This window comes from Scomber japonicus, chromosome 13, assembly GCF_027409825.1.
Source record: "Scomber japonicus isolate fScoJap1 chromosome 13, fScoJap1.pri, whole genome shotgun sequence".
In the NCBI taxonomy this organism is placed as follows: domain Eukaryota; kingdom Metazoa; phylum Chordata; class Actinopteri; order Scombriformes; family Scombridae; genus Scomber; species Scomber japonicus.
In genome coordinates, this window is record NC_070590.1 from 14,076,841 (window position 1) to 14,185,148 (window position 108,308).

The window sequence follows — 108,308 nt, forward strand, 5'->3', positions numbered from 1 at the left end:
ATCAGGTGGACACAATCATGATTCCAAATGAATGCTATCGCTGCTCCTTATCTACTGGATATGTAAATAGGCAGCTGGCTCGTCACATAAATGGAAATGTGATATTATGTCAGTGTTTTGGTTTATTCCGCCTACTCCAATAGAAAAAATGCAAAGAAAATCTTTTTTTGAGAGAATATTATCGTTGTTTATTTTATGCAGATCACTTGACTAGAGATCATCACCCACGGATTATATTACATATTAAAACTTAGCTTTGCAGGAATTCCCCTCCGACAGTAATATTATTATTTCATTATTGTAAAATCTACATTAATTAACTCTCAGTTATCTACAGTATGTGCAAGATAAATGTACCAAACTGACTGAGCAAGACTGTGCATACCAAATCTGAGTGATTCAGACTAATAACATTGATTTAATTAATTATGCTTGTCTTGTGTGTGTGTCTGTAGTGGCCATGTACAGGGAACCGTCCCTCCATGATTTGACAGAACTCTCACGGTCAGGCAGTGGCACGCCGACCAAGAGTCGCAGCGCTTCGGCCCTACTTAACGGCGGAGGCAAGTCGCCAAGCAACAATGACTTATCCTAGCCCCCGCACCCCTCACACCTACACACGCACACACACACACACACACACACACAAACACACACAAACACATAAACACACGCACACATGCACAGATCTCAGGCCGACATGCCCACACATTAGGCTGGTGAGGGGTTAGGAGGAGGTGAGGAGAAGAGGAAGGAGGACCGGAATGTTTTCTTCCACTTCACGGAGCCCACTGTGACTGACTGTGATGTAAATAAACCAAGGACAATCAATCCGTCTAACTCTGCTGCTCTGGTCTGCAGAGGGACAGGACCTGTGAATCTCTTCCCTTGACTACTCTTCCTGCTGTATTATATCCATAGTGAACAAGGGAGGGAGAGAGAGAAATGAGGGATAGTAAGAGTCAGTCAGTCACACAGTCAGATAAACAGACTGTTACAGAGAACCAAAGAGTCCAAGTATTAACTTAGTTATTGCTATGAAAAGACAAGGCAAGAAAGTTACAGAATGACAGAAAGGAATGAAGAAGGTCTTTATCTATTCTACTGTACGCTATGTTTACACAGAGCTCATGGGGTTAAGTCATATTTTTAAAAACGAACGTAATCCTTGTACACTTATAAGGATCGATCATTTGTTTGCATGCAGGTGCGCCTGTGTGTGTGTGTGTGCGTGAGTGGTCGAGTACATGCTGTGCTTGCAGTAGGTGAGTTGCGTGTGTGTGGGCAAGTGAGAGTGAGAGTGTGCGCACGCATGTGACTGGGGGGGGATTTTACCTTTTTAAGATCTGTTGTATATCAGGCTAACCTCCTGAGGGCTTTAGCAGGTTAAAATAAGGTTTACTGTATATGCTTCCATGCTTACTTCTTACGAGCAATGCTGTTCATCTTTCCGTTTGTCGTTGTTGTCCCTTGCTGTTTGTTTGTTTGTTTGTTGTTGCATGGAAGCTTGTGGACCTCTGCTCAGTAGCAGCATGCTGAAGGTCCTTTTTTTCTGGTCAAAAGTGTTCCTGACCAAAAGAGAACACTAGTGAGCCAATAGTGTCATACCATAACACTAGTGAACCAATGTGAGGGTGTTAGAACACTACTGGACCAATAGTATTGCACCAGATTATGAGTGGACCAATGGTGTTGGACCAGAACTTTGGTGAACCAATGGGAGCACAGTTTAACTTAATATTTTGGTTCCTGCTGTGGACAAACTAGAAATGCACTAAATAAACTCTTTCTAAACAAGTTAAGTGACTGTCTTGTCTTATTTGTTATTTTTATTAATGTGGACCTCCTGATGCTGTGCTGAAAAGCTTCAAGTCTAGTTAACAGTATTTGAATAGTAGATAACTGTTCCTGTCACTTCATTACAATCACAAAAAGATTTTCATACTTTTTTCATAGTATTTTCATCTTCTTCTTAAAATGCTGTGCACCACAAATTAAATTCCATTCACCTCCACTGTGTTGAAAAGAGATTGAAATCTCAAAACCAAGGAAGACAAATTCAAAAATGTTTTTTTTTTCTTTTTGTAATTTTGGTGAATTAAATTAAATTAACATTTCATTCCATGCAGATCAGTGCAGAAGAACTTCTATGCCTTGAGTTATTTCAAAGCAGGCTCTGAATATGTAACATGTTCATATTGGGGAGCGAACAAGTATACTGAAAAAAGTTAGTAAGCATACTAAATGTTCTTTCTTTTTGAGTGTGTCCTTGAAGAGCAATATTCTTCCACAATGCAATGCACACAAGAAATGCAGGATCTGCTGACAGCTGAATTTAAACTAATCGTTTTATCTCATGGAACCCTACAAACTCTTGATTTACTGTATATTTACTGCAAAAACAGTATTCTACAAACATTAATGTATGGTATTTTAAAATTGTCAATTGTAATAAAGTTTTAATTGGAAATTAATTAGGACATACTGTGTTAAGAATGATAAAATGGATGCTATAATTTAAGTAGCCACTAGATGGCAGAACTGTGACGCTTCTATTGGTTTCATACTGAAATAACTTATTCTGAGGAAGTACCAGGCATAGACAAAAATGATCCAGTGCAGTAAATTTCATTGAAACTATTCACCAAGACAAACAAAGTCCAGTAGATGAAGATAAAGTTATTCTTTACTTCAACATGTGTGTTTAAGGGAAGGCAGAAGGGTGTTTATCCTCCAATTATTCTGCTAAGAGGGGCACTGAAGCTCATGTACAAGAACATTGGTGTAGTCACAAAATACAAGATAAAGTGCAAAAGTCAAATATGAAAAAATACACATATAATGGTTAAAATCTAATAGTTTCACATTGCATTAATAAACATTACTCATTGGTTCCAGTAACAATGTCATACTCAATATGCTTTCCAAATGGTTTAAATACACATTTGAAGATGTATAATGCTTCTCTCGCTAATAAAGATAATTTAAGGTAATAATAATAATAATTTATTTACTTTCGTTTTTTGTTTTGTATTGACAAGTATCATTTAAAAAATCAGTGAGTTTTGGTAAAATACTCAGTTGACTCAGGAAGTCTTGCTTGTGACTGCGTTTCGGCAAACTGAACACACAGTGTTGATGACCTCTCTCTCCCTTTGCTTTTCTATGAAATGATCACATTTTTGCTTTCTGCAGGCTTCTGCAAAAGCAAACACACATGCAAACACACACAAACATATATATTTCACGTTCATAGAGATCCCCATTAATACTGTATTGGAACAACAGTCAAGTCTGTATTATTTACAGTGGTTGAGGCAGCACCATGCTGCCTAAACTTGCTAAAATTCTACTTTTTCTTTAGTTAAGGAGAGCAATGAATGCCTCAGTCTGCACTCCTTCTCCTCTCCTTCATCTTCTTCTTTTCAGTGCCAGTTTTTCTTTCTCCTTCCTTGTCTCTAACACATCCTTCTGTCACAGCTCATTTTTTTCCCTCCATGAGTCCATCTGTCGATCCGTTTATGTTCAGTCTAGGTCCCCTTCTTCGACTCCCACTCCTGAAAACGACGAGAGACAGCAAAAACTGAGAAAAGCACCTACATACAATTGTTTTTGTTACACAACCAGAAAGACACACACACAATCACACACACACACACACACACACACACACACACATACACACACACACTACCTTTGCCTTCTGCATGACGTTCCCCTTGGAGGAGGCGCAAAGAGATGGAGGGCGTTTACGAAGCTCGGATGCTGTGTTGACCGGTACAGTCTCACTGTAAACCTTTTCAGCTTTTTTGTTCTGTGCCTGAATACACAATGACACACACAAACCAAGACAACCACACAAACTCAAATGTCAGGTGACAATTCTTTTCAGCAAAATAGTGAAAATCTGAAATGATACAATATACAGAGAGATCTATACATACATACATGCATACATACATACATACATAAATATACAGTATCAGTCAAAAGTTTGGACACACCTTCCCATTTACATCAATGAGAAAGTGTGTCCAGACTTTTGACTGGTACTGTATATATACATATCTAGATATCTAGATAGATAGATAGATAGATAGATAGATTGATTAATAATTATACAGAAGAGTTTCTGTAGCTGCCTACCATGACACTGATCTTGGTGTCAGTATGAGGGGCCAATGCTCCTCTAGCCAGTGATTTCTTCAGATTTTCTTTGACCTCTGTCAGTCTGAGCTCCAGCTCTACCCTTTCCTCCTCCTTCTGTTTGCACAGTGTCTCCAGCTCGGCTAACCGCTGTTCCACACCATGACCTGCACGCACACGCACACACACGCACACACACACACACAGTTAGTACTGCTACGAAGCAAAGCTCTGAACAGCGCAGTGCGTGTGCTTTGTCCCTGACCTGTGCCACTCTTCATCTCTTCCTTCAGTTCCCTCTTCTCCTTACGAAGGGCAATCAGTGCATTTCTGAGCTCTTCTTTTTGCTTCTCCAGCTCCTCTTTCTGTGTCAGGTACTGCCTGGCGTCCTCCTCTGCACGTGTCTTCCCATACCGTCCATACTGGTTTACATCTAACAAAAAAAAAAAAAACATGGCAGAGTATGTATAGGACCACAGCAACACTGATGCTGCTTTGTAATGACAGACTGTCAAGTAGCTAATTATCCACATCATCATACTTTAGTTTTTCACCGCAATCCTCTGGAGAAGCCAAATGTGACATTTTATATCATATGATTTTCCTTGAGCCAGTGTAATGAATTATGAAATGAGAGGGGACTCACTGGACGCATGTCTCTTGACAGCAGCCTGTTCAGTTTTTTCAGAGTCCCTGCTGGAGAATGAGGCGTGACGTCTCACCTGGCTGGCTCTGTTGTCGATATCCTCATCCTGCAAGAGGGGGGAAAATAAAACACATTTTTAACATGTACCATTTACAGCATCCATTATGTTTTATGTATCTGTAAGGTTGTTTTTTTAACTGAACCCTGTGGCAAGAGTCATCAAATGAAATGTATATGCATAATGTAAGCATTTCGTTAATATTCCATACAAGACAACAATCCGCACTGCTGGACAGCAGGCTCAGCACTGTCATTCAGTCTCCATGTTTGACAGCTTGAATTTAATGATGAGGATGTTTTCTCACCGCAATACTTTCATAGACCTCATCGTATGTTCTCGAGTCTGTCGAGGCACTGCTGGATGACGCAGCAGTGGTAGTGGCCCACCTGAGAAGAAGTATTTCACTATGAAAGCTCTAATAAGGGACACATAACTTTTGATGCATACATGCACAAACAACGGTATGAAGTGACTCACAGGAAGGAGTGTCTGGCAGCGTGCCGTATGTCCGTGAGTGTGTCCACGTCAATATAGTCGTAGTGCAATTCTTCAGGGAGTGTTGAGCTGCCAGTCTCTGCAAACAACACACCCAGCCAGCGGCCCAGGTCCTCCGAACAGCTGGCCTGATGGACACACAGACGCACACACCCACATTTTAGCAAATTAATTTTCATAAAACAGTTGATGTGTCATTGCTGTTAACTTTCTATCTCATCTGCATCCATGCGATGATGAGAACGATGGAAAAAACATCTGTCTACATTGAATCTCCTACACCTGTTGAAATTGCTCAAGATCATTTGGTGCAATTATATTCTACCTCTAAGGCTGCCAGTTCGTTGCCTCCCTGAAGGATGTGGAATGAGAAGGGATGTTTGGGGCCAAGGCCTCCCGTCACCACCTCTGCCCCCTTGAGGGGAACTACAATGACTGGGGGACGCTGGTCCCCAGGGTCCCTCTGTAGGTACAGACTTCCACCTCGCACTGCACACCAACGCTCCTTCCAAGAACCACTCAGACACACACTAAGGTAGCCTGTGGCAACAAAAAAGCAGCAGACATGTTTAGTGTAGTAATATGGCTGAAATCTTTATCTTAACAAGTCTCTTGATCTAAGTTAACCTCCTCAGTCTTTACAGGATATTCACTTTAAATTTGCTTAGAAGTTATAGGTGGCTTAGAAGTTATAGCAGATTTTCTACATACTGTACTTGCGCTGAATCCCTCAAATAAGCACTTCACCAACTAAACAAACAGCCAGTCATTCAACCACAGCTTCATGTTCAATTTGTGTCCTCACCACAGCGTGGGTTGTCATGCTGACTAGAAGAAGAGGGAGGCTCCCCCGGTAAAGGAGGTTTCCGTTTGGAGAAGGTGATGATTCGATTGATTTTCTTCCCTGCTGCTCGGCTCATCGACCCCGTCAGCTCTGAGAACGCTCCGCGCTTTCCCCTGTCTGAAATCAAACATACCCTGTTCAGACTGCGCAGGGGCTGATAATGTGGTCATAGAGTCTAGGAGCACTTGATACATAGCACATAGTTTTGTGAATAACCTCCACCATATCATCACTTATTGCACTGCTAGAATTTAACAAAAATATATAATATTTAATTTCAGAGATAACTTTTATTCATTCAGCCAAACTCAACAGTATGTTTGGGTGTTCAAACTGAATGTACCAGGTGCTGCAGAGCTCTGCCCAGCCTACTTCCTATGATGTCAGAGGGACACAATTGCAGGAAGAGGACAGGAAGGATGTCATATCTGCTTGCGCCTCACTTCCTGTCTCTCCCTTTCTCTCATGTCTCTTTAGTTTCAGAGTCTGTCGGACAGTAAACAGGTTGTAACAACACTGAAACAACACGACTGTGTTTGACCTATATTCTGACCCTACATCATGGATGTGTGTGTGTGTGTGTGTGTGTGTGTGTGTGTAATCCATCTTACCAGTGATGGACCGAACCAATGTTTTGTAAATTTTTACCATCAACCTAAATATTCATATTCTGGTATCACAGCAGTAAGCATTGTCTATTTTTAAACGCAACTTATAATGTGCAAATTAAATTATTTTGCTAAAACCTCAAAGCCAACAAATGTTCATTGAATGTGTCAGTATTAAAAAACAACTTTGAAGAGGTCAAGTTTTAATTCATGCAACATCTCCCACATTGTTTGTTGGCAGCTCCAGAGACCACATGGACTCCTTCAAATAGCAAACAAAAAACGGTGACAATTATCTAACTTACAATTTTAATACACTCTTTAATCTGCCATACTTCATTTCAACTTATGTACTATGTCTTATTCTGAAATAGGAATTTTCCAATAAATAGATACTAAATCATGAAGGTAAACATACTCAGTGTGTCAGTGGTGTCCCGTCCTGGTCCCTGTGCAGTGGACTGAGTGTCTACTGTTAACACACTGTCTGAGTCGGATGCCTGTCTGTCAGACTGTAGCATCTGCCGAGGAAAAAGTAGAGGACTTTTTTAACTTTTGATAACTCTTGATAATGGAGAGGAGAGGAGAGGAGAGGAGAGGAGAGGAGAGGAGAGGAGAGGAAAGGAGAGGAGAGGAGAGGGTAGGGTAGGGGAGGGGAGGGGAGGAGAGGAGAGGAGAGACATAGACTGAAAACAAAGCATTCTCTTCTTTAACTGAGAAAAAAATAATGTCAACAAAAAGTACACAGATGTTTATTTACTTTAAGTATTTTTTTAAAGTATTCTGACAGTGTTGGGGTGTTACTCTCAAGTCACCATGCATTCAGCCTGTTGCCTCTGCCAAAACTTTGATGAGGGCAGGAGGCTATTTGAAAACCAGCCAACACAGCAACCACAATATAATGTCACCTTACTGACTGCTTGTAAACTAGAAGCAAAAGGAACAGTTGTGTCATGCGTGGGCTGAAAGAGGTGATGTCAGGCACAGACATGGAAATATAAAAAGTAGGGTATAGATTAGGATAAAGCAAGCCTCAGTAAACAAAGAAAGAGAGAAACCTAAGACTTAATGAGCTGCAACTGTTTCGGAAGTTGGTTGGAATGCTTTATGAGCAAATATTATGACATACACAAGCAAAAACATGCAGATTACATATAAACATGCAGACACGCACCTTGTCAAGCTCCAACTTCCTCTGTATAATGGGAGAAGCAGATCCATTAAGTCCTTCAGTGTTGCTACTTTGGCTGCCAACATCTTGCACCACCTGGATTTGAGAAAAAAGAAAATCTTCACTTCCGCACTCAGTAGTGTACTCTCTCTCTCTCTCTCTCTCTCTCTCTTCAGCCTCATTCTCTCGGCCTCTGTCATTCTTTTCTGTCTCAACCCTAGCCTTTTGATATAGTGAATAAAAGTTACCTTGAGCCATCGCTGTGCCTGCTCTTTACTCTGAACAGCCAGGACTAGAGCTTCACCTCCAGGCAGCGAGAAGCGCAACTCATGTCTCTTCTTCCGGCCTTCCTTCGGGACATAGATGACGTTGCACAGATTCAGCGGGAGTTCTGTGTGGGGAGTGCTTTCTTTGATGCTCTTATAACACTATAGAAAGACAGAGAAAGACAGCGAGGTTGAAAAAGAGACAGAGAGAGAAAGATCGTACATATAGCACCGCTCAAAAGTTTCAACACACTCTCGAATTCAAGTAAATGGGAAGGTGTCCAAACTTTTGACTGGCACTGCCTTCTCTGTTGTTGAGGTTTCATCTAATTTGTGACATTTGTGACTAAGTGTGTCTGCTTGTCATGTAGTGACATACTCACTCCCATTTACTAGTTTCTTCTGTAACACTGTATTAAAGGCCCCTGAAAACTTGGTTTCATATCCTAAGATTTTAGTTTTAACAGTAAATATTTAGGGCTAAACATGCAGCAACTTAGTTTATGGTTTATTTCTTAAGAGTTTAACACTTAAAAACTCAGCTGTGAGGTTGTGGTTTGATCAGATCAAATGGATAGCAATGGCAACAGAAATGCTTAACATCTCATTTAACCAGCTAGGCCCTACTAACTTCACACCAGTCAGAAGAGCACAGACACAAATCTAACTGTGGCAGAAAATATCATGATTATGTTGGAATGTCATGGCTACTATCAAGAAGCTATCTGAGAAAATTGATTTTCAGAGCTTGTAAATTTGAACCGTTGGTTTGAGCTTTAAAATGGCTCAGTTTACCTGAAGTTTATTATCTCGGACAACAACCAGCTGTTTAGCCCACTGGCCAAAGCGCTTCTTGCGCAGCAGGAAGGCACAGATGCGGCAGTCTCTGACAGGTCCATCTGGGCTTTCCTCAGCCGTCCATCTCTGACGTTGGTCCCGGCCCTTCGCCTCTTCTTCCTCTTCTTCATAAGACTCGTAGGAACTGCTCAAAGCATCGGAGTCATTGTCTGAGCACCAAAAATATCACAGATCATTCATTTATAAAACAACTACAGACAATTTCAGGTTCTGTTCATTCATGTATTCTACTTTATGATCAGAGTATGCCTCTGTTTATACTTGCACAATTGATAGCATGAATAACGGCAGACTCACAGGAGTTTTTGGGGGGTCCATTAATCCTGGTGATGGGGTAGTTGTTGTCGGCATCTTCATAGTAGGCATCCTCCACAGAGTTCCTGGAAGCTACACAAGAGGAAAAAGTAAATATGAGAAAGAGAAACGCAAACCTATAATTATTCATGAGAGTATAAATCTGGGTTATTGAGTGTAGGTGCAGAACTGACTGCTCATATTGGTGGTAAAGTACTGTGGGGTGGATCCAGGATCTAGAGGAACAGCCTCTTCATAGTAGTCATCAGGAAGCGGGGTGGTTGGCAGGGGAGGGGGCGTGTCAGTTGGTGTCTGAGGAACCAAAGTGAAGGTTAACCCAAAATCTGAGGCACAAGAAAGCAGGTGGAGTGACAGGTAGATTGTGAAGGTGACTTACAGATTTATTAGGTTGAGTCTTCTCCTCTTCCTCCTTATGCTCTTTCTGTTCAACTGGCGATGTACTGAGCATGTGCAAATCACAGTCTGGTCAAACAACAAAGTATGGACGTTATCAGTAGTGCAAACGTGCTTAGTTTATATTCATTTCTTTCCACCAGTATAGCTCATCTTGAGAGAACAACTAAACTCAGATCACGAGAATAATTACTCAGTTACCTTAGAAGGAAGCAGACATAATAATCTCTTTATTTTATTAGACAAAATAAAAAATGTTCATACTAAACTTATGATAGATACATTTTGGTGATTCCCCTATTTTGAAAAATTATCTGGAGGAAACTAGTGCAAAGCCTGTGTCATTGATCTAAATTGCCTGTTTAAGGTGCATTTTATTGCTTTCTACAATTGAATTTTAGTGTGATATATCTTATAATAGATATTAATTATCTAATTTTTATAGAAACATTTCTACATTTGACAGTGAACTGGTTTGAAGGAGCTTTGAGGGTCCACTCACCAAAATCCTCAAACAGTGACTCTACAAAGCTCGTGCCATTGCTGTAAAGACAGCTGTTCATGTAGATGTCTGATCCATTGACTGTGGAAAAGATAAATTAGAGGTTAGACATAGGATCAGAGTTCGGCTTAGGTCAGGGGAATTAACAGAGTGTACTTATATGCAGTAAACAGGAAAGTGAGCGAGTCCTCATTGAGTATCAACATTGAACTGTTTGCATTTAAGGCAAACACATTGTATGGAGATCTCTGGAGATCAGACAACAAGAAGGTGCAGATTGGAGTTTGCTAATCTTTGCATCAGAAGATCGAAGATAACTCAAGTCAGAAAATGTGTGTGAAAGGACGCCAAACCTTCCAGGCTTCCTGGAAGTATTTTAGAATCAGCGTTCATCTCTTAGGCTGTAAGATCTATGAAGTTTTTGGCTGTATCGAAAAACTGAATTTATGTGGATTAATCTACTGTGTAAAACTCTGGAGGAGTGAGTATGGGCAGCACAGTCTGGGGCCCACTCAAACATAAAACATGTTGTGAGGATGCACTAACAGTCTGAATCCTCAGGATGTTTTGCAATTATCCTCTCTTTAACCCCGTCTCATTGTCCTCTTTAAACTCTACATTTAGTTGCATCAAACCTTCTATCCCCTCTGACATCCTGTATTGTCCCAGATAAACAAGGGTTGACAGCAAAGACCTCAGGCTCACAGCTGCTGCTATCTGTTGCATTGACTACACTTTCTGTATCATATCTCAGTTGCGAAAAGTTACGAAAAGACATAGTCAAGTAAGAAAGAAATGGTCCTTTCCTGTCTAAATAAACACTGTTTAAGTGACCTTGAGCTAATTGCTCAACTCTGAGGTGCTTTGGCTGAACAGCTGCAAGTGTCAAACTGAACTAATGTGATGCAGGATGCAGCTGAAAACTGGTATGCATGCATCCAAATCCATGGATTAATAAATGTTTCTGGGTGACACCAATCTTATAGTTCTCCATAATTTAAAACTCTAATTTACATTTTTCCATATGTAAATAGATTTTAACATTAGTTTTGTTCTCGTGAAAAGACATACTGTGTGTGTTGTGTCTTACAGTGGCTTGAAATTAAGTTCTGCTTGTAACTTATGGATGGGAGAAAACCCCAATTAAGATAAAAAATCAATAAATATGTGGATGTTAATTTTGTGCTGCACAAGAATTAATGAAAGTTATGCTATGTCATCATTAAATTAACATCTGCAGGAGTGTAAATGAAACAGCAGTACAAAGATATTGCTATTAACTATCAAAAATACATATTCCTGCTGTTGTTGCAGTCAATATAGAGAGGTTTGTCACATCACTTCAATTTATGAGATATTAATAAGATATTAACCAAAAAATATAGTCCGTGTAGTACATGTACCTGACAGCTGCACTGTGTCCAGGATGTTGCGTATGGAGGCCATCTTTTCAGCAGTGGCAGGGCTGACCGTCTCGTTGTCCAGCATCTTCAGCAGAGAACCCAGCTCGCTCACAAGTCGCTCCATCACCACTAAAGACCACAAAAAACAAAAAGTAACACATTATTCGGGTTTGCAGGATGACCATAAAAATACTCTTTGGTGTTGAGAAATGAAATGCCTGTGCTTGTGCAAAATTAACCAACACACACTGAAATGAATTTAGTTAAAGTAACAACAAAGTCATTTCAGTCTGTGGTGGTTAATTTTGATCTGCATCAAATATTGATTTAACACACCCACCCACACACACACACACACACACACAATGTCACACAGGCAAGTGCCAACAAAACTGGCAGTTCACGAGGAGCATGAAGTCAGTTTGGAACTCAGCTTACCGCCTGTTGCAACAGCTGACAAGGAAGAGATGTTTAACATCCAAATATATGTCCCGATTCACTTTGTCAACCTCAGAGTGTATTTGTGTTTCTTTCTCTGAGTTTTCTGTCTGCTTCTTTTTTCCTGCACCACCGCAGATCAAATCGTTTAAGTTCAGACGTTTCTACCTTTCTTTGAAAAATTTGTTTTCATGTTAAATACTGACATCCTGTGTGTCCGTGTGTATATGTGTGCGTGTTTTGTTGACCTTGACACTGGTCCAAACGCTCTGACACACTCTCACACATCCTGCTTGCTCAGAGCTGACAAAGAGGGGTTGTGGGGGGGGGTTGTGGGTAGAAAGTCATAGAGAAAAGGAGGTGAGGAGGAGGGGTCACGACAATGCTTCCTTCCCACAAGGAAATGGAGCCAAAGTAAAGAAGAAAACCTTTAGTTCCACTAGAGATAGAAAAGGATATGGTTACCAAAGTGCCTTTAGCACAGGGTTCATTCAGCAGATCACTCATTCATAAGAGCAGCTTGAGAAGCTGACGTTTGACAGGCTATAAATCAAAGTAAATGATGACCTTTTTTGTGTGTATTTTTGTTTAATTGTTCAAAGGTGCTTTTTGATTTGAGGGCAATGTAACCAAGAATTGCCATTGACAAAATTGAGTGGATTATACTTTTTTGTTTAGAAGCTCTAATTGTAAATTCAGAGTTTAAGAGCTGCAAACCATAAAGGGGCAGTTTGTAAAATTGAATGGCATCTAGTGGAACAGACTTGGCAGAAATTGAATGAAATATTCCTAAGTATGTTTTAATTATTGTATAATCCCATGAAAATAAGAATCATGTTCTTGCTACCTTGGAATGATGTCTTTATATCTACAAGGGAGCAGGTCCCCTTCCATGGACGCCACCATGTGTCTACAGTATCCCAGAATGGACAAACCAAATAGAAAGGGTCTTTTGCTTTTATTGTGAGTTTTGTAGCTACTGTAGGTACTCCTACAAGCTTGGAAAGGGAGGATGAGGGTAGGAGTATTCAGTTGGCTGCAATTTGCAACCTCACCACTAGATGCTACTAAATCTGACACACTGGCCCTTCAAAATAATTTCATTTAATTTTCCTTTGGGTTTCAGTGATTGTCCCACTAGCTCATTAATTGGCTTTTCCCATCCTGCCCATAAAAATATTTTTTGGGAACAATTTAGCGTTTTTTGCATTAGAATGGTCAAATTCACAATGCAATTTCACCCAAAATATGCAGTCAAAAAAAAGTAATTCAAGTACACTTCAGCAAGGATGTTGGAACCTCAGCAAGGGTCATAAAGTTGAAGGTGGTTTCATGAAACTGCTGTGCTGTTCATGGTGGAAATGCTGAGATGACAATAAGAGTATTAGTTTACTAGCTCCTTATGAACTTTTTCTGGGAATAATTTGAAATATTAACTGGGGGACAAATATAAGGGACAATTATTTTTTTGTGCACACTGGGATATTTCTTTGTTGTGAGTGGTCAGATCATACCTTAAAATTTGATTTATAAATAATTTGAAAAAAGGTGACTACATAAAGTTGCCGATATATGAAATACAGTGCATCTAAAAAAAATCCTGGGAAAGAACTGGTTCAGTAGTTAAGATAAATAATACTGAAACTCTCCCCTTCACACACAGAGTGAGAGAATGACAGAAAAGCCCTTCAGCCCCCCCAACCTCACACTGACAATACTCTATTGTCTCCACGAAGGACAAAATTAGACGACGACCACAATGGTCCACAAGACCAGGGCAAACAGTACAATGTCAGAAACTCAAAGAAAAAACAAAACAGGAACTAACACGCTCACAAAAACACACACACACACACACACACAGCCGAAGAGGGGCGTGGTGCAACACAGCTGCATCGTCTCGATTCGTGGGCATTCAGGGTTAAAGGATATATATCCAGCAGCTGTGTGTGTGTGTGTGTGTGTGTGTGTGTGTGTGTGTGTGTGTGTGTGCATCATTTCTCGGCCAGCAGCTGTGGTTTCCTGTCTTAGCTGTTGACAGAAGCTTCACTCCACTCCTTCCTGATCTTGACTTTCCTCCATCCTACTGCAAGTCTCACCTCCTCCTGCTCTTCCTCCCACTTTCCCCTTTGTATTTCTCAATTTCTCTCCATCCTGCTGCTCCTCATCCTCTGTCATCCTGTACTATTGTTCCTTTTTTTGTTCACACTTTTGCCTCCTTTGTTCTTTGGTCGCTGTTCCCACCCTCCATCTATTAAATGAAAAGTTCAGAAGTTTTTCAGCTGGTCTTTACTCAAATTACAGATCTATTGTACCCCTCTGCAACCAGCTCAACTCAGTCAACAAGTTTCAGTGTCATGATTCACCATGTTAACAAAGTAGTGGGTTGATAGAGTTTCCGACTGGGGCCTTTGGTCTATTTTCTGTTTCTACAATTCAAACATTACACAGTCAAGGCCATCCATGCAGTTGCTGTCTCTCTCCTTCCACGTCTGTGTATATCTCTCTCTAACTATCTTGCTCTCATTCTCTGTGGGGACCGGAGGGTTCAGAGGCTGAGAATCAGCTGTTCTGGAGGCTTGTGGTCGGTCTCACCCACAGAGGGATCTTTGTAACCCCCCATTCCACACATACGCACGCTCACACACTCACACACATGGCGCAGATTTCCTCTTCAACTCCTTTTTTTCCCTCCTCACTGATGGACACACACGTTCACTTAACTCACAACGAGGACACAAACACTATTAATTTGTCTTGCAGAGACATTATCCTGTACAGAACAAACATGCCATCGCAAGAGGAAAATGTGTTTGTGTGTGTGTGTGAGATTGTGTGTGTGTGTGTGTGTGTGCGCTTTTACATACATTTTTGTGTGTTTCCACAGACTGCCTGAAGAAGGCCAGTCATGAGACCGGGGCCATGCGACTCTCATTTGAACTGATTTAGCGTGTTTGCTTGCAGCTCACAACAAAACAACTACCACTCGCTGCTGCTGCTGTTTATCTCACCGCATAATACCCACAGAGAAAAGATATTTTTCTCCTCCTGACCTGAGGCTTTCACTCCCTTCCATTACATGTCTAACCCATCAATCACACCAATCCCAGCCTTACCTCCTCGACTCACCTCTCCCATCCAAACTATCCCTCTTTCTTACTTTTTTTCCCTCCAAAGCTTCAGGACTAGGAAGAAGTATATGATTACCTTGTTGTTGCCTGTAACACATGATACTCTTCTGTAACACAAACATTAGCTTTTCATGCTTTTTTCAAGTAAAGAGAATTTCATGTCTGCAAACTGTATGAAGCTGCTATTTTGTTCTGCAGCAGGCGTCCTCTTCCTGCCTCCCCCACACTCCCAGAGACTGAGGTCCCTCCAGATCCCACATTCTCCCTTCCACTCCTTTCTCTCTCTCCCTCCCTCTCTGATCCTTTCCTTTTAACTCCTTTCCCTCATCGGCCTCCCTCTGTCCCTCTCCAGACACCCATCCTCTTCAGACAGGGGTCAGAGTTCAAGTCTTGGCGGCCCCAGCAGCCCCCTCTGAGACAAAAGTCTACTTCAGAAATTCTGCATCCTGTAATTAATATTTTCATGACAACAGTAGATGGTGTCAACGCTCACCCGGGGTTAGCATTAAGTCAGATGCTTTCCAAAAAAGTCCCCTCCGAACCAAGCTGGCAAGATCTTTAAAAAGAAACAGCTGGGGGAGAAGAAGTCATGGAATTGTCTCTTTTGCACATTCTTTCAGTATCTTATCACTTTCCTCAGATAGTAAACAGTGGAGACACATCCAGCTGAGCTTGTTATTGACTCTACCACTGTGGCACTGTGTGTGCTTTACTTCAGACTGTTGTGGTCCTGTGGTTTCAACATGTAAGGACCTACAGGTAAAGAGATACCTAGACACTGTAGGACAGCCACATGCCATGATTGTTTAGCTCAACAAAGAAAACTATAAGGTACCCCTCCACTCAAAAATCATTCTGCAAAGTGAACCTTATGTGCAGAGTTTGACACTTGACATCACAACTAGTTTGGTTCAATATTCAACTCACACAAGCTTGATGTGGGAACTTGAAGCCTCCACTGTACATGTAGGCTACAACTGAGAACAGACATTTCAGTGAAGTAGGAGCCATATTGTGTTCAACTTCTAAAATGAAATGACGAAAACCACCAAAAAAATAAACCAGACTAAAATCACTCAACTCTGCAGCTTCATGCAATGTTTGGACAGTGGAAAGGCTTACTTTGACATTTTAGGAAATACACATATTTGCAGTCTTGCCAAAAGTTATATGAGAAGATTGATACCACTCACATGTCTGCATTGTACACTCTGCCAGTAATGCTCAAGCCAGTAAAAAAGTTAGTTTAACTTAGCATAACGACGGAAAATAGGGGGAAACATTGAGCATGGCTTGAGATCCGTAATGAAGACACAACATCTTATTTGTTTAATCCACACACAAGCTAAAAATGTGTCAGACTATTTTTGTCTGGCTGTGGTATCAGTATCAAGTTTTAATTGCAAAGTTAAATGATCATTTCAAATTGAATCTCTCAGTTCTCTTTTGATTGACTAATATAATAAACCAATAACCACTTATTGAAATTACTACATCATCATCACTCTCTCTGACACACACACACACACACACACACACACACACACACCCACACACACACACAAACACGTGCCATTTATGCTAATAACATTATTCAGTGGTTGTTTTTAGCGATATGGTGGTGATGATGAGAATATAACGTTCAGCTGGACAAACACAATCCAGTGTTTTTCCTGCCAGGTAAATGAAGCTGGTGTGGTGATAATACTCCATACTCCATACTTCATATTATCACCACATCAGCTTAATTTCCTACCCACAGCAGATCAACATGGATGACATGTGCAGAAGTTCTGCTGTGGATATTTCTGTCACACACAGTTTAAAAAAGCAGATCTGTTACATTGTCTTAAAACTATGTCAGAAACCAAAAGAGTAGAAACATCTGAGATCATGGTGGTAAAGTTGTTTCACTGTTCTCTGAACTGAAGGTTTTGAACTTTCTGACTCAGAGAGAGAATGGAAAGAGGAGGTGGGGGTTGGGGGGAGGGGGGGTCACTGAGGGATGAGGACGAAAAGGGAAAAGGAAATGTAAGGGAACTATGTTTGATGTTCAAGGCTTGCTGGTATGCCTGTGTGTCAGTGTGGCTGTATAAATATATTTATCCTCCCACTTGTGGCATTTGTGTAGAGCTGCAATGATTAGTTGATTAATTGGTTAATCACCAACTATTTTGACAATCAATTCATTGTTTTGAGTAATTAAAGAAGAACATTTCCAAATTCCCTGCTTCCTGTTTCTTATACAGGAATATTTTCTGGTTTCTTTAGTCTTCTATGATGCTTAACTGATTCTTTTGGTTGTGGACAAAACATGACACTTGAGGACGTCACCTTGAGCTTTGGGATACAGGGGTCATTTTTCACCATTTTAAAGACCAAACAACTACTCTTTCAATCAAGAAAATGAGTCAATAATAACAATAATGGTTAGATCAAGCCCTACAAAATTCTTTTTTACTGCTTTTGTCCTCTCTAAGCAGCGTGTGTATTTTATGGGCTGTTTTCATTTAAGACATTTTGACACATGTTAAAATGGTGTAAAGTATACAATTAACAATGGCTGAATTCCATTTAGCTGCTTCAGTTTAGGGTCCTCGTGCCTGCTGGCTCACTGTCACACTCTCACAGTTTACTGGGACACTTGATTAAAACAGAGAACCATCGTTAATGTTATTAGCAAAATTTGAGCTTCTCCTACTGTGACTGCTCACAATGTCTGCCTTGATATTGAACACTGTTTGCTCTGATGTGACTAATGTCATATTGGACGTGAGCCGTTCTAAACCAGTTTTAATGGAGGGGCTAGGTTGGGGCCAGCTTTTTTGTTAGAGGGGCACATACAACCTCAGCAAAAAATCATCTATCATTTTATTATTAATGCAGACTCTTTGTTCGGGGGGACCACAGGGGGGTCCAGACTCAGAATTATGGGGGCACTGGCCCCTGTTGGCCCCTCCCTAGAACCGCCCCTGAGCATTGACTGCATACAAATATGGATGTCATGACATCTCCCCACAAGTGAAGCCCCCTGGTGGCAGGCTGCAGTATAAGTCATAAGTCCTGCCCCCTCCATGTTAGCGGATGGGACATGAGCCAAACTAAAAAATCAGTACACGTCAAATACATTTTTTCCCCAAAGATGGCATCTGTCACTTTAGGTAGTCCTTATCACGCTGTTCTTAGTCCAATTGTTTTTTCTGATAACTTTGTTTTTAATTTGTTATGTAATGATGTATAAAGGGGGTGTGATGTCATTATTGACAGCTGTCACAGTGGTACAGTCACTCTGTCAAATAGTGGGATGGTTGAGCAGGCGTGTCCCACAGGTTGTCATCACACCGCCCAAATCCACTGTGAGGACTTTGGGCCCAAATTATGCCACACAAGCAAAATGGCTGCTCCCAGAAACAAGATATTTTAGCATTATTTTTGAGTAGTGGCAGAAAGTGGAGACATGTTGTATATATTTAGACACAGTCAATGGTCAGAGCACAGTGCAGTCACTGAATACAACACACTTAAAAATGAAGATTATCAATCATGAATATTTCATATTATATTATATTTCATAATATTCTTATCTTCATCACTGTAATCATGAACACATTTTTATATAAACAATCATTATTATCATATATATGTATAAATCACCATTGCTCATTATTGTTAATTAAGTAGTTTAGTAGTTTAGTTAATTAAACAGTTTGGAGGCTGGGGATGCTGCATTATGTGCTCAAGCTCACTACATAGTTTTGACTGTAAAATTAGAATGAGTTGCTTCTTTTACCTCATTTTAAGCTTCTACTTAAAAGAACTAAAAATAGTTTTTGGTGTAAATGATACTTTGCAGATAGTATAGTCAATTACCTGCAAGCAACATGATAAGATAAGATAAGATAAGATAAGATAAGATAAGATAAGATAAGATGTATCTCTATTGATCCCCTTTGGGAGAAATTCAAATTGACACAGGAGTACAGTGAGAAAATAGCAGCAACTTAAGGGTGTAAGTGATAATAAATAAATAACATTAAATACAATAATATACATAGTAAACAATATCATTTTATCATATAACTGCAATATATAAATGTGCACATTCATGAGATACATGTGTGCAATGTTCCTGATAAACATAGTAAGGACAGCATCAGTTAGTGGGAGTAGGAGGTGCTGGGAGATGTGGTGACACACGAATGAATGCTTTTTCTCAATGTCTGATTTTTGTCAACAATGGTCATTGTTCCCCTTGTAATAATCACATCCTCGTTTGCCAGATTTTCAATTCAGGCCAATGCTTCATCACCTGCCTGGTCAAACATAATGCAGCTTCCTGTTTGCAGCACAGTACAGCCTGAAGGCGCAGAAACAGAAACAGAGCGTCCATTCAGCTGTTGCTGCAGCTTCCAGCAGCGCTGCTTCCAACGGGGCACTCTCTGTTGGTATCGGATTGCATCACTCTACCTGAGGATAGGATACCTCCTCCATCCTCACACACCAAGCACCAACCGGCTTGTAGGTGCGTGACGTCACTCTCCCGTTACTCCAACAATGTATCGGAGCAGCGCGAGGAGGCGCACCCGGTTTTCGAAATTTAGGTTCCCTCCACATTTGTTTTACGAGACAAAGTATAAAATAATTTGATAATGTTGTTTAAACCTCATTAAACCTCACCTGTTGTGGCGACTTTATCTTTAGTATAATGTCTTTTTTCATTTTTAGAGCGTTTTTGACCACATTTATCTCTTTAGACATGTCCTTAAAGTGAAATGTATGCTTTCCATACAGCATACATGTCAATGCATCCTGCAACTGAGGCTTTTTCCTTAAATGCTACAACGTTAACGTAAATAGCTTTTGTCGCGAATAAATAGCCTATGAAAGTGATAATTAGTGACTGTTACTCACCACTCTGGCGTTTGGAGTCCATGTCGTTTGATATCCTAAAGTCTAAGTTATTCTATTTCTTTCCAGTAATAATCCCTCGGTTGTTTCATTGAAAAGTTACAGTTGTTAACATGTGAGGCGTGTTCGCCACGGACACAGCGGAGCTCAGTCAGCCTCCGTGCGGCAGAGTGACTCAGAGTGGCCACTACCGTAGACATGTATAACTGTATGTCTATGGCCACTACAGTTTATACTTTGACTCCTCATCCAGGCCTCCCCGGGTCCTAGTGCTAGTCTTAGTAATTCCACTAAATCGTTGGTTTGTCTTCTATACGGTCTGTGGGTTTGACACATATTTATGCTGTGACTCCAGAAAAGTTACATACTACTTCCATTTGAGGAGTTACAATCCCCGGAAATCTCTTGTTTTTGTTCATTTTGTATTGACGTGAAACTGCCAGTGGTGGAATGTAGTCTACTGGTACATTTATTAGGCTACTTAAGTACAGATTTGAAGGACTAGTACTTATGTTATTTCATACTTTACTACTTTAAGTAACATTTTGAATTCAGGTATTTAAATATTTTTAAGTATTTTTATCTTGCAACTTTTCCCAAATCTATTATGGTTATATGTAGGGGAGACCAGGTACAGTTGTAACACGGGATGGTTGTAACACCTCAAATTGCTCAAATCAGAAACAAGCTAAAGTGATGACACTCACTGTGCACATGCTTGGTTAGATTGTCTTCTTGCCCTCAAAAAAAGAGAGCCACATCTGCAGCAATCAGGAGAATTTATCTACAAAAGTGTGTGTTTTTTTTACACTGTCCCTGTGTCATGCAGTGTTCTCACTTTTTGATGCACAAAAGCTAACCTTAGCTAGCATAACATCAGCTATCTAAATAACATCACCACAGCTAGCCAAACGGGAATGGTGAAATGTGACTGGTTGATGCTTCACTGTGTCTTATTACTTATTATTACTAGCTTATTACTAGTTTAGGCTGGCTTATTTGTACACACACAGCGACAAGTGTCAGACGTCAGAAGCATAGGTCCATGTTGCTGACTTCCATTCACAATGAATTGTAGCCTGTCACCTTGCAGAGATGATAATAAGTTGCATGATAATAGTCAGTGTAAACACCTGTTTGCTTACAGCATGCCAAATGTCAGAAAGAGGAAGACAGACAGGGGAGTCCCAATAATATAACTGCTAAGTAATATTTATCCTTTTGGATAATGTTGATTCATTATTTATTTCTTAATTATGTAGCCTTGTAGACGTACAACCATCCCTGGCATGTGTTATAACTGTCCCTGTACACTGGAACGGTTTTAACATTGGAGTCACTGTCTTTAGATGCATTTTGCAACCTGAATATATTTCTTAAAAGCACTTTCATACATTGTTTCTGTAGTTGACACATTAACGTTTTTAATATAGCAAATAGGCTGTTCCAGTGTAAATGGTTTCTGGTTTATTGGGAAAATAGCTAAATGTGTTACAACCGTACCTGGTCTCCCTATACCATATAACGTTTGCTACTGTTGCTTATTGTATTTCGAGTCAGTGTTGCTCAAACTTTTTTAAGTCAACGACTCCCATTTGACAAGATTTTTTCCAAGGGTCACCCATCTGATACGATTTTTGCTTTTAGATGTTTTATTACAGAAAGTGCATAAAAAATGCCCAATGTAGTTATACATTTTTTCATTGTTTTATTTACGGATGGAATAATAGTGGAAATTAAGAATTCCTCTCGTTCCTGTTACCCCCTCGAAGACCTAGGAGTCCCCAGACCCTACTTTGCTTTAAGTACCATAGTACTATATACTATATACTGTATCTTTTGTTAATATTGATTATTTTAAAGTGCTCAAAGTAACATTTTGAATACTGGACTTTTACTTGTAATGAAGTATTCTCACAATGTGGTATTCATACTTCTCCACATGTAGATCTTGACCCCCTACCTGTATCAGGACCCTCACATCAATCAACATGATTAACAAGAGAGGAGCACATCTGCCACACAAAATTATGTTGTTGGACTGACAACATAAAAGTTGTGAATCACTCTGTGAGCTATACATTCAAATGATTTTCACTAACCCAAAAAATACAAGCCTAACACAAACAAATCTGTTCACCATCCACAGTCATCATCCATCTGAGGAACATGGAGAATAGCAGTAATGGTAACAATATTAATAAAAAAAAGTGATGTTTTAATCATTTATTTAGCAGTTGTAGTGACATACATGGGGCTGCAAATTGTAAATGTTGTTCCAATAAATAAAAATCAGTTAGACTGTCAACAGACACAGACACCCACACACACCTGGTTTCAGTCCTGGCAGTACACAGCACAATGATCCCACCTCTTACATTTAATTACACAAACAGACTAATCTTGCTCTTTGCAACAAACTGTTAAATCTGTTCACTTTCCTTCTGTAACATAACACATCATGATTAAACTTTTCTTTGTGAGTGCTTTTTTTCTCCCATTTGCATCTTTCTTTGTTTATACCATACATTTCCTTCCCCTTGATTCTTCCTCCTCCCCCATCCTTACTTTCTTCCTTCCTTCTTTTCGGAGTACACAAACACACAAACAATCTGCTTTGAGCTGAGTCATATGTTCAACTGCAATTCAAATTGAATTAAAAATGTTTTCTTAAAATAAGTAAACACTTATTTTAGAGTGTGAAGTACTAAAGCCTCATCTTAACATCTCTGAGCTTAGATCTATGACACATTTTATTCAAATCTAACCTTCCAATAACATAATGTACAAAAGCAAACTCTTCAGTGAACTATTGTCTGCACGTCATAGGAAATAACTCCAGATACTTATATGGCTTCAGAAAATCCAACATCAAAATCAAGCATCTGCCAGTTTAAAAAAAAAAAGGCGAAGAAAACCTTTGGTTTTCAGTATTAGCGCTTTATAAAAACAGCATGTGTATTTTATGTAAAGTTACTCTAATGTCAAGAATCACACTTGTAGTTTGCCTATAATGTGAGCTTACGTGACAGGCGAACTCTGTGTCTGTGACTAATGGTGGATCTTCTCTACCAGTCTGTAAGCCAGTCTGTCTCATTCACTGTTGGCATGTAGGCAAGTTCAGGCAGAGAGTGGCAGACCCTCAGTATGGTACTCCAGCATACAGTCCACCTCCTCATATCAGACTGCCATTCTGACCTTCATGTTAACACACTGCCATCTGCTGGTAGCAGAGAGAGAAGCAGCACACTTCTCTCTCTATTAGTCAACTAATCTGGCCGTAGTGTGGTTCATCTTCTTTGTCTTGTGGACTTCATGCTCTCCAGTTCCAGTTATCCTTCCTCTCATAGCAGTTCTCCATTCCCACCAGGTTAATCTCTTGTGTGTTACTCAAGAAGTCCAAGCACACACCAGTTACAGAACAAGGAGAACAGGAGGCTGACAGTTGTTCTCTGCCACCTCAAAGGAAGACAGACTTTTGTATGTATACTTTTGCATTTGTATTCATCCTGTGGGCAGCGGGGTTACACTTGATATTCTCAAAAAAGTCGGACCTGTTTCTTAAGTTCATTCTTCTTCCACTGAGCGAGATGGTCAAAGGTACATATGGACATGCCAAAGACTCTGTGGAACTCCTCTGGTGAGAGATGACGCTATGAGAAGAGAAGAGACTTGTGTGTTTTTTATTATACTCCACTGTTGATGTGTTTAGTGAGAGCAGTAATGCAAGAACATTTTGAGAGTTTGTTACTGGAGCTGTTTACCTCCAGTCTGGCTCGGTCCACATCACTGGGAAGACGCTGATGCCCCCTGACTGACACCATTAGAGCTTGATATGGGTAGATCTAACAGAGAGACAAAGAATTACTAATAAATGTCTGTCTTCCCTGCAATGCACCATGGAGGCTTCAGCCACTATTTGAATCAAACTGTGTTCAGATGTTCCTTCAAAGGACTTTCATAAATTACATAATTTGATGTTGTTTAGTGAAGGTGATTGTTCAGGTAATGTTGTTTATAAGATGATTCAAAGGCCAACTTTCAAACCATCACAGTACATCAGCTTGAATTTAAAATTTTCAGCAGCATGGTGGACTGAATTGCTGACTTGGATGCACTCCATTGGCCAAAGTGTACAATGACAACAATGACAACTATTTTTTTTAATGAAATGATTAATAATGACACAATAAATTAAAATAGAAAAATTAAAAAAGAAAATAATCATATTAACTTATTAAGAACTGTTGACAATTGATTGACAAGGTCATGAAAAATTGGAATAATATAATAAAGTACCTGTGAGATATGATATTTTAGGGGGAAAAACAACTTTTTGTTTTTCTAGCTTAAAGAGTCATTTTCTTTAGAATTGCACAAATCTTTCCTATCATTCAGCGAGTGTGATAAAGCTTAAATCTATTTCTAGATTGTATATGAGTGGGAAAAATATTGCACATTTTCATGCATTTTATGACGATGTTTTGGTGTGCTACAAAAGAGAGATATTGTGTACTGTATCTGTAACTTTCTATTTTCATGTTTACTACAACATTTTTGTATAAACTTTTAGATTTTTCTTGCCATGAAGAGGCAATAGCTGACAGCTATAGTGACTACAGAGCTCTCACATCTCTGTATAATTTCTTTTTACTTTTGTGTTGATAAAATAAATCAGCTCATTCAGCCATTCATATGTTACTGAATGAGAAGGATTCACCATCCAGTATGACAGTTTATCATTCTTATATATTATTTACTGATCCAGGCCTTTCACTCGTGGCTCATTTAGAGTTTGCCAATGTTGTCACAGCGGCTTACCTTGTATTCTGAAAGAAAAAGAAAAAAAGTGATAAATTATGTAAACCACTACATTCATTGTCACCTCTGTTCCATTATTAAATACCCCCCGAATAACACTGAATAACATAATCAGGAGGTGAAGTGCATCAGGAGAAAACCAGAAGAACTGCAGATAAGCAGATTTACACTGCACAAAAGGCTTACCTCTGATCTGCCAATTAACTGCATTACTGCTGTCATACTGGTAATAATCTGCACCAGCACTCCCAGGCTGCCAGAAAACAACAAGAGCAGTTAAGAATACATGGACCAAGGGGTTGTATTTTATCATTATAACGGAAAGAAAACATCAAGAAAAATTGACAACAAGAATTGTTAAAATATTGCATCTTTAAAAAGTGACATCAGAGGTTAATTAAACTACATTAGTACTACTACTGTAGGAGGTACTGTTCAGTATTATTTCTACATATTCAGAAAAAACAAATAGACAGCACAAACACATTTCTCAGTGGGATAGTTACATGCCTAATGACAATATATTGATAGCTGTTAGTTACTGTCTCATTTGGCCTCAGGATGTAAACTGATACAAATGATTTTCAAAGGTTTAGTATAAAACAAAGGACTTTGCCATATGTTATGGTTTACTGAATGAGAAGGCCTGTCTTGTTCTCTCTTTCACACACCCCCTACCAGAAATCATGATTGCTTACCCTGTTCAGCCCATTTCTGCCGTAGCCTGGCAACGAGGCAGATTTGGCAATGTATGAATCTGGAAGAACAAACACAAACACATAACCATAAACAAACACAATACACAGAAACACATTTTGTGAACAGGAACACACAGAGTAGCCCTTTAGTTAACTTGTTTGGCACGTTGAGCAACATTTTGTCTTATAAAAGGCTGTGCTTCACAACCTCGTAAAAGATGATTGTTTTTAAAAAATATTATTACATATAATCACAAATGAAGTAACATCATTTCAACACAGTTTTTCACATAGAATCAAAATTTCATTCAGTCTTCATTCTTTCAGGGAACGCTGGCCCATTGACTTTTCAACCCAGCTGTGTTCCGAATGACTACAGTTACACACACCTGGAAGCATCTAGGCAGGAGCAACTACTGCATGTGAAGTGTCTTGTTCAACTGCATATTACTAACAGCTATTAAACAACTTGAAAAGAGAAAAAAGCATTTGGGAAGCAGTTTTTCCCATGTGGTACAAGAATTCAAAGCAGCAGCTCTTCAGTCACATACTATTACTGCTTTTTAAATCTCAAGGCTGTTTTCTGCTTCCCACGAACTTGCAGCACTGCAGCATGCTCCCTTAAAATGTAGTTTGATACCTCTGTGCCTGATGAAAAGCCAATTTGGGCTTGGAAATGTACCTTTTCTAAATGTAATAAAGGAAAAAAGCACATTCTATTGTGTTGTGAGTCCTTGGAAAGCAGAAATTACTATTGTTGTTTTGCACCTGCACATGCACCTGAATGTGCAGGTGCATGGGGGCCACAAACGTCAAGTCTAGCTCTAAAGCACAATTTTAACCGAACTGTGGCTCATATCATCAAATTTAGACTCACCTAGCATATAATTAATGTCTCAACAACCACCTCACCTGGGATGACTTTTAGCCTCATTTTGCTGCACTCAGATATTACATTTATATTCTTATCAATATAAGATTAAAGATAAGTATTATTGCTGCTTCTCCTCACCATTTTATATTCTAATGTGAACACCCTACTGTCACAATGATCATATACATTTTTAATATCTGTCTTTCCTTATTTTATCACTTCTCCAGCATTCTGGCTTTCTCTTGTTGCCATTGACAACCACCAACATACACTGCTGCAACTTAAGCAGCAGAGGGCAGTACAGGCTCACTGATCCTCTCATGTCATCCTTTTGCCTCTCCTGTCTCTCTTACTTCTCTCACTTCACACTTCACTGCTTTCACTTCTTGTTTCTTAGCTTCATCACTCATTTTTCCTCTTCCTCATTCCCTCTCTTACCTCTTCCCCCCAGCCATCTTCTCTTTCAGACTCTCTCGTTCACTCAGGTGTTGAAGTGAATTAAATTACACAGCGATGTCAAAGAGCCAGGATGAAACACCATGATGCAGCAGAATATGGGAGAGTGTGTGTAGAGCTACTGTACAGTCACTGAACTATAATGGGTTTGTCATCCACAACTCTCAACGTGAAATGAGATACAGTCCTATAGATTAGTGTGTCTCAGAAATATAGTTGTTTGTGTGCCAAATAATGTGAAAACAGCACTACAAGGGATTGTAACGAAAGGAGGACAGTGCATGAACTTTGAAAATGCAGCCACAGGAAATGATAACAAGTATTTTAAGGTCAAGTGTAGATAACACATGTACATTACTAACAAAAATACATCTGTCTTTACAATAAAAAAAAATCACATAGAGTGTAGTGTGTAACTAAAATGTGAAACAAATGGCTGAAAATGTCATGTCAGTGCTGCTGCCAAAGAAAAGCTGATAAATATGGGCCTAAACTACAGCTCCATTCATCTTCCCATCTGTAGTCCAAAGACAGAGGTGTGTGTGTGTGTGTGTGTGTGTGTGTGTGAGCATGTCTGTCAGTTGATAACAATCTCCCATTCAAAGCTGTGCCGCTGTCACAGCAGAACCAACGGGATAAAGGGGATCAGAGGGAAGACAGACCACTGTGTCGTCGCCCCCCCTTGAGATGACCTCAAACACACTGATGAACCACTCACCGCTGTCTGCACTGTAGATGGACCTGGGGGCTGATAGAGATGCACCAAGAGGGGGAGAGAGGTGTGTGTGTCAGAATGAAGGAAAAACACACAGGACAACAAGTTAACCAGCTACATAAATTGAAAACACAACATTTCTTAGCATGAAATGAATTCCAAAAACAGACTGTAAGTTAAGATGACAATAAAATTATGTTAGTTATATGAGCATTTAATATCACATAATAAATTAAAACATCTAAAGAAATCATAAAACTTCCTGTTGAATCTGATGTGACTTTTGATGCTTGTTTGTGTGTGTGTGCGATTGTGTAAACCTGCACATTGTGTGAGACTGTGTTAAGTGGGGTTAATAAGCCTGCCACATAACATAGTGTAGTAAAAGTACAGGAACAAGTAGTGAAATGAGAGAGGAGGGTTAGTTTTCAGTGGAAGGGAAATAAAGAAGGCCAGCTGTTGTGGGACATCTATAAAACATCAGCTGTGTGAGGATATGCCCCCCAACATGCAGATATAATCACTATCAAGACTTACATATCATATAAAATATGAAGCAGCATGGGTACAGCCATGCAGCATCAGGGTTTATATTTGGGCCACTCATGTTAAAAATGTATATGTTTATAGCACACACTGTATTTTTTTCTCTCGGTACAGTCAGTTTAATGGACTGGACTACAGCTTCAGGTTTATTTTTCTCAGCTTGTAATTTCAGGTGTAATGTGGTGGTAAAAAATGCAACATGCACAGAAAACAGAAACCTCATGTGTATATATATATATATGTTCTCCTCCTAATGACTGTTAGATTTGGTGGTTTTTTGGTTGTTAAGTGGCTGTGAGCAGACACATGGTATCGTCCTGTCCAGGTCAACCTGATCTGACTTGTGTTAAATGCTAACATCAGTTAAGTATTGTGAAGGTATAATATTTAACATGTTCAACATACAACATCATACTTACGTTAATAACATTTTCTAATCAGCACTAGTAAACACAAAATGAAGATAGGGCTGATGGGAATGTCATTAGTTTTAAATCAGGTAGTTTTAAAGTTATAAAGTTATAAATCGAGGTAGATGAAATCTGTACTAGGGCTGCAACTACTAATTTTATTTATTATTGATTATTATTTTCTCAAATACTCAATTAGTTACATAAAATGTCAGCAAATATTATAAAAATGTCTTCTTTTATGCTGACCAACAGTCCACAACTCAAAGATATTTAGTTAACTGTCATAAAAGACTAAAGAATCCAGAAAATAATTATGTTTGAGAAGCTGTAATCGAAAAAATCTGGCCTTTTTCTTTCTTTTTTTAATGACTCAAAACTATTTATCAATTATGAAAATAGTTAATAATTTAATAGTTGGCAACTGATCGCTTAATTGACAAATTATTGTAATTCTAGTCTGTACCAGATTTCATGGCAATCCATCCAATAGTCACTGAGACATTTCGGTCAAAACCACAAATATGAACCTCATGGTGGCGCTAGAGGAAAACCCAGAGGTGTCATTAATGCCTACAACAAATTTTGTGCAAATCCATCCAACTGATTTTGAAATATTTCACAGGATACTTAAAACCTTTGGAGGCACTACAGAAAAGGTTAGGGGATCACCAAAGCCATTACGATTCATCCTCTAGTGACCTTGAATGTTTCTACAAAATTTAAAGACAATCAATCAAGTAATTGCGAGTATATTTTAGTCTGGACCAAAGTGGTGGACCAAGTGAGACTGCCACCCCTAGAGCCACGCTGCTAGCATAAATGAACCGATAAATGAAGTCACCAAGTGTTAATTACTTTATAGGAGTACATGTCGCTTCCATTAAATGATGGACATCCCATTTTGTAGTTATCCCTTTTCTGAAGAATAAACAGGGGTGTTTCTAATCAGTATGATAACAGCAGACACTATATACCCACAGTGATTACAGAGCATTAAACACTAACATCATCTACACCTCTCTCAGTCTGACCTCCCTGTGCTCATTTCCCTCTTTTCTCTCCACTGCTCTCTGACCCTGATTTACCTCCGAGCTTTGTGTCATACATCTTCTCTGAACAGCTCCAAATTGCTTTAGCTTCTCACTCCCTCTCTCTGTCTCTCTCTTTTATATTTATTTCACACTTGTTCGCCCTCTCGCTCTCTATCTCTCCCGTTATAACACCCTCTCTTTTATTCCCATTTGACCTCCACCTAAACACACACACACACTCTCACTCTCTCTCTCTCTGAGTCTCTCCATCTTTGTCTTGCCCTTACACATGCTGAATGCAATGAGGAATGGGATCAATGGGAGAGTTAATACAGAAGTGGGTATCTACCACCTCTATGGCTTCCTCAGCATCACAACCAGACACATATTCTTCCTGCTATAAAGGTGACAATATTTATTTCCTAACCTCTAACATTCACCGCCACCATTACTCTAACCGAAATCTGATCCTCATTTCAGCCTTGAACCTTAACCACTGTATCAACTTTTACACAAGCTTATAGGACTACATCAGTGTTTACAAGTGGTATATATTTTACATTATTGCCAACCATTTGTAAATCAGAGGCTTAATCTGATTCCATGTTCCTTATCTGAATCAAAGGTTAAATGATAAATGTGTCATTTGTGCTAGTGGACTTTATAAATGAAAATGGACTGGACTTGACAAAAAAACAAACAAAAGTAATAAAGTAAACAAATACTGTATATAAAGTGGAATAAAATGTCACTGTAATGGATTACCTTCTCAGGAAAGCTTCATGTTTCTGTCTGGAATTTAAAGAAAACTGTAATCTCTGGCCTAAAGATAAGAAAGATATGATCTGCTTTGCCAAATTGATTCTTTCCTATCCTTTATTTAACCAGGAAAAGTCTAATTGAGATTAAATTCTGCTTTTGTAGAGAAAACTGACCAAGAAGGTTGCATTAAAAGCAACATTCTGACATTAAATAAAATAGAGGTGGTAAATCATATGAAGGTAAAACTAGCATCATAATAACATAATAATCTTAGAAAATATTATTTTCATCATTATTTTACACATGCATTGAAAAGGATTCTCTACATGAAGGGCTAGAAATTTGGATATTCTCTTATTTAGATGTTAAAAACTTTAACATCTCAGGAAATTTGAATCCAATGCATCTCAATAACTTAATATACTGTATACTGATTATTCAATTTCTGTATTATAATATTATTTTGGATTCTTAACAGCAATTGTTAATCAAAACTCTTACTATACAAGTTAACATCTGAACATTTTAGGGACATACTCTAAATGATGTAGTCTTTATGGTGTGTCTCTTGATGTTAAAAATGTATATACAGTATAAGGCTGCATCTGACACTTGTATTGAACTTAGCTTGAGATAGACCCGATGTGGTTAAAACTTCGGTCCTATAATAAGATTATTGGAGCTTAGTGTGCAGTTGTGTTCACTTTGATACATGCCGTTGTCATGACAAGCACCTAGATGTCAGTGTGTAATCACCACCAGTCAATTCTGCCTCATCAATAAGTACAATACACACAACATGAACAGGCCAAGAGACTGCCAAACACAGTAATGTAAAGCAGCCAATCAGCAAAAAACAAACCTTACTGACAGCTTCAATAAGAAAGAAAAATACTTCAACTTCACACTTACAGCCGTTCAGGGAGCTGTATCCTCCAAGGTTGTTAAGCGCCTCCTTGCTGCTACAGCGTGAACTGCGTCTGCTCCCCCATTGGTCATTGTCGTGAATGCCTGACCGCGCCTTCATTTCCTCCTTTAGGATCAACCTGCCGATCCCCTGCTGAGAGGCAAGAAGGGAGGAAGAAAGAAAAAATACAGGGGATGAACAGAAGCAAGGGACCCGAAAAGAAGACGGACAAATGGATGGAACAATGGAAAAATAAAAAGATGGTTGAGTGGGATGGATGCATATGTTGATAGATGGTGATGGAGTAATGCAGGAAGAGATGGGAAAAGGCGTTATTATTGTTTGGATATAGATAAAGGTATGAATGTGAAGTAACAGAAGCAGCAGGAGAGAGAAGAGCATCAATTTGTATCACGTCCAGCGACTGAGGTGGAAAAAAGCACTTAATTAGCTAGCTCATTAAATATTTACACGCATACTTAAACTATAAGAGGGAGAAGCAGGGGATTGTCTTCCTTTCTTACCCTGTTTATATTGTGATTCCATCCATCCTCCTCCCCTCCAGACGAAAACCTCCTTGTTCTGGAGACTAGAGAGAAAGAAAGAGATGAAATGAAAACCACCCAAGAAGAAAAAAAGCAACATCAAGGCCATTTTTGGTACTCAAAATTTCACTTTTAAAACTGCAACATGTAAAAACTGCTTATGTGCTCTTCAGGTAAATTATGCACAGCATCTGCCCAGAGGTGCATGAATGCTGCATTTTGAACTAAATGTACAGGTTGATAAGAACTTGTCAGAGCAGAGATGTGTGTTTGAGAAAGATGGAGAGCAGTACCTTTTGGAGAGCCAGTATAGGGGTAGTAATTGGAGTCAGGGTGATAAACACTGTTACAGTTTGAGGAAGAAAGACGACTGGCATTGACAAGGTTCTCATTGGTCTTTCTCTTACTGGCTATCGGAGACGCTGGGATGTCTGTCAGAAAGAGAGACAAATTGTAAAATGCATTGTTATCAAACACATTTTCAATACAAAACCATTTTTACAACCTTTTCTAGGTTGATTTTGAAATGACAACAAGACCCTGAGAAAGGAAAAGTCAACTATAGAGAAAACTTGTTCCACTTTAAAAGAAATGGCTCCGTTTGTTTTGTTGTTGGACGAAAGTGAGGGGGGAGGAAGGGAGGAGGAGAGGAAACAAGGGAACAGAGAACAGAAAGGAGGTCAAGGAGAAAATGTGATGGGATATGATGCATGACATCCAGTAAGCAAACAAGGGTGTATTGCAACAATGTTCACAACCACTAGGAAGGTTGTTAGTGTTGTGAAATATAAACAACTCATTTGAGATTACATTCAAGACATTTTGTAACCCAAATATTTAACATGTGACTTGTGAAGTGTTGTACAGTAGCAGCAGACGTAGCAATTTTCTTTATGTGGATGAGATAATTAAATATCTTGATGAGAATTGTCAAAGGTATTTGGGCTTTTATTAAACCACGTGAAAAGAGTGACATGAAAGATAAGATAAAGAGAGGTGGTGACATATAACAAAGGTAATTCTAATGCTGCTATCAAGGATTCATGATTGTCCAAACTTACACTCGACAAAAATCTGACTGAGTGATCTGTCCCCTTAATGTGACTTTTTTGGGGGGGGGCAGGAGGATTATGAGGACATTTTTAAAATGTATATTTAACAGGGACAAATAAATTCAGCACTGATTCATGTACAACATTCACAACACATGTCCTGCATACATGTTTCTGATCAATGCTACCTTCTACACCATGATCCTGGTAATATTTTTACATTTAAAACAAGTATTGCAGGGACATTATAATGTACCACAAAGAAAAACATCAAATAGGACCTTCTATAGGACTTGTATTTTTGCAACTGGGCCTATTAAAATGTGGCAATGGTTAATAATAAAAGTATATAATCATTTTAAGCTACATCTTCTATTCTCAAACTCTATCAAACTCTATCTTCTTCTCACCAGACATCTCCTATTAAAGAAGATCTAAAAAGCTTTTGTTTTTGAGGTATTGTCAGATTTTACTATAACATTATACACTATACATTATGGTACTAACTTCTCACTACATATACCTGATTATGGTACTTTGCCTGAATATGAAAACTTCTCTATAGATGAGTCATGCATTAAATTTAAATTCGTTCACACAGCCCAGGTCAGATCACAGATTGCCAGCTCAGACTGAAGAGCGAGAGAGAGGTTTGTCAGCACTTTGCAGCTCAGTGTAATTCATCCAGAGGTGTTTCTGAGGAACTGTAACTCTGTCGGACCTGCCACCTGAGCATTGATGGATCACCTACGCAATCTGAGTATTTGGCGCTGCTTCTCTGACTTTTACTTCACCTCTTGAATCGCCGACTAAATCTGTGGTCTCATCTCTGATGTGGTTACAACTGCTATACCTCACATCCATACTACTTTTCTTTAGTTAGTTTAATTTTAGCCAACTCAGGTCACAGTGACTCGATAAGTCCCAAGGTTGTTTACTCATTTATGACCTTACAGAAGGACCGATACAACTTTTTCTCTTCCATTTAATACCTCAACTCAAGGGATCTATCATCACTGATTTTTGGTCTGATACAGTGCTCTCTTTTCAACAAATTTAAAATCTCACTGTTTGGAACCGATTGAAATTATTTTTATGTGAGGCCGCAGATCTTGTGGTGCTAACAGCTGACTGAATGTAACTAATGCAGTAACATAAAGGAGTCTGGCTGTGTAGGGTTAGGGTTAATGTGGATCAGTTGGGTCATGGCTAATACCCGGGTCAGTTAAGATGTCAAGTTGATTGTACCGTACTGAGATTCAGGGCAGCAACAGCTACATTTCACCACCAGCAATTTTCATCAAAATTCAAACAATAATTCCTACAGCACTAGAAGCCCAGAGACAACCTCCTAGCTGGTTAACAGAAAATCGAAAAGCAGAATTTGAGATGGTTTTAAAAAAACAACTTTCCACGTTAGAGAAGAAAACTGAATGTTGTCAGATGCAGCAGATGTTAGACAGAGCGGAACTATAATTGAGATTTAGTTCAGATCTTTTCTGTTGCCGATTCATTAAGTCCAACAAACAGACACATGTTTCATACTGAGAATGTATTGACGATATGCACAACCACAAATTGGCTGACAGTTAGACAGCCTAACAAAAGCTATAAAAAGCACAGCATTGTGTGGAATAGACTGACCTTGTCTTTTATAGATGGGGGGTTTCCTGTAGATATTGCTTTCCTCAGATGCTGAGAAGAGAAACAGGGAACAGGGATGGAGATTGAGGGTAGAGGAGAGGAGATGAGAGGAGGTATGAATAATCTGGATCTCCTCATTCGTCCCATCCCACCAAATTAGTTGTGTACATTTACAGTCTCCATAGCCATAAACCTGACAGCACGTGTAATAAACTGCTATAGCAGAGGCGGTGCAGTACATCCAGACAACCTGACTGACGTGCAGAGAGGCTGATTAATACAGATTCACAGGCTTATTACAGGAAAGAGCAGCAGATGGCACAGGAATAAAGAAAAGGGAGGAGAGCAGTTGAAGGGTGGCAAGAGGGATGGATGGAGGAAAAGATAAGCGTGAGATTGACAGGAATGCAAGGCACCAAGCTCTGATTGAGTCATTCAAGTTTGTGTGCTGTATAAGCACTGCATAATATATTAGATTAATTAAAAATAGTTTATGTTATACCCTGCAATAAAATAACAATTAAAACAAAAAAAAACATTAAAAAAATATGTACAAATACAGCATAAAGTGTAACCCTGTAAGGTATAGGTTTGACTCCAAATGGGCCACCCGCGCTAAATTTGTATGCCCTTGTGGTATCATAAAGCACTTTGGATAAAAGCATCAAGTGAATACATTTTACTCAGTGTTGAAAAGCATGAAGGGAGTGCTGTTGCAGGGCTGGCAAGGGATAACAGCCCTCAGAGAAACCAGAGAGAGGGAACATGCAGTGAGAAATGAACTGGAGGCAGGAGAGAGGAAGGAAGGAATGATGGAGGGAAACCAAATGCACAGCTTGCAATGAAATGTAAGAACCTTTTAAAGTGAAGGCAACATAGACAGAGCGAAACATTAAGGAAGGAGAAAGACAATAAGTCAAGGGTTGAGGGAATGTTGAAATAAAATGAGCTGGTATTAGTTAGATTAAAGCTCTCATATGCTACACAAGAGCGCAGAATCACTTCTCCACTAGAAGAAACTGAAAAGAGGATTTTTATGGATTGTAAGACCTCATTAAAACACATTTTTGATTACTGATTTGCAAAAGAAAGTGGAAGTGGAGATAAAATAAAGGTTTAAAACAAAGAGACATTCCCATCACACTTTGCCACAGCCCAAAGTATCATCTCTAAACTTTGTTTTTTCCAAACAAAAAGTCCAAAAACCTAATATGTTCTTTGAAAAGAACTAGAACCAGCATTACTTAAATGATGATTCAGGTATTAAAATCACTGTTGATTGACTTTCTGTCAACTAATTCTTTTAGCTGCACTTTTAATAATGCTAATAAAAATGTCAACCGACTACTATCAGGATTAAAGCTCACTGTGCATGTGGTTGTGTGTCTGGAAGGGGGGCATCTACTGAGCATCTAGGGTCTTGGCTGGGAATGAACACCTGGAGGCTTGGAAGATGATGTTTGGGTCAGTTTCGATCTGATGTGGTTACGGGTTAGTATATGGGTCAGGGAGTCAGTGCTGATGGATGACAGCCTACCTGGCACATGGAAATGCTTGGGGGCTTGAAGTGTTGTGGTGGTGGGTGTGGCGCACCTGGGCTCTGGCTGACTGTAATAGGGTGAACTCCTGCCACTTTCACTGCCTGCATTCAGCCCAGCCAATCACAGTGAGAGAAACCAAAGCATGAGCAACAGAATGGCCCCCATCCCCAAAACAGAAAGACAGACAGACAGACTGACTGATTACCTGCCTGGTCACCTGTGCGTTAGCTGAATGTGGTGTGTGTGTGTGCGTGTGTGTGTGTGTGTGTCTGTGTGTGTGTGAATTCTCGGATTACAGATGGGACATACCACACCATTGCACCCAATAAAAGAGCAAGTACAACTTCCCAGTTCAAGTTGAACTCCCTTTCAACTCATTATTTCTGTTTGTGTATGTGAGTGGGCGCATTACCCGGGAGATAATAATGCAGTGGGGACCCTCCGTGGCGACTCTGTGCAGGAGAATCAGTGAAGGCAGAGCTGGAGGAACGCCTCGTTCTCAACTCCATGCCATCCAAAAGATCCTGGAGAAGTAGAGAGAGACAAAGACAGAGAGGGAGTAAGGGCCTGCCTTAAGAGTAATTTGCTTTAATTTACGAAAGGCAATAAATTAGACACCATGAGGCTCCTAACTAAATTTTAATCATGCCAACAGCAGTTTAATGTTCTATTTTATGCATGAGCGGTTTGAAGTCCACTTAAAGCTCTTAAATGCACACACATGATCCCAGGACATTTGGTCAGTAATATGTGAATGTTTCAGCTAGCTGTGAGGAAAGACTGTGGGCAGCAAACTGTTTCAAAGGACCACAGTGTTTATGCTGTTTAGGTATTTTATCCCTTTACTTATGAAGATGCAAAGATTTAAGGGAATAGTTTGACATTTTGTAAAATACTCATTCACTTTCTTGCTGAGAGTTAGATGAGAAGATTGATGCCACTCTCATGTCTGTATGCTACAGTATATATGACACTGTAATCTGCAGGCAATTCTCATTTTTACAATTTGTACCATTTGTAAAAACGTCAAGTTGTAGTTTTATGATGAGTTATGCTACATTCATCCATCCATCCATCCATATATCCATCCATCCATGCATCCATCCATTCATACATACACGGATACAACTTTTCTTTCCTGCTTCCTCCCTGCTCTTATAACCTCATTTACTACAGTAAAACACACACACACATACACAGGTACCTTCATTTTCTTCCAGTTACCGGCTAAAATTGTCATGTGGAACACTTACATGTGAGTATGGTGATAAGGAGCCCAATGACTGGATTAGAAGGAGAAAAAAAGGCATTATAGGCTTTATATCAATAACATTTTTTCCATAGATAAGTCATCAAAGACATTTTACTTGATATTTTGTGAAAAAAATGACCTAAGTGAGTGAGTATGTACTGTACCTGTCCACAGCTGTATCGCTCCAGAGTGTCATCTGAGAGGTGTGTGTGAGCATGGTCGGCCTGATAAGGGATGATGTCAGGCCGCTGGATGTCATATATGGCTTTGACCCTGGGCAGAGCCGCCAACTGCTTGTAGTCCAAAACATTACTATCAACCTTAGACTGTGAAAGAGAGATGGGTAGACAGAGTCATAAATAGACAACTGGACATAAACAGCAATTTGTAAAGAAAGAAAAAGACAAAGACAGACAGACAAATGTGTGCATACAAAAACACATATACAGGCAGAAAACATACAGATACACAAAATGAGACAGAAATGTAAATTACATTAAAAGTCAATTTAATGACCATGTAAATACAATTTAAGTTAATTTTAGTTCTGAAAATGGTCTAAGACTCATAACTACATTTAAAGCATTTCACTTATATTCATGAATGCAATGAAAAACCTTTAAATAAAATGTATTATAAATATAACAGACTCCTAACAGTCTTTAAAGCGCCGCAGACAGCCCAATATAAACAGACACACAGTGAAGCAGGGAGACAGACGAGTGGCTCGACAAACTGACAAACAGACGTGAGTCTGCTCAGAGACAGATAGCGCCGACAGAATGAGCTTTCAGGGAGGCTTTGTGCCTCTGTCTCTGTCCATTATATTTGATTGATGGCAGTGACAGTGACAGCTGAAAGCAGTGTTGGCGTAGCCATGGTGACGACAGCACTCACGCAGATGAGTCTGTGAGGGGAGCCGAGGAGTGGAGAGGAGCCCGGAGGAGAAATGGACGCCGTCTCAGAGGTACGTCTCAGCTGGTAGGACAACGGAAATGTGGGAGTCAGAGCAAGCCTGAGGTCACAGTAAAGTTAGCTCTGATTCAACAACCCGTTTTAATATGCGTAATCAATAATATAATATAATATAATTATAGACATAACAATAATGATAAGAAATCATCCACAACATATGTCATGGCAAAAAAGTGATTTAACCTATTTTCACTTATAACAGTTTGTTATAAATCTCAGTTTTACAGTATGTGAAAGGTTGTGCACAATACTGTCATAACTATATAACTATACCACTGAAACTAACATGGATGACAACAAAAGATTATGGAAACTTATTACTGGGTTAATATTACTTTCAATACAAAGTTGATAATGACATTGGCCTGTAAGAAACATGCAGTATTTGTTATTACAAACTCATTATTAGCAATTATAACTGCAAGTAATAAAATAAGTAAGTAATAAGTTATAAAATAACAATCAAATGCCTGACAGTGTAGTTTCCAACTTAAACAGTAACAACTTTTCCAAATCCAGGTGTGGACTTCACACAACCTCACCTGGTCACAGGTAGTCTGAGATAGATTTGACAATTTAGAAAGATTTTATTCATGAAGCCTCCAAAGTCTTTACTTTAGGCGAAGGAAATTATTGATATAAACTGTTATTACAGTAGTTATTTGACCTCACATCCAAACTACAGAGATCTTTGGAGCATCTTCAACTTTATAAAATTGCAAGAGAAATGCAATTTCCCATTCCCTTAATTTAAATATCTTGCTTATATTGAGTACACAACTGGTTCCTCAAAAGAATGTCGGAGGACGAAAGTAGACACTTCTTCTCCTCTATTCTCATGTGATGAACCAATATTGTGTGTTTGCATTTTCATGATGACACATGGCTCTGACAGGCAGATGCCAAAGTGGAGCTCTAATATATATTTCAAATTAAATGAAATTTTGAAACATCAACATTTTCTTTTGGAAGGCTGTTAATAAGTTCAGTCAGAGCTATCAGACTAGTTAAAAACCGTTTACTCTCTCTGGTAAAATATGTTCAAATGTGTCCAAAGCACTTTATCTTATATACATTCTTTTATTAGTTATTAGGGAAATAAAAGGCATTTGGCAATAATCTGGAGGGCATCTCACAATGCAAAGAACAACATGTTATAACTTGTAAACCAAGAATGAGAAATTTTAAAGATTAAGAGGAAGAAATAAACGGATACGACAGAAACAGAAATAGCAAGAGGGGGCAGGGGATTGTGGGTATCTTGAGTATCGCTCACCCTCAGTTTTCGCTCGAGCCGAGCTGCTTCTTTACACATCGGGTGCCAAACCTCTGAACCTGCACACAAATACACACACACACATCATTTCACAATTTCAGCTCAGTCTACTTTGTTTACTGTGTGTGGGTAGCAGCCATACAGTTTTATGGGATCCTATGAGGAGTAGATCAGCCTTTCTCAACTGCATCAACATCAATCATACACACACACATTCAAACACACACACACACACACACACACACACACACACACACACAGACATGCAGGGCGTATGACTGTGGAAGCAGTTTGTCTGGTCTGAGTGAGGACACAGTCTTCTTGCACATATAAACATAGAAGAAGACAGAGAGAGATCAACACCAATAAACAATACATGAACAATCTCTTACCTCCACAATTATTTAACAATAAATAAAGGCAGTAAACTCAACAAGAAAGAGACACAGACTACTTCACAGGTCTTGAATGAACTGAGAGCTCTATTGTTATTCTTTTCGAAATAATCCAAGTCCACCCTCATGAAGGCTGCAAGCAGGCCTACCAACACTGACTGATATGATTGCTTCTTTTTACACATTGATGAATTACATCAAATTAATCAGCATAATGGAGTATTCTTTTCTTTGTGCTGTATTTTGATAATTAATTAAATAATTAAAAAAGCTCTGTTCAAAACCAAAGTTACAAAGGGCTTCACAGTTAGGGTACAAAAAAGATGAAACAAGGAAACAGTGTATAAGAAGTAAAGAAGAATCAACAAACTAACCTGTGAGAATAAAATAAATAGGTTTTAAGATGAGATTTAAAACACTCAACAGATATATGGTGGAGCCAAATTGAATAGTGCCAGAAAAGTAATTAGAAGGGTTTGAAATTCAACCCTAAAGTTAACAGGAAGCCAGTGTAACAAAATAATATGGGACAGCCATGAAGTCTTTGGTCAGTCGTTGGCTTTAATCAGGCGGCATCATTTTGATCTAACTGTAGACATGCTACAGCTGCTTGACTTAAAAAAGATACAATGTGTTAAGACGCAAGCAGACCAAATAATGGATAGTTGACTTGGACTGTTGTTAGTATTTCTTCATTGAAAATAACAGGACTGAATAACTGACTTAAGATGTTTCTTTAAGTTCAACTATACGAATCAAAAATGACCCCTACTGTAGGTTTCTGTGTTTACTTTAGAAGCCTAAAAAGATCTAATTTGGACAAGAACTTCAGTTGTGTTGTGATATAACTGCAGAGAACTACAGTATGAGAAATGCAGGCCTGAAAATACATTCTCAATTTTTTAGCAGTTTTTATGTTTGTTTGTCCTCAACACTTATACTGTATTGTTTATACAAACATTATTGTAACTCACTCACTCACTCACTCACTCACTCACTCACTCACTCACTCACTCACTCACTCACTCACTCACTCACTCACTCACTCACTCACTCACTCACTCACTCACTCACTCACTCCAATGAGAAAAGCAGCCCAAATCATTGTACCCCATCCCTTTGAAACAAGAAAGGAAGAACTAGACAGCTGACAGAAAAGAGCTATAATATTACAGTTTACTGTATACATACAATGTTAAGCATTCATTTATTTCATTTACAGTCTAATAACTTCTTTTGTAATGTAGTAATGCACATTTAAGTGTATTGCATATCCTGTGTATAAATATATGCAAAACAGAACAACTACTTTGGCATTTACAGTCATTCCATTTTTTGAAATTAAGTAAATTCAAGGAAAGTAAACCAGAACAAGAAAGAGACTAAGGGAAGTCAAAACAGGAATAGAGGAGGAAGCCTGAGAGAAAAGAAAAAGCGGATATGTGAAGACAAAAAGGAGAGAAACACTGTCAGTGAAAGGAGGAGAGGAAGTGGAAGCGTAATAAAGAGCAAAGGAGGGAATGAATGAAGGCTATTAAATCTTAGTCATAACAATAAACCACTAATGTCAGGATGTTATATGCATGTGGATCTGATAGTGATAATGACAGTAATATATCCACTCTGAACACAAACGCATACACACATACACTGACTCAGTATCATTTTCTCGAGCCTTGGGGGCAATGCAGGCCACCGAATGGGCTTAGTTAGCTGATCATGACTCTAATACACAACCACTATCACCATCATAAATCTGACCCACACACACACACACACACACACGCACACACACGCACACGCACACGCACACGCACACGCACACGCACACGCACACGCATACACAATAATGTGCAAACACATGCACAAAAAAGCACAGCTACACAGAAACAAGTAGATGTAGGCACACATATTCAACAACCACAGACACACACATACACACAAAATCAATACTGTAGACAGAAACCATGCTTTGGTGATTCAGTGCACCCCTGTCCCACCCACGCTTCTCAACTCTGCTGCAGAGCAGATGTATGGCCTTGGACTTGTGATCCTTTATCTCCTGGATGAGGAGAATCTAAATGGTGCAGAGAAAAGGAATTCAATCCGAAACACTCCAGTGAACATCAGTCCTGAGAAAATTAGCTGCCGAGAATTTGTTGCCAAATAATTATTTAACAGTAACTCCTGAGTCCTTCTGTGTCTTTTTTTCACATGACAGATATGTCATTTAGGACTGAAGCCTCGGCTATATTTAGACAGACTGTTATGTTTTCTCTTTCCTTAACTTTATGCAAAATGAAGTTAATCAGTGGCTGAAATGGCTTCCTTATCTTGGTCACTGATAGTCAAAAGAAGGGATGAAGGCAACCAGTGTAAATGTAGGGAAAAACATTTGTGCATACTGAATGCCAATTGAAATTGTAATGCTATAAAGCAGTGGACGTTTAAATAGCCACTGATGTTTCCCTTTTTGCTGAATCATGCTGCCATGAGAAACAGCAAACACATCATCTAGCTAATATAACAATTTGAATGTAGACTATGATTTATCCCATTTCTTTATCCTCTTGATATCTGTTGGCCTTCATTTTCTGAATAGAAAATTCATTGAGGGTGAGAGAAAAGAGTTAAAAGTGAGTGAGTCATTAAAGTGTGCATTTCAATGCAACGTGTGATTCTGGCACACAAAAATATCTTCTTTGGCACAACAGTGGCCAGAAACACAAAGGAAAGGATGAAAAGGATGCAGTCATCAAACAAAAATAAATCAATTATGGTACGCACCAAGTTAATGCTCTTCACTGTTTAGGACTAATATAGATATTCTCTTTTAAGCTGAAAATATATTACTGACCACAGTGTTATTATTATTTTAATATATAAAAAAATGTCTTACATCATTATTTAATTAATAAAATGAAGACAAATATGACAAAGTCATTTAAGTAGATATAATCTTCTAAAATGGGAAAACATGATCGCTTATATATTTTTATATTCTTGTAGTGAATAAGTTAAAAAACATCAAGTTGGACTCTCGTAACTTTTAATGTTCATTCGTTAATATTTTTCACATTTTTAGTGCAAGGATAGAGAGGAACAAGATTCAAAGTACCTTAATTTCTCCTACCATGACTTGCAGCTACGTTATTCCAAAATCATTGAGACTATAGTGGAGGTGCAACTGTACTATTATATGAACTGATTATTTTTAAGTTTAAGTTTTAGACTCATTAACTGAATACTGAGTAATGAGAACAAGAGAGGACACAATAAGCACACTATATATTATTATTATCTATCAATAATTTATCATTTAAGACCTGATATTGAGCCAAAGCATCCATGATTAGTTCATAAAGTAGTCCCCCCCCCCACTTCCAATACACACACAAACACACACACACACACACACACACACACACACACACACCACTTCTTATTCCGGACATGCATCTTCAGATTGATTGCAAAGGTGTGCATGTGTTCGTAATTGAGTGTGTCTCACGAGGGTGATTGCTTAGCCCTCCTACATGTCTGAAGTCATCAAAGGGAGCGAATGTAACCTTGGGGCAGCTCACTGGAGCGCTCACACACACACATACACACACATACACACCTGCATTATGCAAACACACAAACGTGCAAACATGAATTCAAGCAGACACACAGAGAATGATGCTTGCATGCATTTATAGGCATAGATTACGACACACACACACACACACACACACATATATATACACACAGCCTTCAAGTACAATATGCTAATGCTTAGTTTTACTGGTAGCTGTGAGCAGGAGAGCTGCAGAATGTCAATGAGGTGAAACAGGAGACGTCAACCTGTGTGGCGACTCTGGGACACTGGTGGGCACAGTAGCACAGCGTGTAATCTGAATTCAACTCAAGTTATCTGTGTTATACAAAATATTGTAATTTTTGGCACGCAGGTGGTCAAGTGGTTGGTGCGCATGCCACATACGCAGCCGACCCCGGTTCAAATCCCGACTGGAGGTCCTCTGCTGCATGTCACACCCCCCCTCTCTCCTATGTCCCCTGTCTGTCTACTGCTAAATAAAGGTGTCTATGCCAGACAAAATCTTTAAAATATAATATATATATATATATATATATATATATATATGGTCATTTTTGACTTAAATTCACAGTTATGCACTTTCTTTTGTGGTGTTATTTGAATTTCTTTCTTAATTTATCTTAAAAACTGTTTGCTCTCAGGTGTGGTCTGTTTACACAACCATATCAGCAGTATGTTCATATGCAGCTAATTTGCATTAATATCATGTAAATAATGTTTTATGTATGTTTTAATTATAGAAAAGCTGCCTATTTCTCTTCAAAATATCAGGGTACATATCTAGATATATATAGAGTACATATCTGCTGAATTTTCACTGCCTCCAATATAGAGAATATTTTAAGGAATACAATACATTTTTTTAATCTGGGCTCAACTGATATAACAGTCCAAAACAAATTACTTTTACAGACCCTTTCCACAGTCCCTCAGTTCAGTCTTTATCTGAAACAGGCCATTTTTGCTCCTGTCTCTTTAAGGCCCCTCTCTCAATGAGTCTACTCTGTTTTGATTGGCCAACTCTTGTAAGTTACCCCTAGTAGACATCCACCGGCTGTAGAGGCCACACCAACGAACATTGAAGCGAACTATAGTAGGAGGGTTTCACAACTTTTTCTCATTGTTTTTACTCAAAATGTTAATGCAAAAATTGGAATGGAAATATGAGAATGGACAATGTGAACAACACATGGCAACACATGGCGACAACAGCTGTGTATGTGCTCTGTGAGCTGGTATCAACTTGTTGGCAACGTAGAAAATACCATTACAAACAATAGAGCAGGTTGAATCCTGTGCTTTTGACTTGCAGGGAGCATTTTCTACATATGTTCACATAAAGTTTTGGAACTTTGTCCATGTTTAGCACAGATATCCAACATCATAACAGTATATACATAACCGAAAATCACAAAAAGCATAATATTCCCCCTTTAAATAATACAATGTCACTTCTAATTGAGACAGGAGGACGTAAAGGAAAACTAGGGTTGAAGGCAAATAAACACTATTCACTATCCACCATCCCATTTCCACACTTAGTTCTGCTTTCTTAGCTACTCACTGTACATTTTGCCATTTAATCATTACATGTTGTTCTATAAACATAATGGCTTACATTACAGTGCTTTTCTTCCTCATAATTGGTAACACAAAATAGCTACTAATGAATGTAATTTGTGGAACATTAGCTTGGGTAATGTGTGTGTGTGTGGTGCAGGAGAGTAATTAAAAAAATATTATAAAATATTTAGTAAAATAATGCCCTACATAGTCAAGCAGGTTTGTCAAGTGTCCTCATACCAACCTATTTGAATCAGTGATTGAGCTTATTAACTTTACTGACTGACTATAATCTAATATGTAAAACAGAAGCTCCGGGATGATTCAATTTAAACCTCCGGCAAAGTCGCTTTCATTCAGATTAATTCTGTCAGCAGCAGCGCAGAATAATGGACACAGCGGAGGCAAAGGTTGAGAGGTACTGTAATTGACTCCAACCTTTGTGTGTATCAAGAAAAGATGGAGAGGAGAAGTGGGTGCATGTGTGTTAGTGTGTGTGTGTGTTTGCCACCAAGTGACTAAAGAGTGTTATATGTGAGATCAATAACCTGCTTCTCTTTGTCTCTGTCTCTCTCTGTCTCTCTCTGTCTCTGTCTCTCTCTCACACACACACACACACACACACACACACACACACACACACACACACACACACACACACACACACACACACACACACAGATGCAGAAACACACAGGCCATCTGGATACTTGTAGGGTACAGCTAATTCAATAGATGCTACAAGTCTATTTTTATGTCTACTAGCTGTACAAACAGAGAGGCACCTTTGTACAGCTACAGACATCCATTAACAAAACAAAAAATCAATTATATTGCTTTTATATGGACTCATTTGTCTAGCCCTCCTTTCCTCTCTGTATCTTTATCTCACCTGCTAGGTACATTTCCTCTCCTTCCAGGAACATCATGTGACAGCGGGCACACCTGGCACAACTGGGGTGATAGTGCTTCCCTCCAGCCTGGAGGAGAGATTGGAAAGACAACAAGAAAAGGAAAGTAGAAGAGAGAAATTAAAAGAAAACCAGCTGACACAAATGAGAAAAAGGAAAAACAGAGTGGAGATAAGGAGAGCAAAATAATGAGGGATGAAGAATGGGCAGAGATGTGATAAGAAATTGGAGAAAAAAAGAAATGAATAGCGTAGAGGAAATGGGAGAGTGTTGCTTTGTTGGTTTTTCAAAGCTGCTTCATCAATATGTCAGTCATTTAAAGAGGGACAGCTGCATTTTCCACTGACATACACACACACACACACACACACACACACACACACACACACACACACACACATTCTGGTATACATGCACAAAACCACACATATTCAACAACTTTCATAGGCACACACTGACAAAAATCATGTGCAAATCAAAGCATACACACATATTGTACACATATTCTTTCTCACACATGCACAAAACATGCGTGTAGACATGTATGAAAGCCCTCACCTCCAGTACTCTGCCACTGATGTATCTTTTACAGCCTTCACACCTGATCCCAAACTGAGCATGGTAGTCAGTCTCACAGTAAGGTATCCCATCCCTGGCAGGGAACAAAAGCAAGCTCTCACATTAAATATACCTCCTGGCTTTGTGCAACTGTTCCGCTATCATTTATCTTGTTGTGACACATTCTTTTTTTAATCTCTGAGTTTTGAATCATCTGAAGATTTCTGAAATATTCTCCAGATATTGTATTGTAACGTCCAAGAACTAACATCCAGAGTAGTAAACTAAAAAAAACATGGTTGGTGTTGGTCATTTTATGTATATATTTACTTTTTGACACTAACACAAATCTGGAATAAAGCCAGATCCTTTAATGCTCAAAAGTGGAGGGATATGCTGTTTCTCCTATTTGTTGAAATTTGAAACGGGAAGAATATTCTGTCCCATATACATGTCACATAAGGTCAAGAATGACCTTTCATGTTCTGGGGAAATTATGTTTAAATAAATATTGTGTGTGTCCTCGATTTGATTACTATAAAAGATGGTTATTATCTTGATAAAAAGAAAAAAGAAAAAATTGACTGATATACAGAGGTACTGGTGAAAAAAACTGTTTCATTGCTAGACTTGCTAGAACTAAATTAAATTAACTTTCTATTCAAATACCTGTTTATTTGGTCACCATTATTTCACCATTATTACACCGTATAATTTGACAGGAAATTCACAATCCACTAAGTGAAACAAAGGATGTGGACTGGCTGAGAAATTGTTTAATATTCATATAGTAAAACATAAAGTATACAGTAAATATACACATCAAGCCACCTACTTGCTGATGTACTCTCCAGTAAGTGCACAGCCGCATGTTCGGCATTTAAAACAACTGACGTGCCACTGTCTCTCCAGAGCCAGCAGAGATTGACCCTGTTTGATCTCCTCACCACAGCTTGCACAGTCTACAGGAGAGGAGATAAGAGGAGAGGAGAGGAGAGGAGAGTTGGGGAGAGGAGAGGAGAGGAGAGGAGAGGAGAGGAGAGGAGAGGAGAGGAGAGGAGAGTTGGAGAGAGGAGAGGAGAGTTGGGGAGAAATGAGAAAGCACACAAGGAAGATAAGAGCCGCTTCAACATTTTGAACATTTATCATCCTTCCTCTCCGTCCTAGCCTCTGTGCTCTGCCAACCTCCTTCTTCTCCTCTCTTCCTCATCCCTCTTTCCTGTTGTGATAGTCACCTTGTGTGTGGCAGATGGAGCGACCAGAACCAGGCTACAAGACTACCTGGAGCAGCAGACCACCTTCTGTGTGGGTGTATGTGTGTGGGTGGGTGTGTACAGTAGCTGCAGGGATCTTTTTGCAGAGTTCAGCAGGTGAACATCAAAATTCTCTTTGTTTTTTTTTTCACCTGTAGGGTTACACATACACTGTAGGTTCCTTATTAATGAAGCCTTAGCTTGACACTCTCGTTGTAATCCACACCAATGATAATAAAAAACTCCACAGATCCTCTTGATTCGGTTCAACTGTTTACTTCAAAAATGAAACAGCGGTACAAACATTAATCCAAGATAAGAAAATAAAAAAGAGAGACAAAAGGAGGTAGAGAGGTCAAAAAACTGTGTGGCTCCACTTCATGCTTGCCTGACTGAATGACTCCACAAGTAACCCCACCCACACAGATCCTCACGTAAAAAACAAAGTCCACGAAATATGCAAAATGACTAGAAAGCCACAATGTACTCCTAAATATCACAGAAATGATCTACACACACATATTTTAAATGCAATGAATGAACCTATTAACTTCTTACTTAGTGTAAATACAAACTGTCAATATTTTAATCTGTAAATACTGTAAATAGCTCTGTTTGTCTGTGTTTCTTGTTATTGTGAAGCGACCTTGGGTTTTATGAAAGGCGCTATACAAAATAAAGTTATTATTATTATTATTTTTTTTTTTTATCAGCATAAACATAATCACCAATTAACCTATGAACTTAAATTATTATCCAAATATTAACTCAAATTACATTTAGGCTCTTACATACTTTTGCATGCTGTATGAAACAAAAAGATGTGAGTAATTCTAATTAAAATAGTACATGATGGCCACAGATGATCCCTAATTGTAATTGGCCAGAGGATATGCATTACTTTTAGTTTACAGATGAAGCTTCTTAATGCTGCCACATTATTGTTACATTATCTTCATTATCTGTGAATCTGCTGATAATTTCCTTGTATTGTCTATAAAATGTCAAAAAATAGAGAAAAAATCCCATCATTGCTCAAAACTTAAGCCGACATCTTTGTCAGATCAACGGTTTATAATCCAAAGATATTCAGTTTACTATCATGTACAATGAGGCACAGAAAATCTTCTTTGTAAAATGATTATTCGATTATCAAAATAAGCGCTGGTGTCCCCAAAGTTACCAAAAATAACAGAGCTCACTCCAAGCATTATTTTTGGATAACTGTACAGTTTGTCGTGGATTATTCCTGGCATGTCTCACATTACAGTTTTTTTAATTTACAGTATAAGCATGGTGTTGCATGTATGGATGTCAATGTGTGTATAATTTTGCAGCATAAAAGATGAACAGTATGTGTGTGTATGTGTTACTTACAGCTTGGCCCATGGACCTTGACCGGCTTGTCGCTCTTCAGAGTGTGTGAGCACTGCTGACACACACATTTCTTCCCACAGAAGGTCACCCTATCTCCAATCGGGAAGGGACTCCTGAGAGCGCAGATGCAAAGACATTTTCAGTAAAGCCATGCAGATATGGAACTACAGAAACTCAATTTGTTTGTTGTCCACATATAAACTAATTAAAGGGTCAGTTCATCCAAAACACTTAATATGATATATTATAATATAGTTTCAGCTTCATTTGCAGAAGTTTTGATGAATGTGATTTATATTTTTACAACCATCCTAACATAATGGATGTGGATCATTTGGAATTTTTGGTTCTCACACCACTGAAAACTGACATTTTACAACTCAACAGCAATGTGTTTATATTGGGACTATTTCATAGTGAAGAAATAGTGCCAATAACAATCAACAGCTGCTCCCACAGCTCTGGAAATCATACAATTTTGGACATTGTTTCTGAAATTGCCCACAGAAAAATGTATGATAAATGAATGGAGCTTCAGTATCAAATCAGAGGAGGGATCATAATCCTGCGCTGTTCCTGAACAATGAAACAGTGGTGGAGCACCGCCCCAATTCTCCAGTTCCAGTTTTTTTTCAGATTATTATTTCTCTTTCCGCTTAAACCTAACAGGACTGAAATATTAGTTTTAAAAAGACTCTAAAGTATAAATTAATTAAATCTGGTCTGAGCTGTTGCCCAGTACCCACAAAGTGTGATTGTAGAGCTGACCATCTGTGACGCAGCAGCTGTTTGTTGAATCAAATATTTTTTATCATTGTATACAAATCTGTAGCCAGACCACAGCAGAAGTTTATAAAACTCCTCTGGTAGAAAATAAGGTTGATAAATGATAAAGAACTCAGAAAGCTGAACCTGATTACAAATACCATTAAACATTAGATTCCTGCATTTTAAAAGACCTATAATAATGAATTAGATATTTAAATTTCATACTGTACATATTATTTGTGCATACTATTTGTTTATTGCAATATCACAGGTGTTCTGGCCGTATTTCCCATCCTGTATTTGGTGATGGTGCTACAGTATGATCACATTTAGAACAGATTGGATATATGAATTTATACTTCTATCTCTAAAAGTAAGCAGTTGATGCTGTCAGAAAGTTTGCAGGATATATCAATATAGTAAAACGTTCCTACTGATCATAACATACATTTATTTCCCTTAAAAACATAAATGGACAAACAGTATACAGTCCTGCAGTATAAGTGTAATTTCTGGAGAAAAGGGATGAAAATATCAATAATTTAAACAAATCACATTGATAAACAGTAGTATTAAAAATATTGTCCACTGCTGTTAACTGTGCAATGTCTGTCTTCTGGGTAGTGTTTTTTTCTCATTCAAAGTTTTAGTTGTGGGAGTGACGCCAATATTTTGACAAAAAACCTTTTGAGAGACATAATTTTATTGCAATATGCTGACTCAGACATTTTAAAAATGTAGAAGGGTCATTTAAAATTTTAGAACAGTGTGTTCTTGTGAGAGGACACGTACTCTGGGTCAACTGTGGCTCATGAGGTAGAGTGGGCCATCCACTAATCAAAAGATTGGTGGTTCGATCCCCAGCTCCTTCAGCCAGCATGCCAAAGTGTCCTTGTGAAAGATACTGATCCCCCTCCTGAAGTCTGTGCCATCAGTGTGTGTGTGTGTGTGTGTGTGTGTGCATGATTAGCCCTCCCCCTGATGAGTAGGTTGGCATTGTAGCCTCTGCATCAGTGTATAAATGTGTGTAAATGGGTGAATGTGACATGTAGTGTAAGTGCTGAGAGTGGTCAGAAATCTTCCTAAAATACTCACCATAAGTACATTTCTATTGATCCATCTCTCCATCTAACACGCAGACTGCAGTTAGCTTTCAACATACTTGGCTGCTGCTTACCACTCATGCTTTTTCTAATTTACCACTTTGAACATAGCCACCCCAGCTTTGAGTGAGGTGAACTGAAACCAACAGATTTACATTTACATCTAATGACTAGGGTGATACATCAACGGCCATATAAAGTGTCATATTTAAAATATATATTTTTTAAATTGTTACTACTGTGCATGACATTCTCCAAAACAGTTACCACAACAGGTAATACTCAGTCATCATAAGAAAAGTATAAAGCATACTTCTCATGAGGAATCTTGATGAGGATCTATCAAGTTTCATCAAAGGAAGAAGAATCCAGTGCTTTTGGGGCGTGACTCATGTAGGATTTATATATGGATAGGATATACATTTATCACAGTGCAGAGAAAATAAAGTTTCAGAATATGAGGAGAGAAATTTCATGAGTAGTCTAAATCAGTAGTCTCATGACTTCTGAAATCCTTCCCTTTATTGTACCTGCAGAGGCTGCACACAAAACACTGTGGGTGGTAAGTCCTGCCCAGGGCAGATACCACTTCTCCAGTGATGTACTGGTCACAGCTGTCACACTGGGTCCCGTAGAGCCGCTGGTAGTCCTCAGTACAGATATATTCGCCAGAGTGGTGGAAGAAACCTGAGTCCACCAGATCACAGCCGCAAACTGGACAGAGAGAGAGAATAAATCAAGTGGCTCAATTAATTCCTCAGAAAGATAAGGCAGGCTTACTCACCAGAAAAGAAAGAAAGAAATGTGTGCTGTGTAGTGGGTGACAGTAATAGACACTATTTCCACACTAAAATAAAGACAAACTACAAAGGTTATTACAAAAAATTGTTTTGCATGCATATTGTGAATATAATTAAGCCAATATATGAACACTATATGTATATAATATAAGTAACTTTTGTAAAAAAGAAACTAGATTTCAGCCTTGACACCATTTTTAATCCACTAATCTAGAGGTTTTGCCTTCTGGGTTGAGGGTTGCTAATAGTAAACATGGTCAGTATTGTGTGTGTGTGTGTGTGTGTGTGTGTGTGTGTGTGTGTGTGTGTAGTGTTGAAGTGGGTGGGGCTGTTGAGAGTCCAATCTGCTGCTCTTTCTGACCTCAAAAGGGTTAATACTCTAATCTGGTTTTAGGGATTAGACAAGCAGCCATCTAATCTGTTAATTTATACGGTGTGTTATGGCCGTCTCTCAATAAATTAGACTATATTGTATACTGTAGGTGCCTGTGTGTATATCTCATTTCGTAAATGTGTACCTGCACATTTCCAATTATACATTACAGGTTTTCTGACCGTATTTACACTCAATAAGTATGTTTATAGGTTTGATACAAAGGCAGTGTTGTGTGATAGATGCACGTTCAGCCAAAGAGATGCGTGAGCACACACTGTGTTTACGGTATATACTGACAGCATGATACATTGCTTTTAATTTGCAAATACAAAGTCCTTCAGCCAAATGATTGCTTCTGGTTCAGCTGTGCTCAGGGTGAGGAGGCCTCTGCTGAGCGGAGTTTAAAAGTAGCTGAACAATGATTCGCTCCAGCTATCAGGGACGCAGTGAGTTTACCTCCCATCAGGTGTGTTTAATAGTATTTGTAACATAATGTAAATAGTGGATGCTATCAAAAATGCTCTTATAAAGCTTCAAATGAAAATATCTTTGTCAAACATGTCTGCAATGAATTTAATCACTGATTAACACATTGCCTATACAGTATGTCACAATGATATAATTGTAGTTTGCAAGCCTTGTCTATAGAAAGTGTAGTACAAACTGCAGTGTACAGAATGGTACCATGATACAACCTGCATGTACTGTAGGTTTGACATCTGAAAGGCAGCCAACAGATCAAGATATCTGACAGTGAATTGAATGTCTGCTCTCTAATTAAGCTAATGGCTCTAAACCCACTGCAGTGAATGGACCTGATCTGATCCAAGCCAGTGTGTTAAGTGGCTCAGACAGAGAGCGAGAGAGAGTCAGATACTGTAGAGCAAGACAAGCAGTCTAGCTGACTCATTCATTTATCTTTTGGAGCCAAGCTAAAGACATAAAGACATTTAAGCGTTTTTCTTGATATAAGCTTTGAGCCAAACACATGAATCATTCAGTTCAAGGTTTTCATGAGGACCACAGTAGCTAATTCAATTTAAAAATGTTACATATCTATATATTCATATCTAATATAGATAATCATATTGTTAGTTCATTGTAAATTATCCTCTAAATGCTGACCATACGAAATGTGTATTCGACTATTTTGTCAATTAATCAGTGAAAAATGCCTGTTACAGTCAGGACTAAAGTGGAGTAATTCAGCAAAACAACAAAAAATGAGAGTAAACCATAATACTGGTTGGATAAACAATCTGTTCAAGTAGAACTCCTGGCAATAATCAATAATGAAAATAATCATTAAATGCAGCTCTAATTTAAACTGGTAGTCTAATATTTTGACGAGATTGAGATTTTTGATTTTCCATCACAGATATGATGCTTTTGTTGTTTCCCACAAACAAGTTCATCTTTATCACTCTAATAAAACTTTAAACTTTTTGTTTTGATGCTGAAATCAATTATTTTCATATAACTAGGACATCCTTCTTGAACAGGACAAATCTGTTTTTGATATGGTATTCTTGTCATGGCAAAGCTGCTGTCACACAACTTTAAAATGCCAGCCTGACCTTTAACAGTCTGCCTGAGATTAAAGCTGTTCACAGTGGAAGAGTTACGGCTATCAGTCACACTCTCTCTTGTGTATGTGCTGTACACATATGATGTATATCAATGTGCACACATACAAAAACAAGTGTCCAACAAGTCAACCTTTTTGTTATAATCAAGAGGGATTCAAAAGCAATTTGCTGATAACATGATATATTCAAACCTCCATATGTATCAAGAGATACTCTTTTTCAGTCTTCCTCTCATTCAAATGGATGCACACACTTGAGGATGGTGGCTAAGTCCTTCTCTTTCTTTTTCACCCAGCTGATAGCATTCACACATTCATCACTGTCTAAATGGAAAGCTATTAAGATGTTGAGGAAAACAGGATAGAGAGGGAGCAGTTGAGGCTTTGGATTTTAGAGGGCAGGCCATTTTCAAAAACTGTGCTCACAGTACAGCATCTATGTATGAGTATTTACACTTGCTGTGTTTAATCCTCAAACATTCAGCTTGGATAAATTTCATAACATATTTCATGATTTGAATAAGTAAGATAATCAAGTAACATTTGTATATAACAAATTTGCTACATTTTGCTATGCTTGTTATAAAGTTACAATCTTACAATTTTATCCAAAGCAGCATAGACATGAGAGTTAATATAACACAAGCAAGGATGTATTGTGCCCTAAAGCTGTCAGGTCTGACAGTTGATACAGTAGGTGCCAACAGGCAGTGCATAGAGGCAACGGAATACATGAGTGCATAGAAGCAGATAATTAGATCATTTTTTTCAGTCTATCAGGTGCCGAGATGGGACTTCAGCTTTTTCTTAAAGATCATGATGGATTCTGCAGATGGAATTTGGTAACTTGTCCCATCACTTGGGAACTACAGAAGAAGTGATTGAGAGGTGACATAGACCTGAATGAGGGAGTCCAGGTCCTGTTTTATAAGGGAGCGCCAAGGTTTTGAATTTTTGTGAAGTCACAACTCAAAATTCCTCAATTCAGCCTGTTAAGGATCACACCAATAAGCTGAGCTAAAGATTTAATGGGACAGATTTACAATGTAATTATAATACAGATGCCATAGCAGCAAGCTCCCAGAATCTAAATGAGACTGTGCCTTCCAGTTATTATCCATTATTCTCTTTGTCACATGACATTTTAGTCTTTCATGGACAGTCAGGACAAATCTTCCCACTGCCACTTGAACTTGCTGACTGAAGCTTTATGTTGAGATAGGTCAAAGATTTGTCAGTCGCTCCCATGCCGTACCTGTCAAGTAAGACCTTACGACCCCTGTATGCCCTCACCCTGACCCCACCTGTTGTCCTAAACTCTGAAGGTTTTCTATATTTAGTTACTGCTTTGTGTGCTGAATCAGCAGTCATCAGACAGTTCCCATGCAGCCTGCAGAGTGCTGGCAGCTACATGAAACCCAGCAGTCAACAGTCCTATACACATTGATTTAGTCCTATTATATTTAATGTTAATGGACTATGAGTTTTTTTAAAAAGTGCTTCATTTTCTTAGCTCAATGTATACGTATTAGTTACATTAATTTATATGAAACTGACATCACAGATTTAAGTGAATCATTTTATCACTGGTGATTGTTGATTCTTTGCTAAAGAGAGGAGCAGCCTATTTACAACCATCTACAACCATCCAGCCCCCACTCTGTCTCCAGCAAGTCAGTCAGCTGTTTGTTACAGCAGCTACCATGACCCCAGCAATCCTAGAGGCGGTCTGTACAGGGACGCTCTCACTCGTACGACTTATTCTCACCAGACCGAAGTGACAATCAAAAGAGATTTCATGGGAAGTAAGTCAGTCTACATCACAATCACGCGAGACATTTATATTTTGTCATTTGGCAGATGCTTTCATCCAAAGCGATTTACAAGCAAGGCAAGGCAAGGCAAGACAGTGACTAAAAAAGAGCAGAGAGTTGCATTTGCCATGTTAAAAGATTTAAGGGGCTCAAGTACTGAAGTTTATTGTGAGTTTTCTTTTCTTGAATGCACTAAGGGAGTCAGCAGACAGCTGACTATGTGGATCTGGGTAGCTCAATCCACCATCGCAGAACCACAAACAAAAAACACAAAAATAATGAAACTAAAGGACCGATAAATTGCTAATTTACTCACTAAGCAGCTCAGTAGAAATGAGTCAGCAGCAGTGCAGCAATTTGAGATTCAGTTATCACCTGGAAAGTCCAAACAAGGATTACACTCAGTGCTGTTAGGGATCAGAATATGGTCACAGGACAGTGATACCCTTGTAATTCAAAGAGTAGGTCCCTATACTGAGGGGCACAGAGCTACAGGGGGAAAAGCACAAGTAAATAAAATAAATACTCATTAATAATTAAAATAATGTTCTATGCATTCTCTTTCTCTTTCCTTTTATCACAACCTTGATTCCCTTCAGTTTCATTCTTCACCAGCCTCCTGCTTTCTTTCCCTTCTGCTCATCAGGGGGCAGGTTCAGCTGCAGTTCGTCAGAGGCACTGAAGTATTTAAATACTTTCCTTCAACAAATGCTAAGAGTGATTTGTAGCCTATTAGATTGAAGTGCTTGGGGTATACACAAAAACACACAATTGGCAAAAAGACCACCGATAATGATTTTTTTGTTTACTGCCTGCGGTTCAAGCAAAAGGGTCCAGAGAATGAAAATAAGAGGCAAAGGAAAAATAGATTTAAAAAGAAGGGATGTAAATGAAGATGGATGCAAGAAAAGAGAGTGCCTAGAGGCCTGATACAAGTGTTGGCTGTATCATCTTTCTGATTTAGCTTCCAGATACACATAAAAAGAATACAAGCAAACACACTGACCTACTGTGCAAATGCTCACACAAGGATGCACACAATGGAGCGCAGCACAGCTGAGCTGATACAGCGGTTAAGGCTTCACAGTTTGCCCTTGAAGTCTCTTCTGAAGAAAGACCCAGGCCATCTGTGACTGTCTGTATGGCTGAGCGCAGACTAATACTGATAAAACATGCTGAATCTCGCTCCTGGAATGCTAAACTTCTAACAACACAAATTTGTTTCAATCCAAACTGGGTCAGGCTTTGGAATAAGTTTTGATATGTACGACCAATCATACAAATCTGTTTTAAATTCTATTGATACGATGAAGTACCTGAAGCTGCACAATTCACCCAAATAAATTAATGTGTGCCTGTTGGAAATCTCTTTTGAGTAGAATCTCAAAATGAAAATAATATAATACATTTTTCAGAAAACAGGACTTTATAGTATAGACAATGAACAAATGTCTTTTCATCTCAAAATGCCTTGTAAAATGTGTCAATGCACTGTGAAGGGCCAGAGAACCAGACTATTTGGGGTATTTGTCATTTTTTCAATAGATGACAGAATTTCTTTTCAGATGCTGAAATGCTGTAAGGTCACAGATAATGTATATGGCTCAATTTTCCAGTGAAAGAAATTGGGAGAAGAGGAGAGCGGAAGAGAGGGGAGGATTATTTTAGATGCATGGCTAAGACCAGACATGGCAGAAAGAGAAGAAAGGCAAGATGGGGGGAGTCAAGGGAGAGATTAGAGGAAACCGAATAGAAGAAACATCATATGTGAGGAGAAAGGGAAGTAGACAGCAAAATGAAAGGGGTGGGGGTGTGGAGGAAGAGACGGGGGGAAGGGCGGTGGCCCAGGGGAGGTATCAATGAAACTATCGATCTGTCCATCCAGCGCACGTCTGCCGTCCTGTCACTGTCTTCCCTCATCTATTCACATCATCAACATGGGATGGATTTCCTGGCTCTAACCCCTCCGCATTTGCATGAGTGGTGGGATGAATGGATCACAGAGAAAGGGTTGGGCGATGGAATAAGAGGAGAAAAGAGGAGGTGATAGAAAAAACGGCAGGTGTACAGAGGATGCGTGAGGTCAAACAAAACCACAACGCTAACACATGTATACAGTCTAACCTGGGGAGTGGCTGGTATGTGCAGATTTATATGGCACAATATGGATTTGGCTCTCATGTTGACATAGGCAATGGATGGTTAAGTCATGAATTTTAATTATTTGGAAATCAAATAGTGGAATTAAGTATGACAGTATTTCTGCTTACCCAGCAGGATATGAACATAAAATTCCCAAAACTGACATTATCCGTTATAAAATGAGGGCAAATTTATGAACGTGCTCCATTTTTTTCTGAGAGCAGCAAGATATAATTTGAGAGTTGCATTTTTCCATATGAGAGGTTGTTGAAAACATTATCAGTATTCATTCAAGGTCTGTTTTTGTGTTCTTATTGATTTGACAGAAAACTATATTTTGATGGTAAATTAAAAAGTTTAAATTCTAAACATCAAACAGGTTTACTTGTAGAAACAACTTGCATGAGGGTTTGTATTGCTCATAACTTGCAGTTTCTGTTCTTCTCAATGTAAAGCAGCTAATGATGCCGTAAAGGCTAAGATTGGGCGATATTACAGTAGGTGTCTTCTAGGCACCTTCATCAAATGCCCAGATCATCTCAACTGGCTCCTTTTAACACAAAGAAGCAGTGACTCAAGCTACCTCCAGATGTTTGAGCTTCTCACCCTTTCTCATTCCAACCACCCATTGTAGGAAACTCATTTTTGACACCCACTTGTATCCACACTCTCATTCAGTCGATCATTGACTGAAGCATGTGACAATATGTGAGGAGCTGTGATACTTAACTCCTTCACTTTGGGCGAAACTCACTTTCAAGCTGGAAGGAGCAATACAAGAGCCATGGCCTCAGAGTTGGGGGCGGGGGCTAAGTCTCTTCCCCACCACTTCATTGCCAATTGGTAATTGGTGGAATGTAAATGGTAAATGGACTGCATTTATATTGCGCATTTCTAGTCTTCCGGCCACTCAAAGCCCTTTTAAACTACAAGCCACATTCACCCATTCAAACATGCACTTTACATGAGAGGGTTTAGTATCTTGCCCAAGGATACTTTCACATATGGACTAGAAGAGCCAGGAATCAAACTGCTGATTGTTCTACTTAAGTTTAATGTACTTAAGTCCACTGCCATGCTTACGGATCTGGCCGTGCATAGAGATAAATCCTATCAGCATACAAATATGTTCACAATTTCATGGCAATCCATCTTGAGACATTTCAGTCAAGGTAGCACTAAAAAGAGGAAAAGTCAGACAATCATTAAAGTGCTCAGGATAGACTGTTCAGAGCAAAATTTGGTGCCCATCTGTCCAGGAAGTGTAGAGATCTTTCACAGAATAAGTGGAATTTTTGACCTGCTGTTGGTGCAAAAGGAAAAATTAGAGGATTACAAAATCATTAAGATTTATTCTCGGAGTATCATGGATATGTGTACAAAGCTTCTTTGGCAATCTATCTAATAGTTGTTGAGATATTTCAGTGTGGACCAATGTGGCGGCTAAAAACCACGGCAGCAGCATTAAGTTAATTATCAGTTTAATAGTTCCAACATTAAGCACTTGTATTACTTTGAAAACACGTTTTATTGAAATCATGTCATTTATATTCAGATGTTAGAGTAACTTAAATTACAAAGCTGAAAAACCCAGCACAGGTTTTTATCATAAATCTCCTCATTGCTCCTCTCCTCTCCTCTCCTCTCCATGTTTCAAAAACATCTCCGTGTTTCCTAAATAGCCACACTAACAGGAAAATACATTTACCAAACAAAGACACATTGTAACTGTCTGACATTCACAGTTACACACAGACAATGTGAGCCAAGACAGTAGAGAGGCAGAGAGGGGGAAGAAAGGACAGGAAAAGATAATGAGCAGAAGAGCAAAAATAGAGACGCCTGTGTGCTAAAAGCTGACTATTTGATTCTCGTCCACTTCATCAGCTGATCTGGTCTACTCAACCCACAGTCCATTAGTGGAAAGTCATTAAGCTTACTCAGCTAGATCAATTGTCCATAATAACAAATACAGTAATATCAAAGAGACGGCACTTCCTTCAACAAACCTAGCTTGAGTTGAGCAAACAATCAGTCGATTATACAATCAATCATTCAACCAAACACACAAGCAACTAAGGTAGTTATTTCATCTCAGGTTCTTTTTAAAGATCTGCAGTGAGTGATGGGCACAGGAGAGAAGATATGGAGTCTCTCCAAAAAACATAAAAAAAGAAAGAAAGAAAAAGAGACCCATCCTTTTGGTGTTTTATGGCTGAGTGCATTCTGGTGGCAGATCAAACAAAGAAAACAGTGTTGTCTTGCAGCATGCTTTGGGACTGTGCGGTTCCCGGCCTGTGAAAGGAAGTTAGCTGGTTGGAGTCAGGCTGAAAACCTGCTGACTGCACTGCCAAGCTCGCTGCTGACTCCAGACCTCTATTTGTGCACTCTGTCCCACCTGCTCACTGGTGGAGCACAAACATGAAATGACACACATGTAGCAAATATACACAGACACATACTTACTGTGTATTCATGCATACACTCAAACAGATGCACATTTAAAGGATAAGGTGTGGATATGAAAAATGAAAAGTTAGGAGAGAGGGAAAGACAAATGACTATTTTGACAAAGAAAAACATTTCACTCTTTCATCTCACAAATATTAGACTATGAAGTGAGACTCCCTTTACATGCATAAGCTAGTGTGAAGCTACACATACTTGCCAGATCAAAATCTCCTAAAAAGTCAACAATTTGTGAGTTTTAAAAAAAAGTTACACAAAGGACAATTTCTGGCCAATACTGCATCGGAAATCACACATTATGCACTACATATATGTGCTATCCTTCAACATACTTTTCTGTGAATAGACAGTAGTATGTATCTTTTTGGATGCACTGAGCTATAATTATCACGTTGCTTACTGAGAGCCTCATTCCCCTTCATCATTTTCAAGCCTACGTAGTGTCCAATGTTTGATTACTATCATATTTTCCCATAAAAAGTGTGCGATTCACTTCATATTGGTTTCATACTATGGTTTCAGACACACTCAAAAATCTCACACTCTGTTTTAGCATACTAAATAACATGTTAGTATGCAGAACAAGAGTGTTGTCATCATCATGAAGCTGCGAGACAACCAGTGGAGACTTCAGGAAGTCACTGCTACCGGCAAAGAAATAGTCCAACTCTTAACAACCAAGTAAAACCACAAATTGTTGTTTGAGTAACGGATAAAACAAATTAAATATAATGTGTTCATTAGTCATTTTAGAGATTCTGGAAGGCCTATTTTGGATACTCTGGACAGAACTTTCTCTCTGCATCTAGTATATATGCTACGCTAAGCTAATTGACTGCTCAGTCTAGATAGAATTATATTTAGCATAAAGGCATGAAAGTGGCATCAGTGTTCTCATCTAAAAAAGTAAGTAGGCTCAGTTACTGAAATGTTGAATGTTATATGACTATGTAAGTTAAGAGTTTGTAAGTATACATACACCAGTGGTTTCAATTTGTTGATATTGGCTCCATCAATGCTTGTCTTTTTTGATACCAGATATCTGATCTACCTGATATAAATCAATTGTCAAGTTCAATTAGTGTGTGAAAAAGAGCTGCAACTAATGATTAACAGTCAGTCCGTGTGGACCAACAGTCCAAAACACAAAGATAATTGATTTGCTGTCATATATGACACATAAAAGCAGCAAATTTGAGAATTTGGAGAACTTTTTGTAATGACTAAAACAATTGATCAATTATCTAAATTGTTTCTAATTAATATTCTGTCAATTGACTGATCAACTAATCAATTAATGAACTAATTGTAGCAGTTATTACTGATTCTTCTGTGTCACTGAATTTGTTATGTCTTATGTAATATGCTGCATAAGGCTTACTTTGATCCTGGTTGTCATCGTTCAGTTTCTATCTCAATGGAGACAAAAGCTTTCATTGATTCAAATGAACTGCTTCCTTCTTGTCTCCGCTCTTGTAATGATTGTATCTTTAATTATGCAGATTGATGTGGGTGGATTCCTCAGAAGGAAACAGGTGCATTAGTACAAGGATGAAAAATAAATGAAGATGAAATACTGTGTGAGAGTTGGAGTGGAAATTGGAAGCAGATGTGAGTGTATGAGCATACTCTATGTGCACATGTGAGAAGACGTTAATGTGTACCGGATGTGCATGTACTGTAGGTGTGTGGTGTTTTTTTGTTTTTTTTACCTTGACAGGTGAAGCAGTGCACGTGGAAGTGTGTGTTCTTGACGCGCACCACCTCCCCACGACACACCTCCCCACAGCGCTCGCACACAATGGGTGAATTTCCGCGGCTGGACAGAGGAGAGCTGCTGTTGTTGTTTCCTCCATAAAGACCTGATTGGTACTGAACTGTTGGTAGGAAGGAGAGGAGTGGAGAGGAGAGGAGAGAAGATCAAAAACATGTCACTTGTTGTCATTTTGGGGACTTTCTTTAGTCTTCCTTTTAACTGGATTCAAACATTTGATCAAAGTGTGATAAAAATGTGGAATGACCGGATCAAAAAGATGAAGATCAAGAAGATTTTTTCTCAGGAAAGTGTCTTCTTACAGGAACACGTGACAGATAAACAAGCTTTAATGCGCAATAAATGTGAAATCAGTTGCTCAGGCTTGCCTTATCTGTGCACATTTTTCTCTCATTCTAATTTAATTTGGTCTTTGAATGATACTTTTATTTAATGTCATAAATATGGCAACCAATCCTGGTGGGTCAATAGGACAGAGACAGAAAAAACACAATACAACAGATAACAGACAAAAACAAAACATGGATGCACACAGACAAACACACACACACTTGGCTCAAGGTTCAGAGGAGATGAATGAAGCTTAGTGACTGACTTGTAACTAGTTGTGGTTCCTGGAAAGTATGTTACTCTTCCATGGAGATCAGCACGACTTATAGCCATTTTTTACAAGGTGGCTTAAAAAAGACCACAGACCGGTGTAGGAAAAGACATGCACTGAGTGAAACATCTCAATCTTATGGTCAATATATCATATTTTTTACCAGTGCGCTGTAATGCACATCTAAATATACCCTATAAATTCATCCTGTTGTTGCTGCTGCACTACTTCACTTCACAAATTAAACTTGACTCCTCTCTTCACATTGTAGTCCTCTGATCTGACTTTTTTTTTCTGTTGATGACAATCAGGCAGCCAACTAGAGCTGCAACTGAGTTATTTTCATTTTTTATTCTGATGATTTTATTGATAAATAAATTAGTTGTTTAATCAATAAAATGTCAGAAAATTGTGAAAAATGTGGATCACTGTTTCCCAGAGCTAATGTCAGTGCCCTCAAATGTCTTCTTTTGTCTTGACAAACAGCTTACAATTCAATTTACTGTCATGGAGGATGAAAGAAACCAGAAAATATTCATATTTGAGTAAACGGAATTGGACAATTTGGAAATGTTTTTCTGAAAAAATGAATGAATTAGTCGGTGATTAATTTAACAGTTGGTAACTAATCAATTAATTGACTAATCATTGCAGCTCTACTGTGCATATGACAGTATAGCTTTAAAAACTGAATCTTGACATGTGCTGCAAATGCAGAGCATGTACTGCGAGAGACAGAAAAGGGCACAGAGGGGCCGTTTTAGGATTACACTTCTTTCATCCTCGCTTATGAAACTGGTCAAATCCCTCTTAGTGAAACAAGTCCTTTCTTTACACTGCCTGAAACACACACACTGCTCTGTTTCTGTCATCGTAGAACAAGACAAAAGGAAACCAAGGGTATATATTTCACTGTTTCACTTTTGGTATTCATTTTGATATCCTGTAACAGTCTACTCTAAGGCTACCTACACACTGTGAAAAATTCCTACTGTATTCTGCTCAATTACATTACATTACAGTTAATGCTGCTGCATCCCAGTGTTTTATTATGCAATCACAGCAAAGCCAGCAGGTTAAGCTGATGACAGCAGGAGAGACAGAAAAGAGATAGAAAAAGAGACAGGGATCTATAAATGTTTTGGGGGAGAAAAAAAGGTAAAACTAGGGCAAAACTGTTTCTCAACAAATTATATCGTATGTGTGTGTGTGTGTGTGTGTGTGTGCTCTACTGAAGCTGGCACTGGTTCTGTAGACAGATGGCAGCACAAGGACTGGAACCACAGACAGAATGATCTGAGCCACCTGTGTGTGTGTGTGCGAGAGAGAGAGAGGGAGAGTGTGGCACGTGCTTCAGTGTGTGCACTTGTGCTGTATGTGTGTTGTGTGTTCTGTACTGTACATACTGTATAACTGAACTAAACTTTGGTGAATGCTGCTTGATATTTATCCGTTCTGACATTGGCTTCAAAAGTAAAATAAAACATTTCTTCTGCACTGTTTGACAGAGTCACATTCTGACCTGTAACCTTGTAAATAAACTTCCTGGATAAAAACCAATAATACTGTGACTCAAACTAGTAAGCCAAAAGATAATCCCCCTCTCTTCTGTGGAAGATTTTGGGGGTTGCAGTTGCTATGCTGACATGGTCATAATTGCATTGGAGTGCAGCCCAGCTGGGGCCCGTATAAGGTTAAATATCTCCCTTAGGTTAAATGTATAAAACTGAATGGCTGCTAGGAGGTGTCACTGGCTGCTTAATGACTTACACTGGAAAGCGTGGTGTCATATGTGACACCTTGTGCAAAATAGATTTTGGGATTAAGTGGTTTCACATCAATAACTGCTTTATGTGGCTCTATGTTTAAATACTGGGACATTTTAATATGTGCCCTGGGCAGTGTGGACCACAGATGTGGTATTTTGTCTTCTGGCTTCCTTTATTCTTTCTAAAATATCTGAATAGCTCTCACAGGCTTCTCTTACTGCCTTACTTGACTGTTACAGGTTGCAAAAGATGATTAAAAGCACCAGTGAAGGTTACTGATTTATAAAAAACAGAATGTTGTGGGAGCAATTTGTTAAATGAAATGATGGATACATTGATTGTGACTGTAGGAATGTATTCAGTGGAGGAATCCCTGGTGGTTATCAGTACCACAATAAATCTATACCAATTCATGCACACTGCACACAATCTTTAAAACTGGCAACACAAACTGACAATGATTAAAATACTGATGAACGGTGACACCTATCAATACACAATATCAGCCTATGTTTCAACACAGACTAACCTTCACTGACAGAGCTGGCTAATGACATGATGAAATGTAGTGTCAGTAAGTGAGCCAGTGATCAATAACCTCAGTGAAGGGCTGTTTATGTCTACTTCAGAATAAACCCTCCCAGGGCACTGTGGTATTGATTAGGCAGAAACACACACACACTTGTGTACCTCAAACTCTGCTCACCATTTGTCGGTCCACTCATGATGATTCCCCCAGTTCACAGCTGTAATAATCGTCCTCACAGTCTGTATCAGTCAGTTCATTTAAGCTTCCAGCAGCAGTGCAAAAGCTCCAAATATGACCAAGCACTCATGTCAACTCTCTATCACTGTCCGACTTAAAACTCTTCCTCCCTCTCTCGGTTTCAGTCCGGATGAGGCTTTCCCTGCTCCTCCCGGCAAGCGGATTACTGTCAGACTGCAGACTATACTCTCCAAATGCTTAAATCGAAACAGACGGTAGCATCCTCCTCCTCCTCACGCCTTCAGCTTCTCCCTCTCCCACCCAGCAAACCCTCAGCCATACTGTGGCTCTGTGCAGAAGCGTGCATCCCTCCCTGAACAGTCAGTGCGCTCCTGGAGACGCCTGTATGAACGTGTGCGCCGGTGTGAAGGCTGAAATGCTGCTGGTGAGTTTCACAGACTAGGAGCTGTCAGAGTTTTCCACCCGGCAGGACAGGCTCCTCTCACGGTACGAGAGCGCAGAATAGTGTCTGAGCTCTGAACTGCAAGGAAACAAAGACACCAGCCAAACTTGATTGTTTAGTGTGATGGGTTTTTAACTGGCAATGGCTCTCTAAAGGGATCTTCAGGTGTACTTTCATTGTAATTTGATCTGTCCTGTGTGAAATCTGTGTAATATTCTTAACAGGAGTGTGTCAGGAGGTTTTTGTGAAATGGTTCTCAATAGTCAGTTTATCCTAAATGTGAACCACCTTAATCCTGTAGTACTGTATTATTAATGTCACAGATTATCACTTCAATTCAGAGTCAAGATTCAAATACTTTGTCAAATGCACAGAGCAAGAGGTTACAGTGTGTGATGAAATTCTCATTTTGCAGTGTCTGCCAAAGCATATTAAAAAAAGGAAAAATGGATTAACAGTAGCTATCTGGAAATGCACAAGAACTAAATATACAATAGTAAAAGGTGTATGCTGACTGTACACATTGATGTGCAAATAATAGCATAAAGCCTTAAACGGTCATGGTGTAACAGGTGGAGGTGGTAGGACCCAGTTGCAGCACAGAACACCAGTGAGCAGTTTTAAATGATATTTATTTTAGTTCGCAAGGTAACTGAACAGGTACAGACAGAATGTGTAGGGTAACAGGCAGGGCTCAGGGTTATCAAAGACAGAGTTGGCAGCAGGTACTGTAAGACTATGCCAGTAGCACTCACTGACATGAGGTTGACCAAGCTGGAAGTTCTGGGCTCTCCTGACAGGATCGAAGCCGGAGGACACCACACAGCCACAGGAAAACAGGAACAGGCGATACTCAAGGTCAGGGACAGAAGGCTGGTGCGTTTACTGGAGAAGACACAAGGAGAGGAGGTCAAAAACAAGCAGGGTTGAAACCAGGAAAACAGGCCATGAATTAGTGCTGGAAGGTCTGGCATGAAGCAAATGCATGCATGATCTGGAAAAGAGTGAGTGGACAACAGGAGTATATACACAGGCTTGATTACAGATGGGGTGCAGCTGAGAGTCCAGGTGATTACTGATGAGCTGCAGCTGAGTGCCCAGGTGAACAGAGTTAACTGATGAGGTGGGTGTGGCTGATTAGCAGGAGTAGAGCAGGTGTGTGGTGAATGGAAAGTTACCAGCAGCAGGAGAAGAGCAGAACAGACTGTGACACATGGCCCGTTTTGATGTGGTCAATGGATGTTGAATTACAGTAGTCACCTTCAACTTTGTTATTTTCCTGGAGGAAATTTTGTTTGCAGACAGGCATTAAAGGACATTTTTCAAGTCTGTCTTAAAATAATACTCAGGTGCCCAAATGAACACTGACACTGGATCATTCCTCCTGTGCATACTGAACATTAGGAGATCCCTTCATAATGCACTTACTCTGTAAATGATGGGGGACAAAATACAGATGCCTCCTTCCGTTCAAAAAATGATTAAAAAAGGTTATTTGAGGCTAAAATGTAGCTTCAGCCATCCTAATGAGTCAAATCAAGTTGATATCTTTCAAAGTTACTATTTTTTTACATGCCAAAATTTCTCTTTTCGTTATGATCTTTACACTGCAGCTGAACAGGAAAACATCAGTTGACTGTAATTTTGGCAGATATTCACTTTATTTGACAAAGTCAGGCGGCTGAAGCATCAAATTATCTCCAGATGGTGCTTGCTCATGTGAGAATGTTGGGTCTCTTTAAATTGAATTAAAAAGTATGGTCTAGACCTGCTCTATGTGTCAAGTGCTTTTAGATGACTTTTGTTGTGGTTTGGTGCTATATAAATAATGATTGATTGATTGATTGATTGATTGATAAACGTTTAAATACATTTTTGCTTAAAATGAGGACTGTGTTTTTTGTCCCCTTTACACTGAAAGCACATTTAGAGGGTATCTTCTCGTGTGAACACAAGAAATAATTACAGCAAGAGACAGTGTTTATATGGGCACCTAACTGTTGAACCTATCCTTTAAAAATGTAGGTCACTGGAATACACTGATGGCAATAAGGAGTTATCTATACATGAATTAAATCAATCAATCAATCAATCCATCATTTTTTTTATTAGTGACTGGCTCATATATCATTTATATTTACAATATCCAAACGAGTTTTACTTGAACATATAGTATAGTGAATCTCCAGGTGATGTCATTGTGTCATTAAGTCACATAAATGACATCACCACCCTGGTCAGCCTCTCTGCTATTCAACCTACAGAGAGGCTGAAATTTACAAATTCAATCTGAGCTGGGGAATATTTTCAGAATAACATTCTGGGAGATTTCACCAAGTTTAGTGTTGAAAGTCAGTTTAAACTGAATGGTTCGTATTGTTTCTCCCACAAAACACTGCTAAGCATTTTAATATGAGTTTAATATTACCATAATACTTCTGCAGACATATAACTGCATATAAACATCTAAATATTGAGTTTATTGTGATAACCATTTTTCTGTTTTAATGTAATGTCATCACTTTCATATATTACAGCGATATTTTCAACTGTATCGTTTGTCCTCTTTGGTCTAAAGGATGCTTTAATCCAGCAGTCACAACAATCATTAATCACAGCATAATACTTGCCTGATCAGAATTGTGATCACATAATTAGTCACGTAAAGTGTGAAGGCAAGGCAAGGCAGCTTTATTTATATAGCACATTTCATAACCAGGGGCAACTCAATGTGCTTTACATAAAAACAATCATTTAGCAGGAAGAATTGGGAAAAAAGAACATAAAAACATACAATTAAAAACAAGAAAAAACAACAATAATAAAAATAAAAACAAAGTACAGAAAAAAATAAATAGAAAAATAAAATAAAAACTAGACTAAAATAGAGCATAGAATATGAGTTTGCAGAATACAATAATGATTTGTATTTAAGTCATTGAAAGCCATCAAGTAATAGCAACTAATCAAATACTCTTACCTTTTCTTTTTAATGTTAAAATTGTACTTTTTTGTCTCGTTGTGTACAAAAACACATTTCAAACATACATACCATGACAAGCAGGTGTTTTCATCTGATTTATTATTGTGGAGCTACAGATAGATGGATTGGAGGATCATAAGATCATGCAGCTACAAAGAAACACCAAAAGGGGGCAGTGTATCTTCAGACAATAGTCATGGAAGCTGTGTGTTTTAGTTTTTAGTCACAGTATTATATATAGTGTTCTTTACATGAAACAGGTAGACAAAAGGAAACTTTAATTGGAGTCTGGAGCCTGTATACTTTTCTTCCAGGATGCATTAGATGTATTCTGGGTAATGCAGTCATGTCAATGGGGTTAGAAATGAATTGTGTGCCCAGTACTACAATTTAATATATTAGATACAACAATCTTGATAAATGAACACCAACTGATATCAGGTTTTTCTTCTTATCAAGATAATCTCAGTTTGAATGTTGGGGTATAATATGCACTGTTGCATAAAGCAGCCGTGCATCACAAAAATATGTTTACAGTTACCTTTCAGTCTGTCCTGGCTCACTTCCCTACCACTCAAAACAATGTGCAGAACACTTCCTGCAAATACTGGCAGGCTGCTGGAGCCTGCAAATGCCTCCTGCTGATTTTTCAATAATTTACTCCAACATGATTTTAACAGTGAAATGTTACAGTATATTTGTCTGTTGTTTGCTTTTGACCTTTTACAATATAGGTTTGCTTCCTCCAGTAAGATTCCAGCAGTATTTCTGTTATAAGTGAGCTTCAGAGTCACAGAGTCAGGCTTTGGGTCTTGGCTGATTTATTCTACTCAAAGTCAACTGGAGTCAGCTACGTCTGCAGGGATGTTCAGGTGTGATTAATGACCTATTGTCAAGTCAGTCTACCTATTGAAAAGCATTTGGGACACAATGGTGAATTCTTTAAAAAGACACATAGCCTGGCAATGGCTCAGTGTGATATATACGCAATGTTTTACGGTATATTATACTTTTATTATATTCCAAAAGAGGAAATACAGAGGACATCTGTGGAACATCAAGCAACATTGTTGAAGGTCATGCCAGAAGCAGCTTATTGTGAAGTTGCTTGAGCAAACAGTTAACCCAAAATGGGTTATGTGAATTGTGTTTCAAGAATGAAGAAACAACAAGTAAGCATCCACATATAGTACTGTGCTTCATCTCGTGTTTACGGGGGAAACAAACAGACTAATACTGTCTAGAGTGTAATAAAAATATCAATAGCAGTAAATTGTTTGCACATAAAGTTTAAGACATTCATATAACATCTAGCAGAGAGCTTCAAATTGTCCTTTTTAACAACATTTTATAGGGCACACTACCAGATACGATGTCACAGTAAACCAGCTGGCTTGCTTTGTGACACAAACAGATAAAGCATTGTGTCCTGACATGAAATGGCTGATGGGTGAACAAGCTAGAGGCAGACAGAAAAATTAAAGAAGAAAAAAAAGATGAAACAAACACATGGTTTGATGCCTGAGAAGGGAATAAGTAGCAACTTCCTCTTGGACAGGAACTGGCAGGCTTTGTAGGAAGTGTGGTGTAATTAAAAAAACATTAGCCTATAAATACCAGTGTAGTGAGAGAGAGTCTACCACTGGCCTTGACCACGGTTATATTTGTTTGTTGTAATTATAACAAGGTGTCACGATATATTTAATGATACAAAGTACATATAATGGTTAAAGCTACAAGGAATTTTTGACCACATTAGGGAAGCAGAAACAAAAGTTACACCAAAGACTGTAAAGAAGAAGTATTTACGTAACATTAGTCACTATAAAGTCACGCAATGGTTTATGGATGGCCCCTTTGAAGCCTCAAGTTTCATTATTTGACCATGGCCATCTTTAATTTTTGGAACCAAAAGCAACCATATGGTGCTGATCCTAGCACTAGCTGCTAGCATGGTTAGCACGTGAATTTACAGGTTTACTGTGATAATGCTCATGTTAATTTTCGCTGGCAAAAAAAGAGGCTTAAAACCTTTACAACAAAATGTACTTGCCACAAACAAACTCTACATGGCTCTATTATTAGAGGTCTAATAAAACATCCAACTCTATTACCCTGCTCTTGAGTCTTTCTTTCTACACTGAACTTGTTACAGCCTATAACTGCATGTTCAACATTTTCAGACAACTTGCAGACAACTCTAACATTTATCTGATACTGCCTTTGTAATGGTATACAGAGTAACAAGACTTTTTTTAGGTGACCAAAGTGTTGGAATAAACTTTCTTTGACTCAATATCTATGACTGTATCTGGGGTAAGTAGTAATTATGTAGACACAATGTTACGTACATAGTTACATTATGTAATTAGTGTTGTCGTAGTGGTAGCGACTTGTCAATCACAGCCTAGCCACCTAGGCATACCCTGCTTAATTGTCTATTTTACTTTAAATGGGACCATAATTTGCTAAATTAACATTACACTGTATTTAAAAAGACTTGCGTAGTGATTGAGACCATACTCTTGTTAGGAAAATGTTAACTGAGGTAACAAATCAAGTGAGAAGTTGGACAACTTTCTTGTAGACTTCAGTGGAGTCGCCCCTTGCTGGCCATTACAAGGATAGCAGGTTTAAGGCACTTCCGCATTGGCTTCACTTTTCAGGCAGGGAGCCACCCGCTTCATTTACACTCATGTATTATCATCTTGTTAACTTGCCTTCCAGACAGGCAAACCAAAGGACACAGATTGTTTAAATCATATAATTCGGACCGAATGATATGATTGGTCGGAGTTTTCACTGAATATTATGACAATGGAATAATGTTTTGTTTCTGTGCCTGGTGGATCTCTCTATGATTTTAGAGTGCCATTACCTTTTAACCTAAACAAAAAAAGTGTAAAATGTAACAAAGGTAAGGGTAGCCTTAACTATCTCATTAAAATAATTGTGTATTTATTCATCATAGTTATAGCTTTAATTGTCAATCCTGGGAATGTGGAAGACATGCAATAATATGATAATGATGAAGTCTTTAGTTGTCCAGCATGAGGTCCAGTACTGAATTTTTGCAAGTGCTTCTCTTGTTTCTCCTTATAATAACACTGGACAGTCATATTCTGTTGACTCCTCCCATTTGGAGACACACATTTGACCCTGGCATAAAGCTCTGTGTGTTTGTGGGTGTGTTAGTCAGGAAATGGGACAAGGTGAAGGTGAGGGCACTTCATTCTGTCTGTGTGTGTCTTTGTGTGTGTGTGTCTGTGTTTTATCTCTGATCTATAGTGTCTAACTCCACCTCTTCACATTAAAGGGTCTCTCCATGTCAGGGTCCTGTTCTTTACTGTGACACTTATTGTTGTTAAATCAGAATCTAGAGGTCAAAGGTCACAATACACACCCCAAAAAACTTTGGATTTATTACTGGATGAATCAAAACATATTCATGCTCTTTTAAATGTCTAAAGATAAACCACACTTAGTGCACAATGTCCCATTTTGACCCAAAATAAATCATGTCATCATATGTTGGTGATTATCTTTAAGCCAGCACACATGTTTTGTGCAAATCCACTGTATCGATGGTGTCACCTTTCACATGGAAGACGTAAATATTAAGCTCAGGCAGCCACCTTTGACTGTGATAACAATGTCAGGATTACAATGTAACTTTTATCTGCAAAGGTACAGGAGACAAATGATCTGTCTTTGGAAGCTTAGAGCTCTTACAATGCAAAATCCTTTGTTGAGACCCATCAGCATTGTGGCACTACCCTATTGTTGTAGAATTAACATGTAAGCCCAAATATCTCCTTTGCTGACTGCTGCTTCCATCTCTCACAACGCTTAAACCTGGGTATGGAGCCAGATTTGTGGAGCCTTGGTAATAATCCAAAGAAGTGTGAGCAGCTGTGTTTAGACAGGCAGGATTCCTCTGAGCCTTTGGGTGCAGTAAAATAACAGGATAGTACTGTAAAGGACATCCCATCAGAGAGCGTCAAACGAAACGTGGGGAAAACTGGAATGTGACTCAGGAGAAATTGTATTTGAAAATGTGTTTTTCTTTTAACCTGTTGGAGCATCACTATGAGAAGCATTCAGGTCCAATTATTAGACTGTAAAAAGCCCTTTACTGGTGCTGTTCCTACTACCTCAATGATTTTCTTTTTAGATTTGCTCAGATAAATTGATTATTTTTTATGTTAATATAAGACACACAAATGCCAAAATGTCGACAGCTCATCATTTCCTACATTAAAATTGAGGAGAATATAGTTTTCTTTATAAAAATTCTCAAAAACTTTACTTAAATTAATGAAGCTTGATTTATATGTTGACTAATGTTTCAGTCTTACAGTTATTATTAAGTTATTATTAAGTAACTTACATTGTTAAGTTTCTCATAGTCCAAGAATACCAAGATGTTCACTAAACCAACAAAAAGTCTTCAAAAAAGAATTTAACCCAGGATTTAACCTGATTTAAGCTGAAGGAGCATATACAGCACCATACCAATCCAAGTGCTGGATGCTAACAGCGACTGTGAGTGTAAATATCTCAGAGTTGAGAAATTAAGAACCTAATGTATTTTGCAAGCAAGATGGAGATATATTTTCATAAGCTGTGTGCCAAAAATGTCAGTTTTGTGTATATTGGGATGAGGGTGTACAAAGTACAGTAGATGAATATTAGATTTTTGACACCTGAAACACATAAATGTGTCGAAGATATGATGAAGCCTCAAGTTATTATGAAAAAATATTCCCATAATGAATTAATTTTCAAATAAAAGAGCCTCTTCCAAAGCTTGTGAAGTGCTTAATTGTGACATTCAAGAGCACTTGATGTACCATGCTGATCCTGAAGAGATGAAAACTGCTGACGATTGTTTGGAAATGGTGCTTCAAAAGGGGATGATGAACAACACAGGTGGTGAAAAAGGGACACGGGTGAAAAGCACAGGGTGATGGAAGAAAACAAGGACAGATGAAAGATGAGCGGCAAAGTGCAAGAATTACACAAGGGGGAGACAACAAAAGAAAGGAAACAATGAGAGAGCGATGAGAGAGCGATGAGAGAGCGGAGGCAGAGGAGGAGTTATGAACGAGAAGGGAGAGGAGATTAAAGAGGAGAGTGATGAGGGAAAGTAGAAAGAGAGACAGATAGGAGAGAAAATGAGAGAGATGATGAGAGAGAGGAAAAAAGGAGGAGGAATGGGAAACTGTTGACTGGCAGAAAGAGTGTTTATCTTTCTGGTTATATCCCTCATTTCTGATTTTTAAAAAAACAAACCTTTCATTTCCCCCTCTCCTTGCCTTACACACACACACACACACACACACACCATGAAGTCATGCATACATACATACACAGTATCTGAGGGGCCCACATTGCTGAAAAGGTTACTCGTATGACTCCATCAAATGGTATTTGTGACCCTGACTATTTCTCGCCACCTTGTTCGACCTGTGCAATTACGTCTGTCATAACAGCTGTCTCGGCAGGCAGAGGTGATTCTGGGTCTGTAAAGATACATAAACATGCTGTAGGAGCAGAGGGAGAATGAAAGGAGAGTGAGGAAATCAGCAACCAAGCAAGGAATAGTTGATAAAATGATGGGATGAAGGATTCAATATAAGACAGTATTTTTGATGGATTAGTTTACAACTACTCCATTCAAAGCCCAATTAATGATTAAAGACAAATCCTTTATATCACATTACAGTGTCAGTTTTCCTTCAATATTCAACCTTTTTTCAGTCCATTTACAATTGTTCATTCTAAGAAATTCAGTTTAGTGGTCGGAAAAAAGCCAAAAATGTTAAAATGTTGACAGTTAAAATGTAAAATACTGGTCAATATTGCAACAAAATTTGTGAACTTGCACACTTAGTGAAATATGACATTAGTTACATCAAGACAGCTAGAACATTCCTTATTGATGTCTTATTTCTTATTTAGATTATTTTCCAAATCCTCATATCAGATCACTGCAGTTCATGAAACCATTGTCATATCTTGGAACAGGAAACATAAGGTGTCATACAGACTAGTCCATGTAGAACATACTGTAGCAGCAGGAAACCAGTACAGTACAGTATGGTCCCAGTTCTGTCCCATTGCACGTTATATACAGGATGTACTGTCCAAAATGGGCCTCTTTCAGAAGAATAACAAAGATGCACCAAAACCCAGCTAAGACTGAGAATGTGTTTTTCTCCTTATGGATTTTATTACTCTGCTGCAGATGCATTTTTTGAACAGTGTGTGTCAAATGTTTTAAGCCAAGAAGGCAATGTAAGATGAAACAAATGTGCCTTTGCAGATTTGTTTTGCTCCGTGACATGTTTTGGTGATGAAAACATCATCTGCAAATCGCAGTTATAAAAAAATGCATGCTGTAGTACTGCAGCTGAGATTTGTTGTGTTACTTATCAGTACAGTCACACAATTCTTGTGTGAAACTCTCAACATAGTCTACAGTAGCATATAGATTTGTTCCACCCTTCAGGGAAACCATTCAATACAGAGGCACTTTCTGTTATTTCTGATGAAATGTTTAAAGCTTGTCAGTTTTACTGGATATTGGATTCAGTGGAAAGTAACAGAGAAGATTAAAGGGGAACATCTTCCCCAAAAAAAGACTTTGTGACACTTGCTCACCAACAAACATTTTGTAAAGCATTTTGAATATGAAATATACATCGCCTTGTCATGAACATTAGGACAACATTCCACCAAGACTCTAGTTTTCTTAATTTCCTAATGGTACAACTGCACACTATAACTTGGCTTGTGACATATGTTGCCTTTAATGATTAAAGACAAATCCTTTATATGACATTATAGTGTCAGTTTTCCTTCAATATTCAACCTTTTTTCAGTCCATTTACAATTGTTCATTCTAAGAAATTCAGTTTAGTGGCCGGAAAGACAAGGACAAGGATTTGTCTTTAATCATTAAAGGTGTGTAGATGTGAACTTATTCGCATCTACACACCTTCCCAAACTCTCCAATCCTCCTCTGCCAACCAGCTCTCTGCCCCATCTGCCAACTTAACCACCATGGGGTCAAGAGTCTTCAACCAATCTGCCCCCCGCCTTTGGAACTCTCTCCCACCTGACATTCGCACTTCGGACTTTGTCTCCACTTTTAAATCCCGCCTGAAAACCACACATAATGGGAAGCATGAGCTATGACAGCTATGACATTGATACATTGACGTTGATAGAAGGTGTGGTAAAGAGAGAAGGATGTGCAGAGAGCGAGAGAGGAAGGGATAGGACAGGGACAGGAAGAGGTGCGGAGGGGAATGTGTTGGGGCTAGACAGACGGGAGGAAATGACCATACGGACAGCCTTGTTTCTGTGTTCCCATAGGAAGACTCATTATGGTGTTGGCGAGACAAACAGAATAGTTTAATAGAAGACTTTATGCTCATATGAGCTCTCTAATCATTCACCACTTGGTTTGCTTGCTCTGCTTAGTACCAGCAGTGGTTTCCTCTGCAGGCACGACAACCTTCACATGAACTGTTTGCAGCAGCTTGCATTCATGTGAACCAAGTGTTCCCCGGTGTTGAGAAGCATATAGTGATTGACTCAGGCACTAAAGATGAATCAGCGTTATCTACGAGTCAAACAGAGTATATACTACTATTATCTCTAATCAATCCTTTTGGCCATATGAATGTTGCTCTGAGCTCCTTGACATGCAAAAGACAAAGTTAAAAAAGGAAGAGGCGATTAAAGGAGAAGGAGACATGGAGAATGAAATTGAAAGACAGAAAAAAGCGAGATGGTGTGCTCTCACTGCGTGGCCTCAGTGTGGCTCTTATGTTTCCTGTTTCCCCCTGACAAAAGAAAGCACAAAGTATAACTGGGTCAAGTATTCTTGCTAACAAAAACAATTCAGTTGGACAGTGACATTGAAAACACACATGGCCATCACATGGATGGTAAGGTACATCCTGTGAAAATATACAATGTCATACTTGTAAATCCCTCTTTTCTAACATTAAACTTTCATAAAGTTGTGTTTGATTAGGTGGCATGAATGAATGCTTTGTTTGTGATGAGTGACTTCTGCTGCTAAACTGCTGGTGTGCAGGTCTGGGATAACTGTGTTGAATATGCAAATGTGTCAAAGATTTTTTTATACAATATGGATTTAATTCAACTACATGTAGTGTGTGTGGGAAGTTTATTATCAGGATAAAGCAGACATAACCTGTTCTAAACATTGGGCCTGGAACATTTTATGACTGTGGTAAACAGAAAACTCTTTTAAAAAAAGATTTTAAGCCCCTCTGTGTGCACTTTTTATGTGATTATATATTACATTACATTTATTTGATGGAAGCTTTTCTATAAAAAAAATAACTTTATAATAGATGCAGTCAACCTCCAGTGGGGAGTTCATTCTACCACTTTGGATCAGGACAGAGTCTCAGTTTGAAGTCACACTGCTGGAGGTCAAGGAATTTTATCTGTAATTATAGTTCAGTCACATCATACTGATGTCGTAAACTTTTGCATGTAAATGATCTGTACTTGTGTAGTACCTTGTCTAGTCTTCCGATCACTTAGAGCGTTTGCAGCAGAAGCTGCTATAGCAAAGTACCAACCTGCTCATCAGAAGGATCTAATCATTCACATACCTTCCAGTAACTGGGAGCAATTTGAGGTTCAGTATCTTTCCTAAGGACACTTTGACATGTGGATTGGAAGAGCTGGAAATTGAATCGCCAATCTTCCAATTAATGGACAACCCAGTCTACCTCCTGAGCCACTTGTTGCCCATGTAGAGAAATAGGACTATCTTGAACAAAACTAATGCAGTCTGTGTAGGTTTTTCAGTTGTCTTAGACTAGCACAGTGTGTTTTTAACACCACCAATACCACTATGGGGGCACACACATGATTTTCAAAATTGCCACAACACATTGTGTACAAGTTAATTTATATATCCCATATATACACTTTTAAATTTAAAAGTTTGTTACATGCATTTGTTTAATTTCTAATCCTTTTCATTATATTGAACCTCATTTTTATTATTTTTTACTCACCAGTGACACCAACCTACAAGACCAAGGGGAAGAGTCGCAGTGCATGCCAACTGCATACGCTTATTCTCCTGGAAGCCAGAATGATTTGTTCTACATATAACATATACACAGGCATTAAATACATTAAAGGCAGTTTCTATCAAAATACCAAATTTTGTGGATCCATTAATCAGTCAGATACTTATTTTTATGAGAATTAAATAAGAATTAGCCTGTAGGTTTGGGCAAAGGGACTTATTAATATAATTACGCCTTTAAATTATTTTTCATGAAGATGAAAAAAATCTAGGTTTGTGTCATATCAAGCTAACTCAGATATCCTTGTACAAAAACTTGTAGTTTGAATAAGTTTGAATAAACTTTAGAATAGTGTGGAGACTACCTGTGTGAGCTTGCTCTTATCTTATTTTAACTACAAAGTTGATGCAAACGTAGTGCAAAGCAATTCTTATCTAATCACATAAAACAAGAGGCAGAACTCATGTTACTGAACATACTGATTGTTGCAGTCTGAGTATTTGCCCGCAGTTGCCCTGACCTGGATTCAATATGCAGCTACTTTTTCTGCAGTACATGAGGTGTTTGTTTACTGTGGGTTCCTTATTTTCTCATCTACTACAACCACCACCTCAACCTAACGTTAGATGAGGTATTTTAGTTGCCTTCAATTAAACCATGTGTTTTGTCTTCATTTTATGTCTTATTATCTGTTGATTAGTTTAATGGGTGATGTTGTGGTTGTGTTTTATGCTTGATTGCAGTAGTGCAGCTACATTGTTGCCAAAACAGGGTTCTGTGGTTTTCTTCAAATGCAAATGTGAAGTAGGGTGGTGATAAAAAGAGCTCAGAAACCCTACATGAAAAAAAACGTTTGGTAGACAGGTACAGGGTACTGTCAAGCTGTTAGTAAACTGCAGACATGCTGTGTACATGAGAAGACTTTTCTTGTCCTCTGATAGGCTACTGTCCTACAGTGATGTCACCAGGGCTTGAGTATAAAAAGGGTGACGGGCTCAGCTGCTTCAAAAGGGCAAGTGTGGATGAGGGCTGAAAGAGTGTGTTTATACATGAGCGTGTAAGGGAAAGAGAGCGAGACAGAGACTGTGTGTGTGTTTGTGTGTGTGTGTGTTCATAACTCAGCAAAAGAGGAAGAGAGACCAAAAGTTGCTGACAAACATATTATAATGATACTTTGTGTTGTGGAGTTCAAAGCTTTTGGATTAACAAATCACTGGATTGTACAGAACAGGAAAGAGCCTGGAGGTAGGAACACTACAGCAATTTAAAGTTTGATTTACATTACAGCAACGTATGCTTTACACATGCACTGTGTTCTCTGTGTGTGCACAGTGCATGCATATATATAAATATATATATATATACATATATGTATATATATAACACAACATGTACTTACAGTGATACCATGGCTATTTTTAGAGTCATTTTTACACAAGTGTGTGCTGGTTCTCTCTCGCAATAGCATTTACAGAGTTTTAGTGTTAAATGTCACCTCTGTAACAATTCAAAAATCAAGTTTAATATTTCATACAATTTTTAGACCACAAATCTCAAGATAATTTGAAGCCTGTTAGGATTGTATCAGCTAAATTATAACTGAAGTGTGATGAAAAAATTGTAAACTCATTATTTGTACATAAGTTTGAGCTCTTAAATCTCAATATGTAAAAAGGATCATTCTCATTAATTTTCCTTAATTCTAACAGCTTTCAAATGCAAAAGACCCTGACCATACATGAATTAGCAGAAAGAAGTCTTAGAAGAAATGATTCATGAGGGTGTTTCTCAGATTCATTTAATCCAAACTAGCTTTCATCTTCATCATATATAGCTTATTTTAACAAGACAGTGTAATGTTTTATAGTTCCGTTATTACGCAGGCAAAGTGTGCAAAGACATCTCTCATCCCTCACACCTTTGTCAACGGTCCTCAGTTTATTCCACTAAAACATTCAAAAGCTATGTGCTCCATGTGCACGCGTATTTTTGTGTTTGCACATGCACTTGTGCCTGTGTGTTTGTGCTTGTGTACTTAGTATTGTGTGCATTTTTGTGTATTTAAGTGCTCAGTATTATTACCAGCACCAAGCTCTGCCTAAATATTGGGATATTTATGTCTCTGTAAATCTTTTGTGTTTGGTTTTTGGTCTCCGAGAGAGATGGTCAAGTTACTATTTGTGTGTACCTGTTTAAACAGCTCAGGCTGGGAGGGGAGCGGTCGCCTAGATTATTGATCTGGTCAATGGGGGCAGTGAACAGTCAAAAGACACCTTTATAAGGTCGTCAATATAAATGTTGGTGGGGTCAGGTTTAATGAAAAAAGCAATAAGTGCACTCAAATGAATATTTTACCAATGTGAATAAAAGTAAAATAATTTCTTTGGTTATATAAAATATGGTCTTTTATCGGATTGTGTGAAATGCATTGTCATCTGTTGGGGGCAGACTGTGTTATGCTTTATTCATATAATTGAAACACTCTTCTAAGCATCAGTAATGAAAGATTGATTTTTAAAATGAGTCTGCAATTAACTTTCCAGCAGATCCATCTTGTGCCCCACACTTTGGCACCTTTGTATTATCTAAATGTAAATGTAAAGTGTTGAGGTGGGGACATTTAAGAGAGATGTCAAACTTGCTGCTTTGGCTGCAGACAGTATAATTGGCAACATACTAACAGTGGTAGTAATAGTGTTGCGCTACCGTAATGTAATAACACTGTAAGGCTTTGTTCAATTAGGTCAACAACTCAGCACATTTGTGAAATGATTGTCATAAAAAAAAGTCTTGTCATGGTTTGAAATGCATCCCAAAATGTAACACTTTGCTCATTGACCATGGGATATATGGCTAAACACTTGTGAATCAATGCACCTCTTTACAGCTGGCATAAAATTCTGTTGTGAGTATTTGGACTGTGTTGGAATAAAGCCAACACCCATATACAATCCAAGTATACATGCACACAGAAGATCCAGTTAACCAAACAACCTCTGGAGGTAGTCTGGAGTGTGTTAAAAACATCAACTTACGTTGTTGCTGGTGAACGACTCATTGTCCTAAATTCTTGGTTACTTTACAGTACTTGCAGTACCATCCCCCGACTGTCAGAACAGTATACAGGGGACACCAGGTGTCTGCTGTCAATTAGGCTATAACCATAAAAGAGCCTTTATACACAGCATTTTATTTAATCTACTGACTAACTACCTCTCTAGCAAGAACTGATGCTGAACTATCCACAGCCTCAGGCGTAAACAAATCAACATGCAAGTTGTCCTTATGTAGTTCCCTATGTAGTTAGCCATAATGGCTGCTACAGCTACAGGCGGCTTAAAAAAAAAATATTGGAATAATTAACGTAAAATTCATACTCATTTGGGAAGATGTAGTGAGCCCAATCATTGCTATTTTGTGCAATAAAAGTGTCTTTTTATGGCATCACTGGAATCTCTGTAAAGAAGGTTTAGAGAGCAAAATTAGCATGACACATAGAGCCGCAGTGGCCACATTTATGGGAAAAACATCATGATGAAAGAAACCAGAATTGGCCTTTAACCTCACCTACCTAACTTTAACCTATCATGCATAAATAGAAGTACAATGAGATAAAATACATTTACCTTTCTTTGCATACTGGGCAGCATGAATATGAAAAAATCAAATAATCAACAATGTGTAATAAGTTCATTTCACAGAATGATGCCAGTCCAGGCAGGAACATCACTTTGTGCTGCAAAACTTACATATAGCATATGTATTCTTCTCACAGCAATTGATGTCCAATGTACCCATAGAATAAGTTACAATAAGGCAGTCTATTTAAATGGACATATGTTGCTTGGTCTTGCTCTGCTAATGCTGCTGCTGCTTCTGCTCCTCTCCATTTCACAAGCACCAAATATAATGTGGGGAGGAGGGAAGGGTTTAGGTCAGAAGCCAAATAGGAACACAAAGTTCACCATGAATTGACTGAAAAAGTTAAGTAGTTAACAAGATATGGACATGTGAAAAATAATGTAATGTTACAAGACATACGACTGTCTACACCACATGCAAGCTACTGAAGTAGATAAGCTCATGATAACACCAAGTCACATCTAATTTACTCTATGAAAGAAATGAAAGACACTTTTTCTTTTAAACATATAGAGAAGCAATGAAAAATACGTTTCTAGTATGTATACAATCTACTGCATAACCAAAAAGAATGTGTTAAGCTACCAGTCATGGACTTACATCTGTGGCAAATGGGTGAAACATCAGGAAAGAAACAGTGCAGTTTTTCTCTAGAATAATAGCGCCTATAATGTCTTAAACTGTATAAGGCAATGCCTAACATTCACAGAGCAATCATATATATATTTTTTAAACATTCATCCCATACTTCATCGCCCAGTTCTGCATTCAGTTCATCCGTCCATGCTAAGACTTGCTGTGTTCAATGAAATATTGTTGTGCAAGATCTGGTAAAAGAATGAAAGAGCCCATTTAACAGCAGGGTTAGATTTATTTATTGCCTCAAGGGCCTCATGCTCTACCAGAATTTCAAAATTGGGTAAATGCGTCCTGATGTAATTTCCAATTTGAAATAATCGAAAAGGGTCAGATCTAGGAATGTCATATTTAGCTACAAGTTGTGGGTATGAGGCAAAAACCCCCTTAATGTATAAATCACCTATGTTGTAAATGCCTTTCCGCTTCCAAAGGAGGAAAACAATATCAGTCAGACCTGGTAAAACATAATGGTTTTCACATATCGGGGTGTCCAAGTATATTTTTGGAGCCGCGATGTAATGTTTTATCTGCTTCCAGATTCTTATGGTGTTGCCAATTACAAACCTATTATTAAAGCATGGCTTTTAACAGCAGTGGGACTGTTAAGAAGAGCAGATAATGACGTTTTTTTGCGAAGCATTCGTTCCATACAGAAGCACGCAGGGCAGGAGTCAGCCTCAGAAGGAGGGCCTTTCTTCCACCATGTGAGAATAGATAAGCGTGCACCCCACAAATTAACATTCTGTAAAGCGAAACCTCCCATATCCTTTGTTTTTTTTTAGAGATTCTAACTGTTTTATAGCTCCAAATGAAAGGTATAATAATCGAGTCTAACTGTTTGAAGTATGATTGCGCAATAAAACATGGAATGGATTGGAAAAGATGTAGAAAGCGGGGCAATACAATCATCTTGATAGCATTCATCTTCCCGACCATGGATATTGGGAGAGTTTTCCAAAACTCAATATTGGTTTTGGTTTGCTCAATTTTGCTTTGCCAGATTAATCGGAGGGGATCATTTGGGTTTTTGGTGACAGTCACTCCTGAATATGTAAAAGCTTTGTAGGATTTCTTAAATGGAATGGATTGCAAATATGCCTCGTTAACTGCTGCGGAGACTGGCATACGTTCACTTTTCTCCCAGCTGATAGAGAATCCTGACAGACTGCCAAGCTTATCAATGAGAGTAAAGAGAGGAGATATTGATACTTGGTACTGGGAAATGTATAAGAGAATGTCATCCGCATATAGCGAAAGATAACATTTATAGCCAAACATGTCGATGGGAGAGATTAAAGGGCTATGTCTGATACTGGCAGCAAGTGGTTCAATGATAATTGCTAACCGAGGATTTTGGTTTCAATGAATAATAACGAAATTAGGCGATATGATGACACCATCTGGCGGTCCCCGCCGGGCTTTGGGATTTGCGAAATATTAGCTTTGTATAAGGTAGGTGGCAAACCCAAGGTCATCATCGTATGGTTGAACATGCGTAAGAGCAGAGATGACAACTTAGAGCTAAATTTTTGGAAAACTTCTACGCTAAAACCATCTGGGCCCAGCACCTTGTTATTGGGGAATGAGGAGATAACCTGTGTGATCTCTTACAGATTGATGTCTTTATCTAGCAATGATAATTTGGGTAAGTCCAGATTCTCAAAAAATGTATCGAAAGCTCGAAAATCTAGGCCGCCCTGTGACCGGTAGACATTAGCATAGAAATCTACAAAACATTCATTGATCTTCACCTGGTCTGTATGCAAGGTGCCTCTCTCAGATTTGACACAATGTATGGCTCTGGAGGCCTGTATTTGTCTCAGCTGGCGTGCTAATAGCCTGTGTGGCTTGTTTCCAAGCTCAAAATATCTCTATTTGTACTAACAATCTTCTGTTTTAGGTTCAGTTTTGTATGTAGACTTTTGAAAGACACTTTTTAAACTCTCAAAATACTGGCCCAATTGTGATGCAATTCACTATGATCTTTGACAGATAATGTTACTGTAACTTTGTCAGTGTTCTAACTCTATTCATATCTATTTGCTTTTGCAATGCTTTGCAAAGCTTAAATTTCATCTTAGAGACACACTCATCTAAGTGATGGGTGTGGAGTACACTCAAGTACACTATGTGTGGGATCACCCTTTCTGACTTGCTGCTATAGGCACTTGACTATATTAGTGCCTATGCCTGAGGCTATTTGTTATGAGTGTATTCTCAGATTGTAGAAAAGGATTTGGGGGGTTGGGGGAGGGGGATTTGTGGGAGATATTTAAATCAAATGTTTTCATTAAATTGGATAGTAGAATAACATGCAAACAGGCACTGTCTACAAAGCAACATGCCCCAAGCAGTAAGCAATGTGTGAGGACTCATTAAAGACTAGAAACAGGTTAAGTCTGATCACAGTTAAAGAGTCAGAGCCTGAATTGGACTCAACACTTTTCTCATCACAATGTGTGTAACCTCACCTCAGCACAGCCGATGCTGTAAACTACGAATTGCAAAAATGCATTATAAACAAATGAGCAAACACTCCTTTTTATGTCAGTATTTTTTGTTTGTCTTTAATTCATTATGAACAAAGCTGTGTTTCTCTGTGTGTTCTGACTGTAGATCATGGAATATATGAGTGCTGTGTCAGCACTGCCAAACCAGTCACAACACAGCAACTCCACCCAGGTCTCTGGGAGACCTACGGAGTACAGTGATGCTGAGGTCGTGCTGCTGGGGGTTCTAATGGCCATTCTGGTCATGGCCATAGTTTTTGGTAAGTTAGGAAACTGCTATTTTCGATTGATTGATGGATACTTATTTTAAAACTGGTTGTGATTCAATGTGATTCAATTTAAACTGAAGTGTCTCTTTTAGCTAGATTACACCTGTAGTCCACCTTTATTCATCTTCTCTCCAGGTAACATATTGGTGATTACAGCCATCCTGCGGTTCCAGCGGCTTCAGACAGTCACCAACCTCTTCATTGCCTCGCTGGCTGTTGCTGACCTCATCATGGGCGTAGCTGTGGTCCCCTTTGGCTGCAGCTACATCCTGCTAGGAGCGTGGCAATTTGGAAACTTCATGTGCGAGTTCTGGACAGCAACTGACGTGCTGTGTGTGACGGCCAGTATTGAAACACTGTGTGTGATTGCTCTGGATCGCTACCTTGCCATCACCTCGCCACTCCGTTACCCAACTCTGCTCACCAGGTATGATCGCTCTGGCTTCTGCTCTTGCTGTGTAATTTGAAGTAGAATAGTTATTTATGTTTTGAAACTTTTACAACTTTTAACTTTTACAATATTCTTCACCTGTGGGTACTCTCTTGTCTCCTGATGCTGACCAGGGGTCGGGCCTTTGCGGCAATCCTTGGGGTTTGGATAGTGGCTTCCCTCATCTCTTTCCTGCCCATCCACCTGAAGGTGTGGGTGGCTGATGATGAAAAGGCTAAGAAGTGTTTGAGAGACAAGTACTGCTGCGATTTTAACACCAATGTACCATACGCGGTGGTGTCCTCAATTGTGTCATTCTACCTGCCACTGGTGGTGATGATTTTCCTGTACACCCGGGTGTTCCAGGAGGCCCAGAAACAGCTGGAGAAGATCAGAGGGAGAGAGAGACACTTCTATAACGTGCATGACACTGCACAGCTGGCTGATGATAGCCCTGCAATGAATAAACTCAGGGCAGGAACTAAGATGGGAGAACAAGCGGGAGAGGACAGACTAAACATGCAGAAAATAGGAGGTATACACACTGGAAAGCAGGAAAGCAAGCAAAATGAAGGAGATAACAGAACAAGGACAGAAAAACACTCAACCACAAAGCGCCTTAAGTTCTGCCTTAAGGAACACAAGGCTGTGAAAACTCTGGGGATTATCATGGGAACCTTCACGCTGTGCTGGCTGCCCTTCTTCATCCTCAACATCCTCATGGCCTTCCTCCATCTGAATGACATTCAACTGGTCTTCAGACTCCTCAACTGGCTAGGATACTCCAACTCAGCTTTCAACCCGCTCATTTATTGCCGCAGCCCCGACTTCAGGCATGCTTTTCAGGAGATACTCTGTTTCAGGGGCAAGAGGGGAAACAGGGGAAGGAGGAGAGGATGGGGTTGGTTCAGAGAGAAGACTAGTTACTCAGAGCCCTCCAGTCGGACAATAGAAAACACAGACCTGAATTGTGTTAGAGGATTGGATGTTCAGCTGAGATCAGGGTGGAAGGGCAGTTTGGAGAGCTCTATTCGAGACAGCTCACTGACTCTGGATCATGCAACACCTTGCTCTGAGCATGTTTTAGAGGTAGCTCCAGGCTCCCTGGCAAACTGGCAGACTAACAGTTCTGCTAATGGGAGCCATAAGGAAAATCTGGCTTCTATTGCTTGACCAATTCAATTATTGTACTTTACATTATGTGTATAAAGCTGTGCAGTAAACAGCACTTTGATGAAGCTTGTAATGTTTATTTGTGGTTGGAGAATTACTCAACCTTTTGCTCTTTTATGAGGCTGTAACTTGTGGCATTGTTAGCTAATATTCTGTTGCGTGTTTTTGATGTTACTGGGTGTACTTGCAATTACTGTTCCTCTTTGCTGCTGGAGTATTGATAATTCCTGTTTTTGTTATGTAGATCACAAATACCAAGGCAGCTACACAAGTGAAACTTTAAAAGAGGTCTGTCTTATACCTCCAAGTGAATTTTCAAGGCTTCACAATGCACCTTTTTGAGGTAAAAAGAGGCCAATTAGTTGATATCAGTCTCAAATACTATAAAAGTATGTAAAATGTGTAGTTTCAAAAATCATAAAAGTGCACTAGAGAAGTGAAATCTAACTATATGAGCTTCAACAGACTGGTGCTTACAACATGGCTAGTGTATTAGAAAATTGCTTATTTGGTCAACCTCCCTGTTAATACCAAATGGATAACAGATAGATGATTTTATAATGGACTGCATATAAATGAAATGCTACTGAAATAAAGGACAAATAGGAGCAAATTATCAAATTTTGCTGTTACATGTACTGCAGTAAATAAATGAGATGGTTATACTGGATAATGAAATGAGATGTTCCTTTACTGGCAGTAGTCGAATGGGAAAATCAAAAAGTGGCTATTGCTTAGAAATCCAAAGAAATTAGCTTTGACAGGAAGGTTGCTGGTTTAAATTCCTGCCCACTGTTAAAGGAAACCATGTAGTCCATTGTAGCAGTATCTACTGTACTGTAGGTTACCTACTACACACAGTACCTACCCACAGTAGATATTATAACAGGTGTGAATGTGTTGCAGTGTATTGCTTAAAAAGAGCTTGTGCTATAAAAAGATTGGGTAATTGGAATAAAGATCAAAACCCCTTTGCAACCCTAATTGAAGAGTTTGGATGACTTAGATTCATATGAGTAAAGCTTCTTCTGCATTTTCTTAAAGCTTGTCTTTAAATTTTAATACAGCCTAAAATATTCATGACTAAAGAAGCAACAATTGAACAAACAAAAAACACTTGAATATATTAAAAGTTTAACAGCTAATTTGCTTCTACATGCAAGCTCAGGACTGTGTGGATGTGGCTGATCAGACTTGACTGATTGTAACAGCCCTCCAACTTTCATCAGATTGTGATTTAAAATGTTGCAATTTAATGTTGATGTTAAATTATTGTAAACTCTGATTGTTGCACGGATATAAGTGATAACCTTTTTTCTAACTGAGCCTGATAAAAATCAGTGAATAGTTTTCTTGTAAACAGCAAAAGTTATGTTTACATACTGTTACTCATTGTGTGCACATTGTGTCTATCCTTAAGATCTAACAAATATGTTACCAGTTTCTTCCTCATAAAACATTTGTAAAACTGATTTTTTTCAATCTAAAAATGTTTAATTATTACATCGTTTACATCCATGTTTAGTAGCTTGCAGTCTGCTTCTTCTCTGCCTATGTTGGCTCACTGCTGCGAATGAAAAAATGGCACCATTATTTTACTAAAGGTCCAAAACTCCTCAAGGAACCTTTAACAAGAAAAAACTGTCATGCGAAATAAACAAAACTGTTATAACTTTGGAGGAAAAGACTGTGTTGTTGCAGTATCTCATCAGAAACTGATTAAGAAAAAAGACGACCTCAGGGCCTTTTGAAATAAATTTTAATGAACATTTAAATAGATTAGATAGATGTATCCCTCAATAACACAAATACAACCTATGGTTAAGCTGCCATTTATCTTGTCAGTGGCCACAGCCACAATACTGAATCCTTTAAAGTAGAAAATGCACTTCTGCCATATGATGTGCATCATCTGGATCAGATTTAGTGCTACATTTGGAGCTCTAATAACCAAACCTCCCTGCAGAAAGTGAAAAGGCACACATCCAGAACAAACCTCCGTGAAGCAGAGATAAAAAGGTTATAATTCGTTTGCCCTGTGGCTAAATGTCTGATTGGAATTAGAGATTTGTCATTTGAGACTCACATAGAAAAATCTCCTGATTATCAACATTCTAGCTGTTTTCATTCCTTCCTGATAAACCTCATCGCAGGTCCAAAATCATTTACTGGTGTGTATTTGTACTTGTGACTCTCATAATTTCTCTTGTTCTGCCTGTGTCTGCTCTATTTCATCACATATTTGCTGGAACTGTTTTCTTTTTCTCTCCCTCTCCAAACATCACCACCTTCCCACTCTTTGCTTTGATCACATCTGTTTTAGCTCTGTTGTAGTAAGAACACTGTAATCTTTCAGAGCTGGCGAGATCATTTAAACGCAGTGGGGTCTGTTTCCATAATATTGAGCGTTACACTCAATGTAAAAACACAGCAGTCAGATTACATTTTTCACATTACTTAGAAATGGTGATGAAGGGAAAGTGTGTTTAGATTAGTTTTCATATCATTATTTTCCTAATTCAAAGCAATGATGATAGAGCATCCCACACATAATAGACTGCACAGAAGTGACGTGGACAATTAACCTTCCCAGCATTGCTATTACATGCATAGATCATTTGTGTTAAAAATGTAACTTGCACAAGTAATTGAGGGTCAATAATTAAAGATTGTGTACTGTATATATGATCTGCACAAGTGTCTGTATGTTTTGTGTACATGTAATGTGATTTGTATGTGGCTATTTGTGCATTTTCAAGCATGAAATATTAGTGTAATATGTATGGGACATGGGAAAATATTTGTAGTTTTGTTGTCTGTTTCATTGTTCTAGATGAGTAATGTTTACTACATTGGGATGATTTAAATTCAATAGTTGGCATAAAGAAAAAAGTATGACTGAGTTCAAAATGCATTTTAACAAATGTTTAAACCAACTGGCACAATTTGCACTGTTCCATGTGTTACATGTAATTTATCTGAAAAAAGAACAAAATGTTAAAACTTGTTTTAATGTACATTTCCTCTTTATCGCTTCTGTTAATACATGTGGACATTGGATTACAGTGTTTAAGCAGCACTGAAACACGTTTACACTGATTTTGTATTACATTTGTGTGTCTGTATCTGGATTCAAATCTGAAACTTTGTGAAACTAAAAGTTTGTTTCGGAAGTGAAGCATTCACCCAGAGGACAGGACTGCATTTTCTACCTCCATCAGAGTCACATGAATGTCATCTCATTTCTGTAAATATTTATTCATAAGCTGTTGTATTTGTGAGTAAAAGGAAGAAGTAAATTGTATCAGGTTTAAGTTTGTTGTAGCTACTGTACATGGGGGGTGGGGTGGGCGGGGGGTATGTGTGACAAAAAGAGATAAAGATTAGAAAAAGAGGAAGGTGGGTTCAACAAATCAACAGACAAATGGCGCTTTTCCACTACACAGTTCCAGCACAACTAGCCTCGCCTCAGTACCAGGAACGACCTTTTCCATTACAAAGAAGTACCTACTCAACGTGGGCGGGATCATAGCACGGCTCCGCGAAACTGCTGTGACTTTGTTTTATACGTGACACAAACACATAAACAATGGAGGACATGGAGGCGATGGTGTACTTGCTGCTGTATGAGGCTTTCTGTCACACACAAAGCAACAAAATTGAGCCGTATTCCTGTTAGCCTGTTGCCAGTATTTAAAAAGGCCGGGTTTGATTCTTATGTGGGGCCACTCATGAATCTTCCAGTGACGACTCTCTGACTAATCAGTGGCCGGCAGTCTGTCGACGTCATATTTTAGTATCGGCTCAGCTCGCTTGGAACCTCAGCAGAACAGGTACTAAAAAAGTACCAGGTACCAGGTACTATCCCTAGTGGAAACGCAAAAAAACCCCGAGCCGAGTCGTGTTGGAACTGTGTAGTGGAAAAGCGCCAAAATAAGGTTAAAATGATCTTAATATTATCTTAAAAACTTAGGTTAAAACATCCATTTTGGGTTATCTGGTTAAATTACCAACATGTAATTTACCTCTGACTTTCTGATAGTAAAATTATGCACTCTTCAGCATTAAATTTCCAACACATCCAAGTATTCTGATGCCCTTTACAGAAATAATTCTTGTCCATTTTACACAGCCAACAATGGCATTACAAAGTTTTCATCTTTGCATTGGCAGCTCCTGTACTGTACTGCATAATGGACATTTTGGCTAATTTCTTAAGTGCAGTAGCCAGTTGGCTAAAATCAGGCTGACAAAGTAGAAGCTGCATGCTTTTAACCAAGCAGAGCATTTATCAATAAAATCTAATTCACAAAGACAGCCATAGTTTGTCATAAGGCATATGAGACATTTCCGTAACATTGGCTATTTAGGAAAAAAATGAGCACCAAAAGGCTCTTTGTCGACAAATAAAATGAGAATTGGAAATTTGATTCTCATCGTGCTGCACCTTGAACCTTGTTTAACTGAGCCAATGGGACAGAAGCGTTTTGTTCTTACTCAGCCGTCCAGTTATTCATGAAGACTCGGCTTGCCTGTTTGCATTCAAGCTAAAGCTCTCTCTCTCTCTCTCTCTCTCTCTCTCTCTCTCTCTCTCTCTCTCTCTCTCTCCCTCTCTCTGTGTGTGTGTGTGTGTGTGCGTCTGTGCGTCTGTGCGTTTGTGCGTGTGTGCGTGCGTGTATTGAGGCAATATAGCTGATTGTATTTCCCCTGCAGCAGCTGATACTGTAGCTGCTGTGACCGGGAACACCTGTTACTGTTCCTCATGCCCCGCACACACACACACAAAGCACACAGTGTGTATGTGTGAATGTGATATGTTTCCATAGTTTCCAATTTAGGTATGTTAAGGATGATGTACTTAACATGCATGCCTTTGGATTGTGTGCTCTCTGTTGTATCTATAAATGTATAACATAATGTATTTTTAATGTTAAAAAATGCAATCGATTGTCCTCCGAGTGAATTGTGTCTATTATAAACAGAATTTACCTCTGTTAACTGAACCTAGAGACTCATTTAACACACAAACAGAAAATCATTGTTACAGATCTTTTCTAGTTGAAAATTTCAAATATGTTGTGCCTGTAACCATATATGTACCTTATACTATGCATGTGTATTTCTACATTACTGTTACCACTAGAGTGTCATGAAAAGAAACTTTTTATCTAATTATGCTAATTTAAATTTGTGCTCAATGTTTCTGCAAACACCAGAAACAACAGCAGTCACATTGGGCTCTGGAGACAATTAAGTGAAAAAAAATTCCCCTCAAATGGCTTCATTTTGCAAAATAGTTTATTCTTAATGGTATTTGATTTAAGGGAACATTGCTTTTGATAACACATTTTTACCATATTGAGGACTTTAATTCAATTTAGATGGTAATGTCCTAATGTTTTACTGGTCTTTTATACGATTGATAAGGCAGATTTAAACACGTAAAGATACAAAACAGTTATAAAACAGTCTACAGTAATGCCTTGGATGCCTCAATATGACCAACATAAGCAAATGAGACCATCAGTGAGAAGATGGGCTATGTTATTCTAAATGTCTGCTACCAACTGGGATTCCCCAAGTCAGTCAAGTATTCAAGCAAACTAAGAAACAAACAAGAACAAATGAGTGAATCTGAGAAATAAAAGGTTATGTCTTCATTGTTTCTCAGCAGTTGCCGCATTGCTGGATTTGGTTTGAATGCAGCTTTACATGTAACGTCAGTGTATGAACGGTTTACTTTGCTTCACCATAGTCATATTACAATTATAAACTCACATAGCCACAAAAAATATGTTAAAACTAAATAGTATCTTTTCTATCCCAAAACAAATGCATACACTAGCCAAGCTCTGTACGACACAAGGTGGTGAAGCTCATGGGAAAATGAGTCATCAATGCGAGAAAACACTACTGCTTTTGTCCACAGAAAAACATAAGACCTCTAGATGCCTAATTGAAAGAGACATGCTTTAAATGTTCTTCATCCTGTGAGCCACTTGACTTCCCTGTCAAATATTTGTCTGGGCAGGTTTGTGTTTTATCCTATCACAAGGTGTTAACTGGCATTATGGGGCTGACAACGGACTACCACATGTATCCTGTGTGATCATTTTCTCACACACTCACACCCACATTCCCATGCTCAATTACACTCACACACATGCTCACACACAATCACATATACACACAACCCTGTTGACAGGCAAATGCAGTTTAATCTCTGTAGATCAATACAAAGAGCCTCTGGACTCAGGCCTTTATACACAGGGCTGGAGGTGTGCCTTTAGGCAACATACACACACTCACTTCTAGCTCTAGAATACATATTCATACCTGTAAAAATGCAGAATCTGCAAATGCATACATTTACATAAGCTTGCATGCACACATTCTCACTTGTGTGATATGTGCAAACACATGCATGTACACTTTACCACACACACGTGCACACACACACTGGCTATGCAGAATATACATGCATAGATAAGCAATGTCCTGAGAGTGTGCGTGTGTGTGTGTGTGTAGCAGAGAGAGAGAGATGTGCCAAGTGAATCTTATGATCACAGAGAGTTTATAGACGGTGAGCTTGTGTTGCTGCCTGAACTAAAGCCAACCCAGCATCTCCTGCCAAAAAGCAAGAAAGACAGTGAGAATAGACAGATATTCTGTCTCTGTGTGTGTCCGTCTGTTGGTGGGACATACGTATAATTCTCTGAAAGTGTTTATGAAACCTAAAAGCTGTGCTGCATATATATATATAGGTGTGGTTTATGATGTGTGGCCTTGCAGCACCAGAACACAGTGTTCCTTCTCAAATGTTCACAAAATATATGTGTCTCTAAACATGACTGTCTTTAATGGGAGTGTCCCAGACCAGTTCAGTTTGGTGCTTTTCAGTCACATCGAGGCGCAGATAAAAGGGAACATAAAGGTTGAACAGAATGTACATTGTCAGCTCATCTCACGATCAAACATAGCACTAGAGTTTCTACTAAATATAGCAAGTTGTGAACATTTCTTAGGCGGCTTTCTTCTCATTTCCTCTTTCCTAGTGAATAAATGCAGGGTCGCCTGTGTGCATCCGGGTGTATGTGTTCGTGTGGTCTGTGTGGTTGTTGCTCTACAGGGCACTACTCGGTGTGCGCTGTAGAGCAACTGTTACATAATGTCTGTTTTGGTGCTCGGGTGGACGCATCTGAGAATGACTTGACACAGGAGCCCTCCCTGAACTGAGGAAATAAACTGAAAGAGAGCAAGATAGAAAGAGTAAAAGAAAGATGTAAGCAGACACACAGAGATGAATACAAAGTGTACAAACTTAATGATTTAACCCCTGGTCAAAATTAATTTTACATGTTTTCCTATAGTAGATGTATTCTGTGTCATGAGGTTCTATGAAATCTCTGACACTTAAACTCCACAGTTAATAATCACCACTCCCTCCAGGAAATACACGGGACCATGGTTCTTCAAGTACAGATGACTTTATTTGCCTCCTTCCTCATGTAGCGGACACAGCATCAGTACGGCTCAGAACATCATCTGGTCAGAGTCACCTTTGACCCTCAGATGAGTAAATTGGACCACAAAAAACAAAGATCCATTAACATTCCATGGAGCAACCAACAGTGACAAGAACTACATAAAAGTAACGAAAGACAGATTTTGGTGTCACTTTCGGACGTCGGACGATAATTTATTGGTGAGACTTCTACCATCAGATAACAGTCACACAGACCACGATCATAAACTAAATGACACATTCCTGACTTTCCCCCCTCTGTGTCTCTTGAAACCACACAGAGCATGAAAGTGAGAAATTAGTGTTAAAACTTAAACAAGAACATCTTAGTAAAAAGTATGGTTTAAACAATACCAATTACTCATATCAGTATCAATTACCTAAAGAAACCTCCATTGTAACAGCTATTACAGTGATCATAGATAAATGTGTATTTGAAGAACTGTCATTATAATATCTCCCTTCATAAACACAAATGTTGGTATGAGAATGCTTACTTAATGTGAGAAAGTGTTACATTGATGTTATGCTTACATTATGGTGATAATCAATTATCTATCATGGAATAAGTAGAATAATTATATTATTCAGTTATACTTGATCATATTAATCAATACAAACAATACAACATAACAGAAATGGCTGCACACAACTGAGAGGGAATGAGTCCACTTGACAAATCTTCCAAAACCAAAAATATGATCCTTAAAACTGAAAATGAATCTTCAAATGAACACTAAAATGTCTCTTTGCACAAACTTAAGGGTTTCAACTTCTTAGTGGAGGTTTTGCACACTGCACCTGCTTTACTCCACTCACTTACGCTCTTTTTCTCCCAAGTGGTTTGTTACAATTAAATTTGTCCCGCTTGCAATACGGTTACAAAATAAATTCCTACTCAGTGTTACACAAAAAAATAAATATTCATGAAAATAAATAGTATAAAATTAAAATATGTAACAAAACATTAAATAATGACAAATTATATTTGTGGCAGTTAAAGATAGTTATGCACATCTGTTGTGACCTGAGAAAATGAATTAAAATAACATAATGTGTATACCATTACTACAGAGAAAAGAATTACAATAGACAAACACAGACTCAAACATAGATGCAACAATCAGCTTATGAATTACACATTCTCATAATCTACAGGCATAAATAATGGGTAAATGAGATGTGTGGTTTTGGATAATGATCTTAACCCCTGGAGTTGTGGTTTTTGTTGAAGTGATGAAGCATAACACTTTTTTTTTTTAAACCCAAGAACACTTCATTTTAAACAAACCTTAACATCAATCATCGAACTAAGGGGGGGGGGCCTCTTTGGGGTGGTGGTATTCAGAGCCTTGGTGGTTTTTGGGGATTTGAGAGCCAAACACTCCTCAGCTCAGGGTGTTGAGCCTCACTCTGTATAACTTTACATGACAGATCCATATGTTACTGAGGCAAACAGATGACCTTGACTGGCTGCTCTAAATCTGTGAGGACAATTTTAAACTAAACCTCATCAACGTGTCAGAGCATTTGGATCATATATTTCAGATTTTGGAGTTGTTTTCATTTTGTAACAATGTACAGAGACCTCAGAGGGCCCGAAAGATGATTATTTAAGAATTCTATTTTGGGACTTCAAATGTGTAAGAGCCACCTTATTTGGTCACGTAGAGTTAAGTTGTAAGTGACTGTTTTGTTACTTTGGAATTTGCGTAGGTCATACAGGAATTACTTGCTATTTCTACTTAGCAAGTAACTCAAGAAACAAAACATGCTAATACTATAACTAAATTAATGTTACTGTATTTTTATAGAATGGTGTATCTTCTCTTAACTTAAACTCAAACAGCAGCTCAATAAAAGGTATCATGAAGTGGATATTCTGATCAATTATAATATAATAATGTTAAACTCAACAAGTGAGTCTGATAAAGCAGATGCAAAACATGTTGCTCAGTCTTCCACTTGCAGAAAATGCTCCAATTAATGTCAATTAACTCCAGATTTTTCTCCTTTTCAGTTCTTTTCACGTGGCGTTTGCTTGATCAGCACCCAACTGCTGTCCAATCTCTGCGCTTCAGAGTTTGCAACATGTTTGGATGCTGTTTGATGTTTGGCTTTTGATGGCTTTGTCACATGGCACTCCCTCTCACCTTTCCTGAGTGTGTTCGTAGCTTATAAAAGGTTTGTCGCTCACCAACTGAACACTTGTGTTGCTGCCAAGGCTGCAACATATGGCATTACACTGTCTGACTGGGCAGCACTGGCAACAGGCTGCATGTGTGTATGTGTTTGTCCATGTCTGTATATTCATATGTGTATGTTTGCAGTCTGTGTGTGCATATTTGTGCCCATGTAGCCAGTGTGTGTCTTCGTGGTACACTTCCAGGGACGCACAGGAAGTTAAATATTCCTGATTGACCTGCTGTCGGTCTGTATCCCATTTGGCAAGCACTGTTGACCACATGTATAGTCCAGCATCCAACAGTGATATGACCTGCAACCAAAGAACAAACTTTATTCAGAGTATTAATGTGTTTATATTTTGGTCAATAAATATTTAATCACACTTTTAGATCAGTAACATCTCCTTAAACTAATTTCAAATTCAATACTCACTTAATTTCTTTCAATACAAAGTAAATAATCAAGAATTGAATGTTTATAATCAATCTAACCCTTACATGCAGTTCATATCTCAACCTTTATAGTGCAGAACAGGTCATTATTGATCCAGCTCAAGTACCATTAATAAATGGGTTATTTATCATCATTAATGTTTCAGAGAGCGAAGAGAGTGTTTTCTCAGGTTTGACACTACTCGTTTATAAAGAAAATACAACCACACAATAGTATGATCTCATGTCATCTAAAATAGGGGAACATAATTAATAGCCATAATTATTTCAGTGACTTTTAATTTGAGTGAAGTTAAGAATGCAACAACATTTTTTAATGGTAGGTTTCATTATAGCCATTAAACCCATCAATAAACAATACCTGCAAATCATGTACCCTCTTTTTGTCAGTTGTACAGAATCAACAACAAACTGGTTTGCAAATTTAAAACAAAAACTGCAAAAAAAAAAAGCAAAAACATGACTTTTACAGTCCCTTTTTTAAGTGCACAAGTTGCATCTCCCTCTCTTCGCCCTCTTGCGAAACTGACTGTGGGACTGCAGGCTGATCAGGGCAAAGTTCAGAATACTCTGCTGCTGTGACTGGCATGTGGGGAAGGTGGCATCGCCTTTGCATAAGATAAGTCACAAGCACCTTTCCTCCATTTATGTCTATGTTATCCTCTTCCAATACCTTCTCTTCAACTCATGTTTTTTATAGCTTGGAATAAGAGATCCCCCAAATCACTCCACCTGCATAAATAGGCATAGGCATAAATAAAACAACAACCTGGTTTGTTGTGAAATAGAGGCACCAGTACTTGAGGTCATATGACTATGTTAGACTACCTTGTTGCATGGGAATCGATGGGGTTGATTTGATATTTTGTATGTAGTACATGGTGGGAACACAGGCAGTTCTCATGACAGAGTCAACGTCCCTGTTGAACTCTGTCCCCACTGTCTTAATGACAGAAATAAATTATTGCTTCTCTTTACTTTAATTTGACCCCATCTGATAACTTATAAATCCCTTTGAATAAATACAGGTAAAATATGACCTCAGAACATGTGGTGCAAAAATGTATACGAGCTGCACCAGAAATAGATAAATATTTTTGTATATTTTGGTGCCCTTTAGGAAAAGTCAGAAAAATTCAGGCTTAAAAATATAATTTAGTGTTTTTATTGTTTTCAAATGTCAAAATTTGACCTGAACAGTATGCAAGAGTTATGAGTTCTTGACACCAGCACTGAATCAAGGCTCCCTCTAACATGAAAATAAAAGCTACCAAATCATAACCACCAATGCTTTAGTTCCCATTTTCAACAGACTTCTCACACTGGGGAAGTAAGCACCACACTCATTGCACAATACGCTTTGTTTGAAGTGCTGGTGTGTACAACTTGTAAGTCTCCTGTCACATTTCTAAGAAATCCAATCATGACATGTTAACAGCATCGGATTACATTACATTAGGCCAGATTAGATTTAATTAGATTAAGATTAGATCATCACTTAGACACCTTCTTAGCCAGGCAGACCACCACACGCCAACAAAGAGGAGGCAAGACTGAGCCACTTTAATTCACGCTGGCTGTCTGAGGATGTCGTTACTCCTGTTGTTTCATTGTGACTTTTATTATCCAATCATGCCAGGACACATTAGGAGACGACTCTACTAGTAAAATCTAATTTGACTCACACTGCTACCGAATAATACAAACAAGACATCGAGATGGCTCAGGCTCACTTTAGGATCACAATTCTGTGTTGCCTGGAGGCGATGCAGCTGTGACACACACAATGGCAATGTTACATATGGAGGGAAATATGTCAATAGAATAAGTATGGGAGATGCATGGGAAAAGTATTCTAACAATGACATGCTTAGTCATGTAGTGTTTTGAAGACTTCACATGAAGACTTCATATCAGCCTTCAATACCTATCCTCCCCAACCAGCTGCATACCCAGCTGTTACAGCTGCAGGTGCCCCGCCCCATCTGCGAGTGGACCTCTTGACCAACAGGAAACAACAGGTGCAGCTTGGCACCCCTCTATCTGCCTCCCTCACCACCAACACTGGAGCTCTACAAGGTTGTGTTCTTTTACCATATCAGTACTATCTTTACACCAGTGACTGCACCTCCAACCCCCCCTCCATCAAGCTGGTCATGTTTGCTGATGACACAACGGTCATACGCCTCATCAAGGGGCCTCATCAAGGACAATTATGAGTTGACCTACACAAACACTGTAACTGTGTATGAAATTACCTCCTATTAACTATATAGTGCACTACATGTAACATCCACCATTTTATTTGAGTGTCTGAGTGTTGATTATGTAAATATTTCCACTATATAATGCCCTCAAATATTCCCCAATGGAATTAAAAAAGTAGCATTCATAGCATATTTCTATTGAGTAAACTATGTAGTGTTTATTATATAAGGAGTAGTGGATGAGTGAATAAAGAAGTGATTTCGGACACAGCCTTTGTCACAGGTGACCACAGGACATCATGGTGTAGAGAAAATGACCCAGGTCAATAAGACAGTGGAGATGGTCATGGACTTTCCGAACCACCCACCTTAACATAACCTACTACTGATCAACAATGCAGCTGTAAAGGTGATAGAGTCTGTTAAGTTTCTGGATACCAGTATCATCTGGAATGGGAGACACACTCATCTAATGTCATCAAGCAAGCTCACCAGAGGATGTTCTTTCTCAGACTGCTCCAGAAGATGAACATCTCCTTGAATGTTTTCACCCAATTCTACAGAGTCACCATCAAGAGGGTCTTCACTTCCTCCACACAGTGAAGGAGCCCACATCAAACTCAGACCACATCAAACTGAGACTTGAACGCATCGCACAAACTTCCAGGCAGCTCACAGGCCAGGAAACAGATGGTTATTTTATTCTATTATGCTGTATTCTTGTTTATTTTACTTAATCTTTGTGTGCTCTTCCATGTCTTCCTTTGGTTTTTTGTTGTCTCACTGTGCTGTATCACCAATTAGAATTCCTGTGTAGAATGTGCATTTAATGATTTTGATTCTGATGTATGATGTTATCTTGATGATTGATTGTTCTTTAAGTTGTTATATGGTGTTATCTGATGTTGATATGATCATATCATCAGTGAGGGTCATGTAAATCAGATCTCAAGAAAGCACAATGAAATTGCAAGTACAATTCCTTCATCTTCAGATGTTTTGTACCAAGCTAGCCGTAATCCTCCCCTTGTCAAACAGAAGACTCCACTGGTTTATTTCATTACGTTGCTAATTGCCCTTTAAGCTCTGCCAAGCCCTGCTGGATTTTTCCACAACCAAATTGCACTGCTTATTGCAGAGGACACTTGTGGAGAGTACAAACAGGTTAGTTGAAAGGTTGCTCTTAGGGAAGGAAACACAGGATGATGAAGGCATTTTGACCCCTGACATTTCATAAAACTGCCTGTCCAAGGTTTTATTTTTGTAACATTGTCCTACTGTCTATAGTATAAGTTTTATTTCTGTTACTTTCTATCCATATTCCTTCCTTTCATTTAAAAACCAGGCTGCTATTACAGAAAAAAATATATGAAATGTTTGAGGCTGCTCAGTCATCATCAAGATAAGCAATATTACTATTTATGTTCAATTTGTATTATGTGAAAATAATATAAAACCCTTCTTGTCTGAAGCTCTGCTGATCTCAATGAAATCTCTTATGATCATGTGGGTTATTGCTACAAAAGTTGAGCAACCACAAAAAACTGATGAAATTTAATGTCTGTTTAAGACTGTGAATAGCCAAACTATGATTACAGCTGTGCCCTTGTAAAACCTCATTTACCCGCTACAGCAGATTCATCTCAGCAACATGGTCTACTGAATCCACATTTGAAGTGCACACTGTGGCTTCTGAGGTTGATGATGCATAAGATTTTATCTGACAAAGTGAAAGAACACAAACAGCCTGACATTTACATACTGTTCACACAATGACAGTGACAATGAATAGTATCGAGCCGGTCATTTTTGGTCATGTATACCTTTTTAATTAGTATACCAAAATTTGAATGACAAATGTTCTTTATATTCATATATATCTTATCAGCCATATCATTTTATCAAAAGGATGATTTATTCTATATAAATGTTTCAGAGAGTGTTTTCTTTAGGTTTGACACTTTTTTCATTTATAAAGAAAAAACTTCACACTATGGTATGATCTCGTGTTATCCAAAAGAAGGGAACATAACAGCCAGAATTATCTCTATGAATTTTATTAAAAGTGAAGAATGCAACACCATTTTTGAATGGTAGATGTCATTAAAGTCATTAAAACCATACAAAACAACAAACTGGTTTGCAAATTTCACACAGACTTTTACATGACGTTTCCCTTTTTTACGTGCAGAAGTTGCACCCACTCTCTTTGTCCCCTTGTGAAACTGACTGTGGGACTGCAGACTGACCAGGGCAAAGTTCAGAATACTTTGTAGATGTGACTGCTGTGGTTGGTATGTGGTGAACGTGGCATTGCCTTTGCATGAGAAATGTCACAAGTGCCTTTCCTCCATTTCCTCTATGTTGTGCTCTTCTAATATTTCCTCTTCAACACTATTTGTTATTCTTGGAGGCAGTCAAATAGAGGCTCACATACTTTTTATTGTCCTACAGAAGCCACTATAGGAAGGACTATGTTTGTCAACCACCATGTTGGTTGCCTGGGAATCAATAGGTTTGATTTATTAGTTTACTTATAGCCTACTTTACCTTGAATTGACCCCCTTTGGTGCCTTTAAAATCCCTTTGAATAAATTTGGGTCAAATCTGACCCAGAACACCCTCTATGTGCAAAAATCTATACCACCTGTACCAACAAGAAATAATTTTGAAACATTTCCATGTAATTGTTCATGATCAAAATCTTTTATATAAATAAATGCACAAGTCCATGCCAGTTTTTCTGCAAATCTTACTGTGCAATATTCGAACCAAGACTTTAATGTGGTAATTTTTCTATAAAGGGTCAGTGTGTAAGAACTGGCCTACTGGTCCAAACAAAGAGGGGGTAGCATATCACAGCCCCCCTCCTTTTTGCATTCCACTTGGTGATGTTCCTGTACAACAACAGAGCCATTTCATGCTATCTGTCATAGCACCCAGCCAATAGGATTCTGTATGACACACTGTACCTCATTAAAACATTTTTCAACTCTACATGTTTTTACTTTCATCTGATTACAGATTTCCTTCACTTTGAGACACATTTTCTATATTACAAGCATATGATTTAAAAAAACAACATAGAGAAAAGGTCAGGGGTTCTCCAGAGTAATTAAGAATATGTGGGAACCATGAAAGTATGTACAAAAAAAGTTAATAGTCCTTCTAGTAGCTGCTGAGATATTTCACTAAATAAATACAATTTTGAGTTAGGGCATCACCTAAGTCAGTGGGCTTTATCCTCCAGTCATCATAAAAGTTGTAAATTAACTCCATGGAAATTTCATCAAATAGTTGTTGATGTTTTAGCCTGGACCAAACTGATAAACTTATTACTTAGTATTAAGTTTTATGGTATAATTTGTTGAGTTCATCACTTGAAACACCTCACTCTCCTAAATCACTAGAACAGCAAAGTTATGTAACCAAGATTTGTCTTGGACATCAATCATACACTAGTTGTGAGGTTACACTAAGAGGAGTGTAATGTATTGGTGTAAAAGTTTACATCAAGAGAGATTATAACTGTAGCTGCAGAGTATATGCAGTGTATGCAGTAGATGGTGTGAGAAACATTCAGCAGGCTAACAAAACTTTGTATAACTTTACCATAACAAGTCAGGTCTGTGTGTGGGCTTTGCTTTGTGTGTGACGCACACACACACACACACACACACACACACACACACACACACAGACAGAGAGAGAGAGAGAGAGAGAGAGAGAGAGAGAGAGAGAGAGAGAGAGAGAGAGAGAGAGAGACAACAAGAGAGAATGAGACAGACTTTGGAATGATAAGATATACGAAGCCACCAGTACGCAGCAGTAATGCCCAAAATTAGTAAGAGAATGTCAGCTCCAACTTAACCATCTCCCACCATTCTCTCTCTCTCTCTCTCTCTCTCTATCTCTCTCTCTCTCTCTCTCTCTCTCTCTCTCTCTGTCTCTGTCTCTATCTCTGTCTTTCTGTAAAAGTGGAGTCAAACACATCCCTTTCAGGTGCTGTATTTATTGGTTTAATTATGGTTGTGTTGATGTATTAGTACTGAAGTTCTCCAAACCAGACATCTGTTATGGTCTCATGACTAAGGCCTACTGCCCTTATAATAATATTGATAATTGATAATAATGCTGATAATGTAGAGTTCCTGGGCATCTATTACACTATGTCGTATCATCCATAACTGTTGAGCTCCTTTTGCATTTTGCAGTGCAGCACCTTGAGTTTAAATCTTTAAATCTTCTGTGTCAGATTATGCACAGCTGCTTTTCAGGATACTCCCATTATTCCTTACAGATTTGTCCCAGTTCGGTCAAAATTTAAAGGGGAGTGTCCATTAACAGCTCATGCATCTCAGCGATTAGTCAGTCCATAGATTTTCAGAGGGACTCAAGTCTGGGCTCAGACTCAAGGACTTTTACATTCTTGTCCAAAAGCCAGTGCATGTTGAATTTATTGGATGTTAAAATCACTGTCCTGTTAGAACATAAATTTTTGCTGCAGTTAAATGTCTTTGGCTTTCATGAGCAGGTTCGCCTTAAGAACCATCCTGCATTTGGCTTCAGTCATTGTTCGCCCTGTAACCTTAAAAGTCTACTTGGCTCTGCACCTGAAGAGCCGACCCCCAAAAACATGATGCTGACTCCATGCATCACAGACAGGATGGTATTAGAGGATCATTTTCAGCTGCACATACTGTGAGTTTTTTAAATAAACCAGCACATTTGTTCCTCATTCTCTTAAAGTTTCATATGTAAATGTGCACGGCATTTCAGCAATATGGCCAAAGTACATCTATAATATGTGCTAAAACGAAGTAAATTTTTTGCACCCAACTGTCATAGACACATTTCTGCATTTCACACATTCTTTCTAAGGTTTTTATGTAATACAGGTAATAATGCAAATGTGACAGAATGTTGTTGTTTTTAGCACATTGTAATGACCACAGACCAATGTATAGAGTAAAAAAAGATGGATAGAGTAAAAAAAGAGCATCCTGAGCTAGATGCCACTTTTATTCTCAGGGTCAACTTGACCTGGATTTCTTAAAACCTGGCTGTCTTGTATTCACTCTACTTCCCTTTTGCTGGTTCTAATCCATTTTGTCCTCTTCTTCCCCCTCTCCTACTGTGCCGTGTCCCCTTCCCTCTTTTTGTTATCAGGGAAGTGTGACAGAGAAGGGAATCAGTAGGGGGGTTGCAGTTGGCTCTGACAAAGCAGATAATAGCAAATCAATGAAAGTACAATCAAGTGTGCGCCTTCTGTCAGCCTCCTTCACACACAGCTGGATGCGAATGGGTTTAAAAGCTCCAAACAGCCCCGTCCCTCCAGTCATCATCAAATACATTCAGCAGTTACAGTTCTAGGTTGGGGATGGGATTAGTACTTGACAGATAAATGTAAATCAATAGATCTACTTGAAGCTTTATCTCCCGCGCAGATGGGGTAGTTCAACATCTTCAAATGGTCGGACAATTGGAACCACAGCATCAGATAGGTAATAGGGCAGATGTGAGGCTGCAGATTTTGAGCCAATGCGAGGACCTGGCAGTTAAGAATAAATCAATGACAAACCTATTAACCCTTGTGTCAGCTGTTCTGCTGGTTAGATGAAAGAGAGGGAAGGACGAGAGGCTGCTGAAGCAGAAGACAAATAGGAGAAGAAAGGCTGTAGATAATGAAAGAAGCAACAGAGATAAAGATTAAAGACAAATGCCAGAGGAGTCAACTTCAAAAGTCCACAAAAAGCAATGACTGCTGCTCTGAAGAACTGAAAAATCTGTCTTTTTTCCGGCTAAAATAAACAGGAGCTATGTGTATGGTTTGGTGCCATGAGAGGAGACAGGCAGCTGACCAATTACTGGCTCAGAGACTATAATGAATGTAGCTATTTGCAATTTTCTGCTCTCTTGTTTTAAGCCTGCAAGCCATTTTTCTTTCTTTTTTTGCTAAAGCACATGCGAGTGCTGCCAAATGTATCAACCGAATAGCTACAGTAGATGGTCGACATCAGACAGCAGGACCAGCAAAAATATGCTTGTAGGCTTTAATGTACTTAAATTATAGCTGGAATAATATGTTTTATTCATGTACCAAACCAAAAAAAAAAACCTAAAAAAGGAAAATAGAGAAAAAACCAATTGAGATTGTGTTGGAAAATTACCATGCATCTTTGGAACATGGTTTCCCCAGACCTTTTAGCCCCCACCACACACTAACAAAAGCCTAGTCGGTGTCTCTCTGACATTTTCTCACTCTGCTGGTCTCTCACAGATACAGTCTGCAGTTCAAACTCTGCAGCACCATCTTCTGACTGAGCCATGTACCAACACAAGACTGCAAATATGTATCAGTGACAGATCAAATGTTACTTCAGAATTAAAATGTTTCATCATGCAAAGGTATTTTCCAATTGAATTACATGACAGCAAAACAGGTTTACAAGATTATTATGTTACATTTGATCTGATCTGACGGCTTCAATTTCTGTGTCTAATTTGAAACATGTTTCTGACTACATGTGCGCTGCAAAAGCTGTAAAAGATATTCTTCTTCAACAGAGTTTCTCTGAGTGCCATCAAACTTGTCCTACTAACAACAGGCTTTAACTATAATTTTGTGTCAATTCTGCCATTTAAATCTGTCTTTAATATATTGTCTTGTTGGATAAAAAAAGGCACTAGAGGTCACTATATCTGTCACTATCTTCTCAGTCATCTGGGTCACAGCATTCTAGAAAGGCTGAGTGAAAGGCTTACTTGCTTACTTTACTTGCTTTAGATTTTTGATGCTCATCAAAAATCTTCTTCAGTAGGAAAGATGGAGGTCAGTATAGTTAAGATTATGGTTCATCTGTCTTTTCATTGTTTCATTGTTTATTTCTTTATTATTTATTTTTGTTGTCGTCAATTTAATTAGTTATGTCTTCTTATCTGTACGTGTGTGTCTGTGTGTGTCTATCTATCTATCTCTGTACGTAGGTCTGTCTGTCCATTCGTCCATTGGTCCACGAAAAATTTCCGAAAGAATAAAAACTCTGCACAGCATCAAGTCCTGCTTTCAGGAATCAGCAGATAAAAACAGTTAACAGTTTAGGAGTGTCGGCTGTCAGAGACCCAAAACAATAAAGAAATATGAATCCAGCAGCCAACGATGTGTCATCACAGCAGCTCTGCAGTATGGTAAAAATAAAGAGGCAATGTTTTGGTAGATAAAAACTTTTTAAAGCAAGGTACTCCAATCAAGGGATGTGACATTCAGAGAGATATTAGAGGAGAATATTATAGTCTACAGGTGATGTTACACTGTCAACACAAAATGATACGGGACAGAGAGCTGCAGAGAGACACATGAGGGAGGTTTCAACAGCTACTGAAATGTTGAAGTTGCTGTGCCAAAATATGCCAATAAAAATAATAAAATCTCAAATAACCATTCAGTAAATTGGCAGCCATGATGATGAAAATATGGTAAACACAATATTAATTATGCATCAAGTTAATTATATGTTTATTTTTTGTTAATTTCAGTATCATATTGAAACTCCAGATTGATTACGATTAGGGCATTATAATTCAAGGTCAAATAAGTGATTCTCTGCAGTGAAGAAAGGCAGAGATGATCTATTCATGACTAGTACGATAGGTCTGGAAAATTCTAAATGTGAGAAAATTGATGAATGCCACAAATGTTCTTTAATCACTCAAATGTGCATTTTAAGAATGAATCTGTTCTTATTAGTAGTTCTTGCATGAGGCCCACTGTGGGTCTTGCAAAGTGTAAAGTTTCATTGCCTCAGTAATATCGACAAAAAATTCACTCTTTGATCCAAAATAAAGTCACTTTCCTCAGGTTACAGATATAAAAGGCAGCATTTAGTAATTTGCATCCTGAACAGGAGTGTAGGCCTATAGGCTACTGTATAGAGTTTGCAGAATCTCCTGCGGTTACCTTGATTGCCGAGTAGGCCATGAGATGTGTCATAGCCTACTCTGAGTATTACCATGGCTTGGGCATCATATTACGTCATGCACTCAATCAGAAAATGTATTCTCTCTGTCCTGCATAAACATGCCTTCTTTTTGTTCCTAGCAATGCAAAATCATTGTAATTCCAGACAGCTTTGTTGTAAAATTACCCTCGCTATCCTGTTGCTATTGTGTATGTGTGTGTACCTGGGACATGAGAGTGACTGTGTGTGTGTGTGTGTGTGTGTGCGTGTGTGTGTGTGTGTGTGTGTGTGTGTGTGTGTGTGTGTGTGTGTGTGTGTGTGTGTGTGTGTATGTGTGTGTGTGTGTGTGAGTGTGTCAAATTACACTTAAGTCTCTTCAGGACCGTCCTAAAGATAGTGACCAGGCAGGAGTGTGTTCATCTGGTATAACATTGCAGAATTCATTGCAGGCAAGGAGCGAGTAGAACTGCTGAGACAGAAAGAGTAGAGAATATTACAACACAATGTTTTGTGGAGCATTACATACTAGAAGTGAAGAGCCAGAGAGGTGAATAAGACAAAATAGAATAGAATAGAAAACACAAAAACTACAACTACATTGTACTATGTGTTATAAAATCATATCTTTAAGTGCAATACATTTAAAGTATGTGTTTATTTAAACCTACACTGATGGTTTAACCACTGAAATCCTGGAATAGAATAGAATCAGATGGAATACAGTAGAATAGACTAATTTCATTTCACTGTGTTTCAAAATCTGATAAACCGATTTTGTGCATGTTAAAACCTAAAAAAATGTCCCAATCAATCAATGGAAGACGCCTGTGCAAGAGAGAATAGAATAGAATAGAATAGAATAGATAGTACAATGCCATGGCTACTGGTCACTACATTGCTCTGAAACCCGATCTCTGGCTGCAATAAATTTAAAGCCTGTTTGAACCAATAAAACTACTGACAGTGAGATTCTGACACTGGAATAGAATAGAATAGAATAGAACAATAATAGGATACCTTTTACTAAAATCTGAAATGTAAAATGTAGCCGCAATAAATTTAAGGCCTGTTTGTTTGATCCAGTAAAAACTAAGCCTACTGATAATCTAACCACTAAATACGAGAGTGTTATAATAATAGAATAGAATAGAATTATTATTAGTGTCTTGTCTTTGTCTGCAATGAATGTAGCTTTTGTGCTAGTTTGAACCAACAAAGTATAGCCAAAGCACTGAAATCCTGATGTGCAAGTATGAAGTAGAATCAAATAGAACAGAATAAAAAAAATAAAAAAAAACTACATTTCACGCTGTGTTGTAAAATTAAATTTTTATCTGCAATAAATTTAAAGTGTGTGTTTGTATGAACCAATAACTAATATCACTACCTTACTGTAAAATCTGAAATGTAAAATGTAGATGCAATACATTTAAAGCCTGTTTGTTTGAACCAATGAAACTAATAGATAATATCATTTTTTTTTTAAAACCCATAACATTGAATAGAATAGAACAGAA

At 38.5% G+C, this 108,308-nt stretch overlaps 4 protein-coding genes across 6 annotated transcripts in view; 2 read left to right on the forward strand and 2 right to left on the reverse strand.

Moving 5' to 3' along the window:
- Positions 1–1,921, forward strand: part of fgf13b (fibroblast growth factor 13b) — an 18,025-nt gene extending 16,104 nt beyond the window's left edge. For both annotated transcript variants that reach the window (XM_053331634.1, XM_053331633.1), the window contains exon 5: positions 456–1,921. In XM_053331634.1, the coding sequence (XP_053187609.1) occupies positions 456–595 (140 nt within the window). In that variant the 3' untranslated portion in view covers positions 596–1,921. The remainder of the gene's footprint in view (positions 1–455) is intronic.
- A 744-nt stretch (positions 1,922–2,665) lies between these two features.
- On the reverse strand, positions 2,666–20,328 carry LOC128371197 (actin filament-associated protein 1-like 1). 2 transcript variants are annotated; one of them, XM_053331451.1, is made up of 19 exons: positions 20,189–20,328; positions 11,709–11,837; positions 10,306–10,386; positions 9,787–9,872; positions 9,584–9,701; positions 9,393–9,482; positions 9,033–9,244; positions 8,220–8,399; positions 7,975–8,067; positions 7,219–7,321; positions 6,154–6,309; positions 5,674–5,888; positions 5,331–5,476; positions 5,158–5,239; positions 4,793–4,898; positions 4,412–4,579; positions 4,147–4,313; positions 3,695–3,820; positions 2,666–3,557 (listed from the first exon to the last, which is right to left on the reverse strand). In XM_053331451.1, exons 1-19 carry the CDS (start codon positions 20,208–20,210, stop codon positions 3,531–3,533), a joined length of 2,307 nt encoding a protein of 768 aa, XP_053187426.1. In that variant the 5' UTR covers positions 20,211–20,328; the 3' UTR covers positions 2,666–3,530. The 2 variants fall into 2 exon arrangements, with proteins under 2 accessions (XP_053187426.1, XP_053187424.1); XM_053331449.1 differs by lacking the exons at positions 9,787–9,872; positions 10,306–10,386; positions 11,709–11,837; positions 20,189–20,328 and having other exon boundaries at positions 2,666–3,554; positions 9,584–9,695.
- Positions 20,329–23,724: 3,396 nt separating this feature from the next.
- Positions 23,725–65,280, reverse strand: LOC128371192 (actin-binding LIM protein 3-like). Its single transcript, XM_053331445.1, has 23 exons — positions 65,262–65,280; positions 62,124–62,288; positions 51,753–51,936; positions 49,352–49,464; positions 47,557–47,683; positions 46,722–46,815; positions 46,145–46,232; positions 39,694–39,752; positions 38,340–38,420; positions 37,607–37,768; positions 37,444–37,473; positions 36,603–36,714; positions 36,187–36,291; positions 34,650–34,700; positions 32,247–32,384; positions 31,933–31,997; positions 31,414–31,558; positions 27,753–27,782; positions 25,705–25,763; positions 25,193–25,259; positions 25,007–25,014; positions 23,950–24,030; positions 23,725–23,838 (listed from the first exon to the last, which is right to left on the reverse strand). Exons 1-23 carry the CDS (start codon positions 65,278–65,280, stop codon positions 23,725–23,727), a joined length of 2,097 nt encoding a protein of 698 aa, XP_053187420.1.
- A 13,609-nt stretch (positions 65,281–78,889) lies between these two features.
- Positions 78,890–86,824, forward strand: LOC128371302 (beta-2 adrenergic receptor-like). Its single transcript, XM_053331585.1, has 4 exons — positions 78,890–79,044; positions 84,697–84,850; positions 84,995–85,286; positions 85,424–86,824. Exons 2-4 carry the CDS (start codon positions 84,700–84,702, stop codon positions 86,460–86,462), a joined length of 1,482 nt encoding a protein of 493 aa, XP_053187560.1. The 5' UTR covers positions 78,890–79,044; positions 84,697–84,699; the 3' UTR covers positions 86,463–86,824.
- Positions 86,825–108,308: the final 21,484 nt, after the last annotated feature.

What these genes read in the sequence shown, in the direction of transcription:
- LOC128371192 (XM_053331445.1), bottom strand. An exon ending in CAAGGTCCATGGGCCAAGCT is followed by an intron (nt 47,684 to 49,351) that starts GTAAGTAACACA and finishes CCTCTCCTGTAG; the next exon opens with ACTGTGCAAGCTGTGGTGAG. An exon ending in CATCTACAGTGCAGACAGCG is followed by an intron (nt 25,764 to 27,752) that starts GTGAGTGGTTCA and finishes TTGTTCTTCCAG; the next exon opens with ATTCATACATTGCCAAATCT.
- LOC128371197 (XM_053331451.1), bottom strand. Translation starts at nt 20,210, where the DNA reads ATGGACTCCAAACGCCAGAGTG. An exon ending in GGACACCACTGACACACTGA is followed by an intron (nt 6,310 to 7,218) that starts GTATGTTTACCT and finishes GTTTGATTTCAG; the next exon opens with ACAGGGGAAAGCGCGGAGCG. An exon ending in AGGTCTATGAAAGTATTGCG is followed by an intron (nt 4,899 to 5,157) that starts GTGAGAAAACAT and finishes CCCCTCTTGCAG; the next exon opens with GATGAGGATATCGACAACAG.
- LOC128371302 (XM_053331585.1), top strand. Translation starts at nt 84,700, where the DNA reads ATGGAATATATGAGTGCTGTGTCAGCACTGCCAAACCAGTCACAACAC. An exon ending in GGTCATGGCCATAGTTTTTG is followed by an intron (nt 84,851 to 84,994) that starts GTAAGTTAGGAA and finishes TCTTCTCTCCAG; the next exon opens with GTAACATATTGGTGATTACA. An exon ending in TACCCAACTCTGCTCACCAG is followed by an intron (nt 85,287 to 85,423) that starts GTATGATCGCTC and finishes GATGCTGACCAG; the next exon opens with GGGTCGGGCCTTTGCGGCAA.